Source organism: Hevea brasiliensis, chromosome 4 (assembly GCF_030052815.1).
Source record: "Hevea brasiliensis isolate MT/VB/25A 57/8 chromosome 4, ASM3005281v1, whole genome shotgun sequence".
NCBI classification, from domain to species: domain Eukaryota; kingdom Viridiplantae; phylum Streptophyta; class Magnoliopsida; order Malpighiales; family Euphorbiaceae; genus Hevea; species Hevea brasiliensis.
The window spans coordinates 113295392-113420480 of record NC_079496.1 but is presented as its reverse complement, the minus strand read 5'-3'; the positions used below and the strand labels follow the sequence as shown (position 1 = coordinate 113420480).

General features: G+C 33.7%; 7 protein-coding genes and 1 non-coding gene across 11 annotated transcripts; 2 read left to right on the top strand and 6 right to left on the bottom strand.

Annotated features, from left to right (window-relative positions):
- Window positions 1–7292: 7292 nt before the first annotated feature.
- Window positions 7293–7598, bottom strand: LOC110649807 (E3 ubiquitin-protein ligase RING1-like). The gene has a single exon (XM_058146368.1). It carries the CDS (start codon window positions 7596–7598, stop codon window positions 7293–7295), a length of 306 nt encoding a protein of 101 aa, XP_058002351.1.
- A 2933-nt stretch (window positions 7599–10531) lies between these two features.
- LOC131179502 (E3 ubiquitin-protein ligase RING1-like) lies at window positions 10532–10831 on the bottom strand. The gene has a single exon (XM_058146367.1). The coding sequence runs from the start codon at window positions 10829–10831 to the stop codon at window positions 10532–10534; it is 300 nt and encodes a 99-aa protein (XP_058002350.1).
- A 16996-nt stretch (window positions 10832–27827) lies between these two features.
- Window positions 27828–30113, bottom strand: LOC110649804 (protein IQ-domain 26). The gene is made up of 3 exons (XM_021804512.2): window positions 29310–30113; window positions 28873–29073; window positions 27828–28762 (listed from the first exon to the last, which is right to left on the bottom strand). The coding sequence occupies exons 1-3, from the start codon at window positions 29697–29699 to the stop codon at window positions 28064–28066; spliced, it is 1290 nt and encodes a 429-aa protein (XP_021660204.2). The 5' UTR covers window positions 29700–30113; the 3' UTR covers window positions 27828–28063.
- A 21038-nt stretch (window positions 30114–51151) lies between these two features.
- Window positions 51152–53089, bottom strand: LOC110649806 (protein DETOXIFICATION 51). Its single transcript, XM_021804515.2, has one exon. The coding sequence runs from the start codon at window positions 52884–52886 to the stop codon at window positions 51282–51284; it is 1605 nt and encodes a 534-aa protein (XP_021660207.2). The 5' UTR covers window positions 52887–53089; the 3' UTR covers window positions 51152–51281.
- Window positions 53090–58633: 5544 nt separating this feature from the next.
- LOC110649805 (uncharacterized) lies at window positions 58634–61353 on the top strand. 4 transcript variants are annotated; one of them, XM_058146014.1, is made up of 4 exons: window positions 58634–58783; window positions 59477–59522; window positions 59631–59781; window positions 60066–61353. In XM_058146014.1, the coding sequence occupies exons 1-4, from the start codon at window positions 58671–58673 to the stop codon at window positions 60101–60103; spliced, it is 348 nt and encodes a 115-aa protein (XP_058001997.1). In that variant the 5' UTR covers window positions 58634–58670; the 3' UTR covers window positions 60104–61353. The 4 variants fall into 4 exon arrangements, 3 of the variants coding, with proteins under 3 accessions (XP_058001997.1, XP_058001998.1, XP_058001996.1); XM_058146013.1 differs by lacking the exon at window positions 60066–61353 and adding an exon at window positions 58925–58953 and having other exon boundaries at window positions 58692–58783; window positions 59482–59522; window positions 59631–59929; XM_058146015.1 differs by lacking the exon at window positions 60066–61353 and having other exon boundaries at window positions 58635–58783; window positions 59631–59929.
- A 14363-nt stretch (window positions 61354–75716) lies between these two features.
- On the top strand, window positions 75717–81125 carry LOC110651434 (hexokinase-1). Its single transcript, XM_021806780.2, has 9 exons — window positions 75717–76054; window positions 77521–77671; window positions 77760–77942; window positions 78820–78894; window positions 79056–79211; window positions 79363–79461; window positions 79547–79677; window positions 80052–80133; window positions 80415–81125. Exons 1-9 carry the CDS (start codon window positions 75783–75785, stop codon window positions 80760–80762), a joined length of 1497 nt encoding a protein of 498 aa, XP_021662472.2. The 5' UTR covers window positions 75717–75782; the 3' UTR covers window positions 80763–81125.
- A 91-nt stretch (window positions 81126–81216) lies between these two features.
- Window positions 81217–84823, bottom strand: LOC110651433 (receptor-like protein kinase HSL1). Its single transcript, XM_021806779.2, has 2 exons — window positions 82080–84823; window positions 81217–82008 (listed from the first exon to the last, which is right to left on the bottom strand). Exons 1-2 carry the CDS (start codon window positions 84673–84675, stop codon window positions 81596–81598), a joined length of 3009 nt encoding a protein of 1002 aa, XP_021662471.2. The 5' UTR covers window positions 84676–84823; the 3' UTR covers window positions 81217–81595.
- A 25781-nt stretch (window positions 84824–110604) lies between these two features.
- Window positions 110605–110711, bottom strand: LOC131179604 (small nucleolar RNA R71). The gene has a single exon (XR_009148495.1). It is a non-coding gene; the product is annotated as a small nucleolar RNA R71 (small nucleolar RNA).
- Window positions 110712–125089: the final 14378 nt, after the last annotated feature.

Genomic DNA, 125089 nt, shown 5'->3' with positions numbered 1-125089 from the left:
AATTGGATTTAAATGAATTAAAAGAAATAGATAAAGGATTGAGAACGTTAGGGAAATTACAGATGGAACGCTGATGTTCATCTGAAGTGCTGCGTAGGACCCATTATTTGTACCGACAAATTTATTGGAAGGTGACTAAGATCCACGAAAGACTCGGGTGAGCAATCGGTTCAAATTGAATCGAACCGAATTAAATTATCAAAATCGAATCGTTAATTTTAAAAATCGAACCGAATCAAAATTAGTGAAAAATTAAATCAAATCGAACCGTTTTAATTCGGTTCGGTTCGGTTTAAATCGATCAGTTTGATTTTTGATTGATTTTTTAATTTAGACTTGATTTTCAAGTTATTTGGTCTAATTTTAACTTTGATTTGAACCTAATAACCATTAATCAATGAAATTAAATAATTAATATATATATAATTAAATATAATTCATAAATTTTCCATAAAAATAAATTAATTCAAAAATCGATTCGGTTCGATTTAGTTCGATTTGACTATATAAATCACTATTCGGTTCGGTTTTTTCTCTTCAAAACCGAACCGAACCGAAATAACCGAAATTTTTATAAATTAAAATCGAACCGAACCGATTAACTTTTAAAACCGAACCGATTAACTTTTAAAACCGAACCAATTGAACCGAATTGAATCGGTTCGGTTCGGTTTGAACCGTATTGTGCTCAGCCCTACTCATGCAGAAGCAGAAGCAGAAGCACAAGCAGCGGTGGTGCCGTGGTGGCGCTGGCTGCTATATGCTATGCTCCTCCCAAATGGACATTTTCAAATCACTCGTTCACCTACTGCATCTTATCATGGCCCTTTTGAATCCTTTTAATGATTAAGGATGATATAATAATTTATCATAAATTAATTTTTAATTTATTAAACGTTACATAAGTATTAGATTATAAATAATAATTATTTTTTAAATTTAATTATTGAAACTATGATGTATCAAATTATTCTTTAATATAAGGAGAATATATATATATATGGTTTTCCTTTTTGGACTAAAATTGTAAAATTTTAAGCTAAAAAAAATTAAATAAACATTAATACAAGCAATGGAAAGCTTGATAATAATATTTGGATGGGTTGAATATAATTATAAAATAATTTATTAATTATTTATATTACTCATAAATAAAAAAATATTTTATATTTGCATTAATTGTATTATATAATTCTAAACTATTACATTTAAAAATAATAATAAATCACCAAATTATTAATTCACTCTATTTTATTCACTAATTCTTTTAAACAAAAATAGCAAAATATATTTTAAAAATAAATAAAATTATATTTTTTATTTTAAATTGAGAATAATCAGTAAATAAAAAAGAAATATTTATTAATTAAATAAATATTAGATAGCAAAACATTTTTTTTGAGAATAAGATAGTGAAACATATTTACTTGTTGTTTGTACTTAAAAATTGGATTTATAATTATTACTAGATATAATTTTATATATTATATGAATATATATATTTATATTTTAAATATAATTTAAAATTTTTAATTAAAAAATTTAAAAGGTTTTGCACTATGACTTTTTAGATTCTGTTTATTAATATTAATTATTAGTGATTAATTGTCTATATAATAATTTAAAATAGAAATATTCTTTAAAATAGCTGTTAGATTAGTTGTCAAATATAAAAATAATGATATCATCTTATTAGTTTTAGTTAAAATGCTCTATCAACTTCTTGAAGTTATAAAAAGTGATTTTTCATAAATTATTCTCTCAGTCTCTAAATACTAATACAAATATTATGTTATTAAATAGTATAAATAAAAAAATAAAATTAAAATATTAAAGTTATCTTAAAAATGACTTATTATATTATTAGAATTTTTTTTTTTTCAAATAAATATGCCTTTTAACTTCCTCTTGGTACAAGGCAGCTGTGACCACTGGGGAAGATACTTCTTCCTTTGAAGTTCCTGCCCCTAAAATGGCTATTGATAAATATTTACAATATGTAGCAATTATATATTAATTTTTTTTTATAAATTTAATTTTAATTAAAACTTATTAGTATTTATTAGTTTAATGTAATACACACCAGAAAAGCGATTATCTTTTAACTTCGTGACTAAAGGTATTTCCAATCTCAATGCTAAAAGAAACCAATTTTCCTATAAAAAATCAAAGACCTATTGATTAAAAATAAGCAAAATTTTATCGCATTTTAATAATTTTATTTAATTATTTTAATATTTGGTAAAATCAACTAAAATTTTAAAATTTATAAAATTTTATTCAAATTTTTTTTGCATATTCTTCTACAATTTAAACTTACCAATATTATTAACTAAACTTAAATTTGATATTCATGATATAATAAAATTTTTATTCATTTAATTAAATTGAATGTTTTAAGTCACGCATTTTCTCTTTCCTCAATGCCGTTAAATTTTTTATCACTATTTAATACTTATCAAAATAAAATTATGGACGAGTTAATAAATGTAGTAATTTTTGAAATTTTAATAATAGTAATAAATAAGTCGAAAAATAGAGTTTAAAATTTAATTAATGAAAATTAAATAAAATTTTAGCAACTTTAAAAACTTTGACTAATTTTATTAAGATTAAAATGATTGAATAGTCATAAGATTTATTTATTTATTATTATTTTTTAATCAGTAGGCCAAAATCAAGTAGCAGCCGAATTTTGGGTGCAAGGAATGGCCTTAAAGCTGGATATAGACATCCAGCACATGCCTTGCCAATTGGACTCTCATAACAAGTGGATATAAGGAGACCAAAAGGCTCACGGCCCTTCTAAGATGTTGAAAATTATTATCAAATAATTAAAAAAAAGTTAAATTCATAATCTTAGACATATATAGACATTTTAGTGTAGGATTAAATTAAGTAAAAAGAAGAGATTGACAAGTACCTATATCGCCACCCACAGGCCACAGGTAGAAGAAGTCACGATTGGCCGGCTTGGGGAGTTCGGGTGTTTGTGATATTGCAAATGGATAATAGAATTTCATAATTCTCCAACTTGGTTTTTGAATATTTTATAAAATATCAAATGTGTTAGTTATTATTCCACTACTCGATTTAAAGCAAGCTGGTCAAATAATTATCTTCTTTCATTTAATTTACTTATATATAAATATTTTTCTTCTTCAACTTATATAATAATATCATTTTAATAATTGAGTAAAACATTATAATATATTTTCAGTGTACATAAAATGGTACTTATTCTTTCAAAAAAATAAGCTCTCCTTACAAATAATTACTTGATAACTGTTGACGATTAGATACTATCTGTTAAGAGTTACACATAATTGTTATATTAAATAGACTCTTATACTATATTTGGATTATGGTTTGGAATGGTTTTATATTATATGGTATGTTACTATTGTCACGACCCAATCCTATGGGCCGGACTAGCACTAGGACCTGGGTTAGCCTAAAGTCCCCTTCAACTTATATAATAATATCATTTTAATAATTGAGTAAAACATTATAGTATATTTTCAGTGTACATAAAATGGTACTTATTCTTTCAAAAAAAAAAAAAGCTCTCCTTACAAATAATTACTCTGTGACCGTTGACGATTAGATACTATCTGTTAATAGTTACACATAATTGTTTTATTAAATAGACTCTTATACTATGTTTGGATTATGGTTTGGAATGATTTTATATTATATAATATGATTACTATTGTCACGACCCAATCCTATGGGCCGGACCGGCACTAGGACCTGGGCTAGCTTAAAGCCCCCGAGGCCTGTAGTAAGCCTAATTATTTCTCAACCCAATCCTAAAGCCCATTTGGGCCCAATTTCAAGAATTCAACTGGACAGAGTCCGGCCATAAAATGGACAATTCAACAGAGAGTTTTTGACTAGCCCTACCTGTAAACACAATATATAATAATTTGGGGAGCTCAGCTCACCCTCTACATACTCATAATATGATAAAATCCAATGGGAGCTCAGCTCCCTCATCCAATCCAGTCATGCATGTATTCAATATTCTTACAAATTCAACACAATATTATATTACAGACCCAAATTAATTAAAATACTCCTAACAAATGCGAAGTCTAAAATTTAACTCAATTGTACAAAATACATTAGATACTGCTAATTAATCTGCAAAGAAGAAGAGCAGGTTAGTCACAATAAGCAATCCTCCTGTAGCCTAGAAAAATAGAAGAACAGAAGTGAGCGTTCGACTTAGAGAGTAAAATACTAATTTTAACCATAATTTCTATAGCTATCTAAAACTAATGTATCCTAAGGAATGGAATGTAACATCATCATAAATTTCATACAAATCACATCATAACAGTAAAAAGGCAATTTGGAGCACTCACACACCCAATACTGTTCAAACAATACATATATGGGAGCTGATCCCCTATACAGCTCTTTTAATCCAACCTCTGTCAGCGAGTGTCTCTCAAGCCGGACTTTCGCTTAATAAACTAAATGTGGGGGCCAGCGAGTGTCTCTCAAGCCGTGTCTACCCCAACTTATCCATAAATGACCGGATCCTAGCGAGTGTCTCTCAAGCCGTATCTACCCGTCCTGTCCATATCTAATACCACACACCACACGCACGCACACTACTCTAAATTACCACAAACAACAACCATGGCACTTCATCAATTAAGAATGCATTATAAAATGTACCTAGTATTTAACTACATAGATACATATTTATAAGTGATGCATGGGCATGCTTGAACATATAATAATATTGAAATTATAGTTAAAATTAATATTTTACTCACAAACTTAAACCGAGGTCACTACGGCGGCTGGATGGAGGAGGAAGGCTGTTCGGCTCACCTGACAAATTTCATTACAATTTTTAATATATTTGACTCAATACAAGTTTGAAAAAGACCAAAGATACTCTAAGTTGTGCTGAAAATCTGACAGAGTCTCCCCCATTCCTAAGACCTACCCAATCTGTAAAAGGGTTCAAAATGCACTTCTATATCCACAAGTCACAAATCCATAATTCAATCACATCACATGACCCCTCCTGGGCCCACCCAAATAGTCAACAATCACAATTTAAAAAATTATAATTTAGTCCCTATAAATACCCCTTTTGCAAAAACTACCCAAATGAGCTCTAAAAATTCTAAAACTTTGTCGCGTGGTCCTTAGCAATATTATAGAGCTAACGCAAAAGGAATTATATTTTTCTAACCTATTACGAATATTTTATAGATTTTTAATCCAAATCAGGCACTAGATAATTACGAAAAATGAGAGTTCGGGTTTACCTATGCCAATTCTGACCCTGGAGACTCGTCCGGGACGTCTGAAAATAGTGGGGTAGCCTACACTCTCAGCCCGGTTTTGAAGCTTTCCCGATAGTTTGTCTGCCGAACTCGAAATTGCAAACTCAAGCAAGCGTCGAATTTCCGAAATTTGAATGTATCTACACGAAACCCATAACACGAGGGTTAGTATATAATTTTTACAAAATTTTCTAAACTCATTTAATGCTTGAAAAAATACTGTGAAGTCTCGCAGGACCCATTGAAAAACGGTGTCGAAAAAATTTGAAATGAGTATTACCGCGAATCTCTCGACAAGTGGAGTACTCCGATACTCTCTGATTTTTGGTGGGGTGTACAGTTTCGTAAAATTTAGCCCGAAAATCAAAATAAGTTAAAACTTTCGGGACAAAAATTGGATAAACCGCTCGATAGATTTTTATGTTCTTAGTGCCTATGGAAAGCTCTATAAGTGTAGATGTGTTTTGGGACAAGACCCGGTCCGATTGGTAGCCGAATTGGCCGGAATCGGCCCGGGAAGTCGAAACGGTGTGCCTACATGAGGGAGTTTTTGGGCCATTTTTCTAGTTGCCTAGAGCGTCGGCCGGCGGCGGGGAGGTGACCTAGAGGTGTGCCGGCTAGCTGGGGCGACAGTGGAGCGACGAGAGAAGGAGAGAGGAGAGAGAAAACGAGAGAGAGAGGGAGAGCGTCCGGGGCGCGCAGAAGAGGAAGAAGAAAAGAAAAAAGGGTTGGTCTGATTCGATTGATCCGATATGGTCCAGTTCTATTCAGTCGGTTCGATTCAAGATACTCGAAATTAAATTTTTACTCTGTCATGAGACCAAAAATGAGGCCCAAAAATTTCGAAAAAATTTCATAAAACTCAGAAAAATTCGTAGAGTCTAAATATATTTTTAGTTTTGCCACGTTGTTTTTAAATAAATTTTTTAAAATCATCAAAGTTTTATATTTTCGGAAAATCAAACCTGATTTCAAAAATTCGAAAAATTTCAAATAGTTCCCCAAGATTTAAATAAAATAAAATATTAATATCTACCCATAAAATAATTAATTTCAAAATTAGGGGTATTACAACTATACATGTTTGAGAAGATTGTCCTAAAAAATGATGATTTGGCGTTGTAAAATAATGGTTATTTTATCATAATTTCTCAAACTACCGAATTGATGGTTTGACATGGTTTATAATTTTTATTTTTCGATTTTATCCCTATACAATATATAAAATTCTAATTGAATAATTTTAATGTTAGATATTTATAAGGCATATTTAGTGATTAATTAAAAAAATAAAATGTGTCTTTAATTATTATTATTATAATAATATTATTTATAAATATATATTTTATTTAAATAAATATTTTAAAACTATTTATATATTTAAAACAGTAGTAAAATTAAAGTTTTTTAGTAATTTTTATATTTATTTTACCATACCATACTATCTAATCAAATAAGAAAAAGTTTATTAAACCACCATATATTATATCAATTTTTTCAAATATATTAACAATGAAGACCATATCATATAATATAATACTATAAATGAAGACTATATCATACAATATAATGCTATACATTAATAAATTATGTTACACACAATCCAAACATGGTTAATCTCAATGAACAGCTAAAGCTTAACTATCAACTGTTTAATCTCATTTTAATATATTCTAAATTTATCTTTTTGTCTTTTTATATTGGTGGTCAACACTGATCATTTTCGATGACTAGATGGGCACTTTAAGCTTAATTTCTTCAAGCTAATTAATATCATTTCGAGTTCAAATGCAAATTTTCTTCCATTTTCGTGGGAGATTGCAATTTAAGATTGAAAATTTCTTCAATTGGATATAAACATCACGACAATGGCAAACAACAATTTAATAAAAAAAAAAATAATAAGGAAAGCATCAAAACGATGCCCTTAAGGTTCAAATATGAACAAATCTTTTCGACCAAGTAAAATTAAATGTCTACTCATTTTTTTCCACCGGAGATGTTACACCGGCACAGAGGGCAAGAGTTGCAGTTAGATAGCCAGGAGGAGATGCAACCTGCATGGTAGACATGGCCACAGGGGACTCGTTTTCCACCTACGCCTGACTGGAAACCTTCCATGCAAACTGAACAAACATCATCTGAAACAACCGTAAGCATATCATCGACCAAAGATTCTGATTCAGAGATTTGATGGGCGAAATTGGAAGGCAAAGTGAGAGCCTCATCCATGTCAAAGCTTACATCGATTATGCAGCTTGAGAAGGTGTTGGATACGGTGGCCATCTTGAAAAAATAGAGAGAATGATATGTAAGGAGATGGTGGAAAGCAATCCATTCACTGCTATGCTTTTATAGAGGAATTCATCAGAAGCCAAATTTGAAGTTTACAGGAGCTTAAGAACGTGCTTGGATAAGGAAATTGAAAGGAAGGTGTGTTTATATTTGATCAATATATTTTCTTTGTACGTAAAGAATGGGGTGCGTTTGCTTTTTTTTTTTTAATTTTTATTATTATTTTTTTTCATGTTTGGCTGTATCCATTGACCAAGACCAAAAGAATAAGCTGTGTCGTTTTCAAATTATTAAACTTTATTAATTTGCTAGACACCTAACCAACTACGGATTAATTACATATAGAAATAAACTTGTACATTGTGTTAAATGTGTTAATGGGATTTAATTTTGAAATTAATTACGAGATAATTAAAGCTCTATATAATATGCAGTCAACTTTCATATGTCTAGAAAGTCTTTTCTTTTTTTATTATTATTTTTTTTGGTACGGATGTATGGCAAGTCTTTAGTCTTAAGAAAATTATATATTTGTATATTCTTAATGGTAAGATCACTAAGTATTGCTTGGCCGTCCCAAGTCCCAACAACTCTCACTAATTTTTACATACAAAAAGTTAATGACTTTATTACAAAAATATATTTTTAATTTTATTATTTAGTAACAATTTTTACCCATAAATATAGCTTTTTATATATATAACAAATGGAGTTAGTATGAGTAATAAAAAATTTTGTATCCTTTAAGTAAGGTTGAGTGTTCGATACTTGTAAATGGATAAAATCCCTTATGGGAGCACTTTACCTTTATAATAGGTCTCCCTAATATGAGCAGGTCTAATATAATGGATTAGGAGATACCTGTGATTTACTAAAAAAATATATAACTTTTTATATAAATATATAAACTCTCATAAAAACATATACACGTGTGTATATAATCTTATATTTAAAGCCTCATAATTAGGCTATTTATTTATGAGAACTACTTTTTTTTTCTAAGAAAATTAGAAAAAAAAATAAATTTATTGTAGATAATAAAAAATAGTTTTCTGATTTAAAAAATTATTAATTTTTTTTATAATTAAAAAATAAATATTTTAAAATATATTTAAAATTTATTTTACTTTAAAAATTTTTTAATATGTATTAATTATTTTTGTAATAATATATTTCTTTTATTACTGTAAATAAATATTTTTAAATAATTATTTAATTTTAATTATAAAAAATTATAATATAGTTTTAGTTATAGAAAAATTGTTGTTTTCTATGTGAAAAACAGTTGAAAACAAAACTTTGCTATAATGAAAATTCTGGAAAAGACTTAAGGTTTTCAAATCTTAATTAGATTTAGTAAAATTAAAATCTGTGAACATGAAATTCTGTTTTTTCAATACTTTTTATAAACTTTTTAAAAAAAAGAACTCTTTTTTTTTTTAATTTTATCAAAAGATAGATAGAATTTCCATTAAAAAAGCCTTGAAAGGCCAAGAGAAATAGGATGGTCCATGGTTTAAACACCTAGCGATAACAATAGAATCTCAGCCCAATACATATAAAAGAACCCAGCCCAACCCAAATAATATAGCCTAGCATGGCGCAGGCCCAGAAGAACAAAAATCCTAGGGCACCAGATGAACAACTGGGTGGTGAATTCGAAAGAAGGATTCAGAATAGGTTTCCTCTAGCGCCAAAACATCCAAATCAACTCGACCATGGACATCCTTCAAACGGTGGCCCTGAATAATGCCCCTGCAGAGATACCCTAGCTAAACAGCTAAACACCCACCATTCAAGACCAATGGGTGCTGTGTCATAGCTAGAGAAACAAGCAAAACATAACATTAGCCAGCGAAACCGAACCTGGACTATATTAAGAAAGAAAGCAGCAGAAATAGAAGATGGGAGGAGGGAGAGCCTTACTTGGCCTATTAATCTTTAAAAAATTTTGCTTTTGGAAAATGATAATTATGTGTTTATTAAAAAAATAAAAAATGCACTCTTTAAATTTAACATAGTATTAAAACTTGAATTTAGTTATGAGTTTTAGCTATTCCAAGGCTGTAACATAGTAATAATTATGCAGTTGCACTCGAAGGGAGTGTTGGGAACATTAAATTGGCTAATAATATATAATTTATTCGATACTCTCTTCAAATTTGACATGTAGTCTTGAATGATACCTCTATTGTTTTTTTTTTCCTCCTCTTCATATTTCTATCATCTTAATAAAATTCTACTGCGCCATTGATTCTACTATTATTAGTGAACAATAATAGAAAAATTCCTTTATATTTATAGAGATAAAGTATATAATTCACATCGATAGGAAATCTTGCTTGGGCTGCTTTAATGGTAGTTCTTTTTATTTTTCTTTCACTCGTAGTATGGGAAAGAAGTAGACTTTTGGGGTTCTACTAATTGAATTGAAAAATCAAATTATATCAATTATTTTATAAATCATTTGGCAAAGATTTTTTAATTTAATTATTTAAATTAAATTATTTTATTTAGTTTCTAATTTTATAAAAATTTAAAAATTAAATTAAAAATATCTTCAATTCAAAATTATATTGAATTTGAGTGAAGTAATATATTTTATGAATAGAATAATATATGAATGACAATTTTACACATTTCTTTATTGAGTTGTGGCAAAAATGATAATGTCAAAATTAATATGATGAAACTATAATAGTTTATTTTCATGAATAACAATAAAAATTAACGAGTGCCTTTGGTATTTTCAAAGAATTTTTTTTTTTTTAATTGAATCATTGATTTGGCAGATTAAAACTCTTTGCTAATTAAAACTTTGAATCATATGAAAATATAAATGAGCAAATTAAAACTCGTTCTACCATTACCAAACACACAAATCAACGAGAAAATAAGAAAAAAAAAAGGAAAAAAATTTATGCTCATTTGCTACAGGAGATGTTGAAGCGGCAGAGAGGGCAAGAGTTGCAGTGGGAGAGCCAGGAGGAGATACAAGCTGCATGGTAAACGTGGCCACACTGGACTTGTTTTCCACCTATACCCGATTGAAAGCGCTCCATGCAAACCGAACAAACGTCGTCATCTGCAGAAACCGTTGGCAAATCAGCAACCAAAGAGTCTGATTCTGCGATTTGATGCCCAAAATTAGGTTGCAAAGTGAGAGCTTCATCCATGTCAAAGCTTACATCGATTAGACAGCTCAACAGGGTGTTGGAGGCCATCTCGAGAGAAAGGCAGAGAGCTATAATGAGTGAGGATTTTGTTGGGGAGAGAGAGATTGAGAGGATCGAGAGAGATATGAGTGAAAGTGATCTATTGCTCTGGAATTTATAGTGGAATTTAGAATCTAAAGTTTAAAGGCTAGTGGTGTGTTTCATGCTGGGGTACTGCTGAGCTGAAGGAAGGAAACCGCAACGAAGGAAGGTATCCTTTGCAAATAAAAGTGAAGAAGGGGGCCGTGTATGAACTTTTCGTTCTCCGTTTTGGACTCTACCCGCAGTCGCAATATAATAGTTTTTAATGGTCAGTGAATACGTAAATAATATAAAGAAAATAATCGATATTGTTTTTCCATGAAGAGACTAGAAGAGTAGCTTGGTGGGCGGTGGCAACCAACGGTAGCCATTTCTTGCCAACGCTGCTTCTGCCCACAGCCGCCATTATCACGCCAACTAATTAATAGATTTACATCCAAAAAGATAAGATAAATGTACAGTAAGAACTCGTTTAAGCACTTCTTTAATATAATATATAGATAATTAGTCCTCTAATTATCACATATCATATATTATCAAGTTGGAGGAAAGCGAAATTTATATACTTACTTTAATAGATTTTAATCTTGATAGTATGTGTAATTCTTAATTTATTAAATGTGTTAATTATTACTTAGAGCTATTTTATAATGTGATTCATATGAATTTTAAGGAATCACTCTTCATGATTAAAAAAAAATTATATTTAAAATTTTTAAGTCAAATTAGGATGCTTTCATGGATGTAATTAATTGGATATAAATATATCACCTCACTAAGAAGTCAGTGATAAGATTCAAATCTGAAATCTTTCAAACTGAATGAATTTCTCTTACCACTTGTTTTCATATATAAAAAAAAAATCTTTTAATATAGAATTTTCATTAATAAAATATAGTAATTGAACCCAATACAGGCTGATTGCTGCAATTCGGTTGGATTTATGAGGTTTTACTTCTGGGGTTTCGACAACAACAAATGGCTACGTGCATCTCAGCAATTTGCCAAAAGCCTATAATCAATCGCAAGAAAAGAGACTTAATTAGATATATATATATATATATATATATGAATTACAAAAGAAATTGATAAATTTAATTGTGTATTATAGATAGTCAACCCTTAAACTAAAATTTTTATGAATTATATATTATAAGATCAACTTTTTTATACATCAGAAATTAATTTTTAAAATAAGATCATTTGATTATAAAATCAAACGGATTGAGAAGATTTAGGAAATGGAAGATAGGTAGGGCAGAGAGGCATAGGAAATGGAAGATAGGTAGGGCAGAGCGGCATGTGTAGTGCTGTTGTGTGTTATTATGATATCATATGGTGCACTGTATTTTTCATGCGTAAAAGAAGCCACTATCTCCGATATAGGATTTTTTTTTAATTTATTATAGGTTCAAGATAAAAAAAAATATAATAAATTCACTTATTAAATATATAATTTTATATATTTACATTTTGAGTTCATATTGAATAGGTCTAGACAGGAATTTTTCACACAACATCAAGATAAAAGTAAGGGTAAATTTTATAGCATGTTCCTAAACTTTATTTCATGTTACATTTCTATTACTTAACTTTAATTTATTATTAAAAAATTCTTAAATTTTAATTTTATTCCACAAAAAATCTTTTAACTTGCAATAGTAGGAAATTAAATTAAAAAATTTCTTTAAGTTGCAATATAACATATACAAATGTGATTTTTAGTACTTTCCAGTAAAAGGTAAATCCTGATTTCTTTCTAAAAAGCATATTATTATAATAATATTGGTATTTTTACAATAGGTCCAAATGATAGTTGAATTGCTATTTTTTTTAGTGTGAAAGAAAAGAAAGTTGTTGACCCCGTGTAGCTCAAAATGAGCATTGATTTTGATGATAACAAAACTCAAAGAGAATCTATCTAACTTAACCTTTAAGTGATGTGTAGATTCTTTGTCTTATGCATAAAGAACCTTTGAAGTTGCATCTAAGAAGAAAAGATACTCAAAGGCATTCCAAGACAAATCCAAAATGAGAAAAAGACTATGGAAGCAAGACTCAAAGAAAAGGTATGAAGAGTATAGTGTTAGAGTCTTAGGCCTTTTTGTGAAAAAGAATGGATGAGAATTTAGTCATATGGAGCTCAAAAATGAAATTTTATTTTCTGATTATTTTTTTCTCATCATGACCTTGGATACTACCATTGAAATATTTTTTAAGTTCTAAATCATTTGACATTGCAAGTTGAGACATGCAGCTGTTGACTTAGTTTCCTAACTGGTTTGCTAAAATTTTCGGTTTGCTAATATGTTTACTAAAAACATTAGTTTGCTAACCAGTTTGCTGACTGCTCCTAAAATTTTATTAGTTTGCTAACTGTCCAGAGCTGCTCAACTTCGCACAAAAGGACAAAATAACGGCCATTTTGTCTTGGGCAGTGTGTATAACGTTCCAAAAGGGTTTCAAACGGTCTAAAATAATTTGGGACTATATATACACCTTCTCTACTTCATTTACAATTTAATGAAAGCCTACATTTGAACTCCAACATTGATTTTTCATTTATTGCTTTCATTCAAGAGCATTTAAGATTTTGAGCTTCCATTGGCAAATCAACTCATCTCTTCTTTATAGTTTGATTTGTATTGAGTAAGAGTGAGTGTTGAAATATTGAATTGCATTCAAGAGAGGTTGTACAAGCACCTATTGAAGCTTGGAAGTGTAAGTGCTTGTGATAGCACTTGTGGAGGTTTCAAGCTACCTTGGTGTAAAAGCTTGGTGTTGAGAAATTGTAAAGGGCTTTTGGTCTCTTGCCTTCAAAAGAGCAAATAGTGGAGAAAAGACTCAAAGAGGGTTCTTTGAGAGAGTGGATGTAGGCTAGCTAAGCGAACCACTATAAAATCCTTGTGTTTGATTTCTCTAACCTTTACCTCTTTACTTTTATGCAATTTAAATTTCTTTTCTCATATACATGATAGTGAATGTTGGTTAAATAGATTGAGTTGATAAATTTGTGGACATATTGAGAGACTTGAGAAAATTAGTTGATAAATGCTTTATTAGAGATTGCCATATACATTGATTGAGAATTGAATTGCAACATAGAAACACATTGTTGAAGCACATATTACTTTCTCGTTATATAGAAGAATCACATAGTTGAACAAAGCCACAATTTTTCATTAGGCTATAAGCAAGGGCCGAAAAATTGTTAAAGTCCAATTCACCCCCCTCTTGGACTATTTTGGGACAACAAATTGGTATCAGAGCCTGACTCTCTTGCTTAGGGTATTACAACCTTAGAGTGATCCATAATGGCTAGTTCATCTAGTAATACTGCCGGTATACCTGCACCTTTAGTTGAAGGCTACTCAATCACTAGACCACCACTTTTCAATGGCACTAATTATTCATTTTGGAAAGTAAGAATGAGAAATTGATGCATGGAGAATTATTAAAAATGGTCCACATGTTCCTCAAAAGAATGGTACTGGAACTACAAAAGTTCCAAAACATGAAGATGAATATGATGACAATGATTGGAAGAAAATCTCTATAAATGCTAAAGCTATTAATATTTTGCATTGCTCACTTGACCTTAATGAATACAATCGTGTCTCAGGATGTCAATCTGCTAAGCAAATTTGGGATAAGCTTGAAGTGACTTATGAAGGAACTGATGTTGTTAAAGAATCCAGAGCAAACCTTCTGATTCGAGATTATGAGTTGTTTGATATGAGGCCAGGAGAATCAATTGCAGATATGAGTACAAGGTTTACTGATCTTGTAAATCTTCTCAAAGCTCTTGGTAAAAAATTTGAGGAAGCTGAACTTGTGAAGAAAATTCTTAGATCACTTCCAAAGTCTTGGGAAGCAAAAACAACAGTTATCCAAGATACCAAAGATTTCAAAACGTTCACCTATGATGAACTCATTGGTTCTCTCATTGCACATGAGATGGTATACAAGAAGGATGAAGTTGAATATGAGCAAAAGAAGAAGAAAAGCATTGCTCTCAAATCAAACAAAGATGAAGATAAGAAGAAAGGAGTTGCATTCAAAGCTGACTCAAGTGACAACTCAAGTGTTTCAAGTGATGATGAAGATGAAATGGCTGTGCTTGCAAGAAAATTTAAAAGAGCTTTCAAGAAAGGAGGAAGCAAATACAAGAAATTCTTGAAAAAGCATACTCCCAAGGACAAGTACTTTAAAGATTCAAAAGAAGAAATTGTATGTTATGAGTGTCACAAACCTGGACATATCAAGCCCAAATGTCCATTGCTCAAAAAGAAGAAAGGAAAAGAAGATAGGAGCAAGAAAGCTATGAAAGTAGTATGGAGCAACAGTGAAGAGTCTTCAAATGATGAATCAAGTGACAAAGAGGCTGCTCTTCTTTGTTTGATGGCATGTGAGGAGAAAGTTGAGAGCTCACAAAAAGATGAAGAAAGCGACAATGAGGTAAATTCTTATGAATCTCCTAATGTAGAAGAACTTGAACTTGCATTTACTAGAGTATATGATGAGTATAGAAATTACAAGAGAAAGTGCACTAAAATGAATTTAGAGATTGAATCATTGAGATCACAAAACACTGCCATGTCCAATGTGTATAAAGAAAATGAATTTTACAAAGGACAAATTGCTTTGTTTAAAGAATTAGACTTAGAGTTGAAAATATCAAAAAAAACATGTGAGATGCTCATTGAGAAAAATAAAGTTCTTGAAACTAAGGTAGAGTCTTTGACAAATGATTTGGCAAAATTCACAAAAGGAAAAGAAACTCTAGATGTACTTCTTGGAAACCAAAGAATTAGAGTGAAAAATATGGAATTGGTTTTGATGGTTTCATGAACTATGACAAATATAAGAATCATTTCATTAAAGCATCTACATCTTCCTTGCCTAATGTTACATGTTATTACTGCAATAAAAGAGGTCATATGATTAGCTCTTGTGCATTTAGGAAAGGTCATCTTAAGACAAAGAAGGTATGGGTACCAAAGGGAACCTTACCTAAGGTCACTAACCCCCAAGGACCCAAAGTTGCTTGGGTACCTAAAGCTAAATGATTAAATTTCAGGTTTGTTGCAAATGAATGAAGGAAAGTGATAAATGGTATATAGATAGTGGTTGTTCAAAGCACATGACTGGTGAAAAAGACAAGTTTTCAAAAATTGCAATGAAAGATGGAGGATATGTAAAATTTGGAGACAAAGGGAAAGGAAAAATAATTGGAAATGGCACAATTGGCACCAAACCTTGTATTGAAGATGTATCGCTTGTTGAAGGTTTGAAATACAACTTGCTAAGTGTAAGCCAACTGTGTGATAAAGGCTTTGAGGTAAAATTTACTTCGTCTCTATGTACAATCAATAGTTTAGATAATGACACATTGTTCATTGCCAATAGATCAAATAATGTTTACTTGCTTGACATGAATAATTTTGAAACTAATCATGGTACATGTCTAGTATCTCTTGATAACTCTAGTTATTTGTGGCATAGAAGACTGGGTCATGCAAGCATGCATACACTCTCAAAACTGTCTAAGAAAGAACTTGTTAATGGTCTTCCTAAGATTAAATATGAAAATGAATTTCAATGTAGAGCATGTGCACTAGGAAAGCATACTAGAGCATCTTTTAAATCTAAGAATATTGTGTCTACCACTAGGCCATTAGAATTGCTTCATCTTGATTTGTTTGGACCTGTAACTCCTACTAGCTTAGGTGGAAAGTCATATGCTTTAGTTATTGTTGATGACTATTCAAGATATACATGGACATTTTTCCTTGCTCACAAAGATGAAACTTTTAAAAAATTCATTTCATTTAGTAAGATGGTTCAAAATGAAAAAGGCTTTTGCATATCATCTATTAGAAGCGATCATGGAACTGAATTTGAAAATCATTTATTTGAGAAATATTGTGATAAACATGGAATTAATCATAATTTTTCAGTTCCTAGGACACCACAACAAAATGGGGTAGTAGAAAGGAAAAATAGGACTTTGCAAGAAATGACTAGAACTATGTTAAGTGAAAATAACTTGCCAAAGTACTTTTGGGCTGAAGCTGTTAATACATCTTGTTATGTGTTGAATAGAGTTTTGATTAGACCAATTTTGAAAAAGACCCCTTATGAGCTTTGGAAAGGAAGAAAACCAAATATCTCATATTTCAAAGCATTTGGTTGTAAGTGCTATATTTTAAATAACAAGAAGGATAATTTAAAGAAGTTTGATGCTAAATCCGATGAAGGAATCTTTCTTGGGTATTCAACAAAGAGTAAAGCCTATAGAGTGTTCAATAGAAAGACTTTGGTTATTGAGGAAACTATTCATGTATTGTTTGATGAGGCTAACCCTTCTATTAGAAAGAAAAATGCTTGTGATGATAATGATGAACAGGTTTTTGAAAAAGAAAATATAATATCAAGTCAAGAAATGGAACAAGTTGATGACAAAGATGAGGAAACTCAAGGAGAAACTACAATAGATGTCCATGATGCCAATGAAGATCAAATTAATGAAGAAATGCCAAATTTGGAAGATTTACAAGTAAATGAGCCCCAACATGAAGATTTACCTAAAGATTGGAGATTCCATAGAAACCATCCTCAAGAAGACATTATTGATGATCCATCTCAGAGGATGATGACTAGAGCACAATTGAAAAGATATTTTGGTAATGTTGCTTTTGTTTCACAAATTGAACCTAAATGTTTTGAAGATGCTCAAAATGATGAATGTTGGATTCTTGCTATGCAAGAAGAACTAAATCAATTTGAGAGAAATAAAGTTTGGAATTTAGTACCTAGACCAAAAGATCATTCAATTATTGGTACTAAATGGGTCTTTAGAAACAAAATGGATGAAAAAGGCAATGTTGTTAGGAACAAAGCTAGACTAGTGGCTCAAGGCTACAATCAAGAGGAAGGTATTGATTTTGATGAAACCTTTGCTCCGGTTGCTAGAATTGAAGCTATTAGAATGTTGTGTGCCTTTGCATGTTTCAAAGATTTTATGCTTTATCAAATGGATGTCAAGAGTGCATTTTTAAATGGTTATATTGATGAGGAAGTGTATGTTGCACAACCTGTGCTTTGAAAATCATGAGTATCCAAATCATGTTTATAAACTTACTAAAGCCTTATATGGTTTAAAGCAAGCTCCTAGAGCATGGTATGAAAGGCTTAGTAAATTCCTTTTACAAAATGATTTTCAAAGAGGCAAAGTGGATACAACACTTTTTGTTAAGAAGCATCATAATGATATGCTCATTGTGCAAATTTATGTTGATGATATAATTTTGGTGCTATTAACGAATCTCTTTGCAAGAAATTTTCTAAGATTATGCAGAATGAATTTGAAATGAGCATGATGGGTGAGCTCACATTCTTCCTTGGACTTCAAATTAAACAAATGAAAGATGGCATCTTCATAAATCAATCAAAGTACATCAAGGATATGCTAAAGAAATTTAAGATGGAAAATTTGAAGAGCATGGGCACTCCTATGAGTTCAACAATTAAAATGGACAGTGATGAAAAAGGTAAAGAAGTAGATACCAAGCTTTATAGAGGTATGATTGGCTCTCTTTTGTATCTTACTGCATCTAGGCCAGATATACACTTTAGTGTTTGCTTGTGTGCAAGATTTCAATCATGTCCAAAAGAATCTCATCTAAGTGCAGTTAAAAGAATTTTTAGATATCTCATAGGGTCACAATCAATTGGTTTATGGTATCCAAAGTGCGAATCATTCAATCTTGTTGGCTATAGTGACTCGATTTTCTTTGGAAGTAGATCGACAGAAAAAGTACCTCGTACTTGTCAATTTCTTGGTCATGCACTAGTTTCTTGTAAGAAGAAACAAACTTCGTAGCTTTATCTACAGCTGAGGCAGAATATATAGCTGCTGGTAGTTGTGTTGCTCAAATTTTATGGATGAAACAACAATTGGAAGATTTTGGTCTAAAATATAATCTTGTTCCAATTAGGTGTGACAACACTAGTGCCATAAACTTGGTCAAAAATCCAGTCCAACATTCAAGAACTAAACATATTGAGATCAGACATCACTTTATTAGAGATCATGTTCAAAATGGAAATATCAAGATTGAGTTTGTTACCTCTGAAAATCAACTTGCTGACATTTTTACAAAGCCTCTTAATGAAGAAACCTTTTGTAGAATTAGAAGGGAAATTGGTATGTGTGAATCACTTGCTTGAAATCTAAATCATAATGATATCATGTATCTACATTTTATTGAATGTGTAATTGATCTGCTGTGATATTAGTTTGCTGAAAAATCTTTAAAGAATATTAGCTAACTTGTTTGTGTACTTGTGAAATTAGTTTACTAAGTTGTATGCTAATATTGCGTGACTAAAATTAGTTTGCTATATCGTGTACTGTTCAAATCTCAAACCAAAACATGATTATGGCTGAAATTTTCTGCGTGTCCAGTTATGCATTTATCTTTTCACATTTGATATTACATTCTCAATGCTGTGTCAGACATGTAAAAATATTTATTTGTGCATATAAAGATAAATAGACTTGTTTAAAATAAAAAAAAAAAGAAGAAAACAGGTTCAGAGAAAGTACACTGGAATAGAAAAGCGCGGGACTCAAGAGAACTTAAAATCCTCTGCCACACGAAACCGTCACCCTCTCTCTCCTCTGCTTCGGTTCACGAAACCTCCAAAATAAACCCATTTTCTTTCCGGCAAAATATATCCAAACCCATCAGACCTCTCGTCTCTCCTTTCCTCTCCACTCTTACATACCGAAAAACCAGTACTCAATTTCACATTTTTTTTTTTTCGTCAATGGCTCATGCTAAATGAAAATCTCCAGTTGCTGCGACTGCTTCCTCATCCTCATTAGCCTCCGACGATATCCCTGTCACTGCATTACGAAAGAAATTGAAAGGGAAGAAAAATTTACCTGAATCGAAATTAACAAGTGGGTCTTCCGACCCATCCAAGGTCGAACCCATCAGAACGACGAGAAAAGAAAAAGAAGCGGCAAATGCGAAAGAGTGATACCCAACGCAAAAATGGGGCTGCCCAATCTTTGGGCTCAGTGGATAAAGCACTATTAGATTGAAAATTTATCAAATGGGAGTACTTCTATCAGGTAAACTTTCAATTCAAAGAGATTTTTGAGTTTCAAGGATGGATGGCTGTTTGTGAATGTACAAATGATTTTGAATAACAGTTTATATGATGTATCTGTTGAACTAATAGCTACGGCTTTGAAATTGCCCAATGATGGAAATAAAATTTCCACCCATAAGGATGTTGCTAGGATGGCAGGCTTTAATTTGGTTAAGTTTGAAAAAGGTGCTTAGAGCAATTTACTATGGTTATTTGAGTCACTTGGATATGTGTATCATGTGGCACATTGTGAGTAAAGTTAGGTTAAATTTAGCCTACTTAATTTTCAAAAACATGTGCAAGGCCTATGGAATTGGTAAACTGCCCTATGCACACTTGTTGACTGCTGTGTTTAAAGAGCTAGAGGTGAATGTCACTAAGGAAAGCTCTAGGGCTGACTTGATAGTGCTTAGAGAAATCCATTCAGACACTGATGGGAGAAAGACCAGATTTGAAAAGGGTAGTTCTTTCACTGCTAAAGTTGATTCTGGCTCTGGTAATGAAGTTTTGAATGAAATTCAAGGGCTAAGAGCTGCTGTTAATGACCATTTTAGCTCAACAACTCAATCTCTTGATATTCTCAGAAAATTTGTAGATGTTGTTGACTATAAAGTGAGTCACCTACTCACTCAAAATGAGGAGTTAAAGAAGTTGATAATGGACCTTCAGCAGGCCAAGGAAATTGCAGCTCCAACTAAAGTTGAGGTTGGCACTCAGGTTTCTCGATAGGAGAAAGCAACAAAGTTGAAGAGTCTCGATATAGCATGTGAAAGTGGTAAACTTGAACTTGAACTCGTAGTGGATGCCCGATGCAAGCTAGTGACCATGATGCACCTAAGATTGATCCTACGGTGATGTACCCACCGCACTTGATGATCCCAAGGTTGTAGAAGTGCAAGTGAGTTACCCAAGGAAAGTGAAAAGGTTGAACCCATTGAGCTCTTTGCTCCACTAGTTGAACCTCCTCTGCTCCACTAGTTGAGCTGCGCTCCTACGACCAGAACCTTCCCTTAAAGACCACCAAGCTGCTCAAACTCATTTATCTGCACTGCTGTCCTGCAACTAAGAAAGGTACGAAAGGTACAAGTCAACCGTATCAAATCCGTGCAGGACCCTTTGCTCTTCAACCCTTACGAAGATGATGAGGCCGAGAAAAATGATGAAGTGGCTGACCAAGCACCTCGGCTCTGTTATTAAACCGCCTAGGAAGAAAATGGTGCCTTCAAAATCCACTCGCAGAGTATGAGACTTAAATAGCATCTCATCCGAATTTTTAGTTTACTGATTGCATTTTTAGCTTACTAGTCTGTGTGCTACTTTTGGTTTTTAGTTTGCTCTGTCTACCTTCTGCATTTCCATTTTGGCTAACATGATTCTTTTTGGGTATTTTCTCTGTTTCCTTTTTGATTGATGACAAAAGGGGAGAATGGTTGGAGATGTGAATATGTGTTGATGAACATGAGACTATGGAAATGTGTTGATATACTTGTGAAGTGTGATGATATGTGAATATGTGTTGATGTTTGTGAGATATATATATGTGATGATACTTGTGTTGCTGGATATATGCTTATACTTGTGAGTGATACTTGTGAAGTGTGACTATGTTTGATAGCATAATTTCAGGGGGAGCTTATGTACGAAAATGGATTTCTTGGATATTGTGTGCATATATTTAGGGAGCTTTTGGTATACTATACTTGGACTTACATACTCACATAAATTTTCACACACTTTTATTTTTTACTGTTGATTCAGTTGAGTTTTGTCATCATCAAAAAGGGGGAGATTGTTGACCCCGTGTAGCTCAAAATGAGCATTGATTTTGATGATAACAAAACTCAAAGAGAATCTATCTAACTTAACCTTTAAGTGATGTGTAGATTCTTTGTCTTATGCATAAAGAACCTTTGAAGTTGCATCTAAGAAGAAAAGATACTCAAAGGCATTCCAAGACAAATCCAAAATGAGAAAAAGACTATGGAAGCCAAGACTCAAAGAAAAGGTATGAAGAGTATAGTGTTAGAGTCTTAGGCCTTTTTGTGAAAAAGAATGGATGAGAATTTAGTCATATGGAGCTCAAAAATGAAATTTTATTTTCTGATTATTTTTTTCTCATCATGACCTTGGATACTACCATTGAAATATTTTTTAAGGTCTAAATCATTTGACATTGCAAGTTGAGACATGCAGCTGTTGACTTAGTTTCCTAACTGGTTTGCTAAAATTTTCGGTTTGCTAATATGTTTGCTAAAAACATTAGTTTGCTAACCAGTTTGCTGACTGCTCCTAAAATTTTATTAGTTTGCTTGCTCAACCGCACAAAAGGACAAAATAACGCCATTTTGTCTTGGGCAGTGTGTATAACGTTCCAAAAGGGTTTCAAACGGTCTAAAATAATTTGGGACTATATATACACCTTCTCTACTTCATTTACAATTTAATGAAAGCCTACATTTGAACTCCAACATTGATTTTTCATTTATTGCTTTCATTCAAGAGCATTTAAGATTTTGAGCTTCCATTGGCAAATCAACTCATCTCTTCTTTATAGTTTGATTTGTATTGAGTAAGAGTGAGTATTGAAATATTGAATTGCATTCAAGAGAGGTTGTACAAGCACCTATTGAAGCTTGGAAGTGTAAGTGCTTGTGATAGCACTTGTGGAGGTTTCAAGCTACCTTGGTGTAAAAGCTTGGTGTTGAGAAATTGTAAAGGGCTTTTGGTCTCTTGCCTTCAAAAGAGCAAATAGTGGAGAAAAGACTCAAAGAGGGTTCTTTGAGAGAGTGGATGTAGGCTAGCTAAGCCGAACCACTATAAAATCCTTGTGTTTGATTTCTCTAACCTTTACCTCTTTACTTTTATGCAATTTAAATTTCTTTTCTCATATACATGATAGTGAATGTTGGTTAAATAGATTGAGTTGATAAATTTGTGGACATATTGAGAGACTTGAGAAAATTAGTTGATAAATGCTTTATTAGAGATTGCCATATACATTGATTGAGAATTGAATTGCAACATAGAAACACATTGTTGAAGCACATATTACTTTCTCGTTATATAGAAGAATCACATAGTTGAACAAAGCCACAATTTTTCATTAGGCTATAAGCAAGGGCCGAAAAATTGTTAAAGTCCAATTCACCCCCCTCTTGGACTATTTTGGGACAACAAAAGTAAAGGATAATTTCATCAGTTTTTTAACTTAAAAACATGTTATAGCATGTTAGTGATTTTTGTTAAACAAAATTAAAGTTCAAAAATTTGTGAGTAACAAATTAGAGTTAAGAGATGAAAGTAAAATACAGAATAAAGTTTAGGGGCAGATTATAAAAATTATGCACAAAAGTACTTACAAAATTAAATAGGATTAATATGCATTTAGCCTTTGAAAAAGATAAATTTAGGAACCGATTATAAAAATTACTCATAAAAGTACTTACAAAATTAAGCATGGTCAATATGCATTTAGCCTTTAAAAGAAAAAACAAAAGAAATTTACTATTTAGTTCTTAGGTTTTATCACTAATAATTATTTACTTTATGTATTTTGGAAATTAAACGAGTTAGTCGCTAATTTTTACTTTCATCAAAATTAGACATCCTCCATCTAAGATTCCATTAATTAATAGCAAAATGAATAAAATACTCTTTATTTAATTAGATTAATAATTGGAGAAATAAATTCAAAATTCTCATCTCTCTTCTTCCATAGTTTCTCCCTCTTTGTCACTTTCTGTTTTACAGAAGAATCTAAGAACAAATTCTAATAACAGTAAAATCAAGAAATTAGAAAATCTGACTAACTTTAAACAATTCCAACAATTTTTTTTTAATCAATTAATACTTATTTCAGAGAATCCGTATGCAGGTAAGAGAAAAATATTGTGTAATTGCCTTGAAACATGCACGATGTAATTCATAAATCTTAATCTGAAGAAGCATACGAATTTCTCCCACAATGCTCACATGAAAAACCAGCTGGGGAAGCCTTTCTTGGTTTGGCTTTCCGCATGTTTGGTAAATCAAGTTTCAGAACTTCACACAGCGCCTTTGAGCCTTCTTGCAGCTTATTCAAACTAACAGACCCATCAAATTCAACAATTACAACAGCAAGAAGAAGAACAAAAACTCAACAGATCCAATAATTAGATTAAATTTAGTGAACCCAACAAATTCAACAATTACAGGAAATTCAAAGAAGAAAGGAAAATACCCAATAATTACAGGAAATTCAAAGAACAAATACCCAACAAATTCAAAGAAGAAAGGAGAGTAAGTGCTGGTGGCCTACACTGAAAATCCAATCAGGAAGATTTCAGAAGCCACTGTAAGGAAAACCCTCAAAACCTCACGAGTCATGGATGGTGAAGCATGGAAGGATAATTACTATATGTTTACTTTCTTTGCTCTCAATGATATTTTTGCCGAGATTAGTTCATCATCAATCAATATGCGTTATGAATGATATAACTCACATATATTTATATCTTAAATTTAAATAAAATTTTTATATAATTTTAATTTTAATTTCAAGGAGTTTGTAGATTTAAATTCAAAGCTATAAAAAAATTGCATAAAAAAAAAGACTACAAAAATTACTATTAATGAGTGGGGGGTGGCTTTTATTTGTGGGACTAATAAACTTGCGTCATTTTATTTTGGGTTTCTAATTTGCATGGCAGCCAACAAGTAGGGCCTGTAGCATCTAACGAGACTAATGATCACTTTAGCCTGCACACAAGTACTAGAGATTATCAGCATTTTGGTTTTGGCAATGGGCTAAACTTTTCTTTTGCAATGAAAATCTAATAAATTAATTAAAAAAAAAAAAGGCTTCCGGATTCAGAAGTAGAAAGGGATGTGTGTGTCTCTGCTGCCGAAATTGAACCAACTTGGAACAAGTCAGTCACGCTCCACGAAGAACAGTGCATTATCGCCTAACTTTTTCCTATTTTCTAAATTTCACGATGAATATTAATAAAAAAGGTTGGAGTCTAACCATGGAAATTAAATATATATATATATATATATGTTTGTATGTGTGTGTGAAAAGAGAATCAGTAGCTAGGCGTCAAATCAAAACGCTAATCATTATTAGCAAACATTTGAGTACTTTTTTTTTTAAGAGCACTTGATGAGTTTTATCATTTGATGCGACTGTTCTAGAAAGTACAATTATTCATTCTAGCCTTTCTGGTTTCCACCCTGTGAAAGAGAGAAACTGAGTAATTAAATTATTATTATTATTATTATTATTATTATGGTTCCTCACTTGCTTCTATAAGCAATCAGCGAATTTTGATAGGGATTACACAGTTTCTAAACCTTAAATCATCCGTTTCGAATTTTTTTTTTTAATTTTAATATTATGCAAGACGAAAAAAAGCTCACTCTAGATCTCTGTAACTTATTTGTGTAATAATATATTATTATTTTTTATTAAAAAAATAATTTATTATATATAAATATTATAATTTAAAAAATATAAATATATTATTAAAATTATGTTTAAAAACTTATATTTTAACTTATATATTATTTTTAATAAATAAATTTATATTATATAATAATAATAGAAAAAAAGAGTTCTTGCAAGCGCTCTGCTCCCTAACGAAAAAGTCTTTGTCTCGATCTCGAACTCGTGTGGGAAAGCAATCTCCACCTCTAACCCACCTCTTGCATTTCCTAAATTTTTTAGATTAACTATTCTAGAATTCAATTTAACTGTTGTGATGTCAAACCGAGTTAACCTTATATCTCTAATTCTTGTTGTGATGTTGTTTATGCTAAGGGATTTTATTACCCATATGTATCTTTTCAATGTTATGAGATACCCAAGGCAAACAGCCTTTTGTTCTCTCTAGTTAGTCTCTTCCCTTCTTGATTTTATCTTGACTATCCTCTTGCTTTCACTTCTTTTCCTCTCAATGTCCTCTTAAATATGTATCAATGAGACCATCAATGTTTCCTATCAAATGGATGATAATTTTTCGTTTGAATTTGTTGTCCTAAGCCTTGTCAAAAAACTTTTTTTTTTTTGATAAGCTAAATTTTTTATTAAATAAAAAAAAATAAAGAGAAGGAAAACCTAGCTACAGGAGATCTGGGACCAACAGGTCCACCCAATTACACCCACCTGAACCTTGGCTTAGTTCTTTTCAAAGCATGAAACAAGCAATCAAGATGCAACGTAAACTATTCTTTATTTTGAGAAATAAAAACAAAGAATATCTGAGAGAAACAAGATCACATCTCACTAACTAGGCAAAAAAACTTTATTTAATCATCAAACTTATGCATTTAATTAAACCAAAAACTCATTCAGCACATCAGCATGCATGATACCCAACATTCAATAATCAACTAACAGGTAAAATTGTTGGAATTTAATTAGAAGTTCCAAGTGAAGATAGATTCAAGCATATAGGATTTATAGTGATTCAGTGCACCAACATCCAAACCTCAAAGATCAATTTTAAAAGTTCTTATCCACTCTTTATCTAGGCAAGAGTCAAGTCAGGTACAACCTTAGATCCTTCTAAGTCTCCACAAATTTCACTTAGTGCTTAGAGAACAAATTATAAGAAATTTCCCCAATCCCTTGCCACAAGTTTCAATCTTGGTGCTCGTTAACTATCAAAATTTATAATTTATTCCTTTTTGTTCTGAAAATCTCTCCAAGCTCTTACTTATGTTGAAATTTCCAATAAAAATGAGAAAGAAGCTTTTCCCAAAGATAGAGCAATATAGGGCTTTCCAAGATGAAAGTTTTTCCAAGATAGAACAATTTTGCTACTCCAAGATGATAGTTTGATCTTTCTAGATCCTTGGTCGCTTATCACTTGAAGAGCAACTTACAATTAATTTTATGTAAACTTTGCATAATTATATTTTTTTTTCGTCTCATAAAGATATACTCACTTTCCTTTTTCATTTTTTCTAAATTATAAGTTACTTTCTATTTTGAAATTATTATTTATTTATTAGTTTATTAGTATATCCTATTTAATGTTCATTGAAAAAATAAAATTCATTAATTTTAAGAAAAAATTAATAACATTCGTTATTTAATTTTTAATAGAGCAACATAAGTGAAGGATATATTAGAAAAAGACTAAATAAAATTTAATACTTTAATCATATTAACTATATTTTCTCAAATTATATATATATAAAAAAATATTTTTATGAAACAGCGAGAATAAATTAATTCTATCAAGTTGTATTATCATTAAAATTAAGCTTATTTAAGCTTTTATTGATTTTTTTTAGCGCAAGATTCGAAACTAATTAACCTTCTACATACGCCTAGTAATAAGCTCAATAATTAGATTTTGTTAAATTATTTTGAAAAGTGAGGTCCAATATTAAAATGAGTTGGAATGTTATAAATAACTTTTGTTACTGTAGTAATTTTTGTGCATTAAATGCAATCAACAAAATTCTGATCTCACTGTGAATGGTTTGTTTTTGAATGAACCATGAGCTTTGGTGCATGATACCACCTTAGCTCAATAAAAATAAATAAATAATCAAGTGTATTTTTGTGAATGCTAATTATAATAATTAATACTTTTCTTCTTATAAATTCAAAAAATTGTAATAAAATAATTATTCATATAAGAATTAAAAATATAAAAAGTGGAGTTGAAGATGTCAATTATAAAACATCAAATCATTCAGTTGGGCTCTGAGCTTTTAATTTGAGAGGTTCCAAAGTTCTCCCCCGCCCCACCAGTAGAAGCTTGCCAAGGCAGAGGGCGGTGGACAGTGGGTTTCTTTCATTCATAAATGCGTCAGAAATTATGTTCAATTATATAAGATTCTCTAATTCTACATTTGGAATTTTCCATTGATGAAGGGTTGATATTCCATCAGTAGAACAGCAATCTTGATTCTTGAATTACATGCAATGTGAATTCTAGCAATAGTTCTACCGCACAATTTCAAATTTCTTCTATTCTATCACTTAATCACCAAAAAACAAATACCTACATCTCAAGGAATTTAATGGTAGCTATACTATAATTAGCTCTCACACCTTCTCTGCAAGTTATTTCTCTCTGGTTCTTTTGCAAAGTCTGTGCATCTATCAAGCTTACCCAACACTGCATTCTTGAAATTTACAGCTTCAGGAACTTGTGAGCAGGACCTCTGCATTCTAACCCCACTTATACTATTTCTTGATGCCATCAACTCATTAAGTGACAGCCTTTTCTTTGGCCCAGGTTCAGGCCTCTGCTTTGGAGCACTATGTGACCTCACTTTAGCTTTGAAAGATTGTGTATTAGCCATATAATTAGGGCAATTACCATACTGCCTAAAGAAGTTATCTGCACATACGCTCTTAGCAGGTGTCACTGGAGCATTAGACCCTCCGGAACTGAGGAACCGAGGAGTGCTTTGTGCAGTGGAGAACCTACATTCATCACCAGTTAAGCCCCAGTCTGAATCTTGAAAATTCCGGGTATCGAGCATCGATAAACGGGGTGGAATTCTTGATGGGAGAGGAGAGGAGAGGGTTTGGTAAAATGGGTCATCGCTGAAATCTGAAACTGAGGTGTTAGATCTGCGAGATCTTGATTTTGGCCTGCAACCCCCTGTATCAACCTCCACTATCTTTGGAGTTTCGTCAATGGGATTCATTAACGTGGCGTCTAGTAATGTTGAAAGCCTTCTACTGTGGATTGAAGCTGTGTGTTCACTCCTTGTTTCATCATATCTCTCCTGCAAATAATCAAAGCATGGAATATTATGAACAGAGTGTGAATTAATATTAACCATATAAAGATATTCAATTTCTTGCTACAAAAGTTTTGGAATTTGAGCTCTTTTACCATGGATTTTCGAGCTCGAATTTCGAATCGGTTATCAGTTTTTGTGAGATTTCTGGCTCTGTAGGAACGGACGGTGGCTTGTGCTCTAATTAGAGCCTGCATACTGTGGAGCGTTGCAGTTGCTTGTTTTCTTACGATGTATCCTCTAACGTGGGCTTGCAACTTCACCAATCCTTTTAATGCTCGCAGTGCCTTTCTGGCCTGTTTAGAATCCAAAATCCAAGAAAAGAGAATTCCTTTTACTCGAATGTAAACAGAATTAAAAGCAGAGATGGATATGACATGCATTGTGTACTAGCTACTGAGCAAGTAAATTCTTTAAGAACATACCGACCAACCAAATTCCTGTTTAAAGAAGAAAGTTACAAGCTTTTGTTCAACAAAATTTCAGATTGTGAAAAACCAGGAAAACATACAAACCCCTAAAGCCCACTCACCAAATAGCCCCTGAAAATGGTTTGAATCCTGACAGCAGCCCACCTTTCCCGTCCACCACCAAACATGGTACCTCTGCCATGGCTAGTTAGCCTGACTACCGCCACCGCCGCCTGGGCTGCGGCAACAGCGGCATCAGCTGCCGCGGCTGTGGCCGCTGCAACTGCTATGGCGTGCTTGTTCTGTTCCTTCTCAGTGTCATTGTAGTATGACCTTAGCCAAGCAGCCTCAGCTGGAGAAATATTGGGTGGTATAGTAGCTGGATTGTGACAAAACCCGGTTGAGTCCCTCGCCGAGCTACACCGCTTATTGTCTCTCCGGTCACAATTGTCCTTATTGCCGTAGTTCTTTATCCCAAACAGGCCCTTTAGCCATCTTGTAGCTCTACCCATTAGTTTGTTTTTGCTCTGCTTGCTAGAAAACTAGAAAGTGGTGGTAGAGACTAGGGAGAGTGAGAACGCGAGAGAAACCAGGAAATGTTAAACGTTACAAAAAGAAAATGACCCATTTGCACAAAAGAAAAGAAAGAGGCTGTTAGAGCTCTCAATAGCTTACAATCTTAGGTGGTGATGATTCACTTTTAAGAATTATAATAAAAGAGAACAAGCGGCAATGTTTGAAAAGATGCAAATCAAAAGGCCAATAAAAGGGCATAAAAATACTGTCAACTCCTCGTGAAGAAGTGCATTACATGACAAAACACACGCTGTTGGAAGATGCAGAGGTTATGGGAATATATTATATTATTTGACACAAAAAAAAAACTTAATTAATAAGGACTAAAATAATCAGAATTTGTGGGAAAGTAATCACAGAGAAAAGGGTAACTTGCTATGGTAGAATCAGATTCTTGTATATATATATATATATAGAGAGAAAGAGAGAGGAGGAAGAAAGATAAACAAAAAGCAGGGAAAAAGTGAAACACTTCAAATTTTCCATGCTCCAATGAGGAACTGAGGGACTGTGTCTGTATTTTCTTTCAAAATTTCAATTGAAAAAAAGAAAAAAGGAACACTCTCTGTCATAACATTTTTGGAGCGATGTGTCCGCAAAGAGAAAGATACCTTCGGGTCCTCAGGCTCTGACAACCTCGTGAAGCCTTACATTTTTATAATATCTTTGAAATAAAAGGGAAAAAAAAAAGGAAAGTCCCTCTTTTTAATATATTTTTTTCTCTCATCAAAATGAAATATTTAGTAAAGTACTAATTTTTCCTTCCCTAGCTCTCACCTAGCATATAATCAAAACAAAGTGTGCGAGTTGTGCATATTTACCCTCTAACTTTTAAAAAGTAAACAAATCATATGTCAATGTAACTTGCTTTTCTTGAGTTTCTTGTTCTTGCTCTTTATTACACTCGATAGCTATGGAGGAGGCAGCTAAAATGCCACTCTGCAACCCTTTATTTATTCTGTCTCTCTTTTTCCCTGTGTGTGTCTTTTTAGGGTTTTAAAAATATGTTTCAGTTGGTTTTGCAATATGGAAACTGCGATTTCACTGGGAATTCTTTTTCACTGTTTCCTTCTCTTTCCAATTGTTCTTCAATTATTTGTGCATTAACTCAACTCTCTTGTCATTTTTTTTTCACTGCGGGCTCCTTAGTTTGTCTGCAACTCTGTTGCCGCACACAGCTTAAAGATGAAAACAAAGTCTCCTCCACTTTGCTTGTACATTTTTAACCGGTCCTCATGCAGTCACTTCGTTATCAAAAAAAAAAAAAAAAAAACACTTTTCTTCATCTAAGCCATTATTCCAGTGAAGGGTTTACAGGGAAAAATTGTACTAAAGATGATGAGTATGATAAGAGATGTGAGTTTCTTAGCTGGCTAGCTTTGCCAAGAACAGCGTATCTGAGAGCAATTAAAGACAAATTCCAAATTGAGATCACCAAATTGCAGATAAGTTTTGAAAAATAGGTTCCGACGTTGCATCATCATGTACGAATCCACGAACCCTTCGGTCTCTCTTTTGGGATCTTCTTGCGCTGGCGGAGAAATTGCTTTCCAGTGATTTGTTAATTTTTGGAAACCATATCTTTTTGTTTTTCTTTTACGCTGGGTGAAGAATATTGTTGCACCATTTCAACTCTCTGGTGAATATCATTATTTTTTTTTCTACAGTCTAATAATTAGTAGAGTACATCGAATAATGAGGAGAAGAAATTGATATCTTCTAATATTTTAATTTTTAATATATTAAATGTGAACATATCTCTTACATATTTAATTTTTTTAAAAAAATTATAACAAATAATTAAAATGTTAATATTTTTATTAGTTTAATTGAATTAAAAATTTAATTTAATAAGTTTATATTTTAAAATTTTTAAAATTCATTTTTTATTAATCTAAATAAAAATTTAAATTGTATTTGAAACACATTACAAAAAATATTTAAATTTAAACATTGCGTCCATCACGTGAACTTTTGAATTCAAATCAGCATCTATCGTAGGTTAAACGTTTTTAAATAACGCTCGTCGTTAAAATATTAAATATATAATTAATAATTAGAAAAACTAAATTTGAAGTTTTTTATCTCTATATTTTAAAAGGTGAATGAATATGAACTACACCATCTAATTGATATAAAATGAAGCTGTATATTACATATCATGCTCTCTTTTTTCTCTAGAATTTCCATAGCAATAATTAAGAATATTATAATAGAAATTTATATTATTTTTCTTATGAATTGTTGAAATTTTTACCGATTGAATAAATTTGAATAATTTTGAAAATTTAATATCTATAATTTTAATTGATTTTGGATTGATATTATTAATCTAATAAATGTTTATAGATAAATAAATATTAAGATAGATTATTATTTATATAAAATGTGTATTTTTTTATGAAGTTGAAAGTGGAAAATAATTTAAATTAAATGGCATTGATTGATGAATGATTTTTCAAGTGAGTGTTTTTCTATTTATTTAATTATGATACATATTTAAATTAATATATTAATAAAAGTTTTGTATATAAAAAAAGGGTTTTTTTTTAAATTTTTTAGATTAGTTTGTTTGTGATTTATTATATTTTTTTTTTCTTAATTGTTTGATCACATTATTAAGGTAAGAGTAATGTTATTATTTTGAATATTTATTTTGCATCGTTGCACAATAATTGTTGCTTATTATAGTTACATTTATAGTAATATTTATTATTTATTATTTTATATAATTCACTGAAATGATTCACCATTAAACTAATTAATGTTAAATTATTGTGTGTTCTTGATACATGTGTACTTCACTCACAAAGATGTAAATTCTATTTTTCTGAAGTTAAGCATTAACAGCTTCTTTGTGACTATCAGATGCACTTATATAATTAAAGTATTTAATTTATAATTTTTTTATTTAAATTCGATCTACTATATATTAAATATATAAATATATGAAAAGATTAAGATTTTACATTGGTTTATAATAAGGGTAATGTTTTCCTTATATGGCCTTTGGTACTCCTCTCCTTTGAGTTAGCTTTTAACAGTGAGTTAGGTCATTTTCTTAAAATGGTAGCAGAGTCTTTCCGATTAATGTTTGGGCCTATTATAAGTATTTTACCCTTCAAATATTCTATATTGGGTATGATAAGGGTGTGTTAAAATTTTACATTGATTTGAGATAATAGTAATGTGCTCTTTATATGGCCTTGAACATTTCTACCCTTTTGAATTAGTTTTTGAAGTGAATTAGGTTAGATCAATTTTTTTTTAAAAAAATACATATTTAATAGATAAATTTTATCTAAATATCTTATATTTTAAAAATATGGTTGATAAGGTTAGACAACCATTTAATTTATAGAAATGGATTCAAAGGGTACTATCTATAATGATGGTGAAATGGAGCCAGCCAATTTCTATGGCAAAATAAGAATATCGTATTCCTATGTAACTTTGAAATTGATAAATAATTAACGATTAGAAAAGAATATAGCTCAACAAGTGCAATACTAGAAGGGGAAAAAAGTGTAAGAAATTAAATATATATACCTAATGCTTGCCTATAATTTCCTAGAAAGAGAGGCAGAAGGTTGTTTGCCCAACCCAGTGCATTCATAATATGACCTGCAAAAAGGTCCAGTTCTGAGAAGTTAATTAAGAGACCAAATGGGAGATGGCCTGTCAATTACAGAACACACTAGTAAGTAATTATTTAGGACAGCTACCTCCCCATATAGAGGCCTAGACTTATTGCTCAACTTGTCAGTTCTCTATTCCATTTATGCTTAAGTCACTGTACCTCCAGTTGCATCTATTGGCTGTCACCCCTGCTTAATCTAAAGCCGCCCAGGAGGAAATTAAAGGCTTAAATTAAAAATAATAATAAAAATTTCAGAGTGCCCTTTAAAAATTATCAAAATACTATCAACGTGCTTTAGCCTAATAGTATTGGATTATGTCCATTATGAGGTCACGAGTATGAGTTCCTATTGAAGTTAATTATAAAAAAATATTCAAATACTAAATAATAATAATAATAATAATAATAATAATAATAATAATAAAATTTATTATCCCTACACTCCATGCATTTGATATATGATAGGTGGTGGAGTTATTGGCAGAAGAAGAGCTTATTTATTATCGTTATTATACATCCCCTTCACTAATCACTCCTAAATCTGGTGATTTCGCTGCAATCTCTCCGCCATTCTTCATCATTTGTGGCAGCTGTGTCGCCATCTTCAACAGCTACCGCTTCACCCGGGAGCTTGTCGGTATGCATTGTCCTTGACATTACCAAACTAACTGAGCTCAACAAAAGCATGCAAATGCCAAAAAGATCAATCCCTTATTTAGATTCATTCTTTAACAATTGTCAATTCCTGTGCTTTCTTCCTTTTCTTCTTCTTTCTGGGATCGTGTTCAAAAAATTAATTAACACATATTTATAAAGGACTCTGATCGAAGATATTGAGGTGCTTTAGGCCTGATTTTTTAGTTGGTTAATCTTAATCCTGTGATAATATCCATGAAAACTTGTGTTAGCAATTAAGTACACTCAATTTAGGGTATTAGTCATTAGGTGATTTTATGACCATGAAAATTAGTAATATATTTTAGGAGTATTGAAAAATAATACTCTCACGAAAATAAAATTTTATTTTTTTTATAAATTAAAAAAATTAAATTTCATATATTATAAAAAATAATAATAAATAACAAGGCGGCTTGGGATCATTATTTATCACATCGTGTGTGTGTGTATATATATATTTATTTATTTATTTACACATATATACTGCATCTTCTTTAAACTTACCTTAATTTTAATATTATATGGGGCCGAAATGATTAGAATTTCTTCTTGTGCTCGAATTCCTATAATTCTAGCATAATAATATATTATTATTTTTTATTAAAAATAATTTATTTATATATATTTATACATTTAAATATGATAATTTTAATAAAAAAAAACTTTAAATATATTATTAAAATTACATTTCAGACTTATATTTTTATCTGTAATTTATTTTTTAATAAATAAATTTATATTATATAATAATAAATTAAAAAAATTTAAAAAAAGAAAACGAAAAATCCTCACAAGGAAACTCGTCCCATTCCGCTTCTCGGTGATAAAATTCTCGCCCCGATCTCAAACTTTTAGAGGACAAGAATAGGAGTAACGATTCTCACTCCAGCCGCCTCGTTTTCATTCCCAATAACAGTGCCTAATCTCATAAATTATGGAGTTTGGGTTGCTCTAGTAAAACAAGTGAGATAAACAGTGATGCAGCTGTTAGCTAATTACCAACCATCTTGGGTGCTTTCATTATGGGGCATGGTGGGTGAACAAAAAGGTAAAATGCCTTCCGTAGAAGTTATGCTTTTTTCAAAGATGTTGGGTTGCTCGCAATGGAGAGTTGAGCTGACATGTTTTGTAGTTAGTGGAGTTATAATTATATTTCGAGGAAATTATAATTTATTAAGCATTTGTCAAATAAAATTTTGAGGTCAAATTTATGAGAAAAGTACAGTTAGCAAACAAAGAGATAAATTATAACTTAATATTTGAAGTTTAATAAATTTATATATTAATCTTTACATTTTCAAAATTTATATATTTAGTCTTTAATATTTAAATAAGTTTATATATTAGTCCTTTTGTCTAATTTTTCATTCATTAATTATATCAAAAATATTAAAATAATATTATAAATTTATAATATATATAGTTTTAATCATAATATTATCATTTTATTTTCTAGGTATATTATATATTTGAACTAAAAAAGCTAATTGAAAATTTTATTATTATATTATAGTATTTTATAATTAAAAAATAAAAAAATGGATATTTTAATAAGAATAAATATGTAGATTTATTAAAATATTAACAAGTAAATAAATGATATTTTAAAATATTAGGATTAATATATGTAGATTTTAATAAAATTTAAGAATTAAATTATAATTTACTCTAATGATATTTAGATAATTTTTCTCTCTCTTTACTGTGTAGTACGTAACTTTGATTTATTTTTTTATCAAAAGGTTAATCTCATGATCTACTTAAAAAATGTGAAAATCATTTGGTAATTTTTTTTATAATTTCTCCTATTAGATGGTTTTAATTTTTTATTATTAAATTAAATTCAATCAAAATATCTCCCCTCCCCTCTCCTCTTTTACTTTTTCCTCCATATCTCTTCCTTGGGCAATCATTGGTGACTTTCTCACTGGTGACTGCCCAGATCATTTTCTTTATTTATTATATTATTTTTTTGTTATTTTTTTAATAAACTCTTAAATCTGTATTTATTTAAAACATATCTACATTTCTTTATTTAAAATTGTGTTGATTAAGAACATATTTAAAATTTTCTTTCCAATATTAAGATCTTGTTTTCTCTATAATGAGATTTTGTTTTCTCTTTTAATGGGTTTTATTTTATTTTTACAGTATTTGAATAGGCTTTTTGGTGATTTAAAATATAATGTGAATTATTTTTTTTTTTTGTTAGAGACCTTAAATTTTTATATATGAATAATGATCTTTTATCAATAAAATTTAATAATGTAACTTGTTTTTTCATTGACGTTTGATGGTTTAATATCTTCAGCAGGTTACAGGGGAGCAAGTTCTCAAAAGGATAGTAAAGGAGAAGGTTTATTTGGTAGTTTAAAAAAGACTTATTATTATCTAAAAAATTATTCTACTCTACTTATATCATCTTTAGACATAAAATTTTAATAGTCTATATTTGTACTTTTTTTAATGAAAAAATTATATTGCACTTATCCTATGATTTTTATTAATGAATTGTTCTATAAAAAAAATAATTAAAATATTAGATAAATTTTAATTTATTTAAATATGATAACTTAATAATTTATTTTAATCAAATAGTAGGGTGTGTGATTTCGGTTTCGTTTGGATCTGCTTAAGAGTTAGAATCGAATCAAAATTAGTATGGTTTCAATTCAATTCTTCGTTATTTTGGTTTAAGTTCGATATGATTCTCAGTTATTCGATTTCGATTCGATTTTCAATTATTCGATTTCAATTCAATTCTCTGTTCTTGAAACTATTTTATGTAATTATTTTTTTAAAAGTCATACTTAATTAATATTTAAGTTTTGAATTGAGTTATTAATACATAATATATCATATAATATATTTTTAAGTTATTTTTAAATTATATAAATTATATGTTATAGTGTGTGCATAATTTAGAATTAAGTATATTATATAAATATATTACATGGTATACATTTTAACTGTTGTAGGGGAAATGGCGTATCTTCCACCTCTCCTCCCTACGCCTTCTTCCTCTATAGTTCAAACTATTTTCTTCGAGAACTTTCCCCAAACTGGGATTCAAAATCATTGAGGCACCTTTTCACTAAGTCATGGCACGATTCTAGATGTGTTAATACCTGCCAAACTCACTCGTTGCAACAGAAGATTTGGATTTATTCGGTTAAGGGATCCAAGTTGCTCGCATGCTTTCTTAAAGTATCTTAATGGTCTTTGGATTGGGTTGTATAAGTTGAGGGCTTCTTTAGCTCTATATCCACAGAATGAAAATGCAAACGAAGGAGAAGTGCGAAGCCAGCCCTGCAGATCTGCAATTAGACGTGGGAAGCAAGAGCAGACTCAAGAAACTGTGAAGTCTGTAGAAAGCAACACTGAGTTCGATATATGTACTGGTAGTCCGCGAAAGACCTACACTCATGGAGGTAGTTTCATTCCTTCTGATGAAAATCAAGATTGGCTATGTCGAAGCACCGTGATGATTGTACGCATGCCAAACTTAGTTTGGTCCATTCAGAAGTTGTTTCAGACTAAGGGATTGTTTTAAATTTCATCAACAACTATGGGGGTGGGGGGGGGGGTGGGGTCTCTTTTTCTCGAACAAGGATGAAATGCACAACTTTATCGACAAGGAGGATGATTGGTTGTTTCAATGGTTCTCTTCAATCAAACCTTGGCAGGAAAAGTTCACACCAACAAACAGATTTGTGTGGCTCCGCTGCCATGGCATCCGCCTAAATCTTTAGTACTTAGAGTTCTTTGCATGGTTAAGTTCCTTTTTTGGTCATTTTATATCATTGCTCTCCAAAAAGCTTAAACTGGATGCTGCAAATATTTTTATCTCCACTTCCTCATTGGAATTTATTCACAAAATTTTGGCTGTTGATATTGGTAATGTCAAATATCATATTACTGTTATGGAGGATGTAGGCAATGAACCGATCCTGTTTGAAAAGTGCCACTTTGTTGCTTCTGCAAATTATTTGCCTTCTTCCTTCACCCCTGTTCAGGATTCCAAGAATGGGTGCTCAGTTTCTTCTCCTGGAGAGGGCTCGCCCTATGGTTTGGAGACCCAAAGCAGACCAATTGATTTATCAAGAGACAAAGACTCTGGTTCCAACTCTACTGGCAATCATTTTAAGAATCACGATGATCAAATAACATCTTTTGTACGAAGTCCAAAATGTTCTTCACAACAGGAAAGCGTGGTGATGAGAAGTTGGGCACATCTGATCCATTGGCTGCGCCTCTTTTTCAAGAGGTTAATAATCCCTCAAATGGGCCACACCCGCCTATCAACTTGGAGGATTTCGAAGCTGATCATTGCAACACGGCTGTGATGTTCTACTCCACTAAGTCACGTGCTTCCTCTAATCTTGGTAATCATATCCCCTGCTTTTTCTTTATCTAATAGCCCAGCTTATGAGCATGAATTGCCCACATACTTCTTGCGTAAAAACGAGGAAGATCTGCCCATTTCTCCCACCATCCTCAAAGTGGGCAGGCTCTCGAAACAACGAGGAAGGCCTAATGCGATAATGGATCTCTATAACTTGTACCCAAAGTTGGCTTCAAGAGGAAAGAAAAAAAAAACAGCAGCTTAGAGGATTTTCTTCTGTGACTCATGCTGAGATAGAGCGAAATAACTCTAGGTACCATGATCAATTGGAACTTCAGCTGGAGCTTTCCCCACCTTCCTTTGGATTATGAGAACGATGCAATGATAGTTTAGGTTGACTTTGATGATGAGTATGAAATTGCACGCGACATGTACTCTGGAAGATCGCAAAGCGAGTGGAAATACAAATAGAGGGATGAGAAAGGCTCGGGTATATGGAAATTATATTAATGGTGGATTTTTGTACAGCTGTAGTCAGAGTAATTATGGAAGAGACAAGTATTGAAACAAAATTTGAGGAAGGTTTAGATTTCAGGCCTTCAAGACTTCAACAAGCTTTCAATAATATGTTCTTGCACTCTGGTATGGGTTCTGGGTGAAGGTGTGATTCTGTGATTGCTTAGGTACTTGTCTGAGTCTTCAATTCAAGGTGATTCACGTGTGGGAATCTGTTGGCCTTAGCTTAGCTTTTGGTGTTGTCTCTTTCTGTGGCTCTTGTTGCAAGCAGCTGATGTTTTTGCGGTGGCATGGTGCTTATGGGAGACCTTATGTTCAGGGTTTAGTTTGAGAAGTCCATGTTAAGCTTTTCCTATCTTTATTTTAATAAAAAATTTTATCATTCAAAAAAAAATTATAACATATAATTATAATTCCGAATTAATATATATAATATAATTATATATTTATAATTAAAAATTATAAAATAATTTAATATATTTATAATTAAAATTATTAAAAAATATAAAAAATATAATATAATATTATGTTATATTTAATTCATAATCATATCAAAATAATTCCGATTCGGTATAGGTCGGGACCCGAGAACTATGCACACACATATATATTTATATAACGCCAAAATAAAGCATTCAAATATTACGCATACATTACACTTTTTTTATTTCTCTCTCTAAAATTTCCATAGCAGTAACTAAGAATATGATAATGGAAATTTATATTATTTTCCTTATAAATTGATAAAAAATTTTACTGATTGAATAAATGTGAATAATTTTGAAAATAATGGCTATAATAATTTTAAGTGATCTATATATTATTGGATTCATATTATTAATCTAATAAGTTTTAGAGTATGTATGGATAAATAAATATTAAGATTGATTTTTACTTATATAAAATATGTATTTTTTTTATAAACTTGAAAGTTGAAAATGATTTAAATTAAATGGCATTGATTGATGTGTTAAAATTTTAAATAAAATGATTATTTTTTAAGTGTGCATTTTTCTATTAATTTTTTGTAAACTCTAACAGAACTCATCTCCCCCTTCAAAAATTATCAAAATACAACTAATAAGCTTTAGTTCAATAATATTGGAGTCATCTCATAACTATGAAATTTTGAGTTTGAGTTTTAATGAAAGCCCGCTAAAAAAAAAAAATCAAAATTGATTATCCTTACACTCCATGCATTTGATATATGATAGGCGGTGGAGTTATTGGCAGAAGAAGAGCTTGTTTATTATCATCATTATATATCCCTTTCGCTAATCGCTCCTACATTTGGTGATTTCGCTACAACCTCTTTGCCATTCTTCATCATTTGTGGTAGCTGTGGCGCCATTTTAGTAGCCTCTGAATCACCCAAGAACTTGACGGTATGCATCGTCCTTGCCATTACCAAACTAACTGACGAGCTCAACAAAAGCATGCAAATGCCAAAAACAATCAATCCCTTATTTAGACTCATTCGTTAATAATTGCCAATTCGTGTACTTTCTTCTTTTTCTTCTTCTCTGAGATTATGTTCAGAAAATTAATTAACGCATATTTATAGGGACTCTGATTGAGATATTGAGATGTTTTAGGCCTGATTTTTAGCTGTTTGTAATAATATCCAAGAAAATTCGTGTTAACTATTAAGTCAAATGCTTTCCGAATTTTGATGTCATGCGCAAAAATGTAAATCAAGAAAGTGAAATTTAATGTAAAATATATTTGTAAGTTAGGTGATTTTGTTACCACAAAAATTTATAAAATATTTTAGGGGTATTGAAAAATAATGATCTCATCAAAATAAAAAATTTTGATTATTTCATAAATTTTTTAAAAAATAAATTCCATGTATTATGGGAAATATAATCTCTCTTGTGACCATAAACTTTTTGGCTCACTTTAATGGGCCATTGCCTACTCAGGCCCAAATATTTGTGGCCTATTTGAGATATTCAATATAATGGGTAGTACTAATATCATTGGTGCAAGGCCCAAACTAAATCCTTTGCTTAAAGCAGCATGCAAGGTTTGGAATCATCATTTATCGCATCTAACAATCAAATATATGCATGACCATCAATAAATTTTAATTTAATGAATATATTTCAAAATTAAATTTAGATTTAAATTAAATAAATAAATAAAATATATATGATATAGTGCAATAATATTTTTTTAAAGAATTGTGCACAGTTAAGTTTGCTTCTATAGAGATATCTGCACCGTTAGTGAGTTAGTATTAGTAAGGAGTTTTATCGAATATATATAGGGAATCTATTTGGAGAGGTGGGTGAGATTTAAACCCTACATCTCCCCACCATTTTATATATATATTAGGATATCCTTCTATGTTCGTCTTACCGTCTATAAAAACTTAATTTTTTTCAAGGTTCATGACCACCCCTTTAAACAGTGCATTCTCTAATGATCAAACTTCAATTCTCTTCTAACTCTTGAAAGCGCAATGAATCTTATAGTTGCATCTAACACTTATTGGTATTTTATTTTAAGATTGAGGTCACTAGATTGTCCTAATGCAATAGATTTATGAAATACCATAAAATTAATTTTTGATGGTAGATTATAATAATATCTAAATCTGGCCAAGAATTTATATTTCTGGTTATATTATTTTTTTTTCATTATATAACATTTTATATACTAATAACATTTCATTTTTAGTCTTTCGTTATATTTATTAAGATAAGCCGATATCATGAGATCAGTTTTGATAATATCACATTAAATTCACTAAGATTCTCCATGAAAGGTATGTTTGAATGTATAGAGAGTCCAGAAGCTACCGTTAATTTTATATATTCTGATGATAAGTATCTACTTATTGTAATTAATCAACACAAAAGCAGAAGCAAATGGAGTTATAATCCTATGTTTTATTAATTTTTTCTCTAAGAATAGTGGTTTTTGCTTTGCATGCTTCTTTAACCCTTTTCTGTGCTGTATAAGATGTGGGACTTCTATATTAATATTGGACGCCCATCACTGATCTTATCAGATAATCGATCACCATATATGTTAAGGCACAAGAGATATTTAGACCAGAAACATATCTGTTGAAATGGAAATACAATATCATTCTTACCATAACTTGATATATATAAAGAAATTAAAATAATATACTCTGAAACATTTATGTATGTGTGTTTTTTTGTTTCTTGAGTACCATTTCCATGATGAAATAATATATAGTAGAAGCTATAGAGTGAGAGGGCCCAGATGCCAGCCATTGAGGGTGTAGAGAGTGATGGATATGCTTCAACAGTGAGCTATATTGGGAAAGAGTTAGCTCCTCTGGTCTTCCTCAAGGGAACATGTCATGCCAATTGGAGAAAATAAAGAGGACACTAGGTTGATAACAAATCATGGAACTAAACCCTATTCATGCAGCCCTGTACATACAAGAATATTCCAACTTTGTTCACTTCACACACTCTTTCTCTCTCACACGCACAGATTGTACATAAATGGTTGCAAGCAAGTGGACAGAAGCTAAGCTAAAACAAGCCCTATATATGCTCTTAGCAAGAGATAGAGGTGTATTTAGAGACAGGCATGATGGAGTGGTTTTGAATGATATATATAAATATTTGTTGTATTTTGTGTATTCAATTACTGCCATAGGAATGGCAATCATGACCCCTTCATTTCTTCAGTGACCCAAATCTGGCCTGTGTCGGGACTCTCTAAATTTTTCGTCTCTGTCCAATATAGGCTATGTTTTAAGTTGCTTGTTCTACAGGCTACAACCATGAATTTTCTGGGAGAAATGGTAGGGCTGTAAATCACGCAAGTCAGCTTGAGGGTCGGTTTGATTGGATTCGTTTAAAAATGAGTTGAGTTAAAATCTAATTTTTAAGTATATTTAATAAATAAATTAAGTTCGAACTCATTAATATGTAGCTCATTAAAACTTGTAAGTCGGCTCTTTTAAAAAACTCATAAATTAGCTCGTGAATAAGCTCATAAGCTGACTTGTTCATAAATTTTTATTTATTTTAATTATTGCATTTTTATAATATTATAAATATATTAATTATATCAATAATTATTATCTAAACTATTATATTAATAACTACTATTTAAAATTCTGATATTATAATTAAGTTAAATAAAATAGAGCTATTTATAATTTAAGTTTATCTTTTTATGAAATCAAATCATTTTTTATGTTTAAATAGAGTGAAAAATATTTAAAAATATATATTTTTAAAATTTTTATATATACTTAAGAACAACATTTAAATCATTTAATTTCTATAAAATTTGAATAAAAATATTAAATATGTATTTATTTTTATTATATAGTTGTAGCATCAAATATAACTAAAAAAAAGGTTATGTCATCTTATTAAAACTAATTAAAAAACTTATAATTACATATAAACTAATTGATTAACTAATATATTAAATGTAATGATAAATTTTACATTGAAAAATTAATTAGAAGCATGTTAAGTTACTAAATAATCAAAACTATATAGTTCTAGTGATGATGGGACTTGAATCTTGAACTTTTAAAATATTTTTTGTATCTTTCTCTGAATCTTAAAACTTTAAAACTAACTCTCTCTCTCCCTCCCCCTCTCTCTGTCTCTTTTCTCTCTCTCTTATACACATATATTTATATAATTAAAGGTTCTAATTAGTAAAATATAGTAAGTTCTTATTTGTAAAATTAAATGAATAAATTTAATAAAATTTTAAATTTATAATAAAGTGAGAAAATGTAATTTATTATGATTAATCAAGTTATATATGATTAAATTGTATAAAATGTTATGTGTTTATAAATTATAAAAAGTTAAATATTACAAGTGATTTACTAAAAAAAAATAAATTACATACAACATTTAATAAAATACAGAAAAATAATTATATGAATAACCTATAATTGTGACTAATCATAAGATAATTAAAATCTATAAATTAAGAGCATAACTAAAACATATAATTATATAAAAAAATATAATTTATTAGCATTATAATTACCATAATTTATTAATTTTATTATTAAATATGTTTTAAATAATAATTATTAAAATTATTTTTTTATAATTTAACTAATTAACCTTGATAGTTGAGTTTGAATTTAAGAGTTTAACAAATGAATTAAATATGAATAAGTTCATCAGAGCTCGCAAACTCGATAAACAAACTAATTACAATTAAGTTTGAGTTTAATAAAATTCAAACAAATTAAACTGGAGCTTTAAATTCAAGTCTGAATCAAGCTCGACTTCTGTAAAAATTTAACAAAGAACAATTTTCAAATAAAGTTGGATTCGGTGTGGGTTGTTTACACCCTTAAGAAAAGAAAATTAAAGACATCAGTGAATAGGCTCTTTGTATCTGTACAAGGGCTATTTGATGAAGGAGGGAACAGTTGCGCTGATTCATCTCGTAAAAGATGACAGGCTCGAGGAAGCTGCAATAATCGAATCAAGGTAAAACTATTTTCTACCCCAATGTGTCTTCACATTGTTTTCAGTGACTCATTTAATCGTAACTTGTCTAAATATATATAAAAGCTGCGGTTAGGGAGACAAGATCAGAGAGTCCATGGTCTATTTTGTATCGTTTCTTTTTCACTTGGCAAGACACGTAGTTTTGGGATCGATGGAAAGGAGTGATGGGACAACGTAGGTGACTAGGTGGCGATATATATGCACTGTTTGAGGTGCATGCTCTAAGTGGTAACGTACCTATGAGTGTTCTGGCCTTGGTGACCTAGCCTTATCATCGTACACTGAAGTTGGCTTTTCATTGATGCATGAATCTGGCTGTGGCAAGTGGAAGCATCAAACAAGATACCACATGCACGCATGCTTATTTTAGAGCTATGTATGTCTATGAGATCTTACTTGGCTGGATTTCAGAACATTAAATTTTTTAGAATTCAATTGAATTACTTGTTTATAATATCTATATGTTTAGTTTGAAAAGAAAAATTGATTCTAGAAATTCAATTTTAAAAATTGATTATAATTGAAATAAATTCCTATTAAATTGATGAAATTTAAAACATAATAGTAGTTTTTAGGCTAAAATACCCTTATCAAAATATTTCTATTTATTATTAATATGTTTGGATGAGTTATATAAGATATTTTATATTTTACATAAATATTTTAATATTTAATTTTATTATGCACTTAGTAATGATACTATTTATGTTGTTATATATAAATCTCTTATATTACGGGATATGTGAATTTAGTTTATATTTATTATTATATTGTTAGTTGGTTTATATGTTTCTTGATTGTTATAAATTTATTAGATATAAGATTTTTCTTGAATTCTTTAGAAAATTATAATTTTTCAATTTTATTCTTTGAGAGTAGTTTAGGAAATGAAGACTAATGAATTTTAATTTCAAAATTGTAGCAAATATGAATTATATGGAATTCAATTAAATTTTGCATTTTAAATTGTGTCACGCCAAATAGTAAAATTCATTTCGAATGAAATCTAAACTTTGTAGTAAAATAAAGCCAAACACTATTTTAATTAATTTTGACAAAAACTCAAGTTTATATATTCTTTCTCCTCATTGAAAAGGATTAAAAAAAATATCAAACAAAATAAATTAATGAAATTAGAGTGAGAGATTGTATTTCCCAAAGTATTTTGTTTAAATGATCAGTTTACCTTGAATAATTTTCTTTTGTCTTATAAACTTTAATTCAATTGCATTGAAGTGATTTTTACAATTGTGAGATTTCAAATTTAAATTTCAATCAAAATCAAATAAGAAAAAACACATCTTTTTTAACGAAATGAAATGAGGAGATAAAATAATTTATATTTATTATCAATAAGAGGTTGTTAATTTTGTTGATTTTTCTATACCTTTAATTAGAGGTGGGGAGTAAAAAATTTTTGAATTCAAATTTCTTTCATTTATTCATTTTGAGATTTATTACTTTTATAGTGAGAAAGAAAAATGATTCGATTCATTAAGCTTCATTTGAATAAAAAAAAAAAGAGTCTACTAAATTGGAGGATTACTTAATGCGTTTACAATTTTAAAAGATTAAAGCATTAATAAATTAAAAATAAGTAGTTAATTGTTTGGTAAAATTATTTAAAAATAACTTTTAAATAATTTAAGTATTTGGATTAAAAGTGATTAGAAATAATTTAATTAATTAAAATTACCAAAAAAGATATATAATTAAGTGTTATAGTTGTTAAAATGAGAATAATATTGATATTTTTAAAAATTATTAGAATAATATAGTTCTTTATTTGATCAAAAATATTTTTTAAATAAGTAAATAAAGTTATAAGTAAGATACCTTTAATTATGATTTCTAACTTATTTTAAGTAATTTTTTTAACTTATAAGTCAAACTAAATATTAATCTATTTATGACTTTCTACTTATAAGTAAATTTCATTGACTTAAACTAAATCAAATACTCTCATAGATATTTCAAGTATATCTTAAAAATAAATGAAAATTATCATAATTTTTACCGGAATACAAAAAAAAATCAATACACATCCCATGAAATCTAATTAAAGGTGGGTTGCATTATTGTTTTTTGAAACACAATATGTCCTTTTCACTAATTATTAATTTGGTGTGTTGCCGTCCAAACTCAAGGGCAATTCTCATGAATGATGAAGAAAATGAGTTCTAATAAATGACAATTTTTAGCACCAAAGATAGTATACTCCTTATTCATTTAGCAGGTGTACTCCTTATTCATTTAGCAGGTGTCGTGCCCAATTTGATGTCCTCCTCCTATGACCTATTGCTTCATATATATCTCTAGCTAAGCTAGTGTTGGAAATAAGGACTTAAAAAAATACAACTATTGAAACAAACTTCCAAGCAAAGGGTTCAACATGTGGCATAAACAAGAAGTAGATGGGCTGAAAATAAAGAGTATATGGTGAAAAAATCAAACACTATGATTTATAGTCATTCGAAGTTTGCTAGCCTAATTAATACACTTTTTAAAGAATTCTTTTGAGAGTTGCTCTTCACTATCTCTCTCTTTACAAGGGCAAGAAACAAGCCGACTACACCAAACAAGCTATATCGAAGGGCATCAAGGATGTGCTTAATCTAGTGGCCTCATTTCCAAATGTTTCTGTAACCCACGCAAGGTGTAAAACAAACCAATTTGCAGATTATCTTACTAAAGCAGGCTCCTTTAAGACATGAAAATTTAATAGCTCTTATTTAGTTGTTTTTCCTACCTGTTGTTGGCTTCGACTCTTATTGCATCTTGTTGTTTTTGTTTTGCCTGTGGGGCTTAATTATAGGTGGGTGTAATTGGATGTCCGTGATGGTGATATGGGGTTGCTCGCGTTCTTCCCCTCAGTTTTCTTTCTTAATTTCAATTAAATTGATTGGCTTATATATTTTATTTAAAAAAAAAAAAAAAAAAAAAAACTTTACCAAAGTGCTTATAAACTTTACAAGTGTGTCTTCACACTCAAACTCACTTTCAAGTTTCAAGGGTGTTTAAAAACCTTATATAAGTTTCCAGCTTTCAATATTTTTTTATATATAAATGGCTTTTCTTATTTATTTACGTATAGAATCTTATCTATCATTTCAATAATGTTCATATATTTATATTTTAAAATTTTTTAAAGGACATTTTGAGATTAAAGTTGGTGTTTTATTGATGAGAAAGGAAAATAAAATCTGAATTTTTTTAGGTATTTAATTAAAGTAAAGGAATTTTTATACTTTTTTTATAAATATAAATTTAAATATTTTATAATTTTTTAATAGTTTTTTATTTATTTTATAATTTTTATAAAATTATTTTATTTATTTATTAACAAAATAAATTAACATATATAATTTATTTATAAATTCAATTATTAAAGTTTAAAAACTCTATGGCAAAATGGACCTAACAATCTACAGCACGTAGCTTGTAACCAAGCCACAAAAAGAAAAATATAGAGCTAGATTGAAGTGTTAATTAGTCTAAAAATTTAGAAAATTATTATATAAAAAAGCATTGTTTCACCTTAACTAACAAAGGATGAAAATGCAGTAGAAGGTGCATATAGCTAAAACAAGCAGTGAAAAATTGAAAGAATTCATTGACATTGTCTGTAGCAATAACGTACTACTATGCATGATTCTCTCCCTAGGCAAAATAAGCAGAAAGTTTCCGAAAAATTCAAAAGGATAGCATGGATTTGAATGTTTTTATAGAGAGATGGATTAATTGATGGGATGGAACCCACAAGACAGCGGTGAATGCTTGGGAGTATTCATGCAATTTCAGGACTGAAATGGTGGAGATTTACATGAAGAAGGGGAGATGAATTTTGTGCTCCAGTCCAAATGAAGAGTAGAGAGAGAGATGAAAAGATCAAGTTATTGAAAGTGTACATGATAAAACAACAAATTTTTGTGGACTTGTCTAATGGTTCTTTTTTTTGAAAATGCTTGTCTAATGGTTCTGATACTCCCCTCGTGCGCCTTCTGCACAATTATCTTCCAACACTTATAAATACTGACAAGACATCTTTTGTTTTTCCTTTCCACTTCTGCCATCCCCAAAGCTTTTTCCTTTTTTTCCCCTTCTCAGGACTCGGGAGGGCCTTCTTCTTCCTTGCATCATAGACTTTGTTTTGTTTGCTTCCTTCCTGCTGGCTTCCTTTATCCTTATTATTATGGGGACCCAATTCTCTGTTTTCCCCCCTTATATCTACCCACATTTACCATACTTATAATTGTTGGTGCTGCTATTGTTGATGAAAAATAACAACGCAATATCTTACATGTTTGACACGTGGAATTGGGTTAGAGGGTATACAACTTTGTATAGGGGCATTATAGGCACAGGAGACCAACGGTTACAGGGTGTATCCGATCAGTAACCAAGCAGGCCGAAGTTTACTTAGGGGGTGTTTGGTTTACCTGTTGGGTGTAGCTGATAGCTGATAGACACCCAAACAGATAAATTGTGGTGTTTGGCAAGTTTAAAAATAGAGTGATATTGATGGGCAATCGATGATACCCATCACCAATTGTATCACTCTATTTTTAGAAATGTTATCATCGGTGATAAATTGATCTGATTTTATTTTTTATTTTGACCATATTATCCTTTTTTATTTAACTTTAAAATTAATATTATTAATATTTTTATTTTTTTATTTATAATTTTAATATTTTAATTAATGTATTTCAACTTTGTTAAAATATTTTTTATTAATAACGTAAAATATAAAATATTTATTTATATCCAAAAACTTAAAATTAATTATAAATTTTTCTATTAACAATAATAATTATTTTCTTATTTCAATAATAAAATAAATAATATAATATAAAAGATTAATAATTATATATTTATTTAAATAATATAATATATTAATTTAATAATTATATATTTAATTCAATAATAAAGTAAATAATATAATGTAATAAATTTATAATTTTATATTTATTTAAATAATAAAATAAATTATATGATATATACCCTTATTAGTCATTTCACATATTAACAGCAACAGTTAAATATAATTTTATCAAACACTTAATATAAAACAGCTATCATCAGCTATCAGTTATCAGCTATCAGCTAACAGCTATCAGTTGTATTCAACGGTTAATCCAAACAGATCCTTAGTCCTTTCTGTAAGATGAGGAAAGGGTTAAGTGCCAAGGAGAGTATCTGTTTGGCACTCTTGATGCTTAACTTGGTAACTTCAAGGCAAAGATTAGTTGAAAGAATACTAATGAAGAGAACATATGCGTGAAGGATTGAGATAGAAGTAAGTCCTTAGTCCTTCTCTTCTTTGAAGGCAACACCCTATATACTGATCTATTGGTCATTGGAAGAGTGCCAAGTGTTATTGGGGGTATTGGTTTGAGGTATGTCGTTTAACTTTAACGGTTTGTTGTGTAGAACCTATCCCCTCAGTAGTTCAATCGGTATTTTGTCAGAGATGGGTTAGTCTCCACGCTCACTATACCAAGCCATTCGGCCCATAAATGCATTTGTCTTATCAACATTTAATGACTCGTAGCCTGTTGGGGAGGCGTGCCCTGCGGTTTGGCGCCATTTCCAAGTGAGGCCTCATTGTTATTCAGCAGCTTTTTCAAGGGTTTTATATTTGTTAACTGATCGTATGACTGTCGTCAAACTCTCGCCTTCCCTTATCCAATTGGTTTGCTGGCTATGTATATATATATATTCTTTTTTTTTTTTTTTTTTTTGGTCAGAAGTATGCTGGCTTTATATCTACCCTTTCATATGAAATAAGTATAGTTGTACAAGACTTGTACAAGCGGTTGTGCCAATCTATTGAGTTTCACATGTCGTTAATCTGGTGTTATCAAAGTGCACATCTCAAACCTTTTCTTAGTAGAATCATAAAAATAATTGAATCAAGATAACTAATTATTAGGCTTGGAGAGCTCATGAAGTTTGATTATATCATCATAATGCAGAAAGTGATCCAGAGTACATATATCCAGTTTCTTACAAAAAACGTTTGCACGGAAATAAAGAAAAATGGAAATCGGTCCCCCACCCCCACCTTGGCAAGAAATTCCAAGACAGCAAAGACAACTCAATGACTACCTCCGGATAATTTAAGCTTAGATTGAGGTGGTGACCACCCTGTATAATCCCTACAAACGATAAAGAAACAGAGAGGTGGGGGAGGGGGGGGGGGGGGGGGGGGGGTGGGTAAGAGGGTGAGAGCACCACATGACTTTTCATTTCCCATGCTATTTTCTGCTATAAATTTATACAGGCTGCCATATGTTAGTTGCTGATTGGAAGTCATATAGATTCATAGTTGCAAGAGACATGTCTTCCCAGCAAAACCCAACCCAACCTGATAAATTAAAAGACCAAACATGTCTTTACTTTTGAGACACAATGAAAGCTATCTTCGTATTTTACCATTAGCCGGCAAAAATGTACTGTTGTTTTCATTTAAATTTGCACCCGCCACTCTTGACTTTTACGAAACTAATGATACCTACCCAGGCATTGAACCATAAACCAACAAATTCTTCTTTTTTTTTTTATAATATTAATATTAATATTACCGTGATTTTATTAAGAATATGTTCCTTTTCTATTTCGTATATAATTTTATTAAAAGATGTATATTTTTTTTATCATATATATTTATATATATATATAATCAATTTTTTAAAAAAGAAATAATATTAATATTAATTCTTTACACAAAGTTCTCTGAAAAATTTATAGAAAAAAATCAATAATTCACAAAAATAACCCAAATGGGCAAAAAAATACCTAAAGGGGTAATAATTAATTCTACATTTTTAGGCACTTAGGTTCTAAATCAGGGAGAAGTCACCGTAATGGAAATTAATCTCTGCTCTTCTTCTCCCTCGCCTTTATCACTTAGTAATCTCCTACTATTATCACAGCCATTGCACGTTAGCATTTGAGCTCTTCTAGCTTCCAAATCCCAGTGAGTGGACCCTACAACGTAGAGCATGAGCCCAGCACAACACACCTGAGCCGATAACAGCCCTAGCCAAAGCCCACAAAGCCCAACACCTTGCCAAAACCCGAGCCCAATGGCCACTGGCATCCCCACCAGATAGAATGCGCTGAGGTTTACGTTAGCTGCGTAGGATGGGCGTGCACTGCCTCTCAGGACCCCACATCCTACTGTTTGAGGACAGTTACCTAGCTCGCACAGCCCTAGGATCGGCATTGCAGCAGATGTAAGCCGTAGGATCTCCGCATCTCTTGTGAACATCCGGCCCCAACTATCCCTCATACCCGATGCGAAAGCGGAAGCTGTTAGGCCCATCATGGCTGCAATAAACACCGCCACCACAGCGGATAATTTGGCCTTGTGAGGACGGTTTGCCCCGAGTTCGTTACCCACCAGGGTTGACACTGCGAAACCGAGCGAACTAGGGAAAACATAGAGCAACGACGTCGTTTGTATGAGGATTCCCATTGAAGCAACCGTTGATTTGGGGTTGGCTAAAAGCCCACACAAAACGATCATGATCTCGTACCACCACCACTCCAGACAAACCGATACGCAGCTCGGCGCTGCTAGCCGGATAAGCGGCTTCCAGCCAGTGAAACATTCTCGGCTCGGCCTGGTCCACGTTGGCTCGTGCAAACCAGAAACCCAAACGTAAGAAACTAAAGACAAGAGCACAAAGAAGTTGGAGGCGGCGGCTGCGGCTGCGACACCTGAGATACCGAGCTTCAAATGATTGACGAGCAAAAGGTTAATAGGTAAATGAAGAATGCTGCCGATGAGAGATGCTAAAGTTAAAGGGTGGGTAATACCTTGAGAGCGAAGGTAAATGCGAATTGGGTGGACGAAAGAGTTGGTTAAAAGGTCAGGGAGAGAGAAGAGCAAATAAGTGTGAGCGAGACGTGTGATGTTGGGATCTTGGTGAAGATATAGAAAGATTTTGGACATGCTAAGCCATAGAAGCGAAATCGGAATTGATGAGACTAGAAGGAAAATCACAGAGCGATGAAGGGTTACAGAAAGGAGCTTTGGACGTTGAGCACCAAAAGCCTGAGAGCAGAGAGGCTCCATCCCCAGAGCTAGGCCTGAAAGAACAGAGTAACCAGTGATGTTAGCGAAGGCAATAGCAAGAGAGCCAGCGGCAAGCTCGAGGTCACCAAGATGACCGAGGAAGAGCATAGAGAGAATGGAGCGAGAATAGAGAATGAGAGCGGTTAGGACTATAGGGAAGGCGAGTTTGAAGAGTAATTTAGTTTCTGAGATAAAGTCTGAAACGAAAGGGTATATATCTCTCGGTGGTGGTGAAGGTGGATTTGTTTTGAGATTATGGAGGTATCCAATAGTGGAGGAGATTGATAAGAGATCCAAGTAGAGATGAGTTTGCGGCTTCTGGGTTGGTTTATCAGTCAAAAGGGCAGTGCTGGTGTCTGGATTACACATAATGAAGATACTTTTTGATCAAAAGCTACCAAAAATCTTGTTTCTCCTTTTGTTCACCCACCGTCCAGAGATAATCTCATGAAGAGCACTCTTCCTCTTAAAATGTATGTAAAGGGATAGATATGGATGAATGGCTATTTGCCTTAGATGAGGAGTGGGAGGGGTATTAATAGAGGAGTTAAGATGGATGGGTTCTGCTTTGGTATTTCATTTTCTTATTCCCTGTCAATGCAGTAGTAGTAGCAGTATGTACATCTTGTAACTTCGAATTAGATTCTTTTCTCTATTTATTTATTTATTTGTTATCTAATTGTAAATGCATGCATGATAATTGCTCTCTCCCATTTTATAGATACGTAAATTACTATTACTACAAGTCCTCCTCATCAATCTAATGGCTTTGATACTACCTTCTATTTTTTCAGATTATTCACTATACTTATAGTACTAAACTAAATATATATATATATATATATATATATATAATTAAAAAATTTTAATTCAATAATTCCATTTAATAATTTCGGGTAATGTAAACCTTATTAATTAAGGTATGCTTATTTATGGCATCAAATAAATATGAAACGTCGGAAATTATTCTCTTTGATTATTACATTAATTGTTTTTGTTTGGTGGAGTTACTCTTTTCCACCTATAAGACAGATTTGCTCCAATTGAAAATTATGGGCTAATTTAGTCTCAATTAGTATAGCTAACTTAATTAATGTTGCTCTTTAAATCGACAAGGACGCAGATTTGGAGAATGCATGGCTTCATAATTTACTATGAAATTTGAAAAAAGAAAAATTAAGGCATGAGGGGTCATACGTCCAGTTGGAGCTTTACGTCCACTTTTGATCCATAACCCTTCGTTTGGATTAAGGAAAATGAAGAGAAGGAAATAAAAAATAAATGTAATTTTTTTAAATTTTTTTATTTTAATATTAAATAAAAAAATAGAAAAAATAAGATTAATAAAGGAAAATAATATTTTTCAATTTTTTTATTAATTTAAAATATTTCTCCCTAATTTATGGAGAAAGGAGAAAATTAGACATTATTTATATTAAAATTATTTATATACTTTTGATATTTTTTCACATTATAATTTAATTTTAATATTTTTAAATTAGTACATATTTATTTTATAATAGGATCATATACATTCTGGTATGTTCCTAATCTAATTTACATATAATAAAAAATTATATGTATTTTTAATATGTATAAATTAAATCAGATTCATTTTAAGAAAAAAATAATATCATATAATAATAAAATTATAAATTTATGATAATTAAAAAATTTCATTTGAAGCTTCCCCATTTTAATAAAGTATCAAACTGATAGGAAAAAAAAAATTTAAAATTTTTGTTCTATTCTTTTCACTTTATTTTTCCTCTTCAATTTGTCCTCGTCCTCTTGCTCAATTACTTTCCGCTTGGCGCAGAAATGGCAGACTTTTTAAGAGGGGAGACTGAAATTAATTTCATTGTGAAAAACTTCAAATGATAATAATTGGAGCCCACAAATTCCACAAACTTACAAAGGGGTGAGACTGAGACGTCTAAGAACATCCGTAAGCTAAAGTGGGATTTTACAGCCAAAAATGCTTTCATTGGATTGTGCCTTCCACGTCATAAATTTCCTCAGAATTTAGATCCCTGGAAAAATAAAATCATAATATAATTTCTCCTGGCGAAGACACGTATTAATGTTGAAACAAAAGGGAGCGTGTTTGTTAGTGAGACATGAGAGGCCACCTGCCCTTAGTAAGTTGTAATAATCTGACACCCAAACACCCTTCTTCTTCTTCTTCTTGTGTTTCTCTTACGGGAGCGCGTTGCGTCTTTCCTTATTCCGCGCCGGTTTCCATCGCTGATTGCTCTTCGTCCTCATCCCCCCTTTCTAAAATATCTTCCATTTGCTTATTTTCCAATTTTATCTATTTTAATTAATATTACTACTTAATTAAAATATAATAGTTATATTAATAAATTTTAATTAAATAAAATTAAATTCAAAATCATTTTTAAAATTATAAAAATTTAAATTTAAATTTAAATAAAAATCTAAATCTCATGATTACTAATTTCATGATTAGTGTCTTATGCCTACTTTTGGTCCGTCAAGTAGTCAAATAAAGGATGGACATCCGTTCAACATCTTACATAAATCATGACAACTGAGGGAGTAAATTTTCTCCACACCTATAGTGCATACATTTAGCCAATTAACTATTGAAATATTAGTTAAAGGAAAATCCTTAGCTACATTAATATGTATAAATTATTTTATACATTTAATTAATTAAAAATTAAAAAAATTATATTTATACAGTGAAAGCCAATGTTATAACGCCTAATACTCAAATATTGTCTCGAGATATTTTCTTTCCCTAAAAAAATAAGAACATCGTGCATTTTTTAATCAATAACCATCTCTCGGCTAATCTAGCCTCCTTTATCCCTCGAGACCAACAAGAGATAGTATAAAAATATTTATCTATTGTCCATTAATTATTTATTAAATAACTATATACATCATAATGCATGTAAGAAATGTTTTTAATTAAAATTGTTATAATAAGCATAAAAATTTAAAATATATACATAATTATATTATTATATAATATAAAAAAAATAATATAAAATTTATGTAATTTAATCGTAATATATACGTATACGAGTAAGACGAGAAAAAAAATTTTTATTATTATATAAAAATTTTTAAACCTTAATCTCAATATATTTTTCGAATATCTTATAAATATACTAAATATTAAATAAATGGCTGCTTTAACTGATATATACTAAAATATGTTTAGAGAACATTTGTGAGAAACAGTGAATCCATCCGAATTGAAAGTAATATAATTAATTAGGCATTATTAAAAAAATTAATTAATATAAAAACAATAGACTTAGCATTTAAAGATACGCTTAGTGGTGAGTGTTGACCGCATCAAAGTCTTCTGCGCAATCTTCTCCCACTTCATTAAACATAATTGAAATACTATTAGATTTCTAATTATTATTAGTTCGTACTATTTTTTTTTTTTCCTTCTCTCAACTGTGTTGCATGGGGTCGATCATGCACGATTTGAAAAATAATTTAACAGATAATATAAAATAATTCATTGAAATATTTAATTTTAAATTGACTTGCCTTCCCCTTTTCTTTTCGTCTCCCATGGGTACAACTTTCCATGGCCTAAAGATTTCGAATATCTCCCCAACAACCATCACAAGGGAATTTATTTTTATATATATGCATTTTCTTTTTCCTTAGAATTTCTCAGCATCATGGCTATATATTGGGACAGGTGGCAATACCCCAGATGCATGAAGATTAACAGGTGCTTCTTCATGAAATCCCTTTTAACATATTACAGATATTACTTTTGCCAACAAGCTCTGCAAAATCCCAATTAGATACAGGTAGCAAAAAGCTATATCTTCACAAGGTTTTATTTTCCTTAATCTAATTATTGTTAGTTGCCTTTCAGTGGATCTTGGGGAGAATTCAATCACATTGCCACTTTGTATTAGAATTATATTGGGATTTTTTTACATAGTACTTCACTGAATTAAGTAACATATAGGATACATAGAAAATTAAGTTACTTTTAAAAAACTTAATAATTTTAAAAAATAATTATATATATATAATATTAATACACACTATTTAGTTAACATGACAACCAAACAATAGAAAATATTTTCATGAAAAATATTTTTTTAAAAAAATGATTGTCGTGAAAAATATATTTCATATATAAATCATTTTTTGCAAAACGAACGAATTCTACGACCATGTTTGGTTTAAATGACCTAATTCCTTGGAACTTAATTGGATCATGGTAAGTAAGCTACTTACTTTTTAGGAAATGAATGAATTGAGAGCCTTGACTTTTTAGGAAGTCGAGAATTATGGCTAATCAAACAAGTTAAATCTTAAACTCTCTCAAAATTTTAAATCTACAACTACTTTTAGGCAATCATATCACAAATATAGTGGAAATCAACCTCAATATGCTCAGTATAGGCGTGAAAGACTAGGTTGACGGAGAGATATGTTGCTCCAATATTGTCACACTAAAGAGTTGGTGTTAGTTTTTAATTCAAAATTGATATCCTACAAAAGTGAAATAATCCATGAAAACTCTAGTTGTTGCAGCTCCTACAGCGGAGTGGACAATGGTAAGTTACTTTTTGGAGTGCGAAGACACGAGATTCTGTCCATGGTAAATAGCAAATCCGGTTGTTCTATCATCAATGCTACTGGCCCAATCGGCATCACTGTACACATTCAGCTGTGGCCTTTGCATTCCTTTTCCTGAAATGCTAAGAACAACCAAAAACCAGAACCACCAAAAGTAGAGACCCACACGCATGCCATATCCACATGGGCCGCATTGCTGCACATGGTTTGAGAGACATTCTTGTCCAAATCCACCCAGCTTGGATATTGATATGGACATTAAACTTAAGTTTTAATTAAGCATGCATTGAAATAAAACTTTTGTCCTATATGTTTAATTTCAAAATTTGTAAGTAGTAAGTCAACTATACATGATTACCTTGCATTGACAATTGAACACAAAGATTTAAAAAGAAAACTAATTTGAAAGCATGTAGGCATATGCAATTAATAAAGAAAGAATTTCAGCATGATGAACCTTCGATTTGATAGGATTTGGAGGGGTCGATTTGAAATGGACCAACATTAATATTTAATAGAAATTATTGATTGAATTAAAGAATGGAAAAATGGAGCATCGTTCCTTGTAAAAAAGAGAATACATCATGCGTTGGGATATCCAAAATCTATGAAGTGACCCCTACAACATTATTTTTGTTGAATCTAGAGATATCTCATTATATGGCTCACTACACCCACCCAATTAACAAACCCAAAATATATACATGTCAGGTCAAAAACATAATGCATCACTGTTTACGTAAAAAATAGTTACTTCTTACTCATTGATTATTTTTAGACTTGAAAAATTAATTTTATTACATTAATTTAATTAGAGGCTTAAATAATATTTATTAATTAATGAAAGTTAACTGCAATTATCTATTAGTGAAAAGTTACTTGATACAGGAGAGATTACTGACAGTTGTAAGTAATGGGTAACAATTAATGAATCATGTAGACGAGGTAAAGCGAGGTTCTGGAACTTTTCAAATTCGACCAAGTTTTCAACAATTAATAACTTAATCAATTACAATAATTCAAATACTCTAGCAATCTAATCAATCCAAAATTTCAATAATTACTTTCAATTTTTAAAATTATTCATTTCAATTTATATTGCAATTTCAATTTCTAGTCATTATATTTATTTTCACGCAAGCAATATAATTCCAATTATAGTTTTAGTGTAATTGATTCTTACAATTATCTGATTTAGAAGTTAAGATTTGTCAACTAAATTATTTTTACAGCAAATAATCACTCTTTTATTTTATTCATTTAATTTTAAATGAAAAATTATTTTTTCATATTTTATAAAACTGAAAATTTTGTTTTAAAAAAAAAACCTGATATGTATAAACACAAATTTTATTTTTTTATTTTCTTAAAAAAATTTCAAAAAACTTAAAACGATCATGAGGCTAAATTTCTGTTGCATCCGAGACCCAATCAAGCAGAATACAGACTCTACAGTGGCCATGGGCTCGACTTCCTTGAAGTTGGAGTGGGCTGGTGCCCGAAACCTCATCCAATTGGGTCTTGCTCTGCTTCTCCTTCCTTAGACAGCTGTTCAGGCTTATGTTCATGTTGTTGGCTTGTTCTTATAAGATCCAGTTCTGTTGCCAATTTTGGTTGGGAAAGATGGCGCCTGAACCCAAGAGGAGGAAAATCGAGCCACCACCGCTTCGTAGGTATGTCTCCTTGTTATTCAGATTTCTGATTTGGTTTTTGTTTTAATTAATACTCTCTGCCTTTGAATGCTATATGAACTGAGTTTTGATTGAGCGTTATGTTAATTGGTGTTCTATCTATGCGTATCTTCATCTTATTAGGTTGATTGGTGATTCATTTGTTGACATTGGTAATTGCGACTCAATGGGGGAAGTTCAGTTTACTAGTTTTCTTGTTTAATTTAATATTCCTCCCAATTCCTGTCATTGTGATCTGGAGTTGAAAAAGATTTCTCCGTTGATTGATCAATTGCTTTGTATCCATGGAAGATTTTCTTAGGATTGGTTTATCGTTCAAAATTTTCACTGACCTGTGATTTTAAAAGTTGTGGAGGAATGATTCAGTCTAAAGAAATAAACTTTCTTAACTTAGGAGGTCTAAATTCATGAGTTGTGATTTGACTTGGAGCTTCTAAACACAGCAATGAGTAAATGACAAACTACACTTTTGCTCTCTTTTTTGTGCATTTGCTCATTGTTTGAGACTTCATAACATTATGGTTCTTTTCTTCCTGATATTTCTCGATTAATGAATCATTCTGCTGTACTGTACAACCCACCAACACTTAATGCAGGCATTTCAAAAATGAGAATTTGTGATTGTGATCAATATTTGAAATAGAGATAGGACTTGAACCCTCTCTCTTATTGCAGGACAGTCTCTTCACCTGCAGCAAAGAAAACCAGAGATGCAACATCAGTGAGTAGTTTGATGTTAAACATGTTATCTTTTGTTTTCTATAGAAATTTGTAGTTTTATAGCATGTTACATAATTTTTTATGTATTATTCATGTCACTGATATGTAGGTTCCGGCACCCCAGACACATAGAATAGATTACAGGATCCAACAGGCAAAAAATTTTGCAGTTGCACAAGCACAACAAGAGGGCTGCACTGGAAATTTTAGAATTTTTGATTCGCCATTTGGGAACTTTCTGGTTCCTGTTATCCCAACTCGTGAGGAATTAGCAGAATGATCAGTTTCTCTCTTTTTTTTTGGCTTTGTTTCTTAACATAAAACTCATTGTGCACATGGTTTTTTGGGGCTAAATATAGCCAAGTATCTATACTCAATGAATGTTATGATGGTTTTCTTTCTTATTTAGATTTTAGTATCCATCTTATCCTATAGCCAAAGGTTGAATCCTTCTCGAGGCAGCATTAGGAAATCTCTCTTCATTTTACCCTCTTTTCTTTTCTATTTGTATTGTTTCCTGATCAATTAATAGTAATGCTGTCGGTGACGTTTCTTCCTTTGATGAAGGCCTCTTGTTCCTAGAAGATGATTCAGGTAAGGACTTACTTCCAACTTCTATTCAGTTTTTTTATTTATTTAGCTTCGACTGGAGGTTGAACAGTGCCAAGCTCATTAATGAATTTTGCAAAGTTGATAGAGAGCTCTTCCTCTCAAGCCTTATTTCTTTGGGAATGACAGTGAGGAATATGGAATCATTGAGCAAATTAGAAGAGAGCCACACTATTTTGGAATAATTCTGTTTGCACTTAAATTTTTATCATCTTTCAGTTTCACTAATTAAGAAGGTTGAGGCAAATAGGAAAAGCAGAACATTATTTTAAATTTAATCCTTAGAATATGCATAAACTCTTGTGTGATTAACAAAGCACTTGAAAGTCTTTGTAGATTCTCTGCTTTGTTTGCCTGGCCAGAAAGGTGAAGAAAATTCTTGGCTAAACTATTTTTTAGTCTCTGTGTTTTATCATTATTAACACTTTCATTCCTCTATTTTGAAAAATAAATTACAAGTCCATGAGATTTGGTTCTGTCAAAGATTTTAGTCTTTCCACTTACTTTAAGTCCATTTAGTCATTAATGCCTTAAAAAAGGCAAAATACCATCACTGAAACTAGCAACTTCAGAGATGTTTTAATCAGTGTTCTTGAACCTGGACAGGATTGATGAGTCAACTCAGGATATTGGACCTAAAACTGGTACGGTTTTACTTTTGAACCACTTAAGAAAGAGAACCGAGATAAATCGGCTGACCCTGCATACTGCTCGGCCTGTCCAAAATGCTATATCCACTCGGCTAGGTCTGTTTCTTTCATTATGCCAGAAACGTCATGTTTTGGGTTTTTATGTGGCGTTTTACTGCCCAACCTTTTTCTCTTTGCTGCTTGTTACTTCGATTTTAGGAACCAGAGATCCCTAACCTCTCATTGCTGTCTAAAACCTATTTTTTCTTCGACATTACTTCCTCTCAATTGTTTGAACCAAAGCTCTCTACTTACTTTTCCAAGAAGAAACACTCCTTCATAGTTCATACAGTAGATTTCCTTGTCTCTCTCACTGGATGTATTGCTTCCTGTGGGTGTTGGATGCGGAAGTGTGGCCTAAATTTTGTCTCGTGGTTTTAGTTATAGCCATTAGGTAAGGTTTAATTTTGTCTTTCATTGGTTACGGTTGGAGTTCGGTTGGGTTCCGTTCTGCAGATTTGAATTTGTTTTTGTTGGTTTGTTTGCAGTTGCACATATGAAGTTGTAAAATCAAAAGTAGTTTGTTTCTGCATCTGTTAGCTAGACTAAGATTCTGCTGATAGCAGGTGGAGATTTAAATGGTTGAAATAAGAAGAACAATTGGTGGAGATGGAAGAACGGTTGAAAATATATTTTGACTAAATTAAGGGGTTTTTTTTTTCTCCCTGAAAGTCAACTCAAGTTTCATGAGAAATTTGGATTCAATTTGGTTCACCCAATGAGCATGTCAGATATGGGTGTGGTTTTTTTATTTGAAATCAAATCAAATGGATCAAAATCAATCAAATTTGAGTTTGATCGATTTCAATTTGAATCTGATTTTGATTGATATTAAAATTACACCCAACAATATTGCAAACTTTTTAATGTATAAGGATGATAAGATAGAAAAATAATTTAATAATTCAAATTAAATTACTAATAAAATAAATTATTTATACCATTAATTATTCAGTGACAAGTGGGTGAAATTTAAAAATTTTTATATTTCTCTGCAATAGTCATAATATTGATAATTATTAACTATTTTATATAGTAATTTAGTTGATGTAATTGTATATATTAAGGGAATTCCAAAGTGACGTTGTACTTCAAGGTTGATGGCATGGAAGGGTTGTTGTTTGTTTGAGGTTTGACTCCTCTTGGGCCCGTTCCATTTTTTTTAATTGAAATGACAGGATTATTCGTTTTAAACTCGGTTGAGTTTTTTCGATTCGCCGGTTATGTGGCCAATTTAGACCAATCTTCATGAAATTTGATTTTGATAGTTAAAATTAAATCGTTCTGATTGATAAATTTGGTTTGATCTGAATTTAACAACCATGATATATAGTATGAATAATTGGCCTCAGGCAATGTTATTGAACTCGGATTGGACTGACAGGTTTACTTGTAGAATTAGTGAATCGGCCATAAAATCAGTCCAGTTTTGTAATTGAATCGGCTGGCAAGGCACTAATCTGCTCTTGTTCGTTGTTCATCCATCCTCACCTGTTGAAGCTTCATTGTGAAATAACTAGAAGTAGTCTTCATCTCTGTTAGTCGATGATTTGATTCCTTCACCTCCACTCACTTGCAGGGAACCTTTTTATTATCTTTGCCTTTTATTTACCATCTAAGTACCCTTTTATTATAATTATTACTACTAATTTTATTCTGTAATCGTAATCATTACTATTATTATTAAAGAAATTGAATTGAATCAACAAGTAACATATATATTTTTAATTTGGCTTGTATTGTTATTTCAATGTTTTTAATTTTATTTTGGATCATGTTTGTCAACCTTTTCTTAGATTGAAGTTATTTATAGCTATTTTTAATTAATAAAATATATTTAAATAATATTTTTATAACTTATTGGTTGAATCATTGATTCGTCAGTTGAACCAGTGATCTATCCTACCAATTTTTTTGCCGGATTAACGTCTAGGTCGGATTTAATAACAATGGTATGGGGTTATAAAATTTATTTCATTTTTATATTTTTATAATTATATTAAAAAAAATTATAACCTTTAATTCTTTTTATTAAATAACTATTCCATTTAAATTTAAAGCCTTTTTTAAAGAAAATTTTAATTCTATTTGTTCATTAATATTAAATTGGTCATATGAGAGAAAAGTTTATACGGACAACTATATCCTCATTGTAGGTACAGATATTTAATATAACTTATAACTGATAGCTCATAAAATTTGGGTACACATATTTCATATAACTGATAACTGATAGTTTATTGTAGTTGATTTATATTAAATGCTTGATAAATTATATCTGATTATTATTGTTGATATATGTAATGACTAATAAGGATATATTTTATCATTTATTTTATTATTAAATTAAATGTATAATTATTAATTTATTAAAAATTTTAATTATTGAAATAAATAAATAAATTATCTAAAAAATATAATATAATAACTTAAGAAGACATATATAGATAAACGTAAGAGAAAGTGAAATTGGAATGATAAATTAAAAACAGAAAAGAATGAATTTTAATAATATCAAATAAATATTTTATCTTTTATTATTTTAAAAATTATGTAAATACTGAAAAATAAAAGAATGTAATGATATATATATATTTTTTTTTTATTTGAGAGTTATTGAAAAAAACTATAGTACTTTGCACTAAAATGCATGACCATTATTATTATGTTGTTTCATGAGAGAGAAAATAAAAGAATATCGTATTTATTATTATTATTGTCCATACATAAAAAAAGAAGTATTGCAATTTATGAACAACCCGTACTATAAAATCAATAAAAAAAAGATAATTTATAGATATTTTATCAGCTACAATTATCTTTTAAAAGATTGAAGACTTATTTAGTTTTATTGTTAGATATAATTAATAATTAATAATTGATAATTATTACTGTTAGTTGATAACGGATAGTTGATAGTTGATTGTAACTAATTTATATTAAGTGTTTAGTAAATTATGTATAATTATTGCTGTTGATATGTAAAATGACTGATAAGAGTATATTATATAATTTATTTTATTACTAAATAAATATATAATTATTAATTTTTTATATTATATTATATTATATTATTTATTTTATTATTAAAATAGATAAATAGAAAAAAATAAAAAGATGTAATTTAATAATTTAGGTTAAAAAATAGATGTTATAAAGAAAATGAAATTAAAGTATAGGAAGATTGAATTCTAATAATATTAAATAAATTATTTCATCTTTTATTGTCATACAAATTTTGTAAAAATTAACAAATAAAAGAAAAAAAATATATATATATGTATATACATATACACACACTTAAGAGTTATTAGGGAGTGTGATTGTCAGCATTCTTATAATGTTATTGTTTTCTAGAAAAAAAAAAGATTATGTTTATGAATATTTTTATCAAAACAAAAAAAAAAAGTATAGCAATCTATGAATAATTCATATTGTAAAGTTGATAGAAAAGACAGTTAATGAGTATTTTATCAGCTACCTTTTAAAAAGAATACCAAACAATTTGATTTAACTATTTGAATACCTATCAGAAATCAACTACATTTAACAGTTGAATTAAATGCCTCTTTAACAAATAATTTGATTCAGCTTTTTGAATACATATCAACTATTAGCTATATATTCAAAGTTAAATCAATTATCTTAAAAATCTCAACTTGAAACTTAAAAATCTAACATTCCTTCCTTGCTTGATTTGTTTCTCTCTGCCAATTTTTTTGTTGAAAATAACTCTTAGAAACATTGAAGTGATGGATTAACATCAATAAGAAGTTAGATGAAAATGAAAATAAACACAAATGGAATCAATAGGTCCGAGAGAGAATCTATATATGTCTTCTTTTGCTATGTAAGAAAAGAAAATGGCTTTTTCACCTCTCTCTCTCAGAGAGAGAGAGAGAGAGAGAGAGAGAGAGAGAGAGAGAGAGAGAGAGAGAGAGAGAGAGAGAGAGCTGTTGGTGTAAAATAAAATAGGACAGATGTAAAATAAAATAGGGCAGATCCACAAATTATAAAAATATAGAAATTAATATAAAATATTAAGACATAAAAATTACATGATATAAAAATATGATAAAATTTACATACAAATGCAAAGATTGAAAAAAAAAAAAACTAATAGAGTGGCAAACAATCAATTTTTGAAAAAATTAAAATTTATCAATAAATTTTAATTTTAAAAATTTTAGAGATAAATAATAATTTTTTAAGCAAACCACAAGTACGAATCAATAAAAAAATTGTAACACCCCAAAAATTTTAAATTTATGAGCATTTTTGATATTTTAATTTTATTTAAATTTTAGGATTTTTTTTGAAATTTTTCGGATTTTAAAAATCGGGTTCGATTTTTCGAAAATATAAACTTTGATGAATTTTAAAAATTAATTTAAAGACCACGTGACAAAACTAAAAATATATTTGGAGTCTACGTATTTTTCTGAGTTTTCTGGAATTTTTTCGGAATTTTTGGACCTCGTTTTCGGTCCCGAGGCAGAGTAAAAATTCAAAATTTTGTATTTGGAATCGAACCGGCCGAATCGAACTGGACCGGATCGGACCGGTCGAATCGGACCGGCTCCCTTCCCTTTTTCTTCCTCGCGCGCGTCGTTCCTTCTCCCTTTCCTCTCTCTTTTCTCTCTCCTCCCTCCCCTGCCGCCACCTCCCAGCCACCCCACCTGACGGCCGCCACCCACCCGGCCACCAGGCGCCACCCGTAACGGCGGAACCGCGCGAATCCCCTCCCTCGCGCATGCGGGGTTTCGGCTTCTCCGGCCAAAATCCGGCCGATCCGGCCACCAATTGGACCGGGTCTTGTGTCTAAAATCATCTACTCGGCGAGAGCTTTCCATAGACACCAAGAACGCCGAAATCCATCTAGCGGTTTGTCCGATTTTTGCTCGGGAAGATTTTAGCCCATTTCGACTTTTGGGCTATATTTCTCGAAAACCGTGAATCCCACGAGAAAACCGAGGGTACCAGCACGCTCCACTCGTCGAGAGCTTCGCGGCGACATAAATTTCAAATTTTTCCGACACCGTTTTTCGGTGGGTCCCACGGAACTTCGCAGTGTTTTTCCGAGCATTTAATGAGCTTAGAAAATTCTGAAAAAATTTATGTACTAACCCCCGTGTTATGGGCTTCGTGTAGGTATCCTCGATTCGAGGAAATTAGACAGTTGACCGGGTCTACGAAATTTCGGCCAGACAGACCCGATACCGGAAAAGTCTCCGAATTTGACCGAGATTTTGGCTAGCCCCCCATTTTCAGACGTCCCGAGCGCGTTCCCGAAGTCGGAATCGGCAAAGGTAAACCCGAACCTTGCTTTTTCGTAATTTTCTAGTACTTAAATAGGATTAAAAATCCATAAAATATTCGTGGTAGCTTAGAAAATTATGATTCTTTTTGCAATAGCTTAATAATATTGCTAAGGACCGCGGGGCAAAGTTTTAGAATTTTTAGAGCTTATTTGGACAGTTTTTGCAAAAATGATCAATAATAAGGACTAAATTGAAATTTTACATGTTGTGATGGATGATTGATTTGATGGGCCCAGGAGGGGCTGTGTGATGTGATTGAGTTGTGGACATATGGATTGTGAGTATAGAAGTGTGTTTTGAGCCCTTTTGCAGGTTGGGTAGGTCCTAGGTATAGGGGAGACTCTGCCGGATTTTCGGCACGACTTAGGACGTATTTGGTCTTTTCTTGATTTGTATTGAGTCAACTGTATTAAATAATTGTAATGTAATTGTCAGGTGAGCCGGGACAACCTTCTTCCTCCGCCCAGCCGCCACAGTGATTGTCGTCAAGTCTGTGAGTAAAATATTAATTTTAATTGTAATTTCGATATTATTATATGTTCAGCATGCCCATGCATCACTTATATGCATATATTTATGTAGTTAAACTCTAGGCACGATTTATGTTGCATTCATAACTGTTAACGTGCCATGAGTGTTGTTGTGGTAATTTGGAGCAGTGTGCGTGCGTTGGCGTGCGTGTGATGTGGTGTGGACTATGGATAGGACGGGTAGTCACGGCTTGAGTTCTTCGCTGGGACCCGATCCTTCGGGGGGTAGTCACGGCTTGAGTTCTTCGCTGGGACCCCCGATTTGGTTATTAAGTGGAAGTCCGAGCTGAGTTCTTCGCTGGCACCAGGTTGGATTTAAGAGAGTCAGATAGGGGATCAGCTCCCATATATTATGATTGATGTTACAGGGTGCGTGAGTGCTCCAAATTACCTTTTTGATGTTATGATGTGAAAATGTTGTTGCTGTTGCATTTCACTCCACAGGTTGCATTAGTACTAGATAGTTATAGAGATTATGGTTAAAATTGATATTTTACTCTCTGAGTCGAACGCTCACTCCTGTTCAAAAATTTTTACAGGCCATAGGAGGATATTTTTTGAGGTTAACCTGCTTTCTCCCTCGCAGGTCAATTATTACTGTTTGTATAAACTTGTTAAATCTTAGAATTTCCGCATGTGTTAGAAATGTTTATTTGATTTGGGTCTGTAAACTAAATTAATATTTTGAGACCTGTAAACTAAATATGCTATGCATGTTTGATGGATTGGATGAGGGAGCTGAGCTCCCATTTATTTTTATGTTGATGAGTATGTGGAGGGTGAGCTGAGCTCCCCATTTGACTATATATTGTGTTTACAGGTCGGGTGAGTCGAAAACTCCCCGTTGGAAAGTCCATTTTATGGTCGGACTCTGTCCGTTTGTTTTCTTGAAATTGGGCCCAAATGGGCCTTAGAATTGGGTAAATGAACAGTTAGGCTTACTACGGGCCTCGGGGGCTTTAGGCTGGCCTAGGTCCTAGTGCCGGTCCGGCCCATAGGTTGGGTCGTGACAAATGTGGTATCAGAGCCTAGGCTCCAGATTCTTAGGGAATGTTTGTCTAAGGTGTTGGGAAGAGTCTACTAGGAGTCACATGCGGAAAATAGGGTTCACATTCGTCTTGCATTGTCATCTTTGCTTCTAGTTTCTGCTCCATATATTATGTGTAAATATGAGTCTATAGAGCTGTGTAATGTGCAGTTTTGAATTTTTGTGGGCTAATGCTGCTGAATTTCAGGAAAATGCGTAGAAGCAGGAGAGCTGCCACTGCACTGAACAGATGTGCTGACGAGGTGTCGACAGATGAGGCGCCGCCAGGAGGCGGGGTAGGAGGCCTAGAGCTGCTCAAGTAGAGGAGCAGCCACCCCCAGTACAGGATCAGTCCTTTATGGCACAGGGTCCCATGGACCCCATGGCAGCTACTCTAGCTGGTCTGCAGAGAACCATCGACATGATGGCGCAGTATATGGTCCACCCTCCACAGCAGCAGCAGTCCACCGCACCAAGAGGGGAACCTTATAAACAGATAATTAATTTCAAGAAGTTGGTGCCTGGTACTTATGATGTGTCAGACGATGCATATCGGTTTTTGGATTCCTGCAGACAGGCAGGAACAGAGTTGCAGTTGACTGATAGAAGACTAATTGAGTGCATACAGCATGTCATGGGGCCTATGCCTAGACAATGGATGAATGACTACGTGTTACCCCGGATGGAGGGTTTGACATGGGCTCAGTTTGTGGAACTTTTTATCAATCGATTTGTGCCAGAAAGCTTCAGAGATCAGAAGCAGTGGGCCTTTGAGGCCTTAAGACAGAATGGCAGGTCTGTAGATGAATATGCTACAGAATTTCTGGAATTGAGCAGATATGCCCCTACAGCAGTAGCTACAGAAACCATGAAGGTGAAGAGATTCCTAAAGGGGCTTGACAGGAGATATGCGAACCTGGCCATGATGTCTGATCAGTCTTTTGATGTGGTAGTTGATCGAGCCAGACAGATAGAGATTAGCTATGCTGTGGATGACAGCGGAAGAGCAAAGAAAAACAGAGCAGAGGGTTCTACTGGTGTTCCCCAAATGGGTACTCCGGATAGTGGTGGCCAGAGTAATTACAGAGAAAAGAGTAGGAACAAGAGAAGTGGTTTTAGACACAAACCACGAGGATCTGCACTGTGGTACGATCCAAAGAGTGGTCACGATTCAGGTACAGCAGCCTGGTGCAGTTCAGATCCTCCTTGGCACCTTGTGCACAGTGTGGAAGAGGACATTCAGGACCTTGTATGATGGGTTCAGGAGTATGCTTCAGGTGTGGCCAACCGGGTCACTTTGCTAGAGAATGCCCCGTTTTCAGTGAGCCACAGATGGGGTCACAAGGTTCTGTTGCAAATGTTCCTCGCCAGTTGTATCCAGGTGCTTCCAACATGGCAGGCAGTCAGTTCAGTGGCCAACAGGGCCGAGGACAAGGGGGACGTGGATTTGGAGGCAGATCAGGAGGTAGAAGTCGATCGTGGTTACGCCACTCAGTAGGGTCAAGCTCGGGTTTTTACCCTGACCCCCCTGGATGCTCGAGCTTCAAATGCGCCAGGCGTGTATTTTTCTGGTCTGTTCCTATGAGGCTCGTGTTTTGATAGATCCGGGTGCTACGCACTCATTTGTCTCCCCTGTGTTTGCCATGAGGTTGGGTAGAAACCCTACAACTTTAGAGTGCCCTTTGTCGGTAGCTACCCCGCTTAGTGACAACATAGATGTAGATATGATTTTTCCAGGTAGCCCAGTGATAGTGGATGGAAAGATCCTCCCAGCAGACTTGGTTCCTCTACCAGTAATGGATTTTGATGTAATCCTGGGGATGAATTGGTTGTCAACTCACTATGCCACTTTAGACTGCAGGAACAAAAATGTGTATTTCCACATACCTGGTGTGGAAGAGTTTAGCTTTGATGGTGACAGGAGCGTGGCTCCATATAATTTGGTGTCAGCAATTAGTGCTAGAAAAATGTTGAGGCGTGGATGTCAAGGGTATTTGGCATTGGTGAGAGATACATCTGTAGAAGGTGTCAGCATGAAAAATGTTCCTGTTGTCAGAGAATTCATGGATGTCTTCCCTGAAGAGCTTCCAGGGTTGCCACCAGGAAGGGAAATAGAGTTTTGCATTGATGTTGTGCCGGGTACAAACCCCATATCAATGCCACCTTACAGGATGGCCCCAGCAGAATTGAAAGAGTTAAAGGAGCAACTACAGGAGCTTTTGGACAAGGGTTTCATACGTCCGAGCACTTCACCCTGGGGTGCTCCTGTTCTATTTGTTAGAAAGAAGGATGGGTCATTGAGGTTGTGCATTGACTATAGACAGCTGAACAAGGTGACTGTGAAGAACAAGTATCCACTTCCTCGGATCGATGATCTGTTTGATCAGCTCCAAGGGGCTAGATTCTTTTCCAAAATAGACCTGCGATCAGGCTACCATCAATTGAGAATCAGGAATGAGGACGTGTCCAAAATGGCTTTCAGGACAAGATATGGTCATTATGAGTTCTTGGTGATGTCTTTTGGACTCACTAATGCACCAGCAGCCTTCATGGACTTGATGAACAGGGTGTTCAAGCCATTTTTGGACCGTTTTGTCATCGTATTCATAGATGACATTCTGGTATACTCTCGGACCGAGGAAGAACACGTGTGGCACTTGAGGATGGTGTTGCAGACTTTGAGGGAGCACCAGCTATACGCCAAATTTTCGAAATGTGAATTTTGGCTAGAAAGCATCTCATTCTTGGGACACGTGGTTTCTAGTGACGGTATTCAAGTGGATCCCAAGAAAATTGAAGCTGTAACTGATTGGCTTAGGCCTACAACAGTCACTGAGGTGCGAAGTTTTCTGGGTTTAGCTGGCTACTACAGGCGTTTTGTACAAGATTTCTCCAGATAGCGGCTCCCTAACTAAGTTGACCAGAAGAATGTTCCATTCATTTGGACAGATGATCGTGAGATGAGTTTCGAAGCTTAAGGAGTGTCTAACCACCGCTCGTGTTGACACTACCTGTGAGTGGTGAAGGATACACCGTGTATTGTGACGCCTCCAGAGTTGGCCTGGGGTGTGTTTTGATGCAGAATGGAAAAGTAGTGGCTTATGCTTCGAGGCAGCTGAAGAGGCATGAGCAGAACTACCCCACCCATGATTTGGAAATGGCGGCTGTAATCTTTGCACTTAAAATCTGGAGACACTACCTGTATGGTGAAGTGTGCGAGATATACACCGACCACAAGAGTTTAAAGTACATCTTCCAACAGAGGGATTTAAACTTGAGACAGAGGAGATGGATGGAGCTTCTGAAAGACTATGATTGCACCATCCAGTACCACCCTGGGAAAGCCAATGTAGTAGCAGATGCCTTGAGCGTAAAAATCTTCCAGCGCTTTGGCACATTTCAGTAGAGAAGAGACCATTGATTCAGGAGGTACATGAGTTGATGGATCAAGGTTTAATCCTAGATCTTTCAGATGAGGGGGTATTGTTGGCTCACTTTTTAGTGAGGCCAGACTTGAGGGACAGAGTTAGAGTTTCCCAGCACAGAGACCAACAATTGATGAAGATTATAGAAAGAGTACAGCAAGGTGAAGGTGGTGAGTTTGGATTTGCCAATGATGGCGCCCTAGTGCATGGTTTGAGGATATGTGTGCCCGATGTGGACAATCTCAGAAATGAAATCATGCGAGAGGCACACTACACACTGTACAGTGTCCATCCAGGTTCCACCAAGATGTACCATGATGTGAAAGATAGCTATTGGTGGAATGGCATGAAGAGAGACATCGCAGACTTTGTGTCCAAGTGCTTGACTTGTCAGAAGGTGAAGTTTGAACACCAGAGACCGTCAGGGAAGCTGCAAGAGCTCCCTATCCCAGAATGGAAGTGGGAAATGATCACTATGGATTTTGTGACTGGGTTGCCTCGTACCACGCGAGGATATGATTCGATATGGGTAATTGTAGACCGCTTGACCAAATCAGCTCACTTCTTGCCTGTGAAGACTACATATTCTGTGGCACAGTATGCCCGGCTCTACATTCGAGAAATAGTCAGATTGCATGGAATTCCTGGCCCATAATATCCGGCGAAGGCCCCGATTCACTTCTCGGTTTTGGAGAAAGTTGCAGAGGCACTTGGCACACGCTGAACTTCAAGACGGCTTTCCACCCACGCATGCACTGACAAATTGAAGGACAATCCAAACATCGAAGACATGCTTCGCATGAGTGTCTTGGATTTTGGAGGTCAATGGGATGAGCAACTAGCTTTGGTGGAGTTTGCCTACAACAACGCTTATCACTCCAAAGATAGGGATGGCACCCTATGAGGCATTATATGGAAGAAAGTGTAGGTCTCTCCGTGTTGGACAGAAATGGGGAAGCGAAGGTGCATGATGTAGACCTAGTGCAAGACACTTGAGGTAGTTCCTTTAATCGTGGAACGATCAAAACTTTTCAAGAGGCGTAAGAGTTATGCAGACCCCAGACGGAGGGATGTGGAGTTTGCTGTGGGCGACTATGTATTCCTGAAGGTTTCTCCAATGAAGGGAGTCATGAGATTTGGAAAGAAGGGCAAGTTGGCACCTCGGTATATTGGACCTTTTGAGGTTACTGATAGAGTTGGAGCAGTTGCCTACCGGTTAGAGCTACCACCCAACCTCTCTCACGTTCATCCCGTGTTTCACATCTCCATGCTCAGGAAATACATTCCCGATCCTTCTCATGTACTGCAGCCGGATGTAATAGAGCTAAAAGAGAACTTGACATTTGAGGAGCAACCTGTAGCCATAGTGGACTACCAAGTGAGACAGCTGAGATCAAAACAGATCCCTATGGTTAAGGTTTTGTGGAGGAGTCAGTTAGTGGAAGAGTGCACCTGGGAGTCAAAACGGGACATGCGTAGCAAGTACCCTTATCTGTTCAATGTATAATCATGTGCTTTATTCTGCCTTGTGTAAAATTCGAGGACGAATTTTCTGTAAGGGGGAACAATGTAACACCCCAAAAATTTTAAATTTATGAGCATTTTTGGTATTTTAATTTTATTTAAATTTTAGGATTTTTTTTGAGATTTTTCGGATTTTAAAAATCGGGTTCGATTTTTCGAAAATATAAACTTTGATGAATTTTAAAAATTAATTTAAAGACCACGTGGCAAAACTAAAAATATATTTGGAGTCTACGTATTTTTCTGAGTTTTCTGGAATTTTTTCTGAATTTTTGGACCTCGTTTTCGGTCCCGAGGCAGAGTAAAAATTCAAAATTTTGTATTTCGAATCGAACCGGCCGAATCGAACCGGACCGGATCGGACCGACCTGACCGCCCCTTCCTTTTTCTTCCCCGCTGCTCCTTCTCCCTTTCCTCTCTCTTTTCTCTCTCCTCCCTCCCCGCCGGCCACCACCTCCCAGCCACCCGATCGGCTGGCGCGCCACCTAGCCGCCTTGACCAATGGCCGGAAACCGCGCGCGAATCCCCTCCCTCGCGCGCGCGGCATTTCGGCTTCTCCGGTCAAAATCCGGCCGATCCGGCCACCAATTGGACCGGGTCTTGTGTCTAAAATCATCTACTCGGCGAGAGCTTTCCATAGACACCAAGAACGCCGAAATCCATCGAGCGGTTTGTCCGATTTTTGCTCGGGAAGATTTTAGCCCATTTCGACTTTTGGGCTAGATTGCTCGAAAATCGTGAATCCCACGAGAAAACCGAGGGTACCAGCACGCTCCACTCGTCAAGAGCTTCGCGGCGACATAAATTTCAAATTTTTTCGACACCGTTTTTCGGTGGGTCCCACGGAACTTCGCAGTGTTTTTCCGAGCATTTAATGAGCTTAGAAAATTCTGAAAAAATTTATGTACTAACCCCCGTGTTATGGGCTTCGTGTAGGTATCCTCGATTCGCGGAAATTCGACAGTTGACCAAGTTCGAAATTCCGCCGCATGCACCGATACCGGAAAAGTCTCCGAATTGGACCGAGATTTTGGCTAGCCCCCCATTGTCAGACGTCCTGAGCGCGTTCCCGAAGTCGGAATCGGCAAAGGTAAACCCGAACCTTGCTTTTTCGTAATTTTCTAGTGCTTAAATAGGATTAAAAATCCATAAAATATTCGTGGTAGCTTAGAAAATTATGATTTTTTTTGCAATAGCTTAATAATATTGCTAATGACCGCGGGGCAAAGTTTTAGAATTTTTAGAGCTTATTTGGACAGTTTTTGCAAAAATGATCAATAATAAGGACTAAATTGAAATTTTACATATTGTGATGGATGATTGATTTGATGGCCCAGAAGGGGCTGTGTGATGTGATTGAGTTGTGGACATATGGATTGTGAGTATAGAAGTGTGTTTTGAGCCTTTTTGCAGGTTGGGTAGGTCCTAGGTATAGGAGACTCACTGGATTTTCGCACGACTTAGGACGATTTGGTCTTTTCTTGATTTGTATTGAGTCAATTGTATTAAATAATTGTAATGTAATTGTCGTGAGCGATGCCTTCTTCCTCCGCCCAGCCGCCACAGTGATTGTCGTCAAGTCTGTGAGTAAAATATTAATTTTAATTATAATTTCGATATTATTATATGTTCAGCATGCCCATGCATCACTTATATGCATATATTTATGTAGTTAAACTCTAGGCACGATTTATGTTGCATTCATAACTGTTAACGTGCCATGAGTATTGTTGTGGTAATTTGGAGCAGTGTGCGTGCGTTGGCGTGCGTGTGATGTGGTGTGGACTATGGATAGGACGGGTAGTCACGGCTTGAGTTCTTCGTTGGGACCCGATCCTTCGGGGGGTAGTCACGGCTTGAGTTCTTCGCTGGGACCCCCGATTTGGTTATTAAGTGGAAGTCCGAGCTGAGTTCTTCGCTGGCACCAGGTTGGATTTAAGAGAGCTGTATAGGGGATCAGCTCCCATATATTATGATTGATGTTACAGGGTGCGTGAGTGCTCCAAATTACCTTTTTGATGTTATGATGTGAAAATGTTGTTGCTGTTGCATTTCACTCAACAGGTTGCATTAGTACTAGATAGTTATAGAGATTATGGTTAAAATTGATATTTTACTCTCTGAGTCGAACGCTCACTCCTGTTCAAAAATTTTTACTGGCCACAGGAGGATATTTTTTGAGGTTAACCTGCTTTCTCCCTCGCAGGTCAATTATTACTGTTTGTATAAACTTGTTAAATCTTAGAATTTCCGCATGTGTTAGAAATGTTTATTTGATTTGGGTCTGTAAACTAAATTAATATTTTGAGACCTGTAAACTAAATATGCTATGCATGTTTGATGGATTGGATGAGGGAGCTGAGCTCCCATTTATTTTTATGTTGATGAGTATGTGGAGGGTGAGCTGAGCTCCCCAATTGACTATATATTGTGTTTACAGGTCGGGTGAGTCGAAAACTCCCCGTTGGAAAGTCCATTTTATGGCCGGACTCTGTCCGTTTGTTTTCTTGAAATTGGGCCCAAATGGGCCTTAGAATTGGGTAAATGAACAGTTAGGCTTACTACGGGCCTCGGGGGTTTTATGCTGGCCCAGGTCCTAGTGCCGGTCCGGCCCATAGGTTGGGTCGTGACAAAAATAATTTTATAATTAAAAAAAAATTAAGTCATTTTTTTATTTTTAAAATTTTAATAATTTTATTAAAATATAAAAATATTTATATGTATACAATATAAATATATATTATTAATTTAATATTATAATTAAATAATAAAAAAATATTTAATAAAAAATATTTTTTATCTATAAATTATTTTTTAAAAAGTAAAGGAGCCTACATATGACATGTGGCATAGTTTAAAGAAGAAATCAACTGGAAATAGAGACATTGTGAGATTGGAATGACAGGATTTGAGGGATGGGGAGGAAAAAAAATTACTCAATTGACAGAATAAAAAATTAGAGATCTTTTAATATAATTATCAAAATTTAGGGAGTAAATAGCAAAAAATATTAAACTATAAGGGCCTCAGTGTAATTCACCTATATAACATTTGGCACGATATTGATCTCAACATCAGCGATCAGAAATTTCAATCATACAGAGGCAAGTGTGAGCTATTTTTGCCGCTAGTGCTCATGGGTAAGGTGGCGGTGGGTGCGGCAGTGGTCTGCGCGGCTGCTGTGTGTGCTGCGACGGCGCTGGTGGTAAGGCACAGGATGCGCAGCTCGGGGAGATGGGCCAAGGCCATGGCCATACTCAGGGAGTTCGAGGACAAGTGTGGGACCCCCATAGGAAAGCTACACCAGGTGGCCGATGCCATGACCGTTGAGATGCATGCCGGCCTTGCATCGGAAGGTGGGAGCAAGCTTAAGATGCTCATCAGCTATGTCGACAATCTTCCCACAGGGTAATTATCATTTTTCTCAACTACAGAAAATCTTTTTCTTTCATTTACTATCTGTTTGGATTTGGAATTAGATTTTGTTTTAGGTGTTCTAAGGATACAATTTATTATTTTCCTCAACTAATAATTAATTCCATTTAGTTTGGATGATTTTGATTGATGTGCTTAAATAATCAACTGTTGAGCTTTGTTTCTTGTTCATTATAAATTGTGGTTGTTGTTATTCTTCAATTTACACTTTTCTTGTGTTTCCTTATTACTGCCAAGGGGGAAATTTTTTTTTTTTTTTTTCATTTCTTAGGCGTTTCGCGTTTGTATGTTTCTCAGTGTTTAGTTGTCTGTAATTTTATTTTTTATAAAAAAATTCATCTTCCTTATCATTTTTCAATTTCATAAGAGTTTTTCTTCTCTGGGCTGCAAAAATTGAGTCTTGTTGTCCATTTTAACTCAAAGTATACAAGAATTTCTAATGCTTTATTAGTTTAGCAACTGGGGATTTAAATATGCAAGAATCTTATGGTTGCCTCTTTGTGGCCCAATGGAATGGGCTTGCTTACAGAGTTCAGATGAACTTTCCCAGCAAAAGAGGCATATTCCCTTATCTCGAATTTTACTTTCTGAGTTTGACGTATTTCACTTGTGATATGTAAATTTTTAAGTTGTTTCTGGCATTTGCTTTTTAAGTTGCCTAACTTCGTCTTTCTTCATTCAAATTTTATAAGCATGTTTGTTTTGTCTCTCAATAATTGGTTTTATTCTTGCTTATCAATTGATATTGATTTTGATTTCTTCCCTTTTTCTTAGATTTTTTTTTTCTTTCATTGGATTGCACTTTAGTATTATTTGGAACCATCTAAAGCTTTGCTACTTTTCTGTGGTGTCCATTTTCCCTCTACTTGTCATAAAACTTTGACAATGGAAAACTTATAAGCTATAATTTCTGATATGTTCCATTTGTAAATAATCATGATGATATGGTTTAACAAAGTCTGAAGTTTTGGAAGTGGAAGGTCATTTTACTCTTTTCATAAAAAAGCAAAGTGAATTCATCTCGTGTGGTGAGGATAGAGAGAGTGTTCTTGGCTTGCGTGTTCTTGCAGAATATGGCTACTCTATGACAGTTGGCAGCAATGCATTATTGATGAAGACAAACTTCCTATTTTGTGTTAAGTTCCTCTGCTTTCTATCTTAATATGTACCTTACTAACAGTATATTAATTGATTGGTTTGTGGACCTAGTTTGGTTAGTAGCTCTTTTAAATCAAAATTTATTGATAAAGTTTATCAAGAATTTTAAAAAATAAAGACTACAGAAAAGAAAAGATGAGAATTTCTTAAGACAAAAAGAGGCAGGGGGTTTCTGTGAAGTATTTGTATTTGATATTTAGTAATTCTGTTTGTTTAGATCTTTTACATTTACAAAAAGAAAGCTGGCTAAAAGTGCTAGTTACTTCTGCTTATTTCTTCAGCGATGAGAAGGGTTTGTTTTATGCGTTAGACCTTGGGGGCACAAATTTTCGTGTCCTACGGGTGCTATTGGGTGGGAAAGAAGATCGTGTTGTCAAACAAGAATTTGAGGAAGTTTCAATTCCTCCTTACTTGATGACTGGATCTTCAGATGTGAGTGTGATTTCAAGCTAGCCTAACAAATTTGACTCTAATTAGATTAGTTCATAATCTGAATCCCTGTAAATGATGGTGATTTCAGGCATTGTTCGATTATATTGCTGAAGCACTTGCTAAATTTGTTGCTACAGAAGGTGAAGGATTGCATCCTTCACCTGGTCAACAAAGGGAGCTGGGCTTTACCTTTTCATTTCCAGTTCAGCAAACATCAATAGCATCAGGAACTCTTATAAAATGGACAAAAGGCTTCTCCATAGAGGACACGGTTAATCATAATTACCTTCTTCCGTTTCGCAATCATTTATACTTATGATCAGTGCTTGCAGCTAGTTATGAATTTTTTTTTTGATGTTGGTGCATTTCTTTTATTTTTAGCTTTGAATATTTTTTTTTTAATATAAAATTTTACTCATCATTTTCTCCTTGCCACTGCAATCGTTATAATTCCATTTCATTGCATTAAAGTAAAATGCTATTAGATTTCCTTTGATCTGTACAATTTCAGCAGTTCAGAAACATGCAATGTATATAACTGGGGTACCACATGCAAAACTCAACACCAAAACTTCATGGCCAATGGTTCTGTCATTTTGGCTTATTTGTCTGGAACAGTTCCTTCCTGTTTCTGTATTTTCATCAGAAGACCTACTGGCCTTGGGCTTGGAAGTGTTCATTTTCTCTTAAAATGAATTTGCGTGCATAAATTTGCAGATATGTCCCTCAGTGCAGCTTTCATGCTTAAATTTGCAGGCGTAGCTAGCTAATTTGTAGACTTATGACATTAATTGATGTATGGATCCTTGTTAACTACTATGTATGGATTGTTGATCATTTAGACAACTGTGCAATTCATGTATTGAGTAAAGGGAAAGCTCAAAGCAATACTTGTTTAGTCTTGCATGCCAGATCTTGCTAGGTTTTGGTTATATTATTCTGTTACAAATACTTAAACATTTAACTGTAACAAGCAGACAGTAACTTAGTAATTCTTTTTTTGTGAGGTTCGGAAATTTTGGGCCATAGTTTACAGGTGTTCCTGACATGGGACATATCTCAATGCTTCATTCAATAATGTGACTTCTAAGTCTGTTAACTTCTTTTTAACTGTTTGTGATTGTATCTCATGGCTGGTCCTTGTACAGTTTGGGCAAGATGTGGTGGGAGAGTTGACAAAAGCCATGGAAAGAGTTGGCCTTGACATGCGTGTTGCAGCTTTGGTAAGTTAAACTTGGTTTTGCATTCAGAAGCCCTGTTTGGCTATTCTTATGATCTGCCAAGAAATGTAATTTCCATATTGGTGCCAAAATAAAGTGTTTGCATACAGCAATCACCAATGTGGGCAACCAAGTGACTTCCCTAACTTGTTGAGATGTTGTAGGTCAATGATACAATTGGAACACTAGCTGGAGGTAGATACTACAAACAGGATGTTATTGCTGCTGTAATCTTGGGTACTGGAACTAATGCAGCATATGTAGAGCGAGCACAAGCAATTCCCAAGTGGCATGGTCTTCTTCCTAGATCTGGGGAAATGGTCGTTACTTTTAGATAATTGTTGTTTACCGTTGTTCTTATATACCCTAACATGTTATCTGTTTACAGTTAACTGTATCATATTTCTGTGGCAGGATTTCTTGTTATGACTTGACATTTAAAATCATACTAAAGCAGTCTTTATTACATAGGTTATCAACATGGAGTGGGGCAACTTTCGGTCGTCACACCTTCCATTGACAGAATATGACCAAGCCCTGGATGTTGAGTCTCTGAACCCTGGGGAACAGGTAACCCTAACTTCATCTTTTGCTTTCATCTTTTTGCTACATATTGATGTAATCACTCTTAATGTCTTTGTGATTTTTTCTGCAGATTTTTGAGAAGATAATTTCTGGTATGTATTTAGGAGAGATTGTACGCAGAGTTCTATTGAAAATGGCTCAGGAAGCTGCCTTCTTTGGTGTTGATGTTCCACCAAAACTGGAGATTCCATTTATCTTAAGGTATGCTATATACTATTATGCTGTGAGCTATTTGTTATTCAGTCCTCCTTGTCTTTTTAGGCTTTGGCTTCTTTGTGTTTGCTTATGTTTGGGTTGTTTCGCTAATGCATATTGACTTTATGTGAAAATGATGCTGACTGCAGACCCTACTCTTAAGATTGGGATTCACCAACACATCCTTTTCTCTCCATCTCTTTCTTCTTCAGTGTCCGTTCATACAATATTTATTGAGTTTCATATGAGTGAAAATAGGTTAATTTTGTCAGATGTATGGTCTAATTTGCTTATAATGGACATACAGTGTGCTGCTCTGTTAATTTTGTGCTAATAGCTTTCTTGCTGTCACTTTTCTCTTTCTGTTATAAAATATGCAGGACTCCACACATGTCTGCAATGCATCACGATACATCTTCAGATCTGAGAGTTGTTGGAAGCAAATTAAAGGATATCCTAGAAGTATTCATCCTCTTGATGCTCTTTAGAACCTTCCACATGATCTTAAATTTTCTTTTACCTTGCAAATGCATTTTGCTATCTAAGCTTTCTGCATCTGTGTTTCCTAATTATATATGTCTCTTAGATAATTCAAGGGTTCAAGCCTTTTGGCTTCATGCAGAAGCTAATACAACAATAGCAGTGTTTCCCATCCACGTGTGAACTTAGCAGCTAAAGGACAACAAAGATAATTTCATGGCTTTTTGTAGAATTTGTAATATAGTGTTTCATTTCTGGCTCAGGTACCAAATACCTCCCTGAAAATGAGGAAAGCTATTGTCGAGCTCTGTGACATTGTTGCCACTCGTGGTGCCCGGCTATCTGCTGCTGGAATCTTAGGCATCCTCAAAAAATTGGGGAGAGACACATTGAGGGATGGGGAAAAGCAGAAGTCAGTAATAGCATTGGATGGTGGGCTGTTTGAGCACTATACTAAATTTCGTACCTCCATGGAGAGCACTCTCAAGGAGTTGCTGGGAGAGGAAGTTTCTGAAAGCATTGTCATTGAGCACTCAAATGATGGCTCGGGCATTGGAGCAGCTCTCCTGGCAGCTTCCCACTCCCAATACATGGAGGTCGCAGAAGCTTAAAAAAGTATAGGTAGATGAAAATAATGACATTTTTCAAATTTTGTATTTTACTCCTTGCCATCACTTACTCCAGATAGTCTAGAGCTAGCGATATCTCCTAGTTCATGGGGTATGCCAGTAGATCTTAATGTGTGGTCTTATAGAGTTTATAACCCAGTGATGGATCAAATACTCTAACAAAGTGGCTAGCAATGGACCCAAGCATCCATGTTGAGACCTGCCATTTTGATCCCTTACCTCCTTTTTCCCCCTTTATGAGGTAGCAAATAAAGTGGGGGATGTAAACTATTATTTGAGTCGCTACATTCGGCAAAATATGTTTCTATGGTTTCAAATGGAAATAAAAAGTAGATTTTGCAGTCACTAGCAGCAAAGATAGGTTGAGATTTTTGCACTCTATTCTACTAACTGCAGCCCATTCCACCCTTTGCAAATCCTGTTTGAGTGTATTGCCTTTAACAAATGGAGTGCGAAAAACTCGTAAATTTACTTTCATAGTAGTTTATACAGGGACAACATTTGCAAACGAGAGACTTCTGTGCATCACAAGAAGAACTCTGTTTTCTTAACATCCTGGAGCTTGGTGTGTTGAAGGGTGAGAACTATACTTGGGATGCCAGGGAGTGCCTTCAATTCAATCTCTATCCCTCCATGGACATTGTGTTTTACGCATTCTACATAAACTAGCAGGTACAATTTTCATGGAGATCGTGATAAAACCACACAGCATTATGACTATTTGCTTTCCTATGCCATTCTATTGCTTAGTTGAAAGTGACCTTATTTATGCTAAAAACTACAGGTTGGCTGCAAGTGCACCAATAGTCAAGAGATTAGACATTTTCATCAGAGTCTGATGCATATCCATGCTTTGAATTCAATAGGAAGGGAATGGCATCGCCATCTCTTCCCATATCCTTCACTCCATAAACAAGGGGATGACTGTAATGAAGTAGGACCTGTAAGACCTCTCTCATGGAAGGTCTAGCAGAAGGCAGTTTGCTGGTACACTTTACCCCAAGCTGGAAAACAATGCTCATTTCATCCAAGTAAGAAGATTCCATGATCTCCTTATCCAAAGCATCGACTATAGGTCTTCCTTCATTCATTTGACGCCATGCCCAGTCTGCTAGGCTTGTATTCTCGTCCCCAAAGGTAGCCTCCTTCCCAGTTGTTAGTTCTAAAAGGACAACCCCAAAGCTATAGACATCAATTTTCTCGTTCACTCTTGCTGTCTGAGCATACTCTGCAAATCAAGTTGAATCTTTAGCAATGGTAAGAAGGGGAAGGAAACAAATCCATAATTATATCACTGACCTGGAGCTATATAGCCGAAAGATCCAGCCACAACAGAAACCATAGCTTCTCCTTTCTTAACCAATAGCCTTGCCAAACCAAAATCAGCAATTTTTGCATTGAAAGTAGCATCTAGAAGGATATTGCTTGATTTCACATCTCGATGAATAATGGGTGGTGAGCAGTCATGGTGAAGGTAGGACAGGCCCTCGGCGGCTCCCACTGCAATCCGGAACCTTATAGGCCAGTCTAAGTCCACACTTGTTGGTCTCTTCTTCACATTCAGCCATTGATCTAGGCTTCGCTTCTCCATATACTCATAGACAAGAAGTTTCGAATCGTCATTGCAAATACAGCAAAGCAGCTTCACTATGTTCAAATGCCTTATTGTACCTAGTATCTGAACTTCTGCATGGAACTGTTTCTCAAGCTTTTCGTCTAACTTCTTGTCATTGCAAATTCTTTTCACAGCAACAACAAGGCCTGATGGATGCGTAGCCACACGGTATACTTTTCCTGATCCTCCACTCCCAATCAGATTGGGTTCTGTTAACCCTGACAATATATCTGATAGAGTGAAATCCAACTTCTGAAACGAGGTAAGCTTCCATTTTGAATCTAATACATGCCTTTTCTTTTGGTAAAGTCTAATCACCAAGAATGAGAGTAGCGAAGCCAAGACAAAGGCTGTTGCCAACACACTTGATATCAGAGCTATGGGTTTGGTTGATTTTTCGCTTGATTTTTGAGTATTGAAATTGCAGACATTAAGGCTTGGCAATGAACTTTTGGTACAGAGACCAGGATTATTCAAGAAGCTGGTATTATAAGCAGCGTTTTCTAAACTGATTGGGATTTCCCCTGTGAGATGATTGGAAGAGAGATTGAGAAAAGTAAACTTCAGGGAGTTAAACTGAGGTGGAATTTGGCCTGAAAATTGGTTCTCAGAAAAGTCAAGTTCGAGAAGATTAGGTAGAGAACCGAATTCCTCTGGGATTTGTCCAGAAAGTTGATTTCGGCTCATATTTAGAGTAGTTAATGACTTCCATGAGACTATATCAGAAGGAAGGGATCCACTGAGTTGGTTCCTATCAAGCAAAAGAGTAGTAAGACGAGAAAGAGCGGTTAATTCTTGAGGGATTGTGCCAGAAAACAGGTTGTTACTGGCATTAAAAACCACAAGATTCCTCCAAGAAGCTCCAGTAGGAATTTTACCAGAAAACTTGTTGTTACTGATCTCTAGCCTAGAAAGATTCCCTGATACTTCATTAGGAAGCTCACCCATGAACAAATTATCGCTTAACATCAGATATGTCAAATTGAAAGCTGTCCATAGACCAACAGGAATATTTCCACTAAATGCATTACGTGAAACACTTACCATAAACAAACTACTGCAATTCCCAAGCGATTCTGGCAACTCCCCATTGAGATTGTTATCGAAGGCTGCAACTCCTACTAAATTTCCTCCATTGCATAAAAATGCAGGCAGCCTCCCAGTAAGCTTGTTGGATGCAATATCAACAAGTTTAAGCTTTGAATATCGGCCCAGTTCTGGAGGGAGAACACCTGATAAATTGTTGCTAAATAAGCTAAAATTTATCAATGCTGGAAGACGACCAATACTCTTTGGGATTTCACCAGATAATTGATTGTAGAACAGCTTCAAAAGTGATAATTTCTGAAGCTTTCCAAAATCATCAGGTATTGTCCCCGTCAAATTATTATCTGAAAGATCGAGTTCAACTAAGTTCAAAGCTTCAACAGCACGAGGGATCTCCCCCGATAGCTCGTTCTTGAAAAGATACAGCACACTCAAGTTCTTCATCATCAACAAACTCTTGGGAATACTCCCTGTTAGTCTATTTCCTGCTAAATCCAAGTGCTCCAGTGCCACCATTTCTCCGATAGTCTCTGGAATCTCACCAATCAGATTTGCTTCAGAAATCCAGAACCACTTGAGTTTCTTTAGCTGGATGAAATTGGAAGGCAGTCTTGAAGGTAAAAAACCGTTGTAGGCCATAGACAGCCTTTCAAGGTTGGACAAGTTGCCAATTTCAGGAGGGAACGTACCGTTGAACAGATTCTGATCAAAATGAAGTTCTTTTAGCTGCTGCAAACGCCCAATGGCCGCTGGGAAGTTACCAGTGAAGTTGTTGCCGGAAAGGTTAAGGGATGAGAGCCGGGAGAAGCGGTCAATATCATCAGGAATGAAGCCAACAAAGAAGTTTTGAGAGAGGTTCAAGTACTGGAGCTTTGAACAATTAAAGAGAACCACAGGGAACATTCCACTGAAGCTGTTGTTAAAAAAATCAAGAACGGTCAGGTTGTTGAGGTCACAAATGAAGGGTGGGATCTGTCCGGCGATATTCATGTTGGAAAAATCAAGTCCAGAGACGTAGCTGTTGGTGCAGCTGACTCCTGGCCAAGTACAATGAGAGGAAGAGATTGATGGGTTCCATTGATTAAGAGGAGGTTGATTTTGCCAGTATTGCCTTAGCCTTAGAAGGATTGCTTGTTCCTGCTGATCATAGCTCTGGGACTTGGAATGACTGAGGAGGAAAAGGAAAAGGGTGAAAAAGTGAATTAAGAAAGAAACGAGGGTTATTTTCGGCATTAAGGAGATTGAGATTAAGAATTTGTGTTTTAATTTGAAGTTTACAATTGCAGACGAGGTTCAGGGAAGGAAGAGCTAATGTTTTGTTTCAGAGACGGCAAGTACACTGAAACACGGAAACAAACGGCAGCTTCCCGCTTCAAAACAGGGGCTCTTTAGTCTTTTTAATCTCGGAAGGCATCTAGAACTTATGAAGTCAACGGTCATGGGTCAACCCAGCCTTTCCGCTCTTTTCACGTTACTCGATTGCCCCACTCATCAAAAATTCTGCGGCCTTTATCGGAGAAAATTCAAACCCTTTATGAGTTAAAGAAATTTTAGCTAACTGGCAACAAAAATAAATCAATCATGATTCACAGATTTTGTCACTTGCCGTGCCCCCTTATGCACTCAAAATTTAAAATTTTTATCTGACAAAATCAATTTACATATAATAATTTTATTATAATAATTAATTAATTAATTATAATAATATTAATAAAATTATTATATAAATATTAATTTTATATAATAATTTTATTTTATAATTTTTCTAATTTTTGATACACAATATTAGAAAATTAAAAAAATTAAAGGATAAAATTTTAATTTTCGCTGTCGAAAATATTTTTAGGACAATTCACATGATTAATTGAATTTAAATTTTATCTTCAATTATTTCTTAAACATTAATTAATAAAATGAGAGCAAACTCACTTATCAATTAAATTTATTTTTAAAATTTGTAAGTAAATTTTGTTCTTTTTTTTCAAATATTTTGTCCAACAACCACAACCACTATGGCTAAATAGTCAATCAATTGAATTTTCACTTTTTTTTTTTTTATCAATAATCAAACAAGAAATTATAAGATTGAGGGTAGCGGGTGAGCATCCGATACCCTCTCTCTCTTCATTAATTAACATTTTTGGAGGTAAATGGTGCTATTAATTAGCATTATCATTTAGTATGATTTATTCACAAAGATATTATTAAGTGAACTCAATATTTATATATAATATTATGATAAAAAGACTAAAAAATATTTTTTAAAATATTATTAAAAAAAGGCTGTTTTATTACTTTATATTTATAATTAAAATTTATAAATGTAATTTTAAATTAATTTTAATACTCTCTAATATATTTATTAAAGTATTTTTCGCAACGAGAATTTTAACGAATACTACACGGAAAGGGACTGTGATAGAAGTCCACATCCTCACGCCAATCCAACTGTCTATGGGGCGTGGTGTGAATTCCAGTTAGCGAAGGAATAAAGAAAAATCAAAGCACACCGATTTTGAACTTTGACTTTTGACCAAATTCCATATGTGGAAGTAACCCTCCAATCCAATCATAATTACACACTAACAATCCGAAATGGAATCACAATGGTATAATATAATTTTTAAAAAATATAAATATTTCTAATAAATTATATACATATGGGTTTTAGAAAATAATAACTAATTAATAATAATTTTAAATGATAATAATTAATCAACATTTAAAAAAAAAATAACGGCAACTATTGATATGGTGTTTAATTATTAAGTTGTTATTTCGTATCAAATGATGACATAGGATAATGGGAACTCTATGATTCCTAAGAATCCTCCTGTTTCTCATGTTCTCATGGCCACAAAATTCCATTTTGGAAAAAAATAAAAGGAAGAATTGTTATTTAATTTATATATTTTAATAAAACAAATTATTTTAATTTTTATATTTTAAAAAATATAATATTTAATTTTTATATTTTACTTTCGTTAAATTATTTAGCCTATAATATTTATTAAATTACTATTTAGTCTCTATATTTTAATAAAATTAATTAATTAGTCTATTTATTTTTTAAAAATATTATTATTTAGTTCTTTTATTTTAGTGAAACTCATTAATTAATATCTGCGTAAAAAATATTAAAATTTGACCATATGGAGACTACATATGGATTTATATTTTTCTTTAAATTGTTCAAATATTTTCATTCAATTCTCTATACATCATTTTCATGTTGTTTTATTAAAAAAAAAATTTTCTAAATTATTGCCTTGATTACTGGAAAATTTGTCATTTTCATGTTGTTTTATTAAAAAAAAAAATTCCTAAATTATTGCCTTGATTACTTGAAAATTTATCTTCTTCATGTTGTTTTATTAAAAAAAAAATTTCCTAAATTATTGCCTTGATTACTTGAAAATTTATCATTTTCATGTTGTTTTATTAAAAAAAAAAATTTCCTAAATTATTGCCTTGATTACTTGAAAATTTATGAGAATCAATTAATTTTTTTGACACGTATAACTTATACTAATTTCTAATAAAAAATGAAAAATAAAGAGAATGAGGGGGAGAAGGGTATGGGTGTAAATGGGAAGAAATACATGGACAGAGAAATAAATAACCATATGTTATTAACAAAAAAGTTTGTTCTTATAGCAAAATATAATAATAAGTATAATTGCATTTTAAAAATACCACATATTATTAGAAAGAATTTATTTATGATAGTAAATATATTAATAAGAAGTATGCTCAAAGATAAAATTATATATATTGTATTAATATTGTAATAATAACAATAATGATAAATAACAAAATCCAAAATCAAATGTCAAAATAATTTTCTAATTCTTTTGGATATTTTTCCTCTCTTGTATGCAAAAAATAATTTTTTAATTTGTAATCTTATTTTTTTCTTCTCATGCTATTTTTTTTTGGAAATTTTTCATTTATTTTTCTAAAATTGAATATTTTATACTTCTCGACATATGCAAATTTTCATTATTTTCATTACAACATTTTGCATTATTTTAAAAAAAAAATCATTTACCTATAAAAATCATTAAAAGTTATAAACTTAAAAGCAAACCTATTTATTTTGATCATTGAAATTTTGATAATTAAGATTCTTTTCTCTTTTCCTACATTTTATAATACAACATTATCAGATATATGTATTTACTACACAAATAAACAGAATAATTTTATTATAATTTTATAGAATTTTACTTAAATGAACAGTGTATTAATGTTATTAGGTCCTTAATACAACAATAACTCTTTTGTAAGCAGCTGTGAAATGCGTGTTTTATTTCTAAAATTATATTTTTCAACATTGCTTTCTCTGTCCGGTTGCTGACCCAAGTCTTAGTGCCAGTTCGGTCTGTGGGATTAGGTCGTGACAAAGGGAAAGAGCAGGGTATTTAAACATTACTTTAAAAACATGATGGGATGTAATTTATATGATGAAAACATGATGAATGAAATAGAAGAGTGCGAATGAGTGAATTATATGACCGTAAAATTCCTGATAAAGTGAAAGGTAAGTTCTATAAAATTATGATCAGGTCAGCTATATTGTATAGAATTGAACGTTAAACATCTAAAATATAACATATCTGCAAGATGAGTATGACATACATGTGAATGTTAAAATATTTACTTAATATTATAATAATTGATAAAATTAGACATGATTACATATGCTAAAGAGAGTACATATGGCACATATTAGAGATAAAATAAAAGAAAGTCAATTAAAATGTTTGGCCATATTCAATATAGAATATCGAAATGTCCCAATACAAAACTGTAATAAGTTAGTGGTAGGATAATTGAGAAAGAGAAAAAAGAGATCTAAAATGACATAGAGAGAGTTATCAAAAGATTTACAACTTTTAAATATTAATGCAGAATTAATTTCCCATAAGATTGAATAATAAAAAATATTCATATAATTAATTGCAATTAGTTTAAAATTAAGACTTAAATGCTTGTTTGAATCATTTAACTCTATTATTATTTGATTCAAAAGAAAAGAGAAAATAAATGATTCAATTTTAATTCGAATTCAATTGAAATTAGATTAGTCTAATTTTAAATTTGAATCAGACCATGGCCGTGTACAAATGGGGTGGGAAGACATTTCCATTCACATCTTGGGGAATAAGCTGTTAGTCAATAGAGACCAAGACCCATTGAGTTGACTTGACTCGACCAAACCTCATCGGTACTTGGTTGTTTAGGAACTCACAAAGTAATGATCAACCACTTCAAATCTTTCCCACCACAACTATTTGCAAAAGCTGGGTGGAAATGAGATACGCCAATAGCTCTCCCCACCTGGTTGTTCAGTGATTCCTTTTAGTACTACTAAAATTTGACTTGAAACCTACCATTGACCAAGTAACCCCATGTAAGAGATTTTTCATAATCAAGCATTTGCTTATACACCTAACTAATCCAGCATTCTTAGTATGGATTTTCCACCTTTGACACACACAAATGTGGATTGGTAACTAAATTTTCCTAATTTCATTGTATGAATTATTATTCGTGTGTATAAAGTCAGTTTATGTTAAAAGTCCTTTCATTTGTGGAAAATCAAAATAGATTTTTGAATATATTTTATAAGAAAACTAATAAATAAAGTTTTGTAGTCACTTGTGTTAATTTTCTAAATTGAAAATTGAAAATTTAATTTTTTAATTTTTTAGTTAAAATTTCAAAAATAGTTTTTAGTTATTTTTTCACTATTTTCTTTTATAACAAAGTTAATGTTTTCCAAGTGAAAAATTAATAACTTTTCTATAACAAAAGTTATATTATAACATTGTTGATAATTAAAATTAAATTATTATGTAGAAAATATTTATTTACAATGATAATAAATTAATCATATTATTATAAAAAATAATAACACATATAAAATATGAAAAATAAATTAGTTTTTAAATATATATTTAGTGTTTCTTTATTAGAAAATAATTTTTTAAAATTATTTCCTTTAATTACTTGAAAATCTATAAAAATCAATTAACTTTTTTATGTGTATAACTTATACCAATTTCTAATAAAAGATGAAAAATAGAGAGAATGAAATGGAGAAATGTATGAATGTAAAAAGGAAGAAATATATGGACTGAGAAATAAACGACCATATATTATTAAAAAAAAAAGTTTGTTATTATAGTAAAATATAATAATAAGTATAATTGCATTTTAAAAAGACCACATATTATTAGGAAGAATTTATTTATGATTGTAAATATAATAATAAGTATGCTCAAAGATAAAATTATAAATAATAATAATAATAATAATATAATAATAATAATAATAATAATAATAAATAACAAAATCAAAAGTCAAATAATTTTCTAATTTTTTCGGATTTTTTCCCCTCTCTTGTATGCAAAAAATAATTTTTTTAATTTCTAATCTCATTTTTTTTTCTTCTCATGTTATTTTTTTTTTTTAACTCTTCCATTTGTTTTTCTAAAATTAAATAGTTTATAGTTCTCAACATATGCAAATTTTCATTATTTTTCTTACAACATTTTGCATTATTTTAAAAAAAAATTCATTTACCGTTAAAAATCATTAAAAGTTATAAACTTAAAAGCAAAACTGTCACGACCCAACCTATGGGCCGGACCGGCACTAGGACCTGGGACAGCCTAAAGCCCCCGAGGCCCGTAGTAAGCCTTAACTATTCATTAACCCAACTCTAAGGCCCATTTGGGCCCAATATCAAGAAAACAAACGGACAGAGTTCGGCCATAAAATGGACTTTCCAACGGGGAGTTTTCGACTCACCCAACCTGTAAACACAATAAACAATCCATTGGGGAGCTCAGCTCACCCTCCACATACTCATCAACATAATAATAAATGGGAGCTCAGCTCCCTCATCCAATCCATCAAACAGACTTAAAATATTAAGTTTACAGGTCCAACATGAATATAATATTACAGACCAATTTCAAATAATTACTGCTAACACATGCGGAAATTCTAGGAGTATTTAAAATTACACAAATATCGATAAACAACCTGCGAAGTATAAAAGCAGGTTAACCCAGAATAAATATCCTCCTGTGGCCTGTAAAAATTTTTGAACAGGAGTGAGCGTTCGACTCAGAGAGTAAAATATCAATTTTAACCATAATCTCTATAACTATCTAAAACAAATGCACCCTGTAGAGTGAAATGCAACATCCACATCATTTTCACATCATAACATCAAAAAGGAAATTTGGAGCACTCACACACCCTGTAGTATCAATCATAACATATGGGAGCTGATCCTATCTGACTCTCTTAAATCCAACACAGTGCGGTGAATTACTCAAGCTCGGACTTCCACTTAATAACCAAATCGAGGTCCCGAATTACTCAAGCCGTGACTACCCCTCGAAGGATCGGGTCCCGAATTACTCAAGCCGTGGATCGCCTGTCCTATCCATAGTCCACACCACATCACACGCACGCCAACGCACGCTGCTGCTCTAAATTACCACAACAACATTCATGGCACATTATGATTATGAATGCAACATAATTCGTGCCTAGAGTTTAACTACATAAATATATGCATATAAGTGATGCATGGGCATCTTGACATATAATAATATCGAAATTACAATTAAAATTAATATTTTACTCACAGACTTGTGGCAATCACTTTGTGGCGGTGGGCGGAGGAAGAAGGCTATCGGCTCACACGACAATTATATTACAATTATTTAATACAAATGACTCAATACAAATCAAGAAAAGACCCAATACGTCCTAAGTTGTGCGAAAATCGTGAGTCTCCCTATATCTAGGACCTACCCAAAGCGCAAAAGGGCTAAAAGCACTTCTATACTCACAATCCATACATCAACTTCAATCATATCACACACCCCTCTGGGCCCATCAAATCAATCATCCATCACAATACGCAAAATTTCAATTTAGTCCTTATTATTGATCATTTTTGCAAAAGCGCCCAAACAAGCTCTAAAATTATAAACTTTGCCCGCGGTCCTTAGCAATATTACTAAGCTATTGCAAAAAGAATCGTAATTTTCTAAGCTACCACGAATATTTTATGGATTTTTAATCCTATTTAAGCACTAGAAAATTACGTAAAAACTAGGTTGGGTTTACCTTTGCGATTCCGACTTGAGGACGCTCGGGGCGTCGACAATGGGGGCTAGCCAAAACCTCGGCCCAATTCGGAGACTTTTCGGTCCGCAGTGCATGCGGCGAAATTTGCGCATCCAGCGCCGAATTTCGCGAATCGAGGATACCTACGAAGCCCATAACACGGGGTTAGCACATAAATTTTTGAAATTTTCTAAGCTCATTTAATGCTCGAAATTACACTGCGAAGTTCGTGGGACCCACCAAAAGCGGTGTCGGAAAAATTCGAAATTTATGTCGTTGCGAAGCTCTCGGCGAATGGAGCGTCTGGTGGCCTCGGTTTCCTCGTGGGATTCACGGTTTTAGAAATCTAGCCCAAAAGTCGAAATGGGCTAAAATCTTCCGAGCAAAAATCGGACAAATCGCTCGATGGATTTGGCGTTCTTGGTGTCTATGGAAAGCTCTCGCCGAGTAGATGATTTTAGACACAAGACCGGTCCAATCGGTGGCGGATCGGCCGGATTTGGCCGGAGAAATCGGAGCGGCAGCAGGGAGGAGGAGAGAGAAAAGAAAGAGAAAAGAGAGGGACGGCGCTGGAGAAGAAAAAGGAAAGGAGCCGGTTCGATTCGACCGGTCCGATCCGGTCGGTTCGATTCGGCCGGTTCGATTCGAAATACAAAATTTTGAATTTTTACTCGCCTCGGGACCAAGCGAGGTCAAAAATTAGAAAAATTTCGTAAAACTCGAGAAAAATCGTAGAATTCAAATATATTTTTAGTTTTGCCACGTGGTCTTTAAATTAATTTTTAAAAATCATCAAAGTTTATATTTTGGAAAAATCGAACCCGATTTTTAAAATCCGAAAAATCTCAAAAAACAATTCCTAAAATTTAAATAAAATTAAAATACCAAAAATGCTCATAAATAATAAAATTTGGGGAGTTACAGTCTTCCCCCCTTACAGTAAATTCGTCCTCGCATTTTTACACAAGCGAATAAAACACATGATTATGCATTGAACAAGTAAGGGTACTTGCTACGCATGTCCCGCTCTGACTCCCAGGTGCACTCTTCCACTGACTGACTCTTCCACAAAACCTTAACCATAGGGATCTGTTTGGATCTCAGCTGTCTCACTTGGTAGTCCACTATGGCTCTGTCGCTCCTCAAATGTCAATTTCTCTTTTAGCTCTATCACATCCGGCTGCAGTACATGTGAAGGATTGGGAATGTATGTCCTGAGCATGGAGATGTGAAACACGGGATGAACGTGAGAAAGGTTGGGTGGTAGCTCCAACGGTGAGCAACTGCTCGGCTCTATCGGTAACCTCAAAAGGTCCGATATACCGAGGTGCCAACTTGCCCTTCTTTCCAAATCTCATGACTCCCTTCATTGGAGAAACCTTCAGGAATACATAGTCGACCACTGCAAACTCCACATCCCTCCGTCTGGGGTCTGCATAACTCTTACGCCTCTTGAAAATTGTCCTCGATCGTTCCTCGATTAAAGGAACTACCTGCGAAGTGTCTTGCACTAGGTCTACATCATGCACTTTCGCTTCCCCATTTCTGTCCAACACAGAGAGACCTACACTTTCTTCCATATAATGCCTCATAGGGTGCCAACCCTATCTTTGGAGTGATAATCGTTGTTGTAGGCAAACTCCACGAGCTAGTTGCTCATCCCATCGACCTCCAAAATCCAAGACACTCATGCGAAGCATGTCTTCGATGTTTGGATCGTCCTTTCAATTTGTCCGTCTGTCGAGGGTGGAAGGTCATCTTGAAGTTCAATCTGTGCCAAGTGCCTCCTGCAACTTTCTCCAAAACCAGAAGTGAAGGGCCCTCTGTCGGATATTATGGGCCGGAACTCCATGCAATCGACTATTTCTCGAATATAGAGCCGGGCATCTTGTGCCCACAGTATGTAGTCTTCTGAGTAAGAAGTGAGCTGATTTGGTCGAGCGGTCTACAATTACCCATATCGAATCATATCCTCGCGTGGTACGAGGCAACCTATCCACAAAATCCATAGTGATCATTTCCCACTTCCATTCGGGATAGGGAGCTCTTGCAGCTTCACGACGGTCTCTGGTGTTCAAACTTCACCTTCTGACAAGTCAAGCACTTGGACACAAAGTCTGCGATGTCTCTCTTCATGCCATTCCACCAATAGCTATCTTTCACATCATGGTTCATCTTGGTGGAACCTGGATGGACACTGTAAAGTGTGTAGTGTGCCTCTTGCATGATTTCATTTCTGAGATTGTCCACATCGGGCACACATATCCTAGAACCTTGCACTAGGGCGCCATCATTGGCAAATCCAAACTCACCACCTTCGCCTTGCTGTACTCTTTCTATGATCTTCATCAATTGTTGGTCTCTATGCTGGGAAACTCTAACTCTGTCCCTCAAGTCTGGCCTCACTGAAAAGTGAGCCAACAATACCCCCTCATCTGACAGATCTAGGATTAAACCTTGATCCATCAACTCATGTACCTCCCGAATCAACGGTCTCTTCTCTACTGAAATGTGCGCCAAACTGCTAGAAGATTTTCTGCTCAGAGCATCTGCCACAACATTGGCCTTCCCAGGGTGGTACTGGATGGTGCAATCATAGTCTTTCAGAAGCTCCATCCACCTCCTCTGTCTTAAGTTTAAATCCCTCTGCTGGAAGATGTACTTCAAACTTTTGTGGTCGGTGTATATCTCGCACACTTCACCATACAGATAGTGTCTCCAGATCTTTAGTGCAAAGATTACAGCCGCCATTTCCAAATCATGGGTGGGGTAGTTCTGCTCATGCCTCTTCAGCTGTCTTGAAGCATAAGCCACTACCTTTCCATTCTGCATCAACACACACCCTAGGCCAACTCTGGAGGCGTCATAGTACACGGTGTATCCTTCACCCTCATAGGTAGTGTTAACACAGGGGCAGTGGTTAGACACTCCTTATCCTCATCATTATAACTGACTCTATCGAGCTCTCTTCCTGTCCTTTGCATCTTATCCACTTCCCTTTTCCTATTTTTGGTATTGTTGGTATCATTTCAACCTGCTGTACTTATTCCTTAATTTTAGTCCTATCTCATCCTTACACCTTTTCCTTCAAAGATGTCTATCCCATCATCAACTTTAACTTTCTTTTTATTTCTTAGTCTTATCTTGAATACTAGTTTCATTACTTCAAGAATTCTAACCCTATGATTTACTCCTACCAGCACATTCTTCACCTTATGTAACACTTATAATTACCCATAGAAATTTTTTTTTTCTTGTATCCCCTTTTTTCCAACTTAACTATCAGAACATTATCATTCCCTATCAGCCTTAGTAGGAAATTGCTTATCCTGGATGAATATGAGCCCCATAAACTATAAGTTCCATCTGAACTAACACGGCTGTAGGAAATATGTGTCATGCCTTAATTCCAAACAAGATACTTCACGTGTTCATTCTCCTTAATATAATCATATATCATGCCCATAGCTATCTAAACTTCAACCTCAAATTACCCATCACAACAATTTCATCTATTGAATCTCAACCATAAATAGTACTTCCTCCAACTCATAGTTTAAAGCAGTTACAAGCCTTAGTAGCTAACTCAATTTAACTCTGTCATTACTCATTCGTCCTTTCATACTTAATACTAGGTATGCACTTACTGTCATTCTCATATCAGGAAATTATGTATGAATTTGTGCCTACTAAACTCTCAATAACTAGGTCTCCTTGACTCAGTTTTTGTTCCTTATATAACCTTCTAGAACCAAAAGCACAAGCTAAACTTGAAAAGAAAGAAAATATCCTCTTATATTCAACTACACCCGATTGTCATATTATAACGTTTCACCTAAGTTTCTTGGTCTTTATCTCCAAATTTCATCATCTCCTAGCACAATTATGCTCTACCTATAAGTTATCATCTGCATAAACCCTTTACCGTACAATTTTCCTTCTTGACATAATATTTTATAATTTATTAACTTTACTTATACTCGACCTATGTTTCATATCTATCATCGTTTTTATTGTGCCCTTAACTTTTGTTGATTCCTGAAAGATTTCTCTCACTAATAAATTCTTCCAACACTAATTCCACCCTTATCTAGGGTCATTAATTTGATCCCTTAGACTGACTTTTATTCAACTTACTGCTTACTAACTTCTCTTTCTCTACCTATTTAGGTAGTCCGCAATACCATCGCACACCTTCTAACATTTACTCATTATTATTGTATTCCATACCTCCATCACTTTTCTCACTAATGTGATCCCATTTTGGGTTTTCCATCCTTGTCATTCTCCTTGCCAAGAATAACACTTAGCCTATCCTATATCTTAACTTTGTTTCTTTTATTATGCGCTCTTTAGGTTGTCCTTTCATTTATTTCCTTTGTCTTACCCAAAATAGAACTTGACTATTCTATCCCTGGTTCCATTCTTCTTCCTAACATAATAGCTGTACTTGCTAACTATATCTTTTAGAGTCTCTATCGCGTTATCATATGTCTGTGCTACTCAGATTTGGTCCTTTGACCACTCTAGCTAGTACTTCCACTAGCATTTAGATTATATTGCATCTGCAATCAATTGCCCAAACTTTCATTCTGCACTTTCTTTATCCATTGGCCTTCTGTGATTTATCTTCGCTAATTTATTACTCTTAACACTATTATAATTAGATTATACTATTGTTTTGAATAATTTGAAATTAGAAAGGAACTCAGCAAATTACAGTCATACTTTTATTGTATGATCTCTATTCTTATCCTTTAACTTACATAATACCCTTAATACCTCGAGAACTGATTCTGCAGTAATTTTATTTATTATTATTTTTATTATTATTATTATTATTATTTTCCATGTTTACTCAATTCCAAAACTTAAGATTTCGGGCACCCAAACCCGTCATCCAATTCAAAGGATTTACATCCATCGTGATCTGATTATATATGATTCCTATAATGGAACTTGTATCCTCTCCAGGATACCCGAGCCAACTACTATCTACCACACTCTACAGTCCCATCTGGGACACTATTCCATAAGTCATCATTATCAGTAATAACCTTCGATCCATTCTGAAAAGATAGGACTATATCCTAACTTGCTGCAACAAAGGTACTACATCTACCACCTTGCCAGAACCATGTCAAGTTAATGACTCTTTTATCATATTATAGCTCTATAAATCATCAATTCATAGTTTCGACCTTCTCTAGGTAGTAGAGTTGTACTTTATTCCATACTGATACACACAAGGTATACAATTCTCACTCTATAAGTGTCACCTTTACTTTGCAACTAGTCCGAAACCTGCAGTGTCCGATGGCAACTCTTGATGAAACTCTAGCTCATGCTGGGGTAACTGAGTCACTGACTCTAGTTATCACCCAACTGTGACCTTTCAATATTCTAACTCTAAACTCTTAGCCAGGAGTTCCCAACTCCTCTGCAAATATAGAACTCTGTTCTGGCATAACTGTACCAAAACAGAAGCCATCTCAAACACCCTCATTATGGAGCACCACGGGGATGCACGCAGCTCTACACAATAATCTCATGTCGATGCATGTCTGCGACTTACGGAGGCGGACATCGAGAATATTGTATAGTTACTACGATACGTCTGACGGACTAGGTCTCCTAATTTCTTATCTCTCCTGAATCTTCTATTATCACAAACTTATTACATTTGGGTCATCTACGATGTTGCCGGTGAGTGGTATCCTCATCCTTATCTAGGGCAACTGTACTTTTAAGACTCACTTTTATGTACTCGTGTCTTACAGGAAATGGGCACACCATTTAAACCCATACTGACAAAAATATAACATTTCTTGGAGTACGTATCCTCATGATAGATCTCACATGTCTACTAACTCTATTTCACATTTCTGTGTACTCCACGAAAATCAAGACACTAACTGAGGTAATCTTATATTTCCCGAGGTATAACGTAGAATCTAGAAACAAAGAAATACAGGAAAAGACGAAACAGAATCTTATACTCCGCATGTGACTCCTAGTAGACTCTTCCCAACACTTAGATAATTTTTCCCTATGAATCTGGAGCCTAAGCTCTGATACCACATTTGTCACGACCCAACCTATGGGCCGGACCGGCACTAGGACCTGGGCCAGCCTAAAGCCCCCGAGGCCCGTAGTAAGCCTTAACTATTCATTAACCCAACTCTAAGGCCCATTTGGGCCCAATATCAAGAAAACAAGCGGACAGTCCGCCATAAAATGGACTTTCCAACGGGAGTTTTCGACTCACGACACTGTAAACACAATAAACAATCCATTGGGAGCTCGGCTCACCCTCCACATACTCATCAACATAATAATAAATGGGAGCTCGGCTCCTCATCCAATCCATCAAACGGACTTAAAATATTAAGTTTACAGTCCAACATGAATATAATATTACGGACCAATTTCAAATAATTCTCGCTAACACATGCGGAAATTCTAGGAGTAAATAAAATTACACAAATATCGATAAACAACTGCGAAGTATAAAAGCGAGTTAACCTGAATAAATATCCTCCTGTGGCTGTAAAATTTTTGAACAGGGAGTGGCGTTCGACTCAGAGAGTAAAATATCAATTTTAACCATAATCTCTATAACTATCTAAAACTAATGCACCCTGTAGAGTGAAATGCAACATCCACATCATTTTCACATCATAACATCAAAAAGGAAATTTGGAGCACTCACACACCCTGTAGTATCAATCATAACATATGGGAGTGATCCCTATCTGACTCTCTTAAATCCAACTTGGTGCGGTAATTACTCAAGCTCGGACTTCCACTTAATAACCAAATCGAGGGTCCCTGAATTACTCAAGCCGTGACTACCCCTCGAAGGATCGGGTCCCATGAATTACTCAAGCGTGATCGCCTGTCCTATCCATAGTCCACACCACATCACACGCACGCCAACGCACGCACACTGCTCCAAATTACCACAACAACATTCATGGCACATTAACAGTTATGAATGCAACATAATTCGTGCCTAGAGTTTAACTACATAAATATATGCATATAAGTGATGCATGGGCATGCTGACATATAATAATATCGAAATTACAATTAAAATTAATATTTTACTCACAGACTTGACGGCAATCACTGTGGCGGCTGGGCGGAGGAAGAAGGCTATCCCGGCTCACCTGACAATTATATTACAATTATTTAATACAAATGACTCAATACAAATCAAGAAAAGACTCAATACGTCCTAAGTCATGCCGAAAATCCGGCAGAGTCTCCCCTATACCTAGGACCTACCCAAACTGCAAAAGGGCTAAAAACGCACTTCTATACTCACAATCCATACATCAACAGTTCAATCATATCACACAGCCCCTCCTGGGCCCATCAAATCAATCATCCATCACAATACGCAAAATTTCAATTTAGTCCTTATTATTGATCATTTTTGCAAAAACTGCCCAAACAAGCTCTAAAAATTATAAAACTTTGCCCCGCGGTCCTTAGCAATATTACTAAGCTATTGCAAAAAGAATCGTAATTTTCTAAGCTACCACGAATATTTTATGGATTTTTAATCCTATTTAAGCACTAGAAAATTACGTAAAAACTAGGTTCGGGTTTACCTTTGCCGATTCCGACTTCGGGGACGCGCTCGGGGCATCTGACAATGGGGGGCTAGCCAAAACCTCGGCCCAATTCGGAGACTTTTCCGGTAACGGATCTGTCTGGCCCGAAATTTGCAAACTCGATCAACTGTCGAATTTCCGCGAATCGAGAATACCTACACGAAGCCCATAACACGGGGGTTAGTACATAAATTTTTCAGAATTTTCTAAGCTCATTTAATGCTCGAAATTACACGCTGCGAAGTTCGTGGGACCCACCGAAAAAGCGGTGTCGGAAAAATTGAAATTTATGTCGTTGCGAAGCTCTCGACGAATGGAGCGTCTTTGGTGGCCTCGGTTTCCTCGTGGGATTCACGGTTTTTGAGAAATCTAGCCCAAAAGTCGAAAAGGGCTCAAATATTCCCGACCAAAAATCGGACAAAACGCACGATGGATTTCGGCGTTCTTGGTGTCTAGTGAAAGCACTCGCCGAGTAGATGATTTTAGACATAAGACCCGGTCAATCGGTGGCCGGATCGGCGGTTGGCGAGCTGGAGCGGCAGCGCGAGGAGGAGAGAGAAAAGAAAGAGAAAAGAGAGGGACGACGTGCGCGGGAGAAGAAAAAGGAAAGGGAGCCGGTTCGATTCGACCGGTCCGATCCGGTCCGGTTCGATTCGGCCGGTTCGATTCGAAATACAAAATTTTAAATTTTTACTCTGCCTCGGGACCGAAAACGAGGTCCAAAAATTCCGAAAAAATTCCGTAAAACTCAGAAAAATACGTAGACTCCAAATATATTTTTAGTTTTGCCACGTGGTCTTTAAATTAATTTTTAAAAATCATCAAAGTTTATATTTTCGGAAAATCGAACCCGATTTTTAAAATCCAAAAAATCTCAAAAAAATTCCTAAAATTTAAATAAAATTAAAATATCAAAAATACTCATAAATAATAAAATTTGGGGTGTTACAAAAACTATTTATTTTGATCATTTGATCATTGAAATTCTGATAATTAAGATTCTTTTCTCTTTTCCTACATTTTATAATACAACATTATCAGATATATTTATTTACTACACAAATATACAGAATAATTTTATTATAATTTTATAGAATTTTACTTAAATGAACAGTGTTTTAATGTTATTAGATCTTTTGTAAGCAGCTGTGAAATGTATATTTTATTTTTAAAATTATATTTTTCAACATTGCTTTCTCTCTAATATTTTAATTAAGATTTCATCCATCTTGTGAAAACTTGAGAAGTTTTGCATTTACTTTTGAAAGCTGAGTATTGGAATCTATAAATAAAAAAAATAATAATAATTTTTTGTTTATTGAAATGTAATTTAAATTGATTTAAAATTTAGGTGGCTTAATTTTGTAATCCAATTTTTTAGGTTGTCATTTTTTTTTAACCTTTTCCTCTTTAAATAATTCTATATTCTCATTATGATCCATCACTCATATTAATGAACTTACTTTGAAAGGGTTATATCAATTTTCCAAAGTTATTAAATTTCCTTTAATATATAATTTGACCATAGCCTTTTTTTTAAATTAATTTTAAATTAAATGTATCTATGGTCTCACTTAATACACTAATCTAATAAAAAATGTTTTTTAAAAAAATATATATAATCAACTTTTTAAAAATTGATTTTTTTTTATTGATATATACTCTTATCATTAAGATCGACTCATTTAATATGATAAATAATTAAATGCTCATTATCTTACTTTAAGGATTAAATATGTATTAAAAAAAGAAAGACAAATACCATTAATTTTAAATTAAAAAAAAGTTGATTAATTTTTCTTAAAATACATGTCACATATCAATTTTATAAGTACTATTTTTATAATTTTGTAAGTTTTGAACGGTGTCTGCTACTTGATGCCTTCACGTGTGAACAGTGCTTCTTGTCTCCTTCACATGCGAACAGTAAAAAGTGAACAGTACAAGATATAACAGGTAAACAGTGTCCTGTCTGGTTTTGAAATAAAGGAAGAGAAAAAAGAGAATATTACAAAAATAAAAATGATTACAAAAATTAAAATAAAAGGAAAATGAAGAGAAAATGGATAATTTTGCCGCCTTTGCCGGTTTAAAATTTTTTTTTCTTTTCTTTTTCTTTTTTTTTTTTTTTTATGGAGTGGAGCTGGGACCACTCTTTTTATCCTTCCATCATGTTTTGTATCAAAGCCTGGGGGGGGAAAAGGTTCTACTTAAGGTTCGGATTCACATTTAAACAATTTTTAGAGGTTGGTAAGATGATCTTAAGGTGAAAAGACAGCTTCTTTAGATGTGTAAACAGGCCTGGGTTGTAAGTCCCGTCTTTGTAGCCGAGAGGGCGTGTTTAGGGCAGTGATTCCTTTGGCGATTACCTCACTTAACTCAAAAGATCAACCTAGAAAAATTCTTTAAGTATGAATCCAATTTTCTGTAGGACAGTTTCTTCTTCAAACTCTTCTACCTCATCCTCCAAGTCGAGAAAGATAGTTAATAGTGAAGAAATAATAATCGAAAATTTTGAAAAATGTATAGATAATTGGGAAATTCCAAAAGTACAAAAGGATCAGATCTATCAGACTACAAAACTCAATTTTTTCAAAACTGATATCACAATCAAAACTGAAGAAAGAGATCTTCAAATTACAAAACCATTTGAGACGATTTCTCTTCTGTCTCAAAAATCCTTACAAAAACACCGTAAAAAACAATACAAATACATCCATATAGGTTTAGTCCAAGTTGGAATTAAACTGCTTACAAAAGAAGGGTTGAACACCTCAATCCTAGCAGTTCTTAGAGATACTAGGTTCATAAACTTCCAGGACTCCTTGCTTAGTTCAGTCGAGTCTAGTTTATGCAGTGGACCAATATCTTTTGATTGCTATCCAAATTTTACTGTTTCGTTAAACAACAGTAATATTACAAAATTCCTTGTTTTACAAATCAAAACTCACAATTACAAAATGCTTGAAGGATCTATTCCTCTTGTACTGATTTACAAAATCCATTACAAAGCTATGGTTTCTGCTTTTGCCACAAAACATAAGTTTCAAAGTAAAAGAGGAGAAACTTTGCTTTTATAAACTGATCTTACAAAATCCAACACTGTAATCCCTAGATCTATCCAATGGAAGGACATAACCCTACCAGAAGAATGGATTTTAGAAGGTGCAGTAGAACCAGAATCTTTAAAAATAGTTGAGCCAAACGTTCAACTGAGGCAAATAACCCAATATGACGATGGAAGAGTCAGCCTTAGCTTTAACAGAAGCCTTAGGTTTTCAGATGATTCCTCAACGTCCAGTACTGTAGATACAGGAAGAGTGTCTTATATACCTTCTGTCATTAGTTTGCCTGTTACAAAACCAGTTGGAATACAAAATATTCAACCTAGGTATTTTACCTCAGATTTACTTAGCTCTTCTAGGTTTTCTACTTCAGAAATACCTAGATCCACTTTACAAAATGTAGATTACTCTACAAATGTTTCACATCCAGTTTATACAAATTTACAAAACGAGTCTGTTCAGGATGAAACCCAAACAGAATCAGAACCTACTTCTTCTACCTTTTCAGCCATTACAGAAAATGTAAACCATGAACTTAATGTGCTTGAAAAAGAGTTTGAAGTAGACAAACAATATTTGCATGACGATTTTTATTCTCCTAAAAATCATAAAAAGAAAATGTGGTTTTTCAAAAAATTCAATGATCAAAGAAAAGAAATTCAAAAGGAATATTATGACTTTATACACTAACATAAAGTTCATATTCTTTTCTTTGATTGGTTTGAGATGTATGCTAAACAGCATAACATTTCATATCCATTTTCCAAAACTCCAAAAACTTTCAAAAAATCAAATCCAGTTTCAAAACCTTCCCAAATTTCAAAACCTAAACAACAGGAGTCAGAAGATAATCAATCGGAGTTCATTAAGGCTTTAAGAGCTCTTCTAAAGAAAATAGAGGAAAAACTGTCTGTTAATCCTGTTACTGTTAGAAACAAAATTCCTGAATGGGAAATTTCAGTTGGTAGAAAAATACAATCTGAACATCCTCCTCTTAGGAAATTAAAAATTCCCCATTTAGAACAAACTGTAGAAGCAGCCCCTTACAAAATTCCAAATGAAAATGATTCTGTGAATATAAAAAACATTGTTCTACAAAATAATTTTACAAATGCCCATTTGCATACCATAGGTAAGCAATTACAAAAAATGAAACAAAACCAACAGGCTACAGTTTCCCAAATTGAAACTAAGCTAGATACAAAATTGAAAAACCCAATCTTCAAACCATTCCAAGTTTCCAAAAATATTCAAAAAGATTTACAAAACAATAGCAATTCTGAATTCATCCAAGCTTTGAGAGACATGAAGACTAGGCTAGAAGCTTCAATTTCTACTCCAGTAGCACCTGAAACACCTCAAACTTCCCAAAGGAGTGTCAATATAATTGAGGAAGATTCAGATTCAGATGTCCAAAGCCAAGAAAATCAGCCCATCCAAACTAAAGAAATTCAGTCTTCAAAACCTTTACAAATCAATAGACTTTATTGGCCGCGGGTAGCAACACCCCTCCTAATAACAGCTCCAGACTTAGGCATAGAAAATAGATCTGAAATCCTAACCCAGTCTAAATTCAATGCCTCTACTGTCTATGAATGGAACATAGATGGTATGTCTGAATACAACATCTTGAATTTACTCCAGCAAATGACTATGGCAGCAAATGCTTATAAAACCCAAACTGGAACCCCAGACAGAGTTATTGCTGAACTCCTCATTGTAGGATTCTCAGGATAGCTCAAAGGATGGTGGGATTATCATCTCACAAACCTATAAAAATCTGAGATTTTAGAATCCATACAAACTCAAGAAGATGGCGTGCTAATTCTTGATGAGTTAGGCCAACCAATCCCAGATGCAGTAGCCACCTTGATAGTAACAATCTCCTTACATTTCGTAGGTGACCTATCTCATCTTAAGGATAAGAATGCCGAACTCCTTTCAAATCTTAGATGCAAAAAACTGAGTGATTTTCAGTATTACAAAAACACTTTCCTTACTAGGGTAATGCTTAGAGAAGATTCTAATCAGCCCTTTTGGAAAGAAAAATTCCTTGCAGGACTTCCGACCCTTTTAGGAGAAAAAGTTAGGAATAAAATCAAGGAAGCATTTGGAAATCAAATCCCGTATGATAAATTAACCTATGGTGAAACTAGTCAGTCTCACTCAAAAAGAAGGTTTAAAAATTTGTCAGGATTTGAAATTACAAAAACATCTGAAATGGGAAATGAGAAAAACTCGCCAAGAGTTAGGATCTTTCTCCAAACAATTTGAAATAGGAACCAAAAACCCTACTCCAGACTGTGGAGGAAGTTGTAGCAGAAAACCTTACAAAAAATCATTCCAAAAATACAAAAACTCTTCAAAACCAGAAAAAGATTCCTATTACAAAAAACTTCCAAAAAAGACTAGTAAACCTAGTCCTCAATCCAAATCAAAGATCAAAAAGTTAACTTGCTACAAATGTGGTAACAAAGGCCACACTGCAAATTTTTGCAAGTTAAATAAAAAACTTCATGAGTTACAATTAGAAAAAGAAGTTATTAATAAGATAACTGCTCTTTTAATTAAAACCGAAGGTAAGTCCAATAATTCTGAACCCACAGAAAATGAAGAAGGATTATAAATTGATGAATTAATCACAAGTTTATCATCCAGTTCTGATTCTAAAATAGAAAATGAACTGTATACAAAACCAAAATTGAAAATCAATGTTCTTTCAAAAGACTAGAAGTTACTCTTAGAAATCCTTACACAGGTTGAAGATTCTCAACTACAAAAGGAATTTTTAGGAAAACTTTTAAAAACCTTTGAAGAACAACCAATACAAAAATCTTCTATTCTGCCCTCTATTGCAAAAAACACATATGACCTTACGGCCATATTGGGTAGAAAGAAGACTTCAAAACAATCAACTGTTTCAGTCCAAAGCCTCTAAGAAGAAATAAAAGCTGTTAAGATTGAGCTTAATGAGCTTAAAGAAAAACAGGCACAGGACTCAGAAACACTTCAAAAATTACTTTCAAAACAAATCAATGAAGAAGTCGAAGAAGAAGATGAAGAAAATACTTTAGAAATTCAAAATCTTGAAAAACCTACAAAAGAATTTCTCTTCATCCTTAATGAGATTTCTTCCAGAAAATATTTGATTCGAATTTCTATAGTTTTTTCAAAAGATTTCAAAATTGATACAATTGCCTTGTTTGATACAGGTGCAGATTTAAATTGTATTAAAGAAGGCGTTGTTCCAAAGAAATTCCAAGAAAAAACTACTGAAAACCTTTCAGCTTCAAACAATTCCAAAATCAAAATTAATTACAAAACCGAGGCTTCAATAGCTAATTCAAATCTTCTTCTAAAAACTTTATTTGTTTTAATAAAAGATATCAGTCATAGTGTCATTTTAGGAACTCCATTCATCAATTTAATTACTCCCTACAGAGTCAACTATGATAGTATTTCTTTTAAAGCAAAAAATCAAAACCTTGTTTTCGCTTTTGTTGAAAAACCCAAAACAAAGAATTTGAATATCATAAAGGCTTATTCCATTTTTGATAATCAAATAAATGTTTTGGAACAGGAAACAAGACAACATTTACAAAAAGAAATTTCTTTAAACGAGCTTGTTTTCAAAAATCAATTTTTTGATTACTACTTATTACAAACTAACCCTTGTGAGTTTTTGCAGATGGCAGAATCATCCAACAATGGTGATTTAGTCCACTTTGGACCAATAGTCCTCTCCAAAACTCCTGCTAAAAAATTTAGAATTAATGTAGCCAGAACTGTATATATTCCCACGGAAAGGCACCAATGTTTATTAGACAATCTTTGGACTTTAATACAAAACAAAAGGTTGGGAGTAACAGAGCTCAATGCACTTTGTATTGAGTTTGAGGAAGCTAATAAATATGTAGCTGACCTCCTTAGAAGAATTAAATATCATGAAGATCATATCATGGTAGCTCAATCATTCATTGAGTTTTTACAAAACCAAATTTTATACAAATCCATTACATCCAGAATTAGTCCATCAGATCCATCCACTTCTAACCAAAATCATCACCTTGAATTACAAAAACAAGAATTTCAAGGCCTAGGATCCCCACTGGATTCTAGTGTAAGAATTCAAAAGCGAAGTACTGAAGGCCTAAGATTCCCACTGGATTCTAGTGTAAAATTATCATTGGCCCCACTGGTCAATGTGAAAAATTATCACCACAGTGAAGTCCTTTTTGCTTCACTTGGTGCCAATAGGTCCTTAGAACATTTTCAAACCCGTTATCTTTCGAAGAAATTCAGGCAACAAGTTCTCAATGGTCTTCCTCAAGAGATCCGCGAGCAGATCCTACAAAACATCATCCAGTCCAGAACCAAAGAACAGCTGGATGTTCTCCAAAAATGTCTCAATTTTATAAAAATCAATTAGCAAGGTCACAATGGATGGTCATGGGAATGGGAGTACTATTCAAAATTCCGTTTTCATTGCACTCAGGAACATGCTAACAGATATCCTCTGTGCTATCCAGATTGTGAACACAGCTTAGATTTTAGCATCCCCCACTTCAAAACCACTCAGATGTCTAGAACTCGATATCTAGACGCCAGAGAACTATTCAAATGGAGTATGTTAGCTGGAGTCCGAGTCACAAGATCTGATTGTGAAATGATAAGGTTTTTGGGAAATAGAGTCCTTCAAGAAGTCAGAAGACTATTATTCTGCCAAAAACCAGTCAACATACAAATCATTTCAACACCTCCAGAAGTATTAGCAAATGGAGAGCTACAACAAGTGATCCATTACTTCTACCTGGATACAAAACTTCCTCCTCTCTATCATCTTCCGGATTGGCCATGCAATCACGAAGACCATTTCGTCCAACTCAACAAATGGCGAGCAAAGACAGTCATCGAAAACTGGCAAAAACACCGATATCCAGAATATACACTAGTCCATACGGGTACATATTCTCGGATATATGTTCACTATGAACATTTGCCAAGTCCAAAACCCTTTCATATTGAAACGCAGTATGAAAATTACATGGTTCAATATGAAAGTTACTACGACTTATCTTCTGTCTCATTAGATAACGAAACAAGTGACGAGGAGGAGACATGGCACAACTTACAAAACAAGATGGAAGGATAAAAAGAGTGGTCCTAGCTCCACTCCATAAAAAAAAAAGAAAAGAAAAGAAAAGAAAAAGAAAAAGAAAAAGAAAAGAAAAAAATTTAAGACCAAAAAGAAAAAAAAACTTATGGCAGCAAAATTATCTATTTTCTCTTTATTTTCCTTTTATTTTAATCATTTTTATTTTTGTAATATTCTATTTTCTCTTCCTTTATTTCAAAACCAGACAGGACACTGTTCACCTGTCATATCTTGTACTGTTCACTTTTAACTGTTCGCATGTGAAGAAGACAAGAAGCACTGTTCACACGTGAAGGCATCAAGTGCCAGACACTGTTTAAAACTTACAAAATTACAAAACTGCCCTTGGACACTTCTATATAAGGAGGCAACTATCCAAGGCAAAAAGAAAGCCACTTCAAACCATTCTTCAAGCCTCTTGAGCCCAAGCTTCTCCCCTTCAAGCTTCTAAAGCCAAGAGAATCCGAAGAAGGTCCTGAAGGAGTTTCACCCCGAGGTGAAGAAAGGAGCAAGAAGGTTGATTCACTTCCCATCCTGCCCTACCTCTACCTCACCTACAAACCCTGTACTTCCTTGTAGTAGATCTTAGGAAACTCATGTGTTGAGAAACCTCTGTAAGTCCTACCCGGAATTACATCTCCAAAACCTTTGTACAAACCTTACAAATTTTATAAAGTTTTGAAGTAAGTTTTTCTTCAATTCTTTTCTTACAAAATTACAAATATTTCTTTCTTTTGCATGCATATGGTCGGTTCAACCACCTGATCTGCATAAATATACGTATATATATTCATAACGGACTAGCTCTGTCGTTGATGCATACATTTTGCATAGTCATTTAGGTCTAATTTCATAACCATTTGATTTGATTATTAGTCATTTTTAGCTAATTTCATTAGTTAATTAGTTAGTTTTTCATAATTGTCGATTTTGGATTAATTTGTAATTTTTACTTTGTTTTGTAGGAAAAATGGTGTTTTTGAAGGACTGAAGAGAAATTTTGCTATTGAGGAGTGACTTCTACAGCCAAAGATGTCAAAAACAAGTTTTCAAGCTGAAATATGCATTGACCAAATTGTGCATAACTTGCCGCATAAGCTATGCAGATCTGCATAAGGAGAAAAATCATTGTTCCAGAACCAACCGAAATGTGCATAAGGAGACTGCATAGCTTATGCACATTCACACCTCCCTTATGCACTCACGGAATTGTGCATAACCTGCACCAAGTCATGCGATTTCGCATAAGTGAACGAGAACCAGTAAAATCGCATAAGGGATCTGATAACTTATGCATCCACTTATGCTGATCCCATAAAGAGTTCATTAATGAGCTGGCAGAAGATTCCCTCAGATAATTCCTCCTAGAACACACCATTTTAGGGCTCCATGTCAGAAAAATGCTATAAATAGTCTCATTTTCCCATTTTAGAAAGGGGACAAGGAGCAGAAAAGGAAAGGAAGAGGAGAGGCAGAATTTGAAGAGTCACTTTCACCTTCCACACCATTTTCAACCAAGATTTGCAGATTTCTTTCTTTCCTTACATTTTTCTACATTTCTAGTGTTTAATTTCTTATTTCTTAGCTTAGATTAAAGCTTTATTTCCTTATAAACTCATAATATCTTGTAAGCATTATGGATAGTGAGTAGTTTGCTTTTGATTCTGGAGTAAGGGTTGTAATATTTGAGATATTTTGTGGATTTTGATTGGGTAATCCATATTTTGTGGTCTTAATGAGTTTTATTCATTTCTTGTGTGCTTAATGACATGCTTAGTGTAGGATCCCATTAAGTAATGTTCTTAATCCATGGTTGAAGCACCGAAAGGAGAAGGCCTTGTGATAGATAATCAAGAAATTAGACTTAATTAACTTAGACCTAGAAATAGGCTAAGGATTAAGAGGATTCACAGATTAATTAAAGAACTTAATGGGTCTTAATTAACTCTAAGTCCACGAAAGTAGGATTAGATTGATTAAGACACCCTTAGTCTCACTCGAAAGGGAATTCAAAGGATTTAAGAATTAATCTCCTTAAAACCCATTAGTTTCATAAGATTGGATAACCAATTTAAAATCCCAAAATAGCTCGGATATGAAATCCCGAACTCCGGAATCGCTTTTTTTTTACCATTGTTAATTTCTAATCGAATTTAATTACTTGCCATTTTGAATATTGCCATTTTTGAACTTGCTTATTTCAATTTGATGAAATTTTAGTTTAGTTAATACATTGTTAGATAGATTATTCATTTTGCACATATAGATTTCATACTCCAATACCCATTCAATCTATTGTTTTAATTTTGAAATTAGTTCAATTTAGTCAACTTTTAATATCAAAAATTCAATCATTAACACAACTCCTCGTGGGAACGATATCTTTACTATATTACTTGTACGACCCGTGCACTTGCGGTTGGGCCACATCAAGTTTTTGACGCCGTTGCCGGGGAGTTGTTTGTTTAAGATTGAATTCTTGATTACTTTAGTTGTTTATATTTTTATCTTTGTTATCTTTTCATTTTGTGTTTGTTTGTTCTTTTTCAGGTACTTTTAATCTTTTATGAGAAGAGCTAGAAGCACAAGTGATACATCCTTATTGTTCAATCCTGAAATTGAGAAATTTTGTAAAGCAAACAAGAAAGAAAACAGAAAAAGAAAAGAAGCTTTGAGAGAAACCGAAATTGAAGCAGACATGGCTGATGAAAGAATTAGAATCGGTGGTAATGCTGGAAATGGTCAAAACAATGAAAATGAAGCCCAAGGGGAAGAAGTTGTTAATGCAAATGTGCCTAGGGGAAGTATGATGGATCATGCTTTTCCACGTTTTGATGACTTGAGAGAGAGCATAGCAAGACCAAGAATTGATGCAAATAGCTACAAGATGGATTTTGGAGTTCTTCAAATGATTCAAAATTCTCAATTTGGAGGACATCCTTCTGAAAATCCACACACACACCTGAAGAAGTTTGCTATGATCTGTGACATGCAAAAACAACCTGGAGTGTCTGATGATGCAGCAAGATTGAAGCTATTCCCGTTCTCTTTGAAAGATAGAGCATTGGATTGGCTTGACTCTTTACCTCACAACTCCATTACAAATTGGGGGCAACTCACTGATGCATTTCTTGCACAATATTTTCCACCTGGAAAAACTCAAGAATTGAGGAATCAAATGACAGCTTTCAGACCAAGAGAGGATGAAACTCTTTATGAATCATGGATGAGATGGAAGGAATTAGAGAGACTATGCCCACATCATGCCATTCCGAAATGGATGATAAACCAGAATTTTTACACAAATGTCACTCCTGCAATCAGAGGAATTATTGATGCTCAAACAGGAGGAGAATTTATTATGAAGCATGAAGATGAAGCTTATGAGCTATTGGAGAAAATTGCAAAGAATACTCATCTTTGGAGTAGTCCAAGAGGACCAGCTCCAACTCAAAAAAGGCAAGCTGCTGGAATGTATGATCTTGATCCATTCAATATGATTAATGTAAAGTTTGATGCACTTACTAATGTTTTGGCTAAGAAGATGGAAGACTTGAGTATGTTGGTTAGTTCAACATCATCATATGGAAGTTTACAACAAGTGGCTTATGCAGAGGAAACTACCAGCTGTGGAGTAGATTATGGAGAACAAGCAGCATATGTTGGTAATTGTGGAAACAAACATATGGGGAATTCTTATTCTCAAACTTATAATCCAAATTGGAGGAATCATCCCAACTTTTCATGGGGAAATCAGCAAAGTCAAGTTCCAAATCAGAATTTTCAACCACAACAGCAATAAGGAGTTCCATATAAGCAAAATAGGCAACCATTGCCTAATTTTCAGCAGAAAAATATGAATCCTCCACCAAAACAGCAAGAACAAAATTCCACCACTGAAGCTTTATTGCAACAAATTCTTGCTAACCAAAATAAGCATGATGAGGAGATGAGAGAGATGAAAGCAAGGCTAGAACAGATGCAAACACATAGAGAATCTTTGGAAAATCAGATTGCACAACAAGCATCTTCCTCAAGTGCCAAGTCTTTTGGAAAACTACCAAGTCAACCAGAAAACCCAAGAGAGCAGTGTCAAGCTATTACTTTAAGAAGTGGGAAAGTTGTAAATGATGAGAAGAGTGAAAATAGTGAGAAGAGAGAAAATGAGAAAGAAACTGATGAGAGTGAAAAACAAGAGAGTGCAGAAAAATGTAAAGAGAAAATTGAAGAGAAGGAAGAGAAGTATATACCTCCTGAGCCCTACAAGCCACAGCTTCCCTTCCCACAAAGATTTCAAAAAGCCAAGCTTGATAAGCAATTTGGGAAGTTCTTAGAGGTTTTGAAGAAGCTTTACATAAATGTGCCGTTTGTTGATGCTCTTTCACAAATGCCCTCTTATGCCAAATTCTTGAAAGAAATTCTCTCAAACAAGAGGAAACTTGAAGACCATGAGACTGTAGCCTTAACTGAAGAATGTAGTGCTATCCTCCAAAGGAAACTTCCCCCAAAGCTCAAGGATCCAGGGAGTTTTTCAATTCCATGCCACATTGGGGAATCATGTTCTACAAAAGCCTTATGTGATTTAGGGGCTAGTGTTAGCCTCATGCCCCTCTCAATTTATGAGAAGCTCAATATGGGAGATCTAAAGCCAACCCATATTTCTCTTCAGTTAGCTGATAGATCAATCAAGTATCCTGAAGGGATTTTGGAAAATGTGCCTTTGAAGGTTGGAAAGTTCTATATACCTGTTGACTTTGTCATCTTGGACATGGAGGAAGATTCTAATATCCCAATTATCTTGGGAAGACCCTTTCTAGCTACAGCAGGAGCATTGATTGATGTTAAGGGAGAAAAGCTGACTCTTAGGGTTGGTGAAGAGCAATTGGTTTTCAATATTAATAACTCTATGAAGAAGCATCATTGAAGCGATACTTGCTTGAGAGTTGATATTATTGATGAGCTGGTTGAAGAACATTTCAGAAAGAAATATCCAGAAGATCCACTTGAAAATTGCTTGGTTCATGGAGGAGGCATAGACTATGACAACCCTCATGTGGCTGCATATGCTCAACACTTAGAGGGCAGTCCACCATTCATTTCTGCTCCAGTTTTTCAACTCACACAAAAGGAAATAGCAGAATCTAAGCAACCATCATTCAAGGAAGAAGATGCACCTAAGGTAGAACTTAAGCAACTTCCTTCTCAGCTCAGGTATGAATTTCTTGGCACTAATAACACTTATCCAGTAATTGTAAATGCAAACTTGAGTACCTTAGAGGCTGATAAGTTGTTAAGAGTGTTGAGACAATTTAGGAAAGTCTTAGGATACACCATAGATGACATTAAGGGAATAAGCCCACACTTTTGCATGCATAGAATCATTTTGGAAGAAAATTGTAAGCCATCTATTGAACATCAAAGGAGGTTGAACCCAAATATGAAAGAAGTTGTTAAAAAGGAAATTTTGAAGTTGCTTGATGCAGGGATCATATACCCTATCTCAGACAGTACTTGGGTGAGCCCAGTACATGTTGTTCCAAAAAAAGGTGGAATGACAGTGGTCAAAAATGAAAATAATGAATTAATTCCCACTAGAACGGTGACTAGTTGGCGAATGTGCATAGATTATAGAAAATTAAATGTTGCCACTAGAAAAGATCATTTTCCACTTCCCTTCATTGATCAGATGTTAGAAAGACTGGCTAGGCATTCTTACTTTTGCTATTTAGATGGATATTCAGGTTTTTTTCAAATCCCTATCCATCCAAATGATCAAGAGAAAACCACTTTTACTTGTCCATATGGAACCTTTGCTTATAGGAGGATGCCATTTGGGTTGTGTAATGCACCAGCCACTTTTCAAAGGTGCATGATGGCAATCTTCTCAGATTTCATTTAAGACATAATGGAGGTTTTTATGGACGATTTTTCTGTTTATGGATCTTCATTTGACATATGCTTGGCTAACCTTTCTAAAGTTTTGCAGTGATGTGCAGATACTGACCTTGTGTTAAACTGGGAAAAGTGTCATTTCATGGTTCAGGAAGGGATAGTGCTTGGACATTTGGTGTCTAACAGAGGAATAGAGGTTGATAAAGCCAAGGTTGAAGTGATAGAGAAGATGGCTCCTCCTACCAATGTCAAAAGAATTCGAAGTTTCCTAGGACATGCCGGGTTCTACAGACGCTTTATCAAGGATTTTTCTAAAATAGCCAAACCTTTGTCTAATTTGTTAAGTAATGACACACCATTTGTATTTGACCAAGAGTGTTTGGATGCCTTTTGCAGGTTGAAGCAAGCTCTTATCACTGCACCAATCATGCAACCACCTGATTGGAGCCTACCTTTTGAAATTATGTGTGATGCTAGCAACTATACAATTGGGGCTGTTCTTGGTTAAAGAAAGGACAAAAAGGCTTATGCTATTTATTATGCTAGTAGAACACTAGATGAGGCTCAAACAAATTATGCAACAACTGAAAAGGAATTTTTAGCAATTGTCTTTGCATTGGAAAAATTCAGACCTTACATTATTGACTCAAAGGTGGTTATATTTTCAGATCATGCAGCCATCAGGTATTTGCTCCGTAAAGGAGGCTAAACACAGGCTCATTAGGTGGATTCTGATGCTACAAGAGTTTGATTTGGAGATTAGAGATAAGAAGGGAGCTGAAAATGTAGTTGCTGATAATCTTAGTAGGTTGAAATTGGATGAAGAAGAATTGGATGAAATCCCTATTGATGAGTTTTTCTTGGATGAACAACTTTTCTCTCTTGTTGCTAAACTACCTTGGTATGCAGACTTTGTGAATTATCTATCTTGTGGAGTTTTACCTCTAGGTATGACATGGCAACAAAAGAAAAAGTTTTTGCATGAGGTGAAATTTTATAGATGGGATGATCCTTTACTCTTTAGGAGATGCTGTGATGGTTTAATAAGGAGATGTATTCCTGATGAAGAGACACAGAGTATTATACATCACTGCCATGCTTCTGATTATGGAGGACATTTTGGAATCTCTAAAACAGCTAGTAAAATTTTGCAAGCTGGTTTCTTTTGGCCAAATCTTTTTAAGGATGTGAGGAAATTTGTGTTGGATTGTGATAGATGTCAAAGGAGTGGAAATTTGTCAAAAAGAGATCAAATGCCCCTAAATAATATTCTTGAAGTGGAATTATTTGATGTTTGGGGAATAGATTTTATGGGGCCATTTCCTCCTTCATTTGGTAATAAATACATCCTAGTTGGAGTTGACTATGTGTCAAAGTGGGTGGAAGCTATTGGAACTCCAACTAATGATGCTAGAGTGGTAGTGAAATTCTTGAAGAAATTTGTCTTGAGCAGATTTGGAGCTCCTAGGGCTATAATTAGTGATGGTGGTTCCCATTTTTGTAATAAGCAATTTGAGAGCTTAATGAGGAAGTATGGTGTAGTGCACAAGATAGCTACCCCATACCACCCTCAAACTTCAGGACAAGTTGAAATTTCTAACAGAGAGCTCAAACATATCTTGGAGAAAACAGTGAACAATTCTCGGAAAGATTGGTCTATCAAACTAGATGATGCTTTATGGGCATATAGGACTGCCTACAAAACCCCTATAGGAACTACTCCCTTTAGGTTGGTGTATGGTAAGTCTTGTCATTTACCTGTGGAGCTAGAACATAGAGCATATTGGGCCATTCAGACCTTGAATTTTGATCTTAAGCAAGCTAGTGAGAAAAGGTTATTACAACTTAATGAGCTTGAAGAACTGAGGATGGATGCTTATGAAAATGCCCGTATTTACAAAGAAAGAACTAAAGTTTGGCATGATAAGCATCTTAGGAAAAAGGAATTCAAAGAAGGTGATTTAGTTTTGTTGTTCAACTCTTGATTGAAATTGTTCCCTGGAAAACTTAAGTCAAGGTGGACTGGTCCATATAGAGTTTCTAAGGTTTTCCCTTATGGAGCAATTGAAGTTTGGAGTGAAAAATCTGGGAATTTTAAGGTCAATGGGCATAGATTGAAGCATTACATAACTGGAGACCCAATAAAGGGAGCAAGCTGTTATAAGCTCTCCAATCCCTCACCTCTTTTTCACTGAAATTCATGAAGAGTCCAGCTAAGGACTATAAATTAGCCCTCTTGGGTGGCATCCCAAGTCCTTTTATTTTGCTTTTGCTGATTTATTTTCATTTTCATTGATTTTGTTTTTATCTAAAATCTCCCCAAATTCAATTTTTGACATTGTTAAATCTTGTCCCTTGTAGATGTATTTCAATGAAGAAAGGCTGGTGAACTGTTGGGGAAGTGATTCTTAACTTGAAAATTTTGTCCTTCAAATTCTCCCAAAAAAAAAACTGATTGGTTTTTGCTGCATAACCTGTGCAGGAGCTGCAATCTGGTTTATGCAGAGGAAAAATGAAATCTGCAGCAAAAAGGGTGTCTGCAGCAAATGGCTTGTGTTTTTGGTGAGGTTGGGTGTGTAACTTTTAAGTATATGTGCTTTTAATGCTAATATGGTGGTAAGTTGGTTATTTTTGTAGTTTTGAGATTATTTGGGTTGTGGAATTCAAGGTGGACAATATTGCATTCTCTTGGCATAACTTGGAGAGTTCATTTCATCATTTGTGGATAGATGCAACTTTATGCAGATTTTATTGAGTTTTAATGTGCTAAATGTTGATTTGCAGAAATTAAAGTCAAAATGGCATGGGTCACAAATGTTTTTTTTATCCAGGATCCATCTTCTACAAGCTTGTGTGATGCATTTTTGATGAACTTTGTATATATTGATGTGTTTTTGATGAAAATTTCTCATGATTTATGCTTTATAGAATTACATTTCTTCATTTTAGGGTATTTTTCACACTTGCAAATCATGTTCCATTGCAATCTTAATCTTGTTGAATTGTGCATAAGCAACTGCATAGCTTATGCAATCCTGCATAACCACAATTTTTGCCATTTTCATCCCTGTTGCAAAGTGCATGAGAAGAGTGCATAGCTTATGCAACTCTGCATAGCCTAATTTTGTCAAATTTCATATCTTTAGAAACTTGCATAAGCAGAGTGCATGACCTATGCACATTTGCATAACTTCAAATTCCTCATTTTCTCTCTCTGCCGAAGTCTGCATAAGGAGGGTGCATAACTTATGCACTTCCGCATTACCAAAAACTCTGAATCTCCAAACTTGCCGAGGGGTGCATAAGCAAAGTGCATGACTTATGATCGGCTATAGTTATTCATAGCTTTGCCAGCTCTCTTTCGCCTCTTTCATGAATGTTCGTACTCCGTCGTTTCAACGGGATCGGATTAGAAAGTGATTCCATAAGTGTGAAATGTTGACATTGCTCACTGGGTCCCCTGGGGTTCACTATTTCGGTCCAAAGGCTCACAGAGTGCCGAAACCCTCTTTTCTCGAGATCCCTTACGTAAGGGGGCCTAAGCTCGCAGTCCTATTCTAAATAGGCCTCAATGAGTTCCTGAAATTCTTTCCTGAGCTCAATCAATCCCCTTAACTAATAGATGCTAGTTGGGGGGCCATCTGCTAAACCTAGCCCCAGTCTAAATAGTTGGGGGTTTGGCTCCAGGCTCCAACTCGATCTTGTGGTAGACTGCCCTCCTAGGGGGCACTCGGCAACTCACTCGTGGGGCATGATATTCCATAATTTCTCAAGTACTTGCTACACTTCCTGAGAAAGAAGTCGTCTTGGTATTGGATCCGCTCTTCTGTTAGCATGAACATGAATTAGATTCTATTCATCTTCTTTATTCTTAAGAGAACCCCCCACCCGAACCATTCTTAAGACCACCAAGCCCTCTCGAATGAGTTCTACTATAGAAGCTTTCAACGTACACCCGGGGACAAATCTTTCACTCACTGAGAAGTGAAAACCTGTGACTAGATCGTCCTGAAGACGGATTAGAAGGTAAGGCTTGACCTTGTTGGGTCAAGGCTAAGCTTAGTCTCCGAATGACCAGAAACTCCAAAACTCAAAACCTGCCGAGGGGTGCATAAGCAGAGTGCATGACTTATGCACTTCTGCATGACCCGATTCTCTGAAAAACCAAATCTGCCGAGAGGTGCATAAGGGGAGTGCATGACTTATGCACTCCCGCATGACTTCACTCCCCAAATTTCAAAAGTTGCCGAGACATGCATAAGCAGAGTGCATAGCTTATGCACTTCTGCATAACCTCACATTCTGAAAATCAAAACCCACCGAGGAGTGCATAAGCAGAGTGCATAGCTTATGCACACCTGCATGACCACATTTTCCAAACACTAAAATCTGCCGAGAGGTGCATAAGGAGAGTGCATAGCTTATGCACTTCCGCATGACCACTCTCCCTGAAGGCCAAAACTTGCCGAACAGTGCATAAGGACAGTGCATGACTTATGCACTTGTGCATGAGCTATTTCTTTGAAGTCCAAAACAAGCCGAGACATGCATAAGTAGGGTGCATAAGTTATGCACACTCACTTTTCACTTATGCAGTCTTACACAACCTAATCCAAAACTCCCGTCGGCACCCATTTCTCCCGCCTCCCGTATTTTCTGTTCCCGACCGTCCATTCCCCTCCACTTCTCCCGACATTTTCCTCTCTTCCTTCTTCTCCACACCTATTTCCACCGCCTAAACCCTAATCCCTTCGTGCATATTTTCTTTTCCCCTCATCTCTCCCATCTTCTCCATCGGCAATGGAGTCGCCTCCCCATTCCCGTCCAGCTTCTCCTCTCGAGGTCTCGCCATTGTCAACGATACCTCCCAATCCCGATTCCCCTCCACAAGCGACACCCCCACCACCTCCCACAACCACGTACAAACGAAAAATCCGGTCGAAATCTGTGCGACCCATGTCCTCTGCCCCTCCTCTATCCAAACGCAAAGAACCACCTACCCCATTATCGGAACCACCACCCAAAAAGCCAAAAACTCCAGCCTCCACACCCTCTTCCAACAAAAAGCCAATTTCAGTAGCTTCACAGGTATCAAAGCTACCTTGGCCTCTTCTTGATACAATTCAAAAGGCAGCTTTTAAGAGACTTAAGGATAGGAGGGTACAACCCACTAGGTATATTTCTGCCGATTCTCTACAATCTCTTGGTTTATTTGACAATGTAGTTGCATATCTTGATGGTATGGGTTGGATGGAATTTGTGCATAAGCAGGAGATAGTTTATCCAACTCTAGTTTTGGAGTTTATTTCTTCATTCTCTGCTACCCTCAAATTGCATGATGTAGACCATAAGCCAATTATGAAATTTAGATGTTTGGGGCAAAATAGAGAGCTGTCATTGGACCAATTTCATAGCATTTTTGGTTTTGCAATTGATGGGTTATTTCGAGTGCCACATACTGGAGTAGAGGTAGCAAACAAGGGTATTTGGAATGCTACACAATTCTGGAGAATCATCACAAACCAACCTCAGACTTTCTCTGCTGGGAGATCCAAAACTTCTCAAATACTAGACCCTGCACTTAGGTTTATTCATAGGCTGATTGCTAGCACCATATTGGGCAGACGGACTAGTTTTGGTGCTGTGGGGAAATCTGAATTATTTATGTTATGGTGTGCATTTCACAAGGTCAAGGTTTCTCCTGGTTATTTCTTTTGTGAGCATGTGTTGCATATTGCCACTAAATCCATAGGTGACATTGTCTTGGGTGGGCTTACAACAGTTATAGCTAAGCATTTTGGTTTTAATCCTGAAGAGCACCCAATACCAGCACTTGTGGACACTTTATATTTTGATACTGCACACCTATCCAAAACAGGGTTCAGTTTGCCACATTCTGACATTGCACAACCTGCAGCAGAAACTGAGCCCATTGCACAACCAGAAGCCCAACCTTTTCCATCACCCCCACAGCACTCCACTGAACCTATCCCACCCCCTCAGCCTGCACAGGACACCCCAGCAGCCTCTGCTCAGCCCATACCTCCTACAGCTGAACCTTCCTCATCCACAGCCCCTCCTGCATTCAACACTAAAGCCTTATTCACCTATCTTGAAAGGCTTAGTGATGATATATACTTTGTGGATAGGAAGCTTGACACTGGTCTTGATACACTCAAGGATCGTCATGATCAACTATTTGACCTTGTCATGGAAACCAGGGACAAGCAGAAAGAATTGAAGGAGATGGTGAAGCAACTCATGATCTTTCTGGGAATGCCACCTCCACCTCCATCACCTCCTCCAGCACCATCGTTTCGACAGCAACCAGCAGCTACCAGCCCCTTAGCAACATCTTTGGATAAGGGCAAAACAATAGAACTAGATTAGTTTTTGTTTTACTTTTGTTCCAACTTGTAGGACTTTTCCTTTGTAAATATGTTCAAACATTTATAGTTTATTTTGAATTATGTTTGTTTGTTTTGAATTAGTTTGTTTTAAATTCTGTTTTTCTTGAAGTTTCATTGGATAGCTATTACATTAGTTTTCTTTGATTTTCATTGCACTTATTGCCCTTTTGTACATATTTGCCCTAACTCTGTATATATTTCAATGCTTCTACTGCTGGTTGTACATTTCCCCTTGCTAATCATCATGCAGCAGCTTTTGTATACATTGCACAGGCTATGAATTTCCTCATGCAAATATTTTGCATAGCCTGTGCAACCCTTTCTGCTACTTATGCAGAACTGCACAGGTTGTATTCCCCTTATGCAACTGTCCTGCATAGCCTATGCAACCCATATTGCTACTTATGCAGAACCGCACGGCTTATGCACCCTACTTATGCACTTGATCTGGACAGCATTTTACTCTGCATAACCTGTGCAGCTTCTTATGCATCCCTTTATATCTTGAATTCTCCTCTGCTCCATACCAGGTAACTCTTTCTTTTTGCTCTTAACTTTCACAATTCCTGGTAATTATTACTTGCTTAGAGTTTTTGGTAATATACTGCTTGAGACATTGAGGACAATGTCTAATTTTGAGTTTGGGGGTGCATTTTGATTTCTTGCTTTATTCTTCATATTTGCTTCATTTTTCACATTTTGAGTATAGGAACATCTCATCTCATTTCATTTACATATATTGTAAATATTTTACATATACATCCACACATACATATACATAACACATTTACACACACATTATACATCACTTAGAAATTGTACACATTGCATACAAATAGACTTCCTCCATTTAGTTAATGCATTACTCATTTTTAGGAATCATGCATCATGCATTAAAATCTTTTGCCAAATCCCTTGAGTATTGAAAATGTGCTTATGAGAATGATTTGACTCACCTTTTAGTTGGGTTTGTGGATTGAAAGTTTCCTAAAAGGTGCAAGGTTTTGAAGTGTCTATCCCTTGCCTATATCTTCTTAGCCAAAAAGCCACCCAACTAGTCCTTTGGAGATTGGAATGCTTAGAGGGAATTATTGGATATAAGGTAGTCAAATGATGTCTCACCAATCCTAGAACAAATTTCCTAAACCTTTCAAGGCGAAATACCAGCTTGTACTTGAAAAGAGAGATGATTAGGCATTCTTTGATTTAAAACCTTCTCATTTTAAACCTTTGGCCCTTTTTCCTAATTAAAATTTACCCTTGCAAACTCCTTTGAGCCTTTTTTTTTTATCCCTAATTTTTCTTGAAATCCTTATTGCTACCTAGCCAATGAACCAAACACTCCAACCCTTTTCATGAGAATAATATTGAATATTAGGTACACTTTCTAAAAAAAAATAAAAATAAAAATAAAAAAAAGGAAAAAAATATACAATAAAAGGGAGAAGAAATGCTTGTCATCTTGTAAAAAAGTGCTAGTATATGTGCTTTTCACTATTGTCATTCAAAATGAAAGAAATCCACCCAAAGTATTAAAAGAAATGAGTTTGGGGGTGGCAAATTTTAGGAACAAGCATTAAAAGAAAATGCAAAATACAAGTTTAAAGTATCAAAATGTCCCTCCATTTTATGTGTTTTGTAAAATATGCTAGCACTTGACAATCCTCATTGTGTATTTCTCTCTCCTATATAAAAAAAAAGAGAGAAAAAGAAAAAAATATATAATAAAGTGTACCTTATGTTTCAAAATTGAAAATATTCTCATGCTTTGAAGCCTTTTTACCCCTTTTTCTTCTTAGCCTCATTTTGAACCCCATGGCCTCATTACATCCCTAAAAAGACCTTTGATCTCTTGATAGTACTTGCTACATTAGTGGAGATGGGAGTAGGGAATTTGCCTATGGGATTGGAAAATTATTCATTCATTCATTCAATTCCATCATTCCATATAGAGACATTTTGGTTATTGACGGTCCTAGAATTCCTTTTGAGCATGACACTCTCTTTTGATTGGTTGGTTTGGGAATTTTGAATGATAATTGACTTGATGGCTAAGCGGTGAAAGCTTGGATAAGCATTAAATTCTTTGCATTTTGAAGGATGGGTATATGGATTGCTGGTATGGCTAAAGGGGTGTTAAGTTACTTTAATAGGTGATTTTCATAGCTCTTTGGATAAGGCACCCCTAAAATTTTTGCACCACATTTTAAAGTTTGCTTGAGGACAAACAAAAGCTTGAGTTTGGGGGTATTTGATGCATACATTTTGCATAGTCATTTAGGTCTAATTTCATAACCATTTGATTTGATTATTAGTCATTTTTAGCTAATTTCATTAGTTAATTAGTTAGTTTTTCATAATTGTCGATTTTGGATTAATTTGTAATTTTTACTTTGTTTTGTAGGAAAAATGGTGTTTTTGAAGGACTGAAGAGAAATTTTGCTATTGAGGAGTGACTTCTACAGCCAAAGATGTCAAAAACAAGTTTTCAAGCTGAAATATGCATTGACCAAATTGTGCATAACTTGCCGCATAAGCTATGCAGATCTGCATAAGGAGAAAAATCACTGTTCCAGAACCAACCGAAATGTGCATAAGGAGACTGCATAGCTTATGCACATTCACACCTCCCTTATGCACTCTCACGGAATTGTGCATAACCTGTGCACCAAGTCATGCAGTTTCGCATAAGTGAACCAGAACCAGTTAAAATCGCATAAGGGACTGCATAACTTATGCAGTCCACTTATGCAGTCCCATAAAGAGTTCATTAATGAGCTGGCAGAAGATTCCCTCAGATAATTCCTCCTAGAACACACCATTTTAGGGCTCCATGTCAGAAAAATACTATAAATAGTCTCATTTTCCCATTTTAGAGGGGAGACAAGGAGCAGAAAAGGAAAGGAAGAGGAGAGGCAGAATTTGAAGAGTCACTTTCACCTTCCACACCATTTTCAACCAAGATTTGCAGATTTCTTTCTTTCCTTACATTTTTCTACATTTCTAGTGTTTAATTTCTTATTTCTTAGCTTAGATTAAAGCTTTATTTCCTTATAAACTCATAATATCTTGTAAGCATTATGGATAGTGAGTAGTTTGCTTTTGATTCTGGAGTAAGGGTTGTAATATTTGAGATATTTTGTGGATTTTGATTGGGTAATCCATATTTTGTGGTCTTAATGAGTTTTATTCATTTCTTGTGTGCTTAATGACATGCTTAGTATAGGATCCCATTAAGTAATGTTCTTAATCCATGGTTGAAGCACCGAAAGGAGAAGGCCTTGTGATAGATAATCAAGAAATTAGACTTAATTAACTTAGACCTAGAAATAGGCTAAGGATTAAGAGGATTCACAGATTAATTAAAGAACTTAATGGGTCTTAATTAACTCTAAGTCCACGAAAGTAGGATTAGATTGATTAAGACACCCTTAGTCTCACTCGAAAGGGAATTCAAATGATTTAAGAATTAATCTCCTTAAAACCCATTAGTTTCATAAGATTGGATAACCAATTTAAAATCCCAAAATAGCTGGGATATGAAATCCCGAACTCCGGAATCACTTTTTTTTTACCATTGTTAATTTCTAATCGAATTTAATTACTTGCTATTTTGAATATTGCCATATTTGAACTTGCTTATTTCAATTTGATGAAATTTTAGTTTAGTTAATACATTGTTAGATAGATTATTCATTTTGCACATATAGATTTCATACTCCAATACCCATTCAATCTATTGTTTTAATTTTGAAATTAGTTCAATTTAGTCAACTTTTTATATCAAAAATTCAATCATTAACACAACTCCTCGTGGGAACGATATCTTTACTATATTACTTGTACGACCCGTGCACTGGTGGTTGGGCCACATCAGCCGTCTGTTGAATATATACATGTATATTCATATTTAAATTTCAAGTTTAATTTTTATTTTGATAAGTATATATATTTTTAATGGACTGGCTCTGCCGCCTATAGAATATATATATTTCTTTAATTTACAAATTTAATTTTCATTTCTTAAGATTTCCTCTTCTTGTGCATTTTGTTTATTTCTTTAATTATTTATATATTGTTCAAGACCTAGATTGTTACTTCTTCCCTGTTAGCTCATCCCCCTTTCGATCCCGGTGCACCCTTGATATATATATATATATATTCAAATTTATTAATTTTGTAATTATTATTATACAAATAAAGGGAAAGAGCAGTGTATTTAAACATTACTTTAAAAATATGATGGGATGTAATTTATATGATCAAAACATGATGAATGAAATAGAGGAGTGCAAATGAGTGTATTACGTGACTGTAAAATTCTCGATAAAGTGAAAGGTAAGTTCCATAAAACTATGATAAAATTATCTATGTTGTATAGAAGTGAATGTTAAACATTTAAAGTATAACATATTCGCAAGATGAGTATGACATAAATGTAAATATTAAGATATTTACTTAATATTATAATAATTGATAACATTAGACGTGACTACATATGCTAAAGAGATTGCACATAGCACATATTAGAGATAAAATAAAGTCAATTAAAATAGTTTGGTTATATCTAATATAGAGTATCGAAATGCCCCAATACAAAATTGTAATAAGTTAATGGTAGTATAATTGAGAAAGAGAAAGAAGATATCTAAAATGATGTAGAAAAAATTATCAAAACATTTATAATTTTTAGATATTAATACATAATTAATTTACAATAAAATTGAATAGTGAAACACGATTCATATAATGTTTAAAATTAAAACTAGTTTGAATCATTTAATACTATTATGATCTGATTCAAAAAGAAAGAGAAAATAAATAATTCAATTTTAATGCGAATTCAATTGGAATTAGATTAGTCTAATTTTAAATTTCAATCAGACCATTGCAGTACACAAATGGGGTGGGAAGACATTTCCATTCACATCTTGGGGAATAAGCTTTCAGTCAATATAGACCAAGACCCATTGACTTGACTTGACCTGACCTAACCTTATCAGTACTTGGTTGTTTAGGAACTCACAAAGTAATGATCATCCACTTCAAATCTTTCCCACCACAACTATTTGCGAAAGCTGGGTGGAAATAAGATACACGAATAGCTCTCCCCACCTGGTTGTTCAGTGATTCCTATTGGTATTGCTAAAATTTGACTTGAAACGTACCATTGATCAAGTAACCCCATGTAAAGCAGAGATTTTACATAATCAAGCATTTGCTTATACACCTAACTAATCCAGCATTCTTAGCATGGATTTTCCACCTTTGACACACACAAATGTGGATTGGTAACTAAATTTTCTTAATTTCATTGCATGAATTATTATTCGTGTGTATAAAATC

Coding starts and splice junctions, on each gene's coding strand:
- LOC131179502 (XM_058146367.1), bottom strand. CDS start 10,831: ATGGCCTCCAACACCCTGTTGAGCTGTCTAATCGATGTAAGCTTTGAC.
- LOC110651433 (XM_021806779.2), bottom strand. CDS start 84,675: ATGCCGAAAATAACCCTCGTTTCTTTCTTAATTCACTTTTTCACCCTT. Junction 82,009..82,079: donor TTTCGGCTATATAGCTCCAG/GTCAGTGATATA, acceptor CTTGATTTGCAG/AGTATGCTCAGACAGCAAGA.
- LOC110651434 (XM_021806780.2), top strand. CDS start 75,783: ATGGGTAAGGTGGCGGTGGGTGCGGCAGTGGTCTGCGCGGCTGCTGTG. Junction 79,462..79,546: donor CTCTGAACCCTGGGGAACAG/GTAACCCTAACT, acceptor TTTTTTCTGCAG/ATTTTTGAGAAGATAATTTC. Junction 80,134..80,414: donor AATTAAAGGATATCCTAGAA/GTATTCATCCTC, acceptor TTTCTGGCTCAG/GTACCAAATACCTCCCTGAA.
- LOC110649806 (XM_021804515.2), bottom strand. CDS start 52,886: ATGTGTAATCCAGACACCAGCACTGCCCTTTTGACTGATAAACCAACC.
- LOC110649807 (XM_058146368.1), bottom strand. CDS start 7,598: ATGGCCACCGTATCCAACACCTTCTCAAGCTGCATAATCGATGTAAGC.
- LOC110649804 (XM_021804512.2), bottom strand. CDS start 29,699: ATGGGTAGAGCTACAAGATGGCTAAAGGGCCTGTTTGGGATAAAGAAC. Junction 29,074..29,309: donor CCATTTTCAGGGGCTATTTG/GTGAGTGGGCTT, acceptor GATTCTAAACAG/GCCAGAAAGGCACTGCGAGC. Junction 28,763..28,872: donor TTCGAGCTCGAAAATCCATG/GTAAAAGAGCTC, acceptor GATTATTTGCAG/GAGAGATATGATGAAACAAG.
- LOC110649805 (XM_058146014.1), top strand. CDS start 58,671: ATGTTCATGTTGTTGGCTTGTTCTTATAAGATCCAGTTCTGTTGCCAA. Junction 58,784..59,476: donor GAGCCACCACCGCTTCGTAG/GTATGTCTCCTT, acceptor CTCTTATTGCAG/GACAGTCTCTTCACCTGCAG. Junction 59,782..60,065: donor GGTTCCTGTTATCCCAACTC/GTGAGGAATTAG, acceptor TAATGCTGTCGG/TGACGTTTCTTCCTTTGATG.